This window comes from Rhincodon typus, chromosome 1, assembly GCF_021869965.1.
Source record: "Rhincodon typus isolate 14 chromosome 1, sRhiTyp1.1, whole genome shotgun sequence".
In the NCBI taxonomy this organism is placed as follows: domain Eukaryota; kingdom Metazoa; phylum Chordata; class Chondrichthyes; order Orectolobiformes; family Rhincodontidae; genus Rhincodon; species Rhincodon typus.
The window spans coordinates 125930751-126065913 of NC_063332.1; the positions used below are offsets into that span (position 1 = coordinate 125930751).

General features: G+C 40.5%; 4 protein-coding genes across 5 annotated transcripts; all 4 read left to right on the forward strand.

The window, feature by feature from the left end:
- The first annotated feature begins 1578 nt into the window (after window positions 1–1578).
- lyar (Ly1 antibody reactive homolog (mouse)) lies at window positions 1579–20555 on the forward strand. The gene is made up of 6 exons (XM_048604511.1): window positions 1579–1689; window positions 3133–3216; window positions 7623–8031; window positions 11699–11776; window positions 18750–18835; window positions 19379–20555. The coding sequence occupies exons 1-6, from the start codon at window positions 1597–1599 to the stop codon at window positions 19514–19516; spliced, it is 888 nt and encodes a 295-aa protein (XP_048460468.1). The 5' UTR covers window positions 1579–1596; the 3' UTR covers window positions 19517–20555.
- Window positions 20556–39533: 18978 nt separating this feature from the next.
- Window positions 39534–57014, forward strand: tmem128 (transmembrane protein 128). 2 transcript variants are annotated; one of them, XM_020515920.2, is made up of 5 exons: window positions 39535–39689; window positions 47308–47449; window positions 48746–48907; window positions 52227–52333; window positions 55788–55806. In XM_020515920.2, the coding sequence occupies exons 1-4, from the start codon at window positions 39590–39592 to the stop codon at window positions 52324–52326; spliced, it is 504 nt and encodes a 167-aa protein (XP_020371509.1). In that variant the 5' UTR covers window positions 39535–39589; the 3' UTR covers window positions 52327–52333; window positions 55788–55806. The 2 variants fall into 2 exon arrangements, with proteins under 2 accessions (XP_048457269.1, XP_020371509.1); XM_048601312.1 differs by lacking the exons at window positions 48746–48907; window positions 52227–52333 and having other exon boundaries at window positions 39534–39689; window positions 55788–57014.
- A 9798-nt stretch (window positions 57015–66812) lies between these two features.
- Window positions 66813–89047, forward strand: otop1 (otopetrin 1). Its single transcript, XM_020515921.2, has 6 exons — window positions 66813–67179; window positions 67741–67877; window positions 67974–68032; window positions 76875–77005; window positions 84483–85396; window positions 88877–89047. The coding sequence occupies exons 1-6, from the start codon at window positions 66813–66815 to the stop codon at window positions 89045–89047; spliced, it is 1779 nt and encodes a 592-aa protein (XP_020371510.2).
- Window positions 89048–96442: 7395 nt separating this feature from the next.
- drd5a (dopamine receptor D5a) lies at window positions 96443–98346 on the forward strand. Its single transcript, XM_020515922.2, has one exon. It carries the CDS (start codon window positions 96443–96445, stop codon window positions 97727–97729), a length of 1287 nt encoding a protein of 428 aa, XP_020371511.2. The 3' UTR covers window positions 97730–98346.
- Window positions 98347–135163: the final 36817 nt, after the last annotated feature.

A 135163-nucleotide genomic window follows, 5' to 3' on the forward strand; every position in this document is an offset into this window, starting at 1 on the left:
CCATTTCTGAAGAAGGGTCCCGACCCAAAACGTGAGCTTTCCTGCTCCTCTGATGCTGCCTGGCCTGCTGTGTTCCTCCAGCTCCACACCTTGTTATCTCAGACTCCAGCATCGGCAGTTCCTACTATCTCTCAGTAAATTAGTTAGTCTGTTTTAAACGAAGCAATGATTTCTGTGTTTACAGTATATATAGTTTTGTTTAATGTGGACTCCAGTATTATCGCAGTTGGATTCTGTTACTGTCAGGTTTAAACATATGATCGGTAAATAGGTCATTCAGTCCCATGAGGAGGGCCCTCTTGTGGCACAGTGGTTCTGTCCCTACCTCTGCTCCAGAGGTGTGTAACCCATGAAGGAAATTCAAAAAAACTCTCTGCTTAGTCATACTGCTGCTTTAGGTGCAGGGATCAAAAAAAAGGGGTTATATTTTCTTACTATTGTTTACTGCAATTTTTGGTTGTTTGTATTTGTTACAGATGATTGTAATAGTGGGCCTTACGTTGAAACAGTGTTGGAGAAACTCAGCAGGTCTTGCAGCATCTGTGGGTAGAGAAACTGTTAATGTTTCAAGTCAAATGTGACTCTTTTCAGGAACTGAACTGTGTCTGACACATGGTGTGTAAAAGTTAATAAAGGCAGTATGCGTTTTAGAGTTGTGACAATACTATGGCTTTAAGAGGTGTACTTTGTCCTTTTTTTAATGAAGAGAGGTTGAAACAGAGGTGCCAACTGGTCTGTTTCAAGCCAATTTAGTAAGTAGCTTGTTAGGCCTTGGGTTTTTTTTAATGTGTAGGATTTGCACATTCTCCCCATGTCTGTGTGGGTTTCCTTCGGGTGCTCTGGTTTCATCCCACAGTCCAAAGATGGGGAGATTAGATGGATTGGCCTTGCTAAATTCCCCAAGGTGTCTAGGAATATGCAGGCTAGGTGGATTAGTCATGGGAAATGCAGGGCTACAGAGTTTCGGTTAGGGGAGAAGGTCTGGGTGGGATGCTCTGGTGAGGATTCGATGGGCCAAATGGCCTGCTTCCACACTCTAGAAATTCTATGATTCTGTAATAGAAGCAACACGAATGGGTGAAGTCAGGTTCTCACAGAACCTGGGTTTAATTTAGCTTTCAGTACTTGCTGGGATTTTGAAGTTGGTTGTGGAAACTGTCTGTCTGTCTCTGTTACAGCTAAAAGCTGGAGTTTTCTTTGCTGCTAGAATTGTATATGAGAGAATCTGTTTTACTGAATTTGCCTTTGCCAAGCATGTATTTATGGGATATTATGATATTGGAACAGTTGCTGTTTAGTGGTTAAATGATCTATTGCTCAGTTAAGTTTTCCATTAGAGTTAAAATTAGACCAGTTCTTGTTTGTTTGTATTTTAACTGTAGACTAAGAATAAAGTGTGTTTTGTTTAAAGCCGAGTAACATAACCAATCAAATTACCTCTGGAATGCAGCACCTTACAGTTGCCTTTAAATAAGAAAAATTTGGGGTCTAGGCTATCTCCTTGATATATTTGAAGAGAGTTTGGTCTGGTCCATGAGTACAGCTGTAGATGTTAACTTTGGTCTTTTTTCCTGTATCTAGAAAGTCCATCAAGTCATGAATGAATCAAATGTTAGCCCCAAGGTGCGTGAAATTCTGGAACAAATGAATTCGTATGACAACATACCTCGAAAAAAAATCAAATTTCAGGTTTGTGTATTTTAACTTTTCTGTTTAATGATAACCGGATTTTAATATTGTGACATATTTACCAGGATGCATTTCATCAAACTCTGCAATTGTGTAGTACTTGTGTGGATTTTAACAGTTTATAAGACAGAAAAAGCTTCCTACAGGATATTTCAAAATGTTTAGTAAAGCAATCATTTTCATAAAGCATATAATTTAAACAGAGACCCCCAGGGTAAACAGAATCTCTCATGCCATCATCATTTACTGTATAAAACTACTTTTCTGTACTCACAGTTGTCACTTGAACAACAGCAAATGTAGAGCGTATGAATTTCGATTGCTTGTTTAGGTAAGTGTCCTTTGTTGTGATAGGTAACATGAAATAAGGTTAAATTGGGAATTATTAATGCAAATATGTGAGGACTGGAAGTCACTTTCTTAATCTTTTAAAATTGTAGCCATTACTTGGATATCTCCTATAGTATTACTCACAATATCAATAATATAGTGTTTTAATAGAGCAGATGCAACGTACTTGTATTATTATTAGTGTCGGGTAGCTCAGTTGGCTGGATGGCCAGTTTATGATGCAAACTGGTGCCAACAGCATTGATTCAATTCTTGCAACTGCTGAGATTACCATGAAGGACTCTCCTTCTCAACCTCTCCCCTTGCCTGAGGTGTGGTGACCCCCAGATTAAACCACCACCTGTCGTCCATCTCTCTAATGAGAAAGCAGCACTGTAGTCCAAAGGACAGTGGCAACTTTACCAGCTTTTACTTTCATTTTTAGCCTATCTTTGGTCAGGGACCTTGCAGCTTGCATTCTTTGCACTTTCAGACAAGAGTTTACAACTGCTCAGCATTTTAAGACGGCTCTGCATCTGTAGCAAACTGATATCTAGGTGCACCAATATTTTGGTTTTAGTGTGTATGTGTGTACATGTGTTTAAATACAGGCAATCTATAAATGTTTATGTAAATGCAAATTTCTGAAAGTATACATTTTAAAGCATCTTTGACTTAATGCACAGTTTAATATACTGATGTACAAACAACTTATAAGTAAAAAAAGCTTGAAGTGCTGAAAATCTACAATAAAAACAAAAATTAGTAAATATACCCAAGTCAGTCAGCAGTTGAAAAGATATGATATATTCTAATGTTCCAAATCTGTAATCTTTGAAACTCTGAAAGATGCATTCTGAAACATAAGGTTTCTCTTTACAAATGTTGATTTTGTGTGTCTGTGTGTGTTGCCAGCATATCATTTTGTTTTGGACAATTTCTAAAGGTCTGAAGTTGAGTTCAAGTTGCCCTGAGAAAGCTTGATACCGATGGTCTTAAAAGTGAAAGTTTGAAGTATTGACTTAGTAGCAATGGTCAATTTCAGAAACAGCATAAGTTACACGTGGAGAAAATACATCGAGAGATATTTATATATTTTCCATTGTGTTGCAGAACTGGATGAAAAACAGTTTGCAGATCTACAATGAGGCACTACAGGGGCAGGTTTGGGATGTCTTTGCTGCTGCTCTCTGCAAGGTAAGTCAACATGCACAACTGCTATTCCAACTCCAGTAAATCACCTGCAATTGACCTTAGGTCAAAACAGAACGTGCTACAAGCTTTGGTTTTCTCACTTATTAGAAAGTTCAAGGACTGGCAGTGAAGCAAACATAGGTATTGAAGCACAATTCTCACTGAATAAATCAAAAAAGAGATTCTGCAAGAATGTTAAGGACAAAAAAGCAACTAAGGAGAGAATATGGCTCCTTAAAGATCAACGAGCCTGTTTATATGTGGAACCACAGGAAATAGGTGCAATACTAAATGAATATTTTGAGTTAGTTTTTACTTTGGAGAAAGACAAGGAAACTAGGGAACTTTGGGAAATAATTAGTGATGTCTTGAAACAGTCCACATTGCAGAAGAGGGGGTGCTGGAGGTCTGAAATGCATAAAAGTAGGTAAGTCACTGGGACCTGTTCAACTGTATCCTAGGACATTGTGGAAAGCTAAGGAAGAAATTGCAAGGACCATAGCAGAGATATTTGTATTATCTACTGCCACGGTTGAGGCGCTGGAAGACTGGAGGGTGGCTAATGTTGTGCCTTTATTTAAGAAAAACTGCAAGGAAAAGCCAGAGAGCTATAGACCAGTGAGTCTGATGTCAGTGGTGAGTAAGTTTTTGGAAGGGATTTTGAGACAGGATTTACATGCATTTGGAGAGGTAGGGACTGATTAGGATGGTCAGCATGGTTTTGTGCACTGGAATTCGTGTCTGTCAAACTTGATTGAGTTTGTTGCGCACATGACCAAGCACATAGTTGAGAATAGAGTGGTAGATATTGTCCACGTGGACTTCAGCAAGGTCTTCGACAAGGTTCCACTTGGTAGACTGGTTAATAAAGTTAGATCACATGGGATCCAGGGACCACTAGCCAATTGGGGACAAAATTGGCTTGTCGGTTGGAGAAAGAGGATGACGGTAGAGGGTTACTTTTTGGACCGGAGGCCTGTGACCAGTGGTGTGCCACAGCAATCAGTGCTGGGTATTGACATTTATGTAAACGATTTGGATGAGAATATAAGAAACATAGGTAGTTTGCGAATGACACCAAAATTGGTGGTATAGCGGACAGTGAAGAAGGTTATCTAAGAGTCCAATGGGATTTTGATGAGCTGGGCAAAGGGGTGGCAGATGGAATTTAATTTAGATAAATATGAGGTGATGCATTTTGGTAAGACAAACCACGGCAGGATTACACAGTTAATGGTAGGGTCCTGGGTTGAATAGCAAGTCCTAGGGGTTCAGGTACATAGTTCCTTGAAAGTGACGTCACAGGTAGATAGGATGGTGAAAAAGGCATTTGGCACGCTTGTCCTCAACGGTCACAGAATTGACTATCGGAGTTGTTGCAGCTGTACAGCACATTGGTGAGGCCACTTTTGGAGTACTGCGTACAGTTCTGGTCGCCCTGCTATGGGAAGGATATTATTAAATTGGAGAAGGTGCAGAAAGGTTTACAAGGATGTTACCGGAACTGGAGGGTTTGAATTATAAGGATAGGCTGGGACTATTTTCTCTGAAGTGTAGGAGGTTGAGGGGTGACTTTATAGAGATTTATAAAATCATAAGGGGTATTGATCAGCTGAATTGCAAAGGTCTTTTCCCTGGGGTAGGGGAATTCAAAATAGAGGACATAATTTTAAAGTGAGAGGGGAAAGTTTTAAAAGGGACTTGATGGGCAACATTTTCACAGAGAGGGTAGTTCGTATGTGGAATGAATTGCCAGAGGACATGGTTGGTGCAGGTACAGTTACAACATTTAAAAGGCAATTAGACAGGTACATGATTTAGAGGTTTATGAGCCAAATACAGGTAAAAGGGGCTAGTTTAGTTTGGGAAACCTGGTCAGCATGGACGAGTTGGACCAATGGGTCTGTTTCCATGCTGTATGGCTCTATGACTCTCTGACTGTTTGGTCATTTGACCCATCAAGTGCATGATGACTCTCTAAAGTAATCCAGTCAGTCCCATTCCTCTGGTCTATCTCCATAGCTCTATAAATTTGTTTCCCTCATTTGCTTCTTTTGAAATCATTCATTGTTTTTCACAGCAATAAATACATTCTCCCTTCGAACATGCTGTGTCTCTTTCCTAAAACCTTAAATTTATGCCCCTTACTGCTTTTACCACCCGCTAATGAGCTTTGCTTTGTCTGCCTTAGATAAGCATGTCATAATCACCCATCAAACCTCCCCTAAATATTCTCTGTAAGCCCTTGATGACTCTTGTGTCCTTCCTACAGTGAGCACAGTAATTGTGTGCTAACCAAACTTTTTTAAAGGTTCAACATTACTTCTTGCTTATGTACTTTAATATCTCTATTGATGAAGCTCAGGATCTAATATGCCTTGCTAACTTATCCCTCAGTGTCCTAATGCCTTCATGTGCATGTGCAGCCACTGATCATTCTGTTCCTGAGCCCTGTTTTGAATCCTGCCATTTATTCTATATTTCTTCTCCTTTTCCATTCTACTAGAATAAATCATCTGACATTTCTCTGTACTAAATTCCATCTGCTACTTGTCACCCATTCTGTCATCTTAACTATGTTCTGGTGGAATCCATTGGTATTATCCTCTCTGTGAGCCATAGCTCTTAAATTTGGTACGATCGACAAATTTTTAAATTTTGTTCTGTATTTCAATATCCAAATAATTTTAATATATTGAAAGAACATTTTTGCCTGAGGATTGAACTTGGGGAACTCTGTTTCATCCATTTTCTTCTTTCGGTAAAACAACCATTTGCCAATTTTACCAATCCCGATCTTCCTATTCCATGAACTCCAGTTTTGTTAACCAGCATGCTTTGTTACTTATCAAATGCTTTCTCAAAATTCATGTATACAGGTTCTGAGGAAGGTTCACTGGACCCGAAACGTTAACTCTGTTTTTTCCTTCACAGATACTGCCAGACCTGCTGAGCTTTTCCAGCAACTTTGTTTTTGTTCCATATGTGCAGCATTCCCTTCATCCACATTCTCTATTACTTCATCAAAAGTTTAATTCGATTAGTGGAGCACAATCTGTCTTCTCCAAATCTGTGCTGGCTCTCCATTATTGATGCAAAACTGTCCAAGTGCTTGTTTGATTTTATTTTCCCGATTCATGCTTCTTATATGTTACCCACCAATGATGTTAAACTGACTGTGTGCTGTTGTTCCTGGGACTTTCCTTACCCCCGTGGATACTCTCAAATCCTCTAACAGTTCCCTCTAGGGAAGACTGTAACAACTCCCTTTGCAGCCTGCTGTGACAGACTATTAGCAAACTTACAGCCCAGGAAATTTACAGGTTCAATCTTTGGTCAACTCAACCGAGTTAACAGCTGTGTTACAATCTGGTATTGAAGGAGCGTAGGGTGAATATGAGTATTAAGTGGGAAGAAATTTCAAGATAGGGTCGGGGTGATACCATAAAGAGGTGTGCAAGTAAGGGCAAAAATTTTGAAATCAACATGTTTGGAAATGCAGAGAACCAGTAGAATTTGGAGACTGTTGGACCTAGTTATGAGACTTAATGCAAAAAAGATCAACAGGGAAGCCATCGGAGACATAAGCCTCAAGATAATTTAAAGCATGAGCTAGATTTTTGCAGCAGAATAGGTGAGGCAGTGGCCAACACTACCAATATTATGGCATTGGTACAAGTAGTTTGGGGACAAAGTAGTTGTGGGTAAGGAAGCTGAAATTGGGCACGTGATTCGATTTACAACTGCCAGATGTAAAGATAAGACTAAATCCTCAAGGAAGTAATTTGAGAATTTTAAAGGTAGTTAAAGGGAAGCTGGACTTAAGTGCTTTTTGTTTTGTTTATTCAAGTGTTTAACAAAACAATTTTTAAATGCATTTAGAATCCTAGGTTTTATGAATCAGACAAGGAATACAAAAGCAAGGGGTTAACTCTTAACTTTGCCAAAGCACTGTTTAGGCCATAGTTAGAATGAAAGGCAAAACAAAGTTTGAGCGTCTTTTGTAAGTTTACCAAGGTCCTTGAAAAGTGATAGATGATTCATTACCTGGTAGCAAAGATCAAATGCTTTACTCACAAGAGAGACTAGTGAAGTTGGAGTTCTTATCACTAGAACAAGAGAGCAGAAGTTTTATATTCGAGCTGCGTTAAGTGAAATCAGGAAACAAAGGATAGTGAAAATCTAGAATTGGCTGTCCAAAGAGCTATGGATGCTGGAATATTTGACATCTTCTAAAGCAATATTGACAAAACAGCATCCACTCTATACCGCGGAGCAGGTTAAGAGCACTATTTTGTAATGTGGTAGGAATATGCATGTGACATTGAGAATGTTCCAGTATGTAATATTGATAATTCTGTAATGTAATTATTCATGCTATCGAAGTAAATTAAATTTGTTTTACTAAGGATAAAAATAAAGAACAACCAATGCAAAATGACACTCCAAATGGTGTGGCCCCAGCAGAATCTGTGGAAGTAGACCAGAACCAGGCACCTGTAGTCAAAAGTGAAGACAGGGAAGGAGACAAACAGGATGCAAAAGAGAAACGGCAGAAAAAATCCAAAAAAGGAAAGAAACTCTTAAACTCAGAGGAATGTAAAAATTCTTTGAAGCATGAACTAGATTCTAAAACAAAGGAACAAAATAAAACACTGAAGGAAAAAAAGAAAAAGCTTAAAAAACTGCGCAAGAAAGATGGAGCCCATATTGTGGAGGAAAATGGCAATCAAGCAGAGGCTTGTGAGCAAGAGGGCAGTGAAAATGCACTTGGCAGCAAGAAGGGCAAGAAGCGTAAACAGAAAACATCCAGTGAAGGTATGTAGTTAGTGTTTTGGATCTTGTGAGATACTTGGAGTAATCCAGCGATTTGCTATTGTGTTTGCAGCAAAATTCTTGCATTTTATTCAGCAGTCAATGTCTTCTGATATTTACAAATATTCAGCTGAATTTCTGCAGTTTCAGGAGAAATTCCAGGGAGATATCTTTGAAAACTTCCATTTTACACGATCACTGTAATTGCTTCTTCACAGTTGAGGCAAGATAATGGGAAAAGCCCATGAAAACTCCAAGCCAATGGTTGGAGTTTTTCTGTCCCTCTGGAAGCGGAGGGAGCATGGAAATTTAGAAACTGTGTGTTGGGCCAGCTTTCCCAAAGTATTCCTGCTTGCAAGTAGGTTTTCCAGCAGAAATGGGTAAGCATTTAAGCTTTGTAAATGGCCCCAGTTTTTCACTTAAGTGAGATTTGACAAATGGCGCACAGGTCCCACTCTGTGTCAGCGTTGCAGCAACTCACCTGAGACTGTTACAAATTGGAAATCAATTGTCTGTTAAAATTAACATCTAGTAAGGTGACCAGCATTAAGGGAGAAGGCAGCAAGAATGATCTCTTGCATAGCCGGAGAGCTGGTATTGTGAAATTATCATTTTGAGGTTCATCAAGTGTTGGTGTTCCTTGTTTTGGGCAACATTGCTAGAGTCACTTACACTGATCTGTGCAACTCTGTATTGAAGGGTGCTCTCTGACATGGGGTTTACTTATGCAGCAGTTGGGTGGATCATGATGGAGGTGCAATACTGTGAGTAATGTATCCAGTTGCAATGACTGAAGGGCAGGAGTATGATATGGGTAATTTGGCCAAAGGCCAGCATTCTTGATCTATTGGAGCAGCCAGGACTCTGATGGCTATGCATTTTGCAGCAGGTCATCCCAGAAGTATGGCCAGTGACAGCCCTGCTGAATAATTATGTGTTGGCTCCTTCCAGGTCTTCTGCAGACTCCTGCGTAGAATTCTTCCTATATATGTAGGATTTCACAATCAGCCATCCATCATAGTTACAACTTTTAGGAGGTTGGTTGATTGAATGTCACTCACCAGGCCAGCATTTTTTTCTGCCATTTATTATTGTCAGCTTGGTAATTGAGGGCAGTTGAGAGCCAGCCACATTGCTGTGGATCTGGAGTCATTTATATGCCAGAACAGATAAGGATAGCAGATTCCTTTACCCAAGGGCATTGGTAAACCAGATGGTGTTTGCAACAAGCAATTGTACTAGTTTTCATTCCAGAGTTTTATTGAATTCAGATTTCGCCATCTGCCATGGTGGAATGCGAACCCATGTCCCCAGTTTGCAGTTTAGATTACTAATCTGGTGATATTAGGACATTAGCGCCCCCCCTACTGCCCAATGTGATGGCATCTGACTCCACAGCATTTGTCACAATGAATCCAAAGAACTGTAAGACTTGCCTCCGTCTAAGAGTTCTGTCTTGTGCAGTGGATGGTAGACTGCACATGGGGTCATTAAAACACCATCACAGGAGCTAGGGCCATTTGTCAATAGGAAGGGCTTCAATTCTTTGAAGAATGCAACAAGTGTGCAACCACCAAAAGTGACTCATCCGGCTCTGTCTGGTGGCTGTTACAATGGGCATGTGCTGAGGCAATTCCAAATGCTTTACCTGTTTGTATCAGCAGGTAGGCCTGGGTTATCCATTATTGCAGGACAATCCAGGCAGCGGTATGATCCATGTGAGACCAGAGGTAGGTGCTTTCATTCAATTGTTGACCCATGTGCGTTACTCCTCCACTGATGTTTTACATTCCTATTACCCATCCCATGTCAGGATTTTGGTCCCCAACATTTTATGCTATTCCAGCCGCTGGTGAGCCTCTGTATGCTTTGGGCTACCACGAAGCCTGTGACCTACTCCATGTTGTCTGTATGTTGTCTTTGTTCAATTTAAGGTTGTGAATTTAACAGAGCCATAAAGAAATTCGCCCAACTGCATTCCATTGTGATGCTAGTGTAATTTCTGTATTTTCTGCTTGCTTCTGCATTGTGCTCTCACTGTGACTGAGGCCAAAGTGAAGGCAGCTCCTCTTTTTACTGCTCTGGCAAAGGAGATGCCTGTGGGTACCGTCTTCTGTATAAGGAACCTGCCAGTGTATCAGTGTAAGGGCAGGCTTGACCTTCAGGCGGGGCACAGTGCAGAGGAGCTAAGGCAGATGTGGGAGCAGTTTCCCAGGGGTGCTTTGAGAAAGTCCCTTCATTAGCAGTAGGCTTTCCTCTACCCTCCTGAGGTACCCTTATATGTGATTACTAACCAAGAACGGGAGAGCATCTGGCTGTGCTTCTGTGCACATACCTGCCATCGCGATAGAACATTCAGTGCTGCTGAATATTGTAGATGCTAATTTTCTGTTCCTGCACCCACTAGTTGGTTGGCATGTATGAGCCTTCATGAAGTTGGCCACTGTCAGTGGTGATATTCATGCATGAAATCAGTCGAAAGATGACATGTACGGACTCCTCCATCTTTTTCCAAGCTCCTCCACAGCCTTGCGGGCATCAACAAGGTATCCACACATCTCCTTTTGCTGCTCCTATAAGCACATGGTTTGTGTGTAATCTCCAAGGGTCGGCATCTCCAGTGAGCCAAGTATGACTGGTGTTCTCCTTCACCTCTTGATGGAGACAATGCACAGCTTCCATTATAATGTGCTCCTGCTCATACATGATCTACTGCTCATCTTGTGCTAACTATTTGATACGTGACCGATCAGCCAGTGCATGGGGAGAGTATACCTGACTCCCATGATGCTGCTGGCCTCTGAGGCTAATACTGCTGCCTCTTACCCTTTCTCTGGTATTGACCCTGTCATTGAGATGTCAATTCGTGAAGCTCGCATCTTGTATGCTACGTACTGTTAGCAGCTTTTCAAATGAGAGAATAAAAATGGGTAAAAATGAGCTAGCCACTCCTCAAAGCTCTGGCAAGGTTCAACCATTAGTATTTCACCCTTTTTCCATTGCTTCCCCAAGCTATTTTGACACATTGCCAATTTCCAAGTTCACATCTTCCATCTGCGTTAAGACTGAGGGTAGGGCACACACCCTGGTATATGACCTTTCCTGGATATTGTATGCTTTCTTCTCCTGCAAAGTGAAAATCAAAGAGCTATGAATGAAGGGGCAGCTATCTGCACCTGAGAAGGCATTGCACCATGTAATGCTTTTTAACAAGCTAAGTCTTTTCAGTAACATACTTTGCCAGTGGGTTTTTCTTTGCGCTGAAGCATTGTAGTACAGAGGGATATTATCCTGTGGATTTTTATGCCACTCATCTTCTCTGTTCTCAGCAGGTCATCAAATGGTTCTGGACATTAGATCCATATCCTCCTGTGCTAATACCATTAGCCCTGCTTTGTTATGAAGGCTAGCTTCCTCCTCTGCCTTCAGAAGCAGGATAAGCCTGTATGGCCCCACCATCTCCTTTGTGATCTCTGGAGCAGAGTCATTAAATCCTGGAGATATCATCCGGACAAATATGCCATCCTCTCTTTATTTTGCTCTTTGCTGTCAACAAGGGCATTCTGCAGGCTGTCACAGCTTTGACAGCAGGAACCATTTAAACTGTCTTTTTATCCAAGAGTAGAAGCTTATGATTGACTCACTGCTACTCTGCTTGCACTCCAAACAGGTGAACCCAACTCAAAACGGGAGAAAGTGGAAATTCCAGAAGCCGAAGAAATGGAAGAAGATAATGAAGTAAAACAAGGTATTTCGACATTAGAAATCTTACAACTTCATGACTACACTGCATGATCTGCAGTTTAGGTATTTTGTTCCCTGAAAGTTTAATTGTTATTTCAGATATAAGCATTTCTAAATGTTTTCTGTGTCATGCTACATAGTTGGTATCTGTGAGCATTTTCATCTGAATTATCAGAAAAAGTTCTAACACAAAGACATGTTTCTGCTTATACTGCACAAAGCTTTGTTTCATTGGGTTAGGTTGATGATCTGTTATTCATTTTATTTCAAAGTTGTTCATTTCTTTATGCAATGTAATTTTAAAGCTCTCAGCTTGAAATCTGTTGTGTAAAAGGTTGTGAACCTTTCCTGTACCATCCACACCCAGCTCAACCTTCTCTTCTATTACTGGCACTGGAGTTGTCCTTTTGATCCACTGAACATGTGCCTACTCAGAATAAGCTCTAAAAGGTGATCATCAGAATAAATTCAAATGCATAGTCGTTGCTGCAAAAGAAACATAATTAATCTGACTTACATTACACCTCTAGCCTGGGTTATAGCCTCTTAGGACACTGCGTTACTGTTTGCCTACTGTTTATCATTGTGCCTTCATTCAGGTGGCAATAAAACAGAACAAAAATGCACCTTTTCCTGCTGAAACCCACACTTGCTAATGTCATGTGACTAACAATAGCAATGAATGTCAAAAATGCAGTGATCCTGTCCTCCAAGGGTATTGCCTTTTCAAATAAACTTGGACTTTGAGGCTGTCTGAGTCTAGTGACATGAGACAAATTGTTATTGTGTCTGTTTCCAAAGTGTGTTTTTCCTTCAGTAGATCCCCAGCCTCTTGCCAGAGGATGTAGTTTAAGAGGCATCAGTCTGCATTAAATATGGCTGACCAGGAGACTCTGCTGCTCTTTCTGCCTGCCTTAAATATTTGGAAGGATTTATAAGTTGATTCTCAACTGGCTTAGCCACACTATCTACACTGCTTCTGTGGCCAGGTAGTCCAAGAGTGAGACTTGACCAGAGACTTGTTTCTGGTCAAAGGCAGTGACACTACCCACTACACCATAAGACCTTCCCCTCTTGCTGCACCTTGTTGTCTCTCTCCCATATCCCTTCTTCAAGCTAATCTACTTTACACTTACCCAAGGAGAAGATAGAATAAGATTTGAAGAGGGTTCACCTGTGGGATATTTAACTAATGCAATTCATTATCCCTTCATCTTGGAATGTAACCCATGTATCCTTCCTCTTCCAACTTTTCCTCATGCCAGCTTTGAAATATTAGCAAAATATAGTTAAGTTTTTGTCAGATTGTATCTTCTATCAACTATTTTGATTTGTAAATCATTATCCCCACACTTGGCAAGCTTGTCCTTAATTTAGAGTTTTAATTTAAAACTGCTCTCTCTCCTTTGCAGCCTCTGTTTTTTTTCCTTTTCTTCCTCCCTCCCAAAATCATTGCTGCACACTCCTCCATCCCAAAGCTCTTGTAGCCACTCCTCCCCACTCCCATCATTTGCAGCAGCCTACCCCCACCCACCCTACTCCTGTCTTTTCCCACCACTTGCAGTTTTCTCCTTCCTCCCTCCCCCCACCTCCCCTTTCATTCCCTCCTTCTCCCAGCTCACCTCCTTGCGCCCTCCTCCTTTCCCTCAACATTCTTCTTGCCGGCACTCCTAACAGGGGCCCAGCAGATGGAAGTCCCAGATCTAACAAAAGGAAGCCCTATTAAAAGGCCTTGCATCTCAAAGATGGCAGCAACAAGAAATAAGAACATTGTCTATTAGAAATGTTTTGGCAAACGTATAAGTTACATCAAAAATTATACGTGGTAAAGTGTTATCCCTCTTAGATTTATCACATGCAACTAGTGTACACTGGTATGAGACACTTTTCTCCATTAAGCTTTGATATTTAGTGTCCTTTATAGAAAGATATTTTTAATTCACTCGAGATGTGGGGCTACTCCCTGGCCAGCATTTACTACCTATCCCCGAATTGCCCTTGAAGATGGTGATGAGCTGCCTTCTTTAACTGTTGCCACCCTCATGCTGTGGGTGGACCCACAAAGCCGTTCGGGTGGGAATTCCAGGATTTAGGAATGGTGATATATTTCCTAGTCAGGATGGTGAGCGGTTTGGAGGGGAATTTGCAGGTGGTCATGGTCCCATGTATCTGCTGCCCTTGTCCTTCTAAATGGAGGTGGTCATGGGTTTGGAAGGTTTTGTGTAAAGATCTTTGGTAAAGTTCTACAGTGCAGCAGTGTGTACTGAGTGTTGGTAGTGGAGGAAGTGGATGTTTGTGGATGTAGTGCCAATCAAGTGGGCTGCTTTGTCCTAGATGGTGTCAGACTTCTTAAGTTTTGTTGGAGCTGCACACATCCAGGCAAGTGGGGAGTGTGCCATCACACATTTGCCTTGTAGATATTGGACAGGCTTTACTGGGGGCTGGATCAGGAGATGAGTGTCTTGCTGCAGTATTCCTAGCCTGTGACCTGCTCTGATAGCCACTGTATTTACATGGTTTGTACAACTGAGTTTCTGGCCAATGGTAACCTCACCACCCCACCCACCCACCACCGCCCTCCACCCCACTTCCCCACAGGATGTTGATAGTGGAGGGGTTCAGTGATAGTACTATTGCATGCCAAGGGGCAGTGGTTAGGTTGTCTGTCTATTATTGGACATGGTCATTGCCTGGCATCTGTGTGGCATGCATGTTACTTGCCACCTGTTAGCCCAGGCCTGGATATGGTCCACATCTTGTTGTATTTGAACGTGGACCGCTTCTGTGTCTGAGGAATCGTGAATGGTGTTGAACATTGTGCAATCGTCAGCAAACATCTCCACTTCTGAATTGAGATGGAGAGAAAATCATTGAAGAAGCAGCTGAAGATGGTTGGGCCTAGTGCACTACCCTGAGGAACTCCTGCAGAGATGTCCTGGAGCTGAGATGACTGACTCCAACAACCACGACCATCTTCCTATGTTTCAGGTATGACTGCAACCACCGGAGAGTTTGTCCCTGATACCCATTGATTCCAGTTTTGCTAGGACTCCTTGATGCCACACGTGGTTGAATGCAGCCTTGATATCAATGGCTGTCACTCTCACTCTCACCTCAGAAATTCAACTGTTCTGTACATGTTTGAACCTCGGCTGTAATGAGGTCAGGAGCTGAGTGGCCCTGGCGGAACCCAAACTGGGCATCACTGAGCAGGTTATTGCTGAGCAGTTGCTGCTTGATAGCTCTGTTGATGACACCTTCCATCGCTTTACTGATGAACAAGAGTAGACTGATGGGGCGGTAATTGGCCGGGTTGAATTTGTCCTGCTTTTTAAGTAGGGAACATACCTGGGCAATTTTCCACATTGTTGGGTAGATGCCAGTATTGTAACTGTACTAGAATAGCGTGGCTAGAAGTACAGCATATTCTGGAACAGAAGTCTTCAATACTATTGCCAGAAAGCTGTCAGGGCCCGTAGCCTTTGCAGTATCCAGTGTCTCCAGCCATTTCTTGATATCATGTGGAGTAATCAAAATGGCTGAAGACTGGTATCTGTAATGTTGGGGATCACTGGTGTATGCCAAGATGGATCATCCACTCGGCACTTCTGGCTGAAGATTGCTGAGAATGCTTCAACCTTATCTTTTGCACTGATATGCTGGGCTCTTCCATCATTGAGGATAGGGATGTTTGTGGAGCCTCATCATCCAGTGAGTTGTTTAGTTGTCTTTCACCATTCATGCCTGGATACGTCAGGACTGCAGAGTTTAGATCTGATCTGTTGGTTGTGGAACCGCTTACTTCTGTCTATCACTTGCTGCTTATGCTGTTTGACATGCAAATAGTCCTGTTGGTAGCATCATCAGATTGATGCCTTATTTTTTTATGTATGCCTGGTGCTTTTCCTGGCATGCCATCCTGCACTCTTCATTGAACCAGGTTTGATCCCCTGTCTTGGTGGTGATGGTGGAGTGGGGGACATGCTGGGCCATGATGTTACAGATTGTGTTTGAGTAGGATTCTGCTGTTGTTGATGGACCACAGCCTCTCCTGTCTTGAGTTGCTAGATGTTCATTCTCTCCCATTTAGCGCAGTGATAGTGCCTCACAACAGTATGGAAGGTAATCTCAATGTGAAGGCGGGACTTCGTCTCCACAAGGACTGTGCAATGGTCACTCTTACCGATATTGTCATGGACAGATACATCTGCAACAGCAGGTTGGTGAGGATGAGGTCAAGTATGTTTTTCACTCTTATTGGTTCCCTCACCACCTGCGGCAAACCCAGCCTAGCAGCTGTGTCCATTAGGACCCGACCAGCTTGATCTGTAGTACAGCTGCCAAGTGACTACAGGTGGTGACACTAAAATCCCCCAGAGTATATTTTGCACCCTTTACCTCCAGTGCTTCCTGCAAGTGTTGATTCATCAGCTAAGGGAGGGCATTATGTGATAATCAGCAGGAGGTTTCTTTGTCCATGTTTAACTTGATGACATGGTGTCTGGAGTCAATATTGAAGCCTCCCAGAGAAACTCCCTCCTGAATATGTCACCACCTCTTCCAGTTCTGTCTTGCCGGTGGGACAGGACATATCCAGCAATAGTGATATTAGTGTCTGAGTCGTTGTTGTGAGGTATGATTCCATGAGATTGGTTATATCAGGCTGTTGCTTGAATAGTCTGTGAGACAGCTGTCCCAATTTTGGCACAAACCCCCAAGTGCTGGTAGGGAGGACTTTGCAGAGTTGACCGGGCTGTTTCTGCCATGTCTTTTTTGGTGCCTAGTTCGATGCCAGGTGATCAGTCTGGTTTCATTTCTTTGTTGAGACTTTGTAGCGACTGATACAATTGAGTGGCTTGCTAGGCCATTTCAGAGTGAAGTTGAGTCAACCACATTGCAGTGGCTCGAAAGTCACAGGTAGGCCAGACCAAATGAGGATGTCAGATTTCCAACAATCAAACAGTGACTTCATGGTCTTAGGTAGTTTTTTTTAATTGAATTCAAATTCCACCATCTGCTCTGGTGGGATTCAAACTTGGGTCCCCAGCACATTAGCTGAGTTTCTGGATTAATAGTCCAGCAATAATATGACTAGGTTATCACCTCCCCTTCTATACAAAACATAACTTGTACAGCAACAGGAGTAGGCTCGTCGGCCCTTGAGTCCATTCCAGCGTTCCGTTAGATTGTGCTTCCTGCATCTTACCTTGTGCTCTTGTTTTAATACTATTAATAGCTGAGCAGCCCTTTTTAATTTAAAGATTATTTGCCCTGTTCTGAATTCTTCCACTGGGTGAGAGAATTTCTCTTTTCAGCTTTGTCTTAATCACCTCAGTGAGATCGCCATTTGATTACTGAAGTACAAAGGCCAGATGGGAAATGTTTGTCTGTTTAATTAGAATAATAGGTGACTTGGTGGAGGTTTAATTTTATGTATAAAAACAGAGGCCATGTCCATGGGATCTCGTAATTCAGTGGTAATGTCCCTACTTCTGGACCAGAAGACCTGCGGTCAAGTCTTAACTGCTCCAGAGGTGTGTCATAACTGTCATGTCTGAACAGGCTGATTAAATACCCACAAGTCAAATCCATGCAATCTGTCTAACACTGCCACCGCTACCACCCATCACTACCACACAGACAGACGCGCGCGCGCAACCTCTCTCGCGCGCGCGCGCAATCTCTCGCAACCCCACCCCTCCCCACCCCAGTTCCTAAAATTTAACATTTTTAGGGCCAGTATTCTGGTGAATCTGCATCATACCCTTCCAAGACCAGTATTCTTTTTTCCGAATCCCCTGGATTGAATATATTACTCCAGATAGGATCTAACCAGAGCTTTGTATTCCAGTCCCCTTGAGATAAAAGCCAGCATTCTATTTCCATTTGGGTTTTCTTTGTACATGTCTACCATATGCTTTGGTAATTTGTACATTGAGACCCCAAAATTTTTCCTCTCATCTACTGTTCTTAGTTTCTCAACATCTAGAAAATTGCTGTGAGAGATTCTATTTATGTAGCACCTCCCTCAAATTCGGAGTATCCCCACATATTGTACAATCAATGCTTTTAAAGTTAGATCATCATAGAATCCCTACAATGTGGAAACAGGCCCTTCGGCCCAACAAGTCCACACCGACCCTCAGTGCATCCTACCCAGACCCATCCCCTATAACCCACCTAATCTACACATCCCTGAACACTATGGGCAATTTAGCATGGCCAAACCACCTAACCTGCACATCTTTGGACTGTTGGAGGAAACCGGAGCACCCGGAGGAAACCCACACACACGTGGGGAGAATGTGCAAACTCCACACAGACAGTCGCCTGAGGGTGGATTTGAGCCTGGGTTCCTGGAGTTGTGGGGTAGCAGTGCTAACCACTGAGCCACCATGCTGCCCCTGGTTAGTTAACTGCTCTGGAGGAAAGCATAGGAGCCAACCTGCACAGAACAAGATCCCACAAGGAATAGTGAAATAAAGGAACAGATAATTTTAGGAGAACAGGGAGAACTTCTCTGCTCTTCATTGAATAGTATATATTAGCCTGAGCAGGATGTCGGGCTTCAGTTTACATCTGGTTCAAAATATGATAACGCCTAATACTGACTTGAAATTTGGGTTTATTACTCAAATGTTTGTGTTGACTCAATGTATTGACTCACTCAAGTCGCTACCATTGACAAAAGAAATATCTTTTCCTTCTTTATGGGTTCAGCAAGGCCCACACGTGCTCAGCATTTTAAAAAAAAGTGTATATATTTTCATGTTTGCATAAAGTGTTCTTTTTAGTTGCTTGTAAATTAGAGGGCGCATATTCCAAATGACTAGCTCATCCGAAGTTTTGTTGTGGATTTGGATCCAAACAAATTCTAAAACTGGAAGATAATGCATTGCACATTCTGTTTAGATCATTTGTCTTTAGTTTGCAATCCCGAACTTCATATGTTATACATTATTATCTGTTTTTTTAAGGGAAATTCAACTGGAAAAGAACAATCAAAATTGTTCTACAGCAGTCTCCAGAGCAGGAAATTTCTATTAAAAAATTGCGGAAAAAGGTATGTGTGTATATGATAGCTGTAAAATTCAAATTACAAAAGATGAAAACAAAATATGAAATTATTAGTAACAGAAATAATCCTGCATAATAAATTGATCTTTTTCCCTGTTGAGTATTGAAACAGGTTACTAGATTTAGATAGTTATTTTGCCTATGACATAATAACATGACTTTTTTGATAGTACTGAAAAATGAGTATTGCTGGGAAAATACAAATTTTGTCAGAACATTTTACCTTGCAGTCATCTGGACAATTTGCATGAATGCTAAATCAAGGTTTAAAATTTAAACAAAGTTGAGCAGTTAACTGTCTATTGGCATTAATGAGTGCATTCTCCATGGCAATGCCTCTGCCAGTCCATTGGCAGCAATTCAGCACTCTTCTCTTGTTGAGTATAAATGTTGGTTTTCCACTGGACAGTTCACAAGAATACCGATTCCTGATGAATAAGAAAATGAAATGCTTTGACAAAAATGTGTTTTTCAGGAAAAAAAATTAATTACTCTTTGTCTCAGTTGACATGTATCCAAACTCTTGCAGGTTCTATCCCAGTACTACGCTGAGAGTGGTGATAGTAACTACAAATCTGAAGTGGAACTCCTGGCAATCTTTTACAAGAAGATAAGCTCTAACCCTAAATTTAAAGTGCTAAAGGATAAAGTAAAACTTGTAAAATAATGTACAAAATTTTAAAAAATTACTTTACGTAGCAAAAAACTGGACCACAGACAGAAAATCAATTTATTTTGTCTCTTTTTGTAGCTGGCATTCAGAATATTTTGCTTTTATATGTATTGCTGAAATTGTAACATTGAGTCAAGGATAGCTCGTGCTTCATGGTGTCTCAAAGGTGCCCTGATATTTAATAAATGAACTATTTATACATATGCCAGAAAAAGTTGACTCCCTCACAAATGTAATATTTAGAAGTTGTGATGTGATCACAAGACAGATTCAACATCAAGGAAACTGTGGAACTCATCTACTAAACTTTCGAGAACATTCACAGACTTCATCCATTCCCTTATCATGGAATCCATATGTTTCATCAACTGTTTTAATTGTTTGTGTTTTGTTTCAACTGATGTATGTGAAAGTTCATTATATTGCATGTTTCTGTGTATGGAGGACATTGACTTTTGTCCTATATGCATTGAAAAGATCAACAGCAAACCTGTCTTTTGTCTTTTAGTACATTTGGGTGTTAAATTTTGCAACCTACTAAAATAATTTGATCTTAAATTCAATCAGTGTTGTGTTGAAACAATCTTATTGTCATGAACTATCTAATCATGGAGAGAACTAAAGACATCTCCATTCTTTTGGTCATCATGTTGCCAGTTGCTTACAGTAATGCAGAAACTAACTACTTTCTACCAAAAATAGATATTAAATGTAGAACAATCATATTGCAGAAGCTAATTCAGATATGAACATGGACTTCTCGCAGTTGGAAACTACCTGCAGATCGTTTGTCATTTATCAGGCGGAGGGTGTAATACATTGCCATCACACAGCCTCTTCTGTCCCTGTACTTGTTTTCCCATTGTAAATGTATCAACAAAGAGTTTTCTCCCAATGACCTTTTAAGTTTGTGAGAAAGAAAAATAATGGCTAAAACAGTAGTTTTGTTCAATTTCTACTTTTTGATGTAACTACTGGACTTGTCAGTGACTGGATTCTGATATGTAATAGCCAAAAAAGACTTTAAAAATAATTTCTTGAACTTTGAGTTTTTTTTATGGTTTTTTGAGTATTTATAGAGTTCTGATTTGCTCAAGGTTTTAGAGTGTTAAAGTTGAGTGAATTATTGAGAAATGAATAGTTTTAACGTCCGGTGTCAAAGTTTTGTAAGCAGCCATCTTGTAGTAAAATTCTGTTCTGGATTGTTAGCATTTGAAGCTTGTATCTAGCAATTGTGACATTTCACTGGGGTAGCATGCCGGAAATAAATTTCTGGAGTTGTTACAAAGGGTTATGATCTTACACGTATGCAAAATTCCCCAGTTTACCTGATTTCAGACCCAGGTTGACCAAAAGCATGGACCAGGTTTCTGTACTTACCAAGAATTACTATTTATTACAAGTAAATAGACTCTAGCTACAGGTAGACAGTTATGAACTGTTGGCATGTATATACTAGTTAAAATTTTAACTCCATCCAAACTTCCTCTTATGCAGTTTCAGACAGGAGAAAAAAAAAGTGGTGTTATGGACAGAGGAAAAACCTGAGAAACAATTCAGTGGTCTCTGTTCACCGGATCTGCTGAGGTGGCCCTTGTATTGCAGCACTGCTTCTTCATTGTCCTCCTCCAGATGTTTTCACTGGATTTTAGGAGGCACAAGGGCGATTGATTCATGTTAAAAGATCTCTGATTTATTAATTAGAAGTCACAGTTCATAACATCACTAAATAAAGAATAAACTGTCTTTATTCAGGCTTAAGGTGTGCAGGGAACCGGCACAGGTCCTGAACTGGTGGAAATCCGAAGGTTTCTCACCGTCTTGTTCACAGCCTAAAGCTGTTCAGCTGCCCGAGAACCAATCATTTACTTGTCGGCAGGCAGAGGATTGATAACTGGTCATTGGTCCGTGGACTAATCAACTACTTATTGCCAGCCAAATCTCCATTTATATAGATCCTTAGTTCCAGTCTGTCAGGAAATCCTCCTCCTGCTTGAACAGCAGCTGTATAAACAGTGATTGCAGTGAGGGTCAGGTTAAAACATGTGTTTATCTTTCAGCAATCGTTGCTTTTTAAAACAAATCCTTTCCCTTTTCGGTGCACAATTTAAAAATACAAAAAAAAAAGCAAAGACAGCCTTTACCTGATGCAGAACCTTATTGTACCAGAAGTGACAGAAATTTGGAATAAATTAAGGAAACTATTTTTAGGTATTCTTAAGCAAAAGAAATAATTATTATTGGAAAGGTCCTGCCAGTTGCTAAATGTGTAGGCAACATGGGAATGTTGACCAGTGTTCCTGATCTGTTAATATTGGGAAGTACAGAATTGGAAGAAGGATTGGATTTGGCCCAAAGTCAGCAGTGCACCTGTCTCAGGAATTTAGAGTAAAAATCGAACCACTTTCAAATTTGTGTGTTATTTCAACATAGTGAATTGCCTGGTACTCGAGTGCTTGTAAACAGCTTATCCGATCAGAGGTGAGGAACACTGGTGGGGCGTTCCAGAAGTTATTAATAGTGGGTGAGGGTGGCACTCTGGGAGATGCCATAGATGCCAATCTTCAACCAATTAGTCTCTCTCCATGTGATGTCAAGAAACAGCTGATGCTACTGGATACTACAAAAGCTGCGGTCCCTGACAACATTCCAACAAAAATATTGAACACTTTTGAACCAGACCTGTCCAAGCTGTTCCATTACAGCCACTTCACAGATGTTTGCCTGGCTATGTGACAAATTTGCTAAAATACAGCACAGAAAATGGGACAACTCCAACTTGCCCAAGTGCAGCAGGCAGCACTTGCTTAGCAGTAACTTGATCATTAATGCTGACTTTGGGCTTCTTCACAGTCAGCTCCTGGCCTTTACACCCTTCTTCAAACATTGTCAAAAAAGCTGAATTCCAGAGGTGAAGTGAGAGTGACTGCCCTTGACGTCAAGGACACATCTGACCGAGTGTAGAATAAAGGAATCCTAGCAAAACTGGAGTCAGTAAATAGTAGGACACATCTCTCTGCTCTTTGGAATTGTACCCAGCACAAAGAACATTATGGTTGTTGGAGGTCAGTCATCTTTACAACAGTTCCTCACAGTGTGTCTAGGGTGCAACCATCTTCAGCTGCTTCATCAGTGACCATCTCTCAAGGTAAGAAGTGGGGATGTTCACTAATATTGCACAATGATCAGCACCAGTTGTGACTTCTCAGATACTGAAGCAATCCAGGTCCAACTGCAGCAAGACTTAGACAATACCTAGTCAAAATCTGGACTGACCAGGGTTGGCTTTTAGAGTACTGTGTGTGGTTCAAGTTTCCCTGCAATAGGAAGGGTATCATTAAATTGGAGAGAGTGCAGAGAAAATTTACAAGGACGTTACTGGAACTGGAGGGTTTATGTTATATGGATAGGCTGGGACGTTTTCCACTAGAGCGTAGGAGGTTGAGGGGTGACCTTACTGAGGTGTATAAAATGATGAGGGACATAGATAAGGTGAATAGCAAAAGTCTTTTCCCGAGGATAGGGGAATTCAAAACTAGAGGGCATATGAGGGAAAAACTTATTAACACGGGTAGCAATTTATTTGTGGAATGAAATGCCAGAAGAAATAGTTGATGCAGGTAAAGTTACAACATTTAAAAGACATTTGGACAGATACATGAATCAGAAAAGTTTAGAGGTATATGGCCCAAATGCAGGCAAATGCGTCTAGTTTAGGAAACTTGATCGGCATTGATGAGTTGGGCTGAAGTGTCTGTTTTTATGCTGTATGACTGATTGTATAAGTAAAGTCTCAATAGGGCTGCTCTTGGAGAGAGACAATTGGTGGTGGTTTCGCCTGAGTATTGCCTCGGGCAAAGGTCAAGGCTGAAATGGCAGGAACTTCATGGTGACCACTGCCAGTATGGGAATTGAACCTGTGCTATTGGCATCACTCTGCATCACAAACCAGCCAACCATCGGTTGAGCTAACTGACCCCCTGTAATATTCATCCACACAAATGTCAGACAATGATCATCTTTAACATGAGAGAATCTAACCATCATCTGATAAGCTTTTTTGGCAAGGCTTTTGCTGAATCTCTCTATTGTTAGCATCCAGGAGGTCACCAATGACCAGAAACTGAATATATATATATGGCTACATGAGCAAGTCAGAGGCTATGAATCCTGCAGCAAGAAATTCACGTTCTGACTCCCCAAAGCATGCTCATCATCCATAAGGCGCAAGTCAGGAGCCGAATGGAATATTCCTCACTTACCTGGATAAGTGCCGCTCTGAAAACATTCAAGAAGCTTAACACCTTCCAAGACAAAACAGCCCATTATTTTGGCAGCATATCAATAAGTATTCACTTCCTCTGCCACTGATATTCAGTCACAGCAGTGTGTATCATCTACAAGATGAAGATACAAGTAAATCATTAATATATATTGTGAGTAGCTGAGGTCTGAGTACTGATCCCTGCAGTACCGCACTGGTCACTCAGTCACTCAGAAAATGGTTTGTTTATTCCTAACGGTTGTTTCCTGTTTGTGAGCCAATTCTCTATCCATGTCTGTACACTACCCCCAATCCCATTCTCTTTAATTTTACATGCTAATCTATTTACATGGGAACTTATCAAATGGTTTCTGAAAGTAAACCACATCTACCAGTTCCCCCTTATCAACTGTACCAGTTACATCCCCTCAAAATTCCAATACATTCATCAGGCATGATTTTCCTTTTGTAAATCAGTCCAATTGTGTCACTTTTTCCAAGTGCTTTGCTATTAAATCTTTTACAGTGGACTTTAGCATTTTCCCTGTTACCAATATCAGGCTAACATGTCTGTAATTCCCTGTTTTCTCTCTACTTCCTTTCTTAAATGGTGGGGTTACATTAGCTATCTTCTAATCCATGGGAACTGTTCTCATGGATCGCGAAAGATGACCACGAATGCATCCACTATTTCTAGGGCCACTTCCTTAAGTACTCTGGGATGTAAATTACCTGGCTCTGGGGATTTGTTGACCTTTAATCCCATCAATTTTCCCAACACACTTTCTGTACTAATACTGATTTCCTTTAGTTCCAGCTCCCATTTGTTCCACAATATGTTTGGGACTCTATCTGTGTCCTCTTTTTAAAAGACAGAACCAAAAAATGTATTTAATTGGTCTGCTGTCTCTGTTCCCCATTATAACTTCTGATTTCTGTTTGTTTATGATTGTAAGGGTTCCACATTGTCTCTACTAATCTTTTTTCTTCTTGTGTATAGAAGCTTTTATAATCAGTTTGTATGTTCCCTGCAAGTTTACTTTTGTACTCTATTTTTCCACTCTAAATCAGTGCCTTTGTCCTCCTTTGGTTGGAGGGGGGGAGTTGCATATCCTCTCCTCTCCTAAAAGAATGACCTTTACTTTTGAGATGATGCACCCTAATTCTAAACTCATCCACAAAAGTAAACATTGCTTCAATGTCTTTCACCTTGTCAAGATCATTAAAGGTCTTGTACACATCAATCAAATCAACCTTCAGTCTTCAAAACTCTAATGGCAACAACCCCAGCCTGACCAATCTTTCCTCATAAGATAGCCTGCTTATCCAGGTATCAATCTGGTAATCTTCTTTCAACTGTATCCTTCCTTAAATAGGGAGCCCAAAATCACACGTAGTATTTGAGGTGGTTTAATCAATGCCCTGTATGACTGAAATACAACCTCACTTTTATATTCAGTTTCTCTCATAATAAAAGATAGCATTCCCAAACTTCTTAAAAAAAAGTATGCAGATACAGAGGCGATTATGATTCATGCACTAGAAGCCCTACATCCCTTTGCACCTCAAAATTCTATAGTGATTCTCCATCTAAATAATACTGATTTTATATTCTTCCTGCCAAAATAGATAATTTAACATTTTCCTACATTATACTCCACCTGCTAGATTTTTGCCCACTCATTTAATTTCTCTATCCTCATTATGTCATTGTTACCACATACTTTACATATCTTGGTGTCATCTGTAAATTTATCCATCATGCCTATGATTATCTCAGCTAAGTTATTGATATAGATTTTAAAAGGTTGTGAGATCAGCACAGACCCATGTGGAAACCCACTCAGCATATCCTCCCAATCTGAGAAAGGCCCGTTAATGCATATAATGACTGAATCTGACATCATCCCCATGACAGACATTAAACTGACTGGCCTACAGTTTCCTGCTTTCCCTTGAATAGAGGAGTTACATTTACGACTTTCCAGAATGCATGGAAACTTTCTGGGTTATAACCAGTTTTGGGAAGTGCTACATTAGTCACCTCTTAATATGTTGGGATAACGTCCGTCAAGATCTGGATTCACATCAACCCACAGCTCCATCATTTTGCTCAGTACCATTGCCCTAGAGATTATAATTTCACCAAGTTCCTCTCTTTCTTCAACTTCCTGATTCATGGGTTTTACTGGGATGAATTTGTATCTTCTATGACGAAGACAGAAACAAAGTATGCATTCATTATGTCTGCTTTTTTTTATTATCTCCTATCAATTCTCCATTCTCACCCTCTGGAGGAACAAGACGGGTAGCATGATGGCTCAGTGATTAGCACTGCTGTCTCACAGTGCCAGAGACCCGGGTTCGATTCCACCCTCGGGCGACTGTCTATGTGGAGTTTGCACATTCTCCCCGTGTCTGCGTGGGTTTCCTCTGGGTGCTCCGGTTTCCTCCCGCAGTCCAAAGAAGTGCTGGCTAGGTGGATTGGCCATGCTAAATTGCCCATAGTGTTCAGGGATGTGTAGATTAGGTGGGTTATAGGGGAATGGGTTTTCGATGGGATGCTCTGAGGGTCAGTGTGGACATGTTGGGCCGAAGGGCCTGTTTCACACTATAGGGATTCTATGATAAGACTGACTCTACTTTCTCTATTTCATTTTAGCTGCCTATGGAAACTATTGCTGTCTGTTTTTGCTTTACTAGCTTTATCTCAAACTGTATTTGTTCCAATTAACCTTTTTGTCATTCCCTGCCATTTTTTTTTATTCTGACAATTTATCTAACCTGCCACTCATCTCTACTCAAGTGTGTGAATTTTCACTCAAGTTTAATGCTTTCTTTAACTTTTTTAAGTTAACCATGAGTGGTGGCTCCTCCCCTTAGAAGTTTTATTTATAATGGGAATATACTTATTCTGAGTATTCTGAAATATTATTTAAATATCTGTCATGGCTTCTGTTGATGTATCCCCTAGCCAAATACTCTAGTTCACTTCAGCGAGCTCAGCATTCATGTCTATAATAATTGGACTTATTCAATTTAAAATACTAGTCCTGGACCCACTCTTCTCCTCGTGGAGCTGGATGTAAAGTTCAACCAAGTTATAATCACTACTTTCTAGGGGACTCAACTGAGATCATCTATTAATCCAATCCATTACACAATACCAAATCTAGTCTGTCCTGTTCTCTGGTTGGTTCCAGAATGTGCTGTTCTATGAAAATATCTGAAAAGCATTCTAAGCATCAAGGCTACAATTACTAATATATAAATTAAAATCAATTAATAAATAAATTTTAAAAGTCATCCTCCCTTTATCAGAAGTTTTCAATGTTTCTTCTTGTATTCTTCATCCTACATTGTGGTTATTGTTTGGGAGCCTACAGATCATTGCGACTAATGACTTCTTTTCCCTATTTTTTCACATTTCCACCCAAACCATTTCTAAATCCTGATTTCCTGAGACAGGGTCATGTCTAATTATGAATTATGTAAACAAGTATTTTTTTTAAGCACTTAATCCACCTTGCTGCCCTCATCAAACTTTTTTTTAAAATTTCAGAAATATGCTTTATTCATAAAAAATACCTATATATACTTTGTTGCAAGTGCAGTTCAATTCTGTACAGTAGCATATCAAGTAAACAAACAAACACTGGAATTTGACTCTAACTAAAAACCAAAGAACCTCTCTGACACATACAATACTATATTTATATACATTTGGGGCACAAGGAGGGTCTGATAACTGAACAGATCCCTATTTACCTTTAGCAGGAAGATCTCTCACAGTGGTCTTTCCCCAATGCACCTTGGTAGCTGCTTCAAGCTTCAGTGCATCCTTCAGCACATAGTCCTGGACTTTGGAATGTGACAGTCTGCAACACTTGGTCGAGGTCAATTCCTTGTTCTGGAAGACCAACAAGGTTCAGGCAGACCAAAGAGCATCTTTTACTGAGTTGCCAAACAAGCCAAGAAAATCTTCAAACCTGTTGGACAATTGTAAAGGCTGAGGGCCCTGCCCTCTGTGTCCCTTTGCCTAGCTCACATCCTCCTGTCCCTGACCACCGGCCAAATCAGAAGATCCTGCCCTAAGGAGTATGACTGCCTCCTAGAATAAAATGTCCAGGAATACCATTCCCCACAATCCAAAAATGTACAGGTTAGATGGATTGCCCATGCTAAATTGCCTATTGTGTCCAGGGATGGGCAGGCTAGGTGGATTAGCCACAGGAAATGCAGGGGTAGGATAAGGGTTTGGGTCTGAGTGGGATGATCTTTGGCGGGATGATGCATCTACACTGTGCGGATTCAATGAAATGTTAACTTTTCAATCCAAAACTATGCTCACTATCTCCCAGTAGATATCGCTCCAATTTGTATACATTGCGTTCCCCTTGCAATCTTAAAAATGGGAATGGATAAAAGTTAAAGCCATAGTTAAATAAATTACATGCAAAGTCATTCCCTTACAGTTTTTACTAAACAATAGACTCAGCCTTTAAAGCACAAGAAATAACTCTAGAATGCTATTTAATAATAATTGGCTTTAGCATATTTCAGTCAACGCAAATCACTGGCCTTTTGTAGCCCTTACACATCACAAGCTCTCCAATTATTATAAGACAGTGAATTGTCTGACTAGTCCTGAGGAAAACCTTAGAAGTCTGGTCATGGTTATTAAAAACAAAGATAAATTACAGTTTCATAATGACACCTGAAGATTTACTAGTTCTAAACTTCAAAACTGTTCCTGCTTTCAATACTTATCTAGTAATCCTATTCAGCAATCCCTGTGTCTAAATACTAAGTGAAGACAGGGTCAATCTTTGATACTGCTCCTGTATTGTTGAAGAGACTACATTTGATGTTTAGGCTTACGCATAAAGAATGAGCAAGTACAAGACCCAGCATGAATAAACACCTTCAGATCATGAGGGGAACAGAACGAAATTGAAAGACAGAAACTATTTTCTGTAATTTCTCAATGTGACGTGCTTGCAAAACAGAGGAATCTATTGTGTCGTGCTGAATCTTTCAACCCGAGTTATGCAAGTCAAGAAGAAAAGAGTAAGTGGGGGAGTGGTGTTCCAAAAATGTTGCACAACATGTAAGTATGGTAACTGAAGGGATCTAAGCATTTCTGTTAACTTTTAAGTTTGAAATCTTTCATTAGGAATCTTGTTTGGGCTCCAAGAACCTGAGTTTGAGCAAGAGTAATAAATATTTTGATGTTTTATGAGAATAAATCATTTTAGTAGCAGAACCATTTCTGTCAACTTATACTTTGTTTTAAATTTCCCAAAAATGAAAACTACGTAATGCAATATTTCAACAGCCTTCCATTCTTATCTAGTTTACAAGAAAGCATGTTGATACAGTTAATTAAATAGCATTACAGAACTTCCTGACAATTTGCACCATTGGAATGATGGATCCATTGTCATGGAAAGGTTACAAGAGATTTTGGCATGAGTGAACTCTTATTTAGGCTGTGCCAATATCTGTCCACCAATCACCAATACCTTTGCTGAAGCCATGCAGAATTTCCACCTTTACTCCACCCAACAACTCCTGGGTTAGGTCAACGGCAATAGAAAGTGTCTTGGATTTAAGCTAGTTTTCTCATTTGCTCACTAACACTGAAAAATGGTGTAGGCAACATCATGATTTAAATGAAAGTATGACATCCGTGAGTTGAAATTAATTGAGAAATATAAAACAAAATCCATCTTGGTGTTTTAAGGTTTTGGCTAAAATGCATCTTCATGCTTTTTATCAGTGTGTGATAAATTTATTGTATATTGTGTATGTGGTATAGTTTCCCTGCACATGCCATTGATCGAAGTGAGAATATGAGGCAATTTCATTTCAGCTCATTTTGGGGCCAGATGTAATTGATGTACTCACAGTGAATGCCAGAAATGTGATCACTGAAGTTTGTCTGAAGTTGAGGTTAAAATCAGATCAGCCATGATCTTATTGAATTGCATAGCAGTCTTGAAGGGCCAAGTGGCCTACTCTTGTTCTTTGTTCACACATAACCAGAGTCATATAATGTGGATTATTGTGGAGTCGTGCCCTGAGGAAAATTCCCTGTAAACTACTTGATGATGCCCATGTAGTATAAAGAGCATCTGTTGAGCAAAGTGCTGGGAAAGGAAAACTGAATACAAGCCATTGGGCAGAATCTTCCACCTTAGCTTTTAATTTTAGAGGAGAAGCTTGTTTTAATTTTTTAAAAGATTGTTAATGACACCTGCAGATTTAAACTGCTTGATAGAGTGGCTGTTGAAAGCAGCTAATTTATCAGCCTTTTAAAGTAATCTCACATTTCAATGTCAGACTCTCATCAGCACTAGAGTTGGCGTTTGTTATGTACTTTATTAAGTACCTATCCAAAATGATTTTCTGTCAAGAAGCTGGATAACTTTAATTAAATGTTAGCGTGGTTATTAAATAGTAATCAGATTTACGTTTCAGTTGTTGAAGCTTTCATTCATCAGGACAATCTGCAAGTATAAAACATTTATACCACATGAGGGGAGAGTCCTAAATGGTTGGAAATACGCACATTCTGTATTAACAAATTACTATACTTCTTATTGCATGACTTTGTCCTGGCTTCATCCTAGATGATTTGGAAAGAAAGAGTGAATTCACTTACTCAGCAGCTTGAAGCTTTGCAAATTAAATGAATTTTGATTTAAACTGTTTAGGCTGGAAAGTAAAACCTGAGAAAATTTCGAAGTAAAATGTTAAAGGAAGAAATAGAGTATTCACCTAGCTCCTTAATACCTATTAGTCTAGATACTTTGTTACACTATCCACTAGCAAATTTCTGCTGAGTACCATTTCTGTCTGATTCTTGTGACCCCATCAGGCCCTTATTTGCTGATTTCTTAAACACAAGGATTGAATCTTATGTTTATTTGGCTAAGTCTGAGTTGCATTGAGTCTTTTAGAGGTTTTCCTTGCTGTGAGGCCTGGCAAGTTCTTTCACCCCATCTTACCAAACCCACCTCATTAATTACCTACATCCCTACACTGTATCTCACATTCAATTTCAGGACCCCCTTACCACGTGCCCTCCCAGAACAGTTTGTCACTCAGTGGAAATCCCGGAAATCACTGGCATTCCTTGTGCCTGTACCATCTTTAAAAGCCTGATGTGCATCTGGACAAGAACGGTCAGTCCACAGCTGCCCAGCACGGTTCCTGATATTCCCCCAGACAAGACAGACAGGGGGATATTGCTATCCATCTTTGGGAACAGTATCCTGGATGTCCTGCTGAATGGGTTGGTGCCAGTACAGGACTTCCTTCTCCCCCAGGTCCAGTAGTGAAGCCAACAACACCAGACCATGCCAGCCTGGTTCAAGGTTCCCACCCAGGCTAAAGCAGTCTCAGCCGTCTACAGAAATGCCCAGCACTGTAGAAAGAAAGTCAATGTCCTTCTCCATTCTGCCAGGGCAAGTGTCATCATCTTGTCTCCAATACTTCGCACTCACTCTATCTCTGCTACAGTACCCACATCTCACCAAGGCTCATGCTCTACCACTCTCATTATTGCCTGAAACATCTTCTCTCACTTACTTCAACCATCCCAACCATCAACACCACTAATGTTGCATGCCCTTTGCGCTGCCATCTCATTTGCTTGAGACACCTCTCCACAGCAATAACCGTGCCACCCACTGTCATCTCCCCTAATACCTGCCTCTCTGTCATTGCAGGAGGAGAACAGCCCTCGATAGGAGAGAAAGAGTCTGGAGATAGGGCGGGTTGCCATCATTTATCATTCCCCTAATGAGGGGGGGGATCCTAAATCAACTACCCAGGCAGGCCATGGACTGATGTCTGATGCTGCTCTTGGCATACTGTGCTGGGAACTCCCGAGGAAAGGCTAACCCCAGTGACTTGACTGAGGCCTCTTGACAACTGTGACAAGCCTCCTGGCTTTCAGTCTATGCTAAATAGCAAGGCATGGCAGAAGTAAAATGAGCCTGGTATCTCCACTTGAGGGGGCAACGCACGCAAACCAAGGCAGAGATATTTTCAGCATCCAAGTATGTTCAGAGCGAAAGAGCACTATGAGAGCAACTGAAGAGCCTGGGGGTGCAGCCTGGTATGGTCCATGAGATGGGTGCCTGTCCTTGATCAAACAGTGTCCTTGCTGCACCATTACATTGATAGTTGCCAGTGCAGCCTGAGGGACAGCACTGAGGTGTAGAAATGTCTTGTAAGTGGATTGGAAATGTGCCCCTGATTGTTATAGAGGCTGGCAGATGTCAAATGCCAATGTCTTGGAAAGGGTGTGCATGCGCAGTGCCCATGGCATGTGCCCTGGGATGTTGGTGCTTGGTTTCCAATATAGAGGTGATTTAGAGCAAACAGTGAGCTGAATCTGCCTGGTACGCGCTCTGGTCTCTATGTCAAGTTTTCCTGACAGCAAGCTTGTTTGGTGAATTTGGTAAGATGGGAAGCCAAATGTTAATAAGATGGATCATGCCGTTAACAAGGCATTTAACAAACAATAATAATTGTCAAGTGGCAACTCACCTCTGCCTAGTGAGAATCTCAGCAGGTTGTTTCTGAAAAGCATAATGGATGGCACAAGTTACTGCCGATGTTGAGATGGGACTTGCTACACTTATCGCCCTAACCTGCCACACATCTCACTACAGCCAGTGTTGAAATAATTGACTCCTATAGAAATCTGCCCAAAATCTTTAATTGCTCCTTTCTTGAATATATTGAGCCTTGTTGCACTGCAGGGCCACAGACAGCAGAGAGCCTTGCAAGATGTCACTTGAATAATTATTCTTTATTCTTTAGGGCTGGATGATGAGGATGAGTTGGGTAACTGACAATGTGGGGTGTTGATACTGTTTTTAGCCAATGTCCTCACATTGTCCTATATTCTAATGATTTTCCCTCTATCAATTTTAATGGCATTCTGGCAGCAATCTCTCAATTGACATGACTGTGCATACAACATAATTTATCCCAATGCCTTTGAGAAATAAGGACAAGGATACAACTCCGTTTAAGAGAGGACAATAGCAGAATGTGTTAGTGAGTATCAGGAAAATGATCATATTATCACCTGTAAGCTAACTGATTGCACACCATTAAAGATGTGAAGGAAGATGGTATTTCAGAATTCAGTGCCAAGTGGCACACAAGATTTGTGAAAAGGCAATGTTTCATGCCCTTTCAGAGCCAGTTACTCCAAACAGAAATTTCAGAAAGATACCTCATCAATTTTCACCAGAAAGGCTTGGATGGAGGAAGGTAGTTGCAGGAAGAGCTGTTCACTGTTTAGATATGTGCAGAAATAAATCTCTCAAGGAGACTATCTAGCTGAAAAATGTGGAACGTTTTGATGTTGGAAAGCAAAAAACATTCATTCAAGGTAGCTTTTTGTGCGTGCCCTTACTGGCATCATGTTGCCAATGTGTCATAGACACACAGAATTAAGTTGATTCCAATATTGTCAAAAAAGTCATTTCTAAAATATAGAATTTTGAATGTAGTCAATGATAGCCAGGAAAATTACCTGTGGAATGATAACAGTCATGTCAATGGTACTATCAATTGAAGATGACGGAGACCCATATTGTGGCTTTGCAACCAGCCAACAGATAAACTGTTAGGTGGTTCAGATAACGATCAGACTGATTTCAAAGGATTTCACTGTGAACTGTCATTAATTCATAATTATATATTGTGTTGGATGAAATGTATATAATTTGTATTGTCGCAAAATAAATTTTAGAGAATTAAAATGGATTATTTAGTGTCGCTCTTTACTTTATTCAATTGCAGCAGTTGTTTTTGGCACAAATCAAGTATATTTGTTAATCCCTCGAAATCATGATACACATAAAGACATGAAGACCCCGACCTTTGGTCTAAACTGTGATCTCAAGCATTTGCCTCTTACATGAGTACGTACAATAGATTTAATTCTAATGTGATACATTGATTTCCTTGTGATCAAAACTGTGAGCAGTGCTCATGCTGCATTAGAATTATTATTTGTTGAGCCGTAGCATGATTTCCCTGCTCTTATGCAAAAGGCCAATAAAGGAAAGAAATCCCCATAGATAACAAGGTGTAGAGCTGGATGAACACAGCAGGCCAAGCAGCATCAGAGGAGTAGAAAAGCTGATGTTTCGGATCTGGACCCTTCTTCAGACACTTCTTCAGAAAGGAAGGGTCCGAAGAAGGTCCAGACCCGAAACGTCAGCTTTCCTGCTCCTCTGATGCTGCTTGGCTGGCTGTGTTCATCCAGCTCTACACCTTGTTATCTCAGATTCTACAGCATCGGCAGTTCCCACTATCTCTATCCAAGAAATCCCCATGCCTTCTTTACCTTTGTGTGATTTTGGCTCCAAATGTTCCTGCCCCACTAACTTGACATTGACTCTTTTTTCCGGAAAGACTGTGTTTAGACAGGGTGTTGCTGAGAACAGGTAACTTGTGAGGCTTGTGGGTTAGACAGCAACTCAGATGAGAGACTGCAGTTGTATGTGCAAGGGTGTGTCAGTCATGCTGACTATGTGCTGTGAGCAGCCCTGGCTTTGTGGCTGTTGTGACATTATGTTGCCAGTGGGCTGCAGCACTGGATTGCCAACACTTGTCTGGATGCACAGTGACCTTTTAAAGATGGCACAGCAGCAAAGGATGCTGAGTTTTGATGGATAACTGCTGAGTAGCGAGTTGTTCTGGGAATGGTGTGCTAAGGTGGGGATGGAATCAGACATCAAGAACAACAAAGTTTGAGTTAGTTAGTTACTGAAGTGAGTTGGGTAAAATATGGAGAGGAAACCTGCTCAGCCTCATGGCAAAAAAACCTCTCCAAAAGACTTGCAAGTTGCACTCAAGTCAAAAAAAATACAAGGCACAGCTCAAACAAACTATTAGCTCTGCAGGAGGAATCAAGAACAAGAGGGCATCATTTTAACATCAGTGTGAAATCTCCTATTATCGTTATATTCCTAAAGTATTGAATTAGAATTTGAATGAGATTATTTTTAAACTGTCTATTCTGAAGATCCAGTAAATCTTATATCAGTAACAAAAGTAAGATAGACTCGGCCAGAATTGTTTTTTACAATATTGAAAATGTAATTAATTTTGTTGGACTATACTATGGATGTAATATTATTAGAGTTGACACTATGTATTTTCTTTTCGGCAAAATTGTATAATTACTGTGTTCCAAATTAGCAGGTGTCTTAGCACATCACAAAATACATGCAGTACTACAGGAATAAAAAACACGTAAAGTGCGAGAGCAATTTAAAATATCTATCCATGGAGTGAAAATTGGATCATAATATGGAAATAAGTACCTTTTCAAACTGATGTCTGTGTAAACTTAACAAATATGGGATAGTTATTAGTCCTGACGTTGATCTTTATTATGATATAATGACATATATGTAACAAAAGTGGTTAGTATTCTCAATCACTATGTATTATGTTAAAACCTGTTGGGAAGTTGTTGCCCTCAGCAATTCAATTTTCACGCTGTCCCCTCTTCGTTTTGTTGCTCTCACACCTTGTCTTCAATCATCGTCTTCACCCATTCACCATTCTATTATCTATGCCTTCTTGTACCACAACCATCCTTGATCAGTCTGCACAGAGCATCACAGCTCCGGGAAAAATATATACGTTGTAGAATCCTGAACTGCATTTGAGAATAAGGCTTCTGTCTGATGAAGCAAGTGCCTGGGCCGCCTCCGAATAGGCCTTTGGCAGTGTGGTGCATTCATTTTTTAAAAATTACCACATCGTTGTTGTTGGATGGCCAGACTTAAAATGTTCTCATATAGTCTTGTTTATGAAAAAGAGCTGGTATGAATTTCTGAAAAGAGTTTTTCAGAAGAGCTAGAAGATGAAGCAAGATATTCCTCAAATGAACAGAGCAAGTTATGGAAAAGCTCAATTGTTCTGGCAGCATCTGTGGAGAGGGAATCAGAACTAACATTTCAAGTCCAAAATTGTTTCTTTGAAACTGAAGAAAAGCAGAAATGTGATGAGTTTCGCACTGTTTGGAAAGATGCAGGCTCAGGTAGGAAAAATGAAGGGCACAGAGAGGCTAGAGGACAGGAGTTTCAATACCAAAGATGTCACAGAACAAAAAGCAAAATTATTGTAGTAATTATTGTAGTAAAGAAATAAAGCTATTTCTCAATCTAGATATTTTAACAATACTGAAACAGCATAGAAAATAACAAACATACACATGATAAGGCAGCACAATCCAAATTCAGCTCACAGTGACTGATTTTAGCAAGACTAAAGGAATTGAAAGGGAAAAGAACTGGGTGATGAACTGTCATCATGTTACAGTGAATCAGGTTTTTATTTTTAGCAAAATGCCCATTTTAGGCACCAAACATTTTAGTTACTGAACATAAATAGCTGATGGAAACAATTGTTTAGAAAGCCTTCTTGAATTCAGAGCCAGATTAAGCACAGTGACAAAATAATTTTGCACTACCTATGTGAACATTATTTATAACAAAAAATAATGTAAAATGTGGAAAAATTTAAGAACAAGAAACATATCACACAGACAAGACGAGCAGGTAAGTATAAGACTTTTGAAATATTTTAGATATTGGTAATCAATAATAAGAAGCAGATATCTGTATAGAACGCTGATTATTTTAGTTATTATTTATGTTTGCTGTTTATGTTTGTTTCAAAACTGAGTGTTGATAACATTATTACTCCATCTGGTTTGGAAAGCTTCTGGAACCAAAGGAACTGCATTATTGATTTAACACCCACACTGATTTAATTAACCTGCGGTGCTTTAATGATTTGATCATTTCAATGTTTTAAATTAATTTAATTCACTAAAATCTTTGTGCTTATGATTCTTTCCCCACTCATGTACGAAAGACACATTTCACATTTATTATTGTGATAAGAATATTCTAATTAAAGCTACTTACATTTATATAGTCTCATGTAATAGATCTAATGAAACATATCACAAAACAGTTTATAGGGGCTTGGGAAACAATGGATACAAAATGGAGTGAAAACATAGAGATGGTAAAAGAAACTCAGAAACCCAAAGTGTGACTGAAGGGATTGAAATAAAAGTAAATAAATAAAATATTGTTAAAAGGCCAATTCAAATTCTGTGCAACTAATTTGAAATGTGAATTTCTTGAGCTATTGTTAACTTTTTGTTGTGTTTTCTTCTGAATTACTTTGTGGACCTCTGTCACTTTTGGTTTGTTGAAAATACTGATTTAACATTAGTTTATTCATGATATCTCCATCTAAGTTCTATAATTTTTGCTTCACATATCTTCATTTCAACTGCTCAGTCACATAATTGAAGTTTCCATTAGGGCTTTGGTATTAGTCATGGTTAATGATTTATCACAAAGGGTTGATGTGAACTGACGATATCACGTGCACAGCTTTGTAAATTAGCAAGGACAATAATCCAGGTTCACATTGCAGCAATTTCAATTTTGGTGTGGATTATCCATCTCACATTTCATTCAAAATGGCTCATCCTTTCCCTGAAAACAAACCTAGGCACAAGATGATAACAAATTACACACACTGATGAGATGTGCAATTTCATGGGCAGGAAAAATGGGATTATTTTCTAAACAGTGGCTCTTTGAGTTTGTCACATTGCTTCATCTTCCCAACAGACAACAATTGAGCCCATGATGAAAGATCATGAAAGATCGCTGAAAAAAAATAAAGATTACAGTAATTAGTAAATCAGACAATGATCTTTTGGAAACACACCGATAGAATAATTTGATAATTGTTGTTTGATAATTCAAAATAAATATGTTACATGAAAAATAACCATTTGATCTAACCATATTACCAAAGAAAGCATTATTTTTGTGTTGCCTTTTTTGCTAATTTCCTCAAAATGAGATTTTTAAAAAAAATCCTGCAGATTCCCTTGGTGTTGGTCATGTATTCCCCAGGATCTGAATTGCAGTAGTGGTCTGGGACATAAAGGAGTATGGGGGGCATGCAGGGAGGCAGAGAGGAGCACTAAATCACATGTGATGCCAATAATGGTCATACCTGTTGCCCACCTGCCATCATTGGCAACATTTTCTCATCAGTGGAAGATTGAAAATGGCCTTTTTGACCCTAGACGACTGAGGCCCTTACATGGCTAGTTAAACGTCCTTCCCACCACCACTGGTTTTCTTACAGTAGTGGGTGAGCAATTTGCCACACTGTGAGCCTGCCAATGGTGGCAAATTCTAGTAGCCTCTGCAGGCTTGGGGAGTTACATCCTAATTAAGTGTCCTGTGGCCCACACTTACTGAAGAATCCCTCTGTCCCAGAGTTTCAATCACAGGCTTGGTCTTTGCCGGTTGCTGAACCAGCAATGGCCATTGGTCATGCAGATGCACTGGAACCAAACAGCTAATGACTTTCGAATTGGCTAGAAGATGATCTTGAGGACAGAACTACATCTCTCAGAGGGAGAGTAGCCTACCCACAGAGGCTGGACTTTAGCTTTATTGGCAGAGTGAGCGATACAGAACTCAAAATGGGTTGTCCACTCGCTCCTGCTCCCACCATCATGGCATGGTGAACCAAACATTGGATGAACCAGTTAGTGGCTCCTAGTGACATAGTGGCTAACGAATGGTGTGAGAAGAGGCCACATGCCCAATTAGATGCCTCAGCTGGGACATCACACAGGAGAGGGGTCTTGCCATGAACAGGAGGTCAGTCATGGCTATGAATTTTGAAGACCCCTGTGCTCTCAACCATTCCTTATTTCTTATATCCAACCCAAAACATGGAATAAATAAATAAAAACATTGAAAGTGTGTCAGCTTCACGAGCAGATTCTGTTGTTACATGCAGCCATGATCCTGGTGGCAGTCTTTTTTCTTCCACTCTTGTGCTACATCCTCATAACCACCATAAGGCACACCCAAACTTTTTCCTGGGCAACGCCCTAAAGAAATGGACCAAGCAACAAAAGATTGTATGAATTTGGCTCTTAAACAAGCTCAACAGCTTGTTAATTGATTATTGATTGGCAGCCCATCCTCCACCTTGAACATTCATTCTTTCCAACAGTATTTTCCATCTACAAGTAATTCACCAAGGCTCTGCCACCAAGAACATGAACACGAACAAATCAGATACAGAGGAACACCACCAACTGCAAATTCCCAAGCAAAACCACATATCATCCTGACTTGGAACTATACATAAACTAGACAGTGGATATTACACCTGAGGTATATTGAATCTGAGCCAGGTCAGGCTATGTCTGCAGTGCATTATCTCTGAGGCAGACTGGCCTATGCCCAGTATATTGTGCACCTCTGCAGCAGGTGGTTACTTCAACCTAAATCTCCTAGCTCAGAGGTAAAGCCACTCCAACTGCACCACCAGAGCCCCTTTCATCACCATATCGAGACATTTCACGCTTTCTGCTTATAGATATTACACTCCTGAGATAGGCTGGGTTGTACGTCTCGAGTGGTTTGGCTGCTATTTATAATCAAAGATCTGCATTATGCAAACTCGTAGGACGATAGAGATTGACATAATTTTTACCAGCATTGTATTGCTGGCGGTAGTAAGATTTGAACCACACTAGGGACAGGGTTGTATGTGAACCCAGGTCTCCCTGGTTAGGGATATTACCATTGGACCACCCTATTCTATAAGGATAGTAAGAACCGACAGGAGGCTCTTGTTCCTGCTCGCTGATGTCAGCGCGTATTTGCGTGTTGACGTAGCTGGCCCCGCTGCAAATGGCGGCTGAGTCTGAGCAGCTGATTCGGTTCCGGAACCAGTTCCGAGCGGCGGCACCGACCGCGATTCCCGGGGACTCCGTGTGGCCGGGAGCACGAGGTGAGGGCCGAGTGCAAACACCAACCCTCCTTTACTCACCCCGTATGTAACCCACTGCCCATCATCCCACCAGCCATCACTTACACCTCCTCCCCGCCACTTGTTTTAAATTCACTCATAGGATGTTCAGCATTTATTGTGTGTCCCTGGCCACCCTTCAGGAGGTGGCGGTGAGCGGTCTTCTTCAACTTCTGCAGTTCACCTATTGTGGGTTGACCCACAATGCCAGTAGGGAATTCCAGAGTTCTGACCCAGCAACAGTGAAGGGACGGTAATACATTTCCAAGTCAAGATGGTGAATGTCCTGGAGGTGAACCTGCAGTTGGTGGTCATCCCATGTATCTACTGACCTTGTTCTTCTAGATGGAAGTGGTCGTGGATTTGGAAGGTGCTGTCCGAACAGTTTGGAGAGTTTTGCAGTACACCTTGTAGATGGTAAACACAGCTACTACAGAGTGGTGATGGTGGAGAGAGGATGTTTTGTTGATGTGGTTCCAATTAAGTCACTACTTTGACGTGGATGATGCCAAGCTTCTCGAGTGTTACTGGAGCTCTACTCAGAGTCAAAGTCATACAGTGTGGAAACAGACCCTTCAGTCCAACACGTCCATGCCAACCAAGTTTCCTAAACTAAACTAGTCCCACTTGGCCCATATCCCTCTAAACCTTTCTATTCATGTACCTGTCCAAATGCCTTTTAAATGCTATAACTGCACCTTCATCTGCTACTTCCTCTGACAGTTCATTTCACATATGAACCATCCTCTCTGTGAAAAAGTTGCCCCTCAGGTCCCTTTTAAATCCTTCCCCTCTCACCTTAAAAATATGCCCCCTAGATTTGAATTCCCTCACCCTCGGAAAAAAGACCTTTGCACTTCACCTTATCTACACCCCTCATGATTTTATAATCCTCCTACGCTCCAGTGAAAAAAGTCCCAGCCTATCCTTATGACTCTAAGTTCCAGTCCCGGCAACATTCTGGTGAATCTTTTCTGAACCCCTCCCATTTAATAATAACCTTCTTGTAGCAGGGTGACCAGCACTGACCACAGTTCTCCAAAAGTGGCCTCACCAACATTCTGTACAACCTCAACATGATGTCCCAACTCCTATATTCAATGGTCTGAGCAATGAAGGCAACCATATTAAATGTCTTCTTAACCACCCCAAATACTGTAATTCAACTTTCAAAGAACTATGTACCTGAACCCTAGGTCTCCCTTTTCGATAACACTACCATTAACCAAATAAGTCATGCCCTTGTTTGTTTTACCATAATGCAATACCTTGCATTTATCCAAATTAAACTCTGTCACTTCTCAGCCTGTTGGCCCAGTTGATCAAGATCCCTTCGTAATCTTAGATAATCTTCACTGTCGACTATATCACCAATTTTGGTGTTATCCACAAACTTACTAACCATGCTTCCTAAATTCTCATCCAAATCGTTTTATATAAATTACAACAAAAGTGGACCCAGCACCGATCCCTGTGGAACACTGCTAATCACAGGTGTCCAGTCTGAAAAACAACCTTATATAACCACCTTCTGTCTCCTACTGGCAAGTCAATTTTATATCCAATTTGCAAGCTTTCCCTGAATCATGTGATCTAATTTTACTGATTAGTCTACCATGCGGAACCTTGTGAAAGGCTTTACTAAAATCCCTGTAGACAATGTCTATTGCTCTGTCCTCAACAGTCTTTTTGGTTATGTCCTCAAAACAACTCAATCAAATTTGTGTGATTTCACACACACGAAGCCATGCTGACTATCCCTAAGCAGTTCTTGCCTCTCCAAATGCATGTAAATCCTATCTCTCAGAACCCCTCCCAGCAACTTAGCCACCACTGATATCAGACTCTCAGGTCTGTAGTTCCCAGGTCTGTACAGCCCTTTTAAGTTAGCCACTGTCCAGTCCTCTGGAACCTCAGCCATGGCTGTAGATGATACAAGTAGCTAGGGGCCCTGCAATTTCTTCCCTAACTTCCCACACTGTCCTGGGATACACTTGATCAGATTATCCAACTAAATGGGAGTATTCGTGCTTTGGAGGGTGAGGAGGTGAGCTACTCACTTTAATTCAAAGGCTTTATTACAGGATTCCCAGCCTCTGACCTGCAACTCCTTGGATACTGAAGCAGTCAATGTCCAAATGCAGCAAGACCTGGACAATATCTAGGCTTGGGCTGAAAAGTGACAAGTCACATTCATGCCACACAAATGCCAGGCAAAGATCATCTTCAATGTGAGACAATCTAACCATTGCCCCACTGAATGCCTTCACTGTCAACATCTTGGGGTTACCACTTATCAGAAACTAAACTGGACTAGCCATATAAATACTCCTTAACCACCCCTTCTCCAATTCTGGCATTTTCCCCACCACCTCCCCCTCCTCGTTTCCACCTCATCACCCAATATTTCTGATGCCATCCTCTATTTCCTGACCCCCTTCCTGCATGATCTGTTCCACTGCCCCTCCCCACTATTCCTGGAACCCTGAGAATTTAATGAAAGACCCCTCTTAGAGATATTCTTGATTGGTATGAGTGAAACTAAGCCAAGAAAGTTCCACAGAAATGGGAGAGAAAGGAGGGAAAATGCAGGTTTAAGGCTGTTGCAGGAAGAGCTTGAGAGGTTTAGCTAGGTGAGAAAGGGGAAAGGTAACGGATGAACATTCTCAATTTTTGCGACCATGGGCATCTTGCAGATTTTGAAGATGAGGGGTTTTGGTGGTACAGTGACGAAAACAGGAGTTGCCTTTGCTTTCCAGGGCCTTTCTGGATCAATGACTGGTTTTGGGAGCAGAGTCAGGCTTTTATTTACTTAATTGTACAGCATTTTAAATTTATTCTTATAACTCTAGAAATAATGACTGTGCTGTATTATTACAAATGAGTTTCCAAGATTTCTTTTTTATACTAAGAAGATAAGAAATAGGAGCAGGATGAGGCAATTCAACCACGGGAGCATGCTGTATCATTTGATATGAGCATATTTGATCTCATCTCAGCCTCAACTCCTCTTTCCTGCCCACTCTCCACAATCGTTCGAATCATTTCCTAATTCTGTTCGGAGATTTTCTGGTGCTGCAGTTCCAGGTCCACTCCTGGGCCATTCCAGACTAAGTCCTGGGTCGTAGACTCCTACGACATGATTTGTTGGCCACAGAAGATATGTTCTTTATATGTTGATTACCAGCATGTAAATGGGTGACTACACTTGAGATTATGCTTTGTGATCCTAGACTCTCCCACAAGTGGAAACAACCTCTCTGCATCTACCCTGCTGTGTCCCCTAAGAATATCGTACGTTTCAGTAAGATCGCCTCTCATTCTCTTGAACTCTAATGAGTACAAACCCAACCTACTCGACCTCTCTTCATAAGAAAATCTCTCCATATCTGGAAACATCCTAATGAACCTTCTTTAGATTGCCTCCAATTCCAGTATGTCTTTCCTTAGCTAAGAGGACTAGAACTGTTCACAGTATCCCAGCTGTGGTCTGACTTGTACAATTTTAGCAAGACCGCCATTTTGTACTCTTCCCTTTTGAAATAGAGGCTAATGTTCCTCTGTTCTGAGGGAGGGTCATCAGACCCGAAACGTTAACTGTTTTCTCTTCTCAGATGCTGCCAGACCTGCTGAGCTTTTACAGCAACTTCTGATATTCCTTAGGTCTTCCCAATTACCCACTGAACTTAGATGCTAGTTTTTGGTGGTTTATGCATCTGAACTGCCAAATTCTTTTGTGCTGCAGTTTTCTGCTGTGTATTCCAATCTTCTATCCTTCCTGCCAAAATGCACAACTTTACATTTTCCGACATTATTTTTCATCTCCCAAGTTTTTGTTCACTCACGTGGCCTGTCTGTATCCCTCTGAAAACTCTTTATGTCCTCCCCAAGACTGCCGTCCTCCCCAAGACTGCCATCCTCCCTATTTTCGTCATTTCCCAAACTTGGTGATAGGACATTCCCTCCTGCCACCCAAGTCATTAATTGTAAATTATTGTGGCGCCAGCACTGATCCTTGTGGCAATCCACTAATCACATACCGCGACCCTGGAATGCTCCCTTTTATCTCAACCCTCTGTCTTTGATTAATTAATCAATCCACCCTCACTCATTACCCCCACCACAAAGGTCGGCAATCTTATTTAGTAGTCTTGAGAAATTGAGGTTTTGGTTAAGATTAAGAAGGAAGCAGAAATCAAGTGATTCTCTGCAAGAGTATAAAAGCAGCAGGAGTACACTTAAGAGGGAAATCAGTAGGGCAAAAAGGGGACATGAGGTAGTTTTGGCAAATATGGTTATGGAGAATTCAAAGGGATTTTATCCTCTTGTCCTTAATGTATTTGTAACTAGTGAGAGAATGGGGCCCTTAAAGATCAGGAAGGCCACCAATGTGTGGAACCGTAGGAGGTGGGGGAGATACTAAATAAATATTTTGCATCAGGGTTTACTGTGGAGAAGGATATGGAAGATAGAGAACGTGGGGAAATGAATAGTGACAACTTGAAAAATGTCCATATTACAGAGGAGGAGGTGCTGAATGTCTTAAAACGCATAAAGGTGGATAAATCCCCGGGACCTGATCAGTTGTGCCCTAGAACTCTATGGGAAGCTAGGGAAGTAATCGCTGGGCCCCTTGCTGAGATATTTGTATCATCGATAGCTACAGGTGAGGTGCCAGAAGACTGGAGGTTGGCTAACGCGGTGCCACTATATAAGAAAGGTGGTAAGGAAAAGCCAGGGAACTATAGACTGGTGAGCCTGACATCATTGGTGGGCAAGTTGTTGGAGGGAATCCTGACTGGCAGGGCGTACATGTATTTGGAAAGGCAAGGACTGATTAGGGATAGTCAACATGGCTTTGTGTGTGGGAAATCATGTCTCATAAACTTGATTGAGTTTTTTGAAGAAGTAACGAAGAGGATTGATGAGGGCAGAGCAGTGCATGTGATCGATATGGACTTCAGTAAGGCGTTCGACAAGGTTCCTCATGGTCGACTGGTTAGCAAGGTTAGATCACATGGAATAGAGGGAGAACTAACCATTTGGATACAGAACTGCCTTGGATACAGAGTGGTGTTGGAGGGTTGCTTTTCAGACTGGAGACCTGTGACCAGCAGTGTGCCACAAGGATCGGTGCTGGGTCCACTGCTTTTCATCATTTGTACAAATGATTTGGATGTGATCATAGGAGGTATGGTTAGTAAGTTTGCAGATGATACCAAAATTGGAGGTGTAGTGGATAACAAAGAAGGTTATCTCAGAGTACAACAAGATGTTGGGCGGCATGGTGGCTCAGTGATTAGCACTGCTGCCTCACAGCACCAGGGACTCTGGTTCGATTCCACGCTTGGGCGACTGACTATGTGGAGTTTGCACGTTCTCCCTGTGTCTGCATGGGTTTTCTCTGGGTGGTCCGGTTTCCTCCTGCAGTCCAAAGATGTGCAGGTTGGGTGGATTGGCATGCTAAATTGCCCCTAGTGTTCAGGGATGTGCAGGTGAAGGTGGGTTAGCCGTGGGAAACGCAGGGATAGGGCAGGGGGGTGGGTCTGGGTGGGATACTGTTCAGAGGCTTGGACCCATTGGGCTGAATGGCCTGTTTCCACACTGTGGGGGTCCTATGATATGTTGATCAGATGGGCTAATGGGCTGAGGAGTGGCAGATGGAGTTTAATTTAGATAAATGTGATGTGTTGCGTTTTGGAAAGATAAATGAGAGCAGGACTTATACACTTAATGGTAAGGTGCTGGGGAGTGTTGCTGAACAACATTTGTAGTGCAGGTTCATAGTTCTATGAAAGTGGAGCCACAGGTAGAAAGGATGGTGAAGAAGGTGTTTGGTATGCTTGCCTTTGTTAGACAGTGCATTGAGTACAGGGGTTGGGAGGTCATATTGTGCTATACAGGACATTGGTTAGGCCACTATTGGAATACTGCATGCAATTCTGGTCTCCCTGCTATTGGAAGAATGTTGTGAAACTTGAAAAGGGTTCAGAAAAGATCTACAAGGATGTTGCCACAGTTGGAAGTTTTGAGCTACAGGGAGAGGCTGAATAGACTGGGGCTATTTTCCCTGGAGCGTCAAAAGCTGAGGGGTGACCTTATAGAGGTTTATAAAATCATGAGGGGCATGGATATGGTAAAAAGACAAGGTCTTTTCCCTGGGATGGGGGAGTCCAAAACTAGAGGGCGTAGGTTTAACGTGAGAGAGGAAGGATATAAAAGGGATCTAAGGGACAACTTTTTCATGCAGAGGTTGGTGCGTGTATGGAATGAACTGCCAGAGGAAGTGGTGGAGGCTGGTACAATTACAACATTTAAAAGGCATTTGAATGGGTAAATGAATAGGAAGGGTTTAAGAAGGATATGGGCCAAATGTTGACAAATGGGACTAGATTTATTCAGGATATCTGATTGGCATGGACAAGGTGGTCTGAAGAGTCTGTTTCTTTGGTGTATATTTCTATGACTCTTAAGTGCCCTACCTTATGGAATGCTTTTGGAAATCTAAATATGTTATATTTATTGGTTTCCCTTTATCTACATTGATTGCTATCTCTTGAAACAACTGTAATAACTTTCTCAGGCATGATTTCCCTTTCATGAAGCCAAGCTGACTTTGCATGATTATAACATAGGTTTCTAAATGCTCTGCTTTACATCCTTTGTAAAGACTCTATAACATTCTCCCAACAACAGATGTTAACTGGCCTATTGTTACCTGTATTTTGTTACCTTCCCTTTTTGAATATGGGTATTACATTGGCAGTTTTCCAATGCTCTGGGATTTGTCCAGAACCTAAGGACTCTTGGAAGATTGACTATTTTCAAAATCCTAGGATGTAACCTGCCAGGTTCAAGGGACATATTGGCCTTTATCCCCATTAATTTCCATAGTTATTTTTCTCTTGTAATAGTTCTGTGTTTATTTCGTCCTCCTCCCTACAGCTAAAAACACCCCCACCCACCCCTCCACCCTTTTAGCCCCTCCATCATTTCGTCACTTTGGAATGTATGAGTATCCTTGGCGGTACAGACTGATGCAAAGTATCTGTTCAATTCTGCTATCCTGGCTTCCCATTATTATTTCCCAGCCTTGTTCTCTAAGTGCCCAGTATTTCACTGTTGCCTCTCTCTTCCTTTTTAATATATTTAAATTACTCTTGGTGTCCATTTTTACTAGTTTATTTTCTCCCTCATTGCTTTCTTCGTCATCTTTTGTTGGCTTTTAAATCCTTCTCAGTCCTTTGATTTACCACTAATTTTTGCATGTTCTTTTTAAGTTTGACATTTTTCTGAACTTCCCTGTGAACCATAGAATCTTCCTTCAGTCACTAGGATATTCTTTGCTGTGAGTCATGAATTATTTTGTAAAATGTCTGCCATTATTCATCAAATCCAGGAAACAAGGACAGGAGAAACAACAGATAGACTAGTGCCACCAGGCAGCCAGAAGGACAACCTCCTGATACAGAGAGGCTGCATTAGACTTCATCAGATTTTGCTGAGTTTAAACTGCTGGCATATCTTTTATACAATATGCAAAGTGAATGCTGTCTGCCAGTTTCAGATTGTTTTAACAATATTGTTTCTTTATGAGCAGATTTACAAGATGAGGAAAAGAAGAAGGAAAAACCACTTCCTCGATTTAATATGCACTCTGTGTTCTGGATTTTAGCATCAATGGCAGTGACCTATTATGTTGAATTTTTTTCCACAATTAAAACTGACTACCGAATAGAAGGGTAAATACTCTGAATATATTTCTCTGACTTGTATATTTTGAGCTTTCAAAATGGGATATTGTTGTATTTTTGTCTTTTTGCCATCAACAATGTGGAGTTCTGATGATGGTGCCAGGGTGAGGGGTTACTACAATCTGACAGTATTTAGTTGAGCAAGCTCCACGTCAATCCCTTCTTCACAGCAGGTCTCCACCACATATGTGTTTATGCAGCATGATCTTAAAGCTTTTATGTGACTTGATCATTTCCACAATAAAAATGTTGAAAATTCAAATGATTTTCAAAGTTTTTGGAAAATAGTAATCTCTAATCTTTCAAAATTGGTGGATGCAAAGATTGTAGCCTAGAAAATTCTATAACAGCATATGCTGAGAATGCACAGTGACTATTGTGGAGAATAATATTCATTTGAAGCTCAGGCTCTTAAAACCAGTGGTTGACTTCATGTATAACCTTAGAATTAATAAGGAAAGAAAAATAAATTTAATGGAAAATGTAATTATCACTGTGCAATGTAATTTCTTTGGTTTTCCTCTTGGGCATTTGAGTTACTGAAGAAAAAAGGCAGCCAAATAAATCTAGAGAGGGCATGTTGTGGTTTTTGCCATCAGTAGTAGTATTGCAGCTATTTTTAAAAAAAAAAGTTCCAGTTGTGTGACATTTTAAAGAAAAAAATCACTTTATAGGAGTGACGTACTGCAGGAATAGAAGACTTTTCATGTAAGGTAGTAAGTCTAGTTGCTGCTTGTTGATGAGACTAAACATAGCATTTACACTCTTAACTAGCAGTAATTTGTGAAAAATTACTCTGGTTCTGAGTGAAGTGAAGATGAGACGAGGGAGGTGATTTTGTATAGAAATTCTAGATTTAGTATCCCACTTGTGAAATAAATATTCGTTATGTGGTGTGACTAGCCAGGGGTTTATGTGTCCTTTTTCAGGTTATGTCTCTCCAACAATACTGAAATTAAAAATTACTCCTCTGGACCATGACCCCACCACTAAACATCACACTAGTGTTTGACCTCATTCCCCCGAACACCTCCCTTCCACAACTTCTCACCTCATCTGTTCCACTTGTTCCTCCTCCCCCTTGGAAAGAGAGTAAAACCTATCATATTCCAGCTTGCTTCAGTTCTGAAGCAGAGTCATTGCACTCTAAATTTAATTCTGTTTGTCTCACGACAGACGTTGCCAGATCTGCTGAGTTTTCTGTAGCATTTTCTGTTTTTATTTAAAATGTATTTACTCACGTCTGCTTCTTGTCACTAATCCATTTTTCTTTCTCTAAATCAGTCGGTGGTTCCTTTTAGGCACCTCACTACTCATAATTAGCTTACTGATTGCTTTCTACTGCATCTTCTACCTGGAGTGGTACAGAGGGATCAGAGAATATGAGCAATATAATCCTACCCTGGTTCCTTCAGCTACAGCATCTTTCATTGCTGCAGCAGTATGGTATGTTCTTGAAGTCATTGGCGAATATCAGTTTGTTGATTTTTAACTTGTTTCTCCTTGCAATAAACTTCAGGATAACTAGACAAAGTTATTCCAATCTGTTGGCACTAAATGTAAATCTGAAACTGCTATTCAAATCTATGTTGGGAAATAATGCAATGGAATTTAGATGCTTTATTCTTGATCAGTGATATAATTGGATTAATGACTATGTTTGCTTTCAAACAGCAATAATAGCCAAAGTATGCTGCTTATTTAATATTCTCTGGCTTTAAGTGTCATTTTAGCTGGAGATGATAATTGCTTTCATGATTTGTTGAAGCTTCTCTGCCGAACTGAAACAGTTGATTTTGGCAGATACTTCAATGAGGAAGTGCTGCACTGTCGATGTCATTCAGAAGTAGTAGTAAACTGAGCCTTGTGCGGGAAGAAATAAAAGAGCCCATACCAGTATTTGATGAAGACTGTGACTTTTCCCATTGTCCTGTGCTCTACACCCACCAAGCAGTAACATGAAAAAAGATCGATTAGCTATTCATCCAATTTGCTCTTAGTGGGATCTTGTTGTGCACAACCTCCTGCCTGCATAGAAATCATGAATGAGGAGCTCTTGTGATACAGTGGTAATGTGCCTACCTCTGAGCCATGAGGCCCAGGTTCAAGTTCCATCTGCTCCAGAGGTGTGTAGTAATATCTCTGAACAGGTTGGTTAGAAAATATCTACAATCATGTGACTTACCTCTGAGCCAGGAAACTTGGGTTCAGGGTCCCCCTGCTCCAGAAGTGTGTTGATTAGAAAATTTTTTTTATAATCATGTATGCACTTAGTGATTTTTTAACTGATTTACCTATTCTGTCACTTTCAAAGATCTGTGCACAATATCTCGAATTATCTCTTCTTGCATCTTCTTGAAAATTGTATTATGTCACATATATGTTTGTATGAAGAATGAATGGATAATGTATCACCTCACATTTTCCTGAGCTGATTTTAAAGAGCATCATGATTGTGAAGGCAAGAATATGTCTACAGCAGGATCCCATAAACATGAATGGCCAATTAAACCATTTTAGCGTCACTGTTTATGGGGCTTGTGCATATGAAGCAGTCAATGGAAGAATTGTCTGTTTTCATCAAGTATTAGCACATGACCTTTTACTTCTGCTTGAAGAAGCCTCCGTTTACTATTGCATATGAATGACATAAGCAATGCAGCAATTCCTCTACTGCATTGAAGTATCTGGTTAGACCATTGTGTCTCAGTTCTGCAGTGGTACTCCAACCAAATGCAACTCTGAACCAAAATAATTTAGTGACATGAAATATTAATCAAACGTTTATAGGTAAGGTTTTTTATTACATTTGTCTTCATTCAGAAGTAGTTAATTCAGTTTACAGTCTTTCTCATTCTATTACTACACATGCAAGTTTTAATATCTGCAGTTTTTAAAAATGATACCCTGTTTCCTTTGAGCCCATTTCATTAACGTGTACCAACATTTACAGTGTCTCCGGGGAATGCCACTTATATGCCTCTGAAAAACCACATCTCAAACTTTAGTTATATTTATCTGATTGCTAAATGTAAAACAAAAAATTGTATCTTATCCTAGCAAAGAGAACCTGTCAGGCCTTTTGACTGTCAGCCAGTTTGACATCAGAAAATTCATTTAAGTCTCTGTTCACTGTGAACTCTGCCTAAATGTGGCAGAGTACCATGCGGTTCATTGGTCAGCAGATTGCATTCGTACATTGCAATAGTGAGTATGTGATCCTGATAAGAATTTAGTTCATTGTATGTGAGCAATTCTTTCCATTTTCTATTAAAAGGCATTTGCAAAGAAATCATGCTGAGCAGTATCAGCATTGTTGTTAACTAGCAATTCTCAAAATGCTTGTTCGTTCTTAACCACGGAACTCAAATATGTAGGTTCCTACATCCTTAAAAATAATTACTTTGTCAGAAGTTTGAATCTTTGACAGTTGGCCCTTAGTCAATTTTGAAATGAAAATTAATTACTTGATTCATTTATTAATAGCCTTCCTAATGACTTGTTAATTAATTTTACTGTGTTAGTCTTTATCACAAGAGGATTTGAGTGCAACAGTGGCAGAGTCTTTTGTCAATTGTTTAAGGCCCTGGTTAAACCACACCTGGCATACCGAGTACTTTTGTTCTCCTTATTTTAGGAAGAATTTTATTCATATTTTATATTTAAGAAGGATATTATTGTTCTTGAGGGAGTGCAATGAAGGTTCACTTGACTAGTTCCAAGGGTGGTAGGACTGTCCTATGAAGAGAGATGAGGGAAAACTGGGCCTGTATTCTCGAGAGTTTTGAAAAATTAGGCAATCTCATTGAAACCTACAGAAAACTTGAAGAGCGAAACAAAGTAGATGCGGCTAAGGTCTTTCCCCTAAGTGGGGAATCTAGAACCAGGGTGCACAATTTCAAGATTTGATGAAAGCCACTTAGTACTGAGTTGAAGAGAAACCTCTTCACTCAGAAGGTTGTATATGTATGGAATGCTTTACACCTGAGGGCTAGGTAAGTTCAACCATTGAATATGCTTAAAGTAGACATTGACAGATTTCGAAATACTACTGATGTAAAGGAATGGGGGATAGTATGGGGAAAAAGGCATCAAAGTGCATGATCACCCATGGTTTTACATTCCTAGGTTCGTATGAAAACTATTCAGATATTTCTATAAAGTGATTTTAAACTAATTTTATTTGCTTTTTTTTTTGATGATGGGCCTTGTAATGAACCATAGCAAGTTTCTTTGTAATTCTATTTGTGCACTTGTGATTGAGGAAATATTTGCTGGACTGGCTTTTCCATCATATTATTTGGGTCTAAGTGTGAAGCCTTGGCTAATGTCATGGCTCAATAATTAAAATTCAAATCTGTTTTCTGTGCATACAGTAATTCTATACATCAGTTACTGGGTTATATTAATAAACAGTCAAAAATATTTCTAAAGCACCATAAAGTGAGCAGACTTCATTTAAAATCCTCATCGTATAATAGTTTTTGTAGTTCATTCATTGCCAGTTTCTTTTATCACTGCTTTATACACAAATGGAAATTGACTGTTCTCAGCAGTTCAGAAATACATGTTGTTATATAAATATGTGTGAATTTGACCAAGTCGTTTCTACAACATTGCAATTAACACTACCTGTCAATATGTACCAAACTGTACGTATACTGATATTTCAAGGACTGGAGCAAGACCGGTTTATTACATTTGAAATGCTGAAGCACTGAGTGATCTTTAAAAGATTTACTGACTATAAACTTTCTTTTTACAGCTTTAATATTGCACTGTGGCCAGTGTGGTCTTTCTTTACTCCTTTCATCCTTTTCACTCAATTTATGGGTGTTGTGATGTTTGTATCACTACTAGGATGATTTGTAGGTAAGTTCTAATACTAGTTTTGACTGTTTTTGGCTAGTCTTTTTTTCTCTTATTATGGGGAGCTATTACAAAACCATACGATATAGGAGCAGAATTAAACCACTTGGTGCATTGAGTCTGTTCTGCCATTCGATATGTTTCGAAACCCCAATCTCCTGCCTTCTCCCAGTAACCCTTGATCCCCTGACCAATCCACAACCAAACTATCTCTATCTTAAATACACTCCATGACTTGACCTCAAAGCGCTCTGTGGTATGTGTTTCACAGATTCACCACCGTCTGAAGAAATTTCTCCTGGCCTCAGTTCTAAAGGGTTGTCCCTTTGCTCTGAGGCTGTACCCTCGGATCTTAGACTCTCCTACTAGTGGAAACATCATCTCTGTGTTTGTTCTATCCAGGCCTGGCAGTATTGTGTAAATTTTTTCAATGAGATCTCCCTCATCCTTCTAAACTGTATTGAGGACAGACCCAGGGTCCTCAACCGCTCCTCATATGACAAGCCCTTCAGCCTCTGGATTATACATATAAACCGCTTCTAGACTCCCTCAACGCCAGCATATCTTTCCTTAGATATGAGGTCCAAAACTACTCTCAATATTCCAAATGCAGACTGACCAAAGTGTTATACAGGTTCAGCAGTACATCTCTGTTTTTGTAATCTAGCCCTCTTGAAATGAATGCTAACGTTGCATTTGCCTTCCTAACTGCCAGTTAAACTTGCATGTTAGCCTTAAGAGAATCCTGAACCAGGTCCCCCAAGTCTCTTTGCGCTTTAAATTTCTGAAGCCCTACCCCCATGTAGAAAATAGCCGAAGCCTCACACTTTCCCACGTCGTATTCCATCTGCCATTACTTTGCCCACTCCCCCATCCTGTCCAAGTACTTTTCCAATCTCGCTGCTTCCTCAGCACTATCTGCTCTCAGTTCCTCTGTCCAGATCGTTAATGTATAACACGAATAGTTGTGGTCCCAACACAGGTCCCTTTAAAACTCCACTAGTCATTGGCTGCCTTCCTGAAAAAGACCTCTTTATTCCTACTCTGCCTTCTGTCAGTAAGTCAATCCTTTATCCATGCCAGTACCTTTCCCCTAACACCATGGAACTATTGTAGTAAGTATACTTAAGAAATCAACAAGTAGCTGCTGTTCCCAAGTTGTGTTGTTAATTGATCTCAGTTGGAGTGTTATAGTTTTCGGGGTAATTGGTCTTAGTAAGAACAGTGAATTTATTTAGGCTTCTTGCTCCATATTTCTGCAAAGTATGTTTGTGTATGTTGTGTGAAGAGAGGACTGGACCCTGTTGTGAGACCCTGGAAAATTGAATAGCTTGGGGGACAGAATTCCAAAATTGTACAATTACTGTCCAGAACCTAGCTATTTCTGATTATCTATAGTGGCACAGTGATAGTGCCGCCTTCCCCAAAGGTGTGTTGTGACATGACTGAATGTGTTGATTAAAATTAATTTAGAACTATACCCTAACAATGATCAGTGCCTGGACAGGAAGAGAGTCAGGAAAAAAGTCTGTATGGATATTTTTTTTCAAATGTTCTGAAATCTAAAAACAGATATGTCAACTTATATCAGTGGAAGAGATACCTTTTGTGAGCTAATTTACTTATTGATCTATTAGTCAATAAAGTAAGTATTTTGCTTGAATCTTTCAGAAATATTACCAAAATTCTGATCCTAATCTCTGATTTAGAATCATAGAGTGATGCAGCACGGAAACTGACCCTTTGATCCAATTCATCTGTGCCAACTAGACATTCTAATCTGACCTAGTCCCATTTGCCAGCATTTGGCCCACATCTCTCTAAACACTTCCTATTCATATACCCATCCAGATGCCTTTTAAATGTTGTAATTGTACTAGCCTCCACCACTTCTTCTGTCAGCTCGTTCCATACATGCACCATCCTCTGCTTGATAAAGTACCCTCACGTCCTTTTTAAATCTTTCCCCTTGCACCTTAAATCTATGCCCTGTAGTCTTGGACTCCCTCACCCTAGCAATAAAACCTTGGCTATTCACCTTATCCAAGCCCCTTATGATTTTATAAACTTCTATAAGGTCTCCCTGCAGTCTCTGACGCTCCAGGGATGAAAAGCCCCAATCTATTTAGCAAACCCTGCAGTCCCAGCAACATCCTCGTAAATCTTTTCTGCACCCTCTCAAGTTTAACAACGTCCTCCTTATAGCACGGTGACCAGAATTGTCTGCAGTATTCTAAAAGTGGCCTCACCAGTGATCTGTACAGCTACAACATGATGTCCCAATGAGTGCAGGTGTGTCAGACAGCTTCTTCAAGATGCTGTCTACATGTGACATCGCTTTCAAACAACTATGCACCTGCACCCCTGGGTCTCTTTGTTTGGCAACACACCCCAGGGCCCTGCCATTAACTGTGTAAGTCCTGTCCTGATTTGCCTTACCAAAGTGCAAGACCTCACGTTTATCTAAATTCCATCTGCTACTCCTTAGCCCATTGACTCATCTGATCAAGGTGCCTTCGTACTCTGAGATAATCTTCTTCACAGTCCACTTCAGCACCTATTTTGGTGTAATCAGCAAACTTACTAACTATGCCTCCTGTATTAACATGCAAATCATTTATATAAATTAACATAAGTTTACTGCCTATATGTTCTTCTAATAATGGTGTCTTTTTACTCTTTTTCAATCACTAATTTAGGTAGCTTTAAAGGAACACAAAGCACACACAGATTTAATTTGGACCTAAAAAGCTGAAACTAGATCTTTTGTGCAGTGAGCAGAGCATAAGTGCGTAATTGTTGCTATCATTTGACAATCAAACAAAGAATAAAAATCTTGAATTTCATGTTTAAACTTGCAATTATTAATCATAAAGAAGTGTATTTGTCTAAATTAAACTTTTTCCTCCCCACCTCTCGGTTCCTTACGTTTATCTCATACGTCAACTACTGTAACCTGGAGTGAAGAGCAGGCAGGCAGACAGACGAGCTACACTCATTGTCAGTGGTTTATAGAACCAGATACTGGGAGATGCACTGCAACATGTTACCTCTCTCTTTCTCTGTAACCTCTGGGTTTTCTGTCTTGACTTTCACTCGTGGAGCGTTGGATCTGGGAGTGTGAAAGAATTCATCATGAGAATCCAATATCCTTCCAGTCCATGTCACAACACTTAAGAATCCACCAGCTTTGGTTCTGATTGGAGTAATTATTTATTCATTAATTTTATCAGCTTTTCCCATGATTACTCAATAGGGTAACTTTTCAAAAGTAATCAATCAACTCCTTTAATATGCCTTCCTTTTAGATAAGAGTCAAGAAAATGCATTTGACTACAGCATGGTTGCTAAAATTGTCCAATTGTATCAATTAACTTAAGTCATTTTTCAAAATATGTAGAAATGTATTGTAAGATGTAATTGTTTTTTCAGAATTTTCATTTTTCTCTCATTTCAGAGCTCAGCTCGGTATTTCCTGTAAATAAAGAAGTTGTCTTTCAAGAACCTGCAATTGTTACATAAAATATTCAAGTAACTGGAATGGAAAGCTTTAGTTCAATGAATTTCACTATTATAATTCCTTTTTGCATCTGTCCATGATCTATGATTCAGTTTGCAGAACAAGTTTGCTTTTATACAAGATTTAAACATTACAATTGTTACTCTGTGAATAAGTGTAATTATAGAATTGAATAAATCTTTGTAATATCATGAACAAATGTAATAATGACCTTTAAATGTGACTTCAGAACTGGCTGAAATGAGAGCAAGTGTTGCCAGTGATGAGTCTCTCTGATGGCATACATAATCAAGGAAATTGCCTCTTTTTCTTATCTATATTATAAGTCCTTCACTGACATAAAACAGAATCCAGAATCCAAATGATCACCCTCCAATTTGTCCCTTATTTTTCTCGACTCCTATGATAGCATTTTTAAGCAGAAAGGTATCCTGGTTTCAGTCTTCTGCAAGAACCATCTGAATCGGCAGCTGTACTTTTCTTTTAATTCCCTCTCCTATCCTGATCTGCATTTTGTTTCGTCGATCAGATGCACCATTACTGCTCACTTTATATTTATTTAAAATAGCAGGTTAAAGTTGCCTTTGTAGAATTTCAGAACCAACTTAAAGGGTGAGACCTATTGCACATCCCCATTCTTCGTTATGGAATGGCAGAAGTTTGCAAGCTGCTTGTTTTCTCTGCCAGAAGTTGCAAGTGATGCAGAAAGATCTGCAAAACAAAATCTTCAAAGGTATGAAAATTACATAAATTTTATTGTATACATATGTGCGTGGCACGTGGTTACGATTAACGTTGGCAACAAACAAATATGCTAAGAATTTGCATGTATTTCATGCTATTTCCTCTGACCTAATTCCTTGAGAGGCTATGTAGAGTCTTAAAACTTCAGCATGCAAGTGTTCGATATGTAATTTTGTTATCACATTGCTATATAAATTGCAATTTATCAGAACTGGAATATTTGTGTACAAAATTGTGTTTTTGCTCTTATTTAAAATGTATATGTTGCTAGTTTATTTCTCATTTTTGAATTAAAACTGAAACATAAGAAACCATAATATTCACCTCAGCTAGGTACCTACGCTAACATAATGTTCATCTGATTTTTTTTTTGTATTGTCATTTCACAAAATGAATAATTAAATCTGCTTATGAATTAAATTGCTTTATGTGCTCATTGACAAAATCATGAGCCCAGAATGACTTGTTCCATGAGAGGAGGGGGACACATTTATCCACAGTGCATTCACAATGGTATCCAGAACTTGAATGCTTTGTCTAAGCAATTTTGTTTCAAATCCTGCTTAATTAAATCAGTGCTGTTTCTTATCAGAGGTGTTATTTAGTGATCCTATTGATAAGTTGACTTCCTTGGCTGGTCGTAGCTTACAACCAGGATGTTCTGTGATATAAAGTCTACAATGGACAGTTTGTTTATTAACCCCCAGGCTAAAAGCATAAAAGTTTATTTATCTGACACCGAAGAACCATAAAATAGGAAGATTTATTTATTACCCAGACAATTGAGTATCTTAGTTTAATAAATTGCTGAATAAAGTCATGCTTGGAATACTGCTAATGAAGTTTGTTAATGGGTTACTTTCAGAAGAATGATTGATTGTGGTGACATTTCCAGTTTCACAGACCTGTGGGTCCATTTTCACCTTAACTCTGATCTTTTTAGACATGAAGTTGATCTCTAATAATTATTAAGTTTTCCTCCCATATTCCATGTGTAAGAAACATAGCTGAGAGGTTTCATATATTTATGGTAGGGAAAATCTTGGAAAATCGAATGGTGGGGAAATTGAATCAGACAAAGTGTGGAAAGAGGCCGTTTAGCACATTGACTTGCTGAGGAGCAACCCACCCAACCCCAGCCCCTACCTTATCCCTGCATTCACCATGCCTCACCGACCAAGCTTGCATATCCCTTGATATCATTTTATACATTAATGATCTAGATGAAGGAACTGTGGGCATTCTGGCTAAGTTTGCAGATAATACAAAGATAGGTGGAGGTACAGGTAGCATTGAGGAGGTGGGGATGCTGCAGAAGGATTTGGACAGGTTAGGAGAGTGGGCAAAGAAGTGGCAGATGGAGTACAACATGGGAAAGTGAGAGGTCATGCACTTTGGTAAGAAGAACAAAAGCATGGACTATTTTTTAAATGGGGAGAAAATTCAGAAGTCTGAAGTGCAAAGAGACTTGGAAGTTCTAGTCCAGGATTCTCTGAAGGTAAACTTGCAGGTTGAGTTAGCAGTCAGGAAGACAAATGCAATGTTGGCATTTATTTTGAGAGGACTTGAATATAAAACAGGAATGTACTACTGAGGCTTTATAAGGCTCTGGTCAGGCCACATTTGGAGTATTGTGTGCAGTTTTGGGCCCCCTATGTCAGGAAGCATGTACTGGCCTTGGAGCAAGTTAAGAGGAGGTTCATGAGGAAGATCCCAGGAATGAAAAGCTTAACATATGAGGAACATTTGAGGACTCTGGGACTATACTTGTTGGAGTTTAAAAGGATGAGGGGGGATCTAATTGAAACTTACAGAATACTGAGTGGCCTAGACAGAGTGGATGTTGGGAAGATGCTTCCATTGGTGGGAGAGACTAGAACCCGAGGGCACAGCCTTAGAGTAAAAGGAAAACCTTTTAGAAGGAGATAAGGAGAAACTTCTTCAGCCAGAGAGTGGTGAATCTATGGAATTAACTGCCACAGAAGGCTGTGGAGGCCAGGTCATTGAGTACAATTAAGACCGAGATAGCTAGGTTCTTGATTATCAAGGGTTACGGGGAGAAAGCAGGAGAATGGGGTTGAGCAACTTATCAGCCATGATTGAATGGCGGAGCAGACTCGATGGGTCGAATGGCCTAATTTCTGCTCCTATATCTTATGGTCTTATTATGGGGCAATATAGCATGACCAGTCTACTTGTCCTGCATATCTGTGTACTGTAGAAGGAAATTGGAGCACCTAGCAGAAACCCACACAGACACGGAGAATGTGCAAACAGTCATCCAAGGCTGGAATCGAATCTGGGCCCCTGATGCTGTGAGGCAGCAGTGCTAATCACTGTACCACCCAGAAGAGAATGATTACTCTTGAGGTGCAGTGGTAGTGTCCCTATCCCTGGATTGAGAGGCCCAGGTCAAGTCTTACCTGCTCCAGAAATGTAAATAACATCTTTGAACAGATTGCTTAGAATAATAGGTGAAATGAATGGTAAAATATGTATTGAAAGAAGTAGTGAACATAAAACATTTTAAGTATCACATAAACCATATTCTGCTGCTTCATCAATGATCTTCCCTCTGTCATAAGGTTAGAAGTGGGGATGTTCATTAATGATTTGCACAATGTTCAGGGCCATTCACAACTCCTCATGTACTAAAGCAGTCCAGGTTCAAATGCAGCAAGACTTGGATAATATCCAGGCTTGGGCTAACAGGAGGCAAGTAACATTTGCAACACAAATGCCAGACAATCACCCACTAAGAGACAATCTGCCCATCGGCCCTTTGCATCCAATAGTCTTACTGTCACTGAATCTCCCACAATCAACATCCTGGAAGGTTTCCATTGATCAGCAACTGAACTGGACCAGTCTGGCTGCAAGAACAGGTCAGAGGCTAGGAATGCTGCAGCAAATGACTCAGCTCCTGACTCCCAAAGTCTGGCCACCATTTACGAGGCTCAAGTAAGGAGTGTGATGGAATACTCCCCACTTGCCTGGATGAGTGCAGCTCCAACAACACTCAAGAAGTTCAACATCATCAGGACAAAACAGCCTGCTTGATGGCACTACATCCACAAATATCTACACCTTCAACCAGTGGCCCTTAGTAGTAGTAGCAGTGTGTACTATCTACAAGATGCATTGCAGAAATTCTTCAGGACTCCTCAGATAGCACTTCCATTTAGAAGGGCAGCAGATACATTTGCAAGTTCCCCTTCAAGCCACTCAATATCTTGATTTGAAAATATATTGCTGATCCTTCAGTGTTGCTGGGTCAAAATCCTGGAATTCCCTACCTAATGATGTTGTGGGTCTACCTACAGCATAGGACTGCAGCAGTTCAAGAAAGCAGCTCACCACCACCTTCTCAAGGGCAGCTAGGAATGGCGATACGTGTTCGGCAAGCCAGTGGTGTCACATCCTGTGTTTGAATAAACTAAAACATGGTAATGTAGTACACTGTTGGATGTTTGGTATAGTCTTTTGTCACTTGTAATTCATGATAATGTATATTCAGTGGATGTGAATTGTTAAATAATGGCCAATATTTTGGTGTACTAAATAGCAGTGCTGACATTATTACCTGATGAAACTGACAACTGCTGGCTTCTGTATTTGGCAATTAAACAAATCCTAATGTTACTTTTCATGATATGCTGCTTCTCCACAGGGTGCTACTTTGCAGTCATCAGTGAAATCTGCAGAAAACAGATATCTGCTAATCTCAAATTGCAGATGGCAGATTTGATGGTGCACAGCAGCTGTAGCTACATAGGGCTTGGTGGATACCTGTGTAATCCATGGCATCCACATCTGCATTGCAAGTATGCAGTTCAAGAAAATTTAGCACCAGGTTGATGGGTTAGTCTCTGAGCTTTGGATGTTGCAATTTATCAGGGTAGGAAAGGTCCCCCGCAAACTTTGTTTCATCAGGTAGTTACACTTACTAGTCTATATACTTCAGATTTGTCCTGTTGTTAGAGATAAGAGTGCAGCTGTAAGAGAGGAAGCACTGGAAAAATCTTGTAATTGTCTGATGCATTTGAGGTTCTTGCAACATGTATGAGTGAGAGTGGGCAGAATGAGCAAACTGACCACAGCACGGTGCTTTAGGAGAATGTAGAGTCATATAGAATGAAAACAGACCTTTTGATCCAACCAGTCCAAGCCGACCATGATCCCAAACTAACCCAGTTCCACATACCTGCACTTGTTCCATATCCCTCCAAACATTTCTTATTAGTGCTTATCCAAATGTCTTTTAAATGCTGTAACTGTACCCGCATTCACCACTTACTCTGGAAGTTCATTCCACATATGAACAACTCTGTAAAAAAAAAAAAAAATGAAAGCCCCTTATGTCTTTTTTAAACCTTTCTCCTCTCATGTTAAAAATATGCCCCCTTGTCTTGAAATCCCCCAGGTGGAGAACCTGCAAAGGAATGGTGTAGTCATGGATAGCATAGGGGGATAAACATTATTCTCTGCAGCTGAGAACATGAATCCTGAAAACTATATTGCCTGCCTGGTGCCACGCTATAGATATCTCAGGGCTAGAAAATAACTCGGTGTAGGAGGGAGAAGTTGTTGTGGATGCCATGGATGGCATCAACATGGATGCCAATTACATAGGACAAAGAAAAGTTCTGCCGAGGGAATATGCATATCTAGGGACCAAATTAAAAAAAGAACCACAAAAATACCAACCTCTGGATCATTATTTGAGCAATGAGCAAACTGGCATAGGGTCAATAACAATGAATGATGGCACAAAGGTTAGTGTGGGAGAAATGGGTTTTGATACATGGGACACTGGCATCAGTACTGAGGAAAGAGGGAGAAAATTGTTGGGACACCCTTTATTTGAAGTTTATTGGGATGAGTATATTGATGAATCATGTAACTAAGACAGTAGAGAGCTATTTAAACTAAATGATTCCGAGTTCAAATGAGAAGTGATTTGGAAAGTTTAGTAGAACAAGGCAAACATGCAAGTAATGATATATGTAATGATAACCAGAGAGTGGCAGTAGGATCAGAGTGCACAAATGTAAGAGAGCATCAGCAAATGTTGCCAAAATAGGGAAAAATGACTTTTGAAAAAACTTAAAGCTCTTTCCCTCAATGCTACAAGTATTAAGGTATCGATAACATAGCCAGATGTAAATGGCGCCATGTATGTACAGCAAAGGTACACACTTTTCACTGTATTTTTACATTGATTGAATACACGTGACAATAAATGATTCAATCAATCAATTAATTTGATATGTCAGCCATTACAGAGAGACAGTTGCGAAGTAACCATGGCAGGAGTTTGAATATTAATGGTATTTGACACTCCAAAACATTATGACTTACTGGCGTAGAACACTGGAAATAAAAACTGAAAGAACTGCGGATGCTATAAATCAGAAACAAACATAAATTGTTGAAAAAGCTCAGTAGATCTGGCAGCATCTGTGAAGAGAAATCAGAGTTAAGTTTTGGGTCCAGTGACCCTTTCTCAGAACATTCTGCAGACCTGCTGAGCTTTTCCTGCAATTTCTGTGTTTGTTACTGGAAATAAAACCCTGTTATTCCTGGAGTTTTTACAGAAATTAAATATTTTTAAGAAATGAAAATTTCTCCAGTTTATCTGTCTTTTAGACCCAGACTGGCAAAGCCTAGATCAGGTTTCTGTACTTAACAAGAAAACTATTCAACTAAATAGACCATTGCAACAGGTTAACAGTTACGAGTCATCAGTACATAACTTGACTAATTGAAATTCTAATGCCTTTATTAATTATCCCTTACATATGGACAGACACAGGGAAAAAGAATCATGGGTTAGGGGTGGAGGGAAAATCTAGGAAGACAGTTCACTGGTTCCTGTTCACAGGGTTGCTCAGATGATTCCGTGATGGTCAGAATGCTGCTTCTCAGTGGTCTTCTGGAAGCTTCCACTGGTTTGCAAGAGGCACAGGGTGGCTGGTTCAGGTATAAAAGATCTCTGACTTATTAAAAGTCACAACTTATGGCAACTGTTGTTGAAAAGATAAATTAGTTGTCTTCTGGCTTAACATAATTTACTGCAGAGAACAGGGGGAGAGTTTCCATATTGGTGGTGATCTGAAGGCTTCTCCCTATCTCGTTCACAGCCCAAAATGTTCTGCCACCTGAGAATCAATCACCTAACTGTTGGCTGGCAGAAGATCTTTGTCATTGGTAACTGGCCACTCATTCACAAATCAAACCACTGTTTGATGCCAGCTGAACCTCTGTATACAACCCTTCAGTTTCACTTAATCAGGAACCAGTGCCATAACCTACAGCTGTACAAATAGTGTCACAATGAGTATCAGATTACTTGATATCAAATCATGCAGTAACCCTTGGTTTTAAACTGGTTATTTTCTCATTTTGGTCCACAATTTAAAAAACACACAAAAAAAAACACAAAAAGGACAGAAATAAGGAAAAGATGATGGTGTAGCTCTGACAATAAAGGATAGGATCTGTATACAGTAATGAAAAATGATTAGCTGTTTCCCACTGACAGACTTTAAGCTAACTGGTTCATACTTTCCTTCTTTCCATTTCCTTTTCTCGAATAGATGTATTGCATTTTCAGTTGTCCAATCCACTGGGATTTTACCAGAACCTAGGAAATTTTGGAAGATTGTACAACCAATGTTTCCAATATTTTTGCAAGTACACTTTTATGACGTTAGGATGCAGGGCATCAGATCCAGAGATCTTGTCAACATTTAGACTTGATAGTTTTCCTCATACTTTTTCTCTAGTACTAGTGATGATTTAAAATTCCGTTATTCCCTTTATCACTCAATTTTCTGATATGTTCAAGATGTTTTAAATGTCTTTTACCTCGAAGGCAGGTGCAAAATACTTGTTCATAGTCCCTGTCATTTCATGTTTCCTATTATTAATTTTTCAGCCACAAATTGTAAGGGACCAATTGTTAATTTAACTATGCTCCTTTATATTTACCTGTAAAAGCCATTTGTAACTGTTTTCATACTTTTTGCTAGTTTACTTTTATTCTATTTTCTCTACTATTTGTTTTAGGTATTATTTTCTAGTATCTGAAATGTTCCCAATCTTCAAGCCTACCTTCTAACCATTGCAGCATTTTATGTCTTTTCCTTCAATTTGATGTAATTCTTAAATCCCTCATTTAGCCATCCACCTCAGAACATAACTTTGTTAAAACCTAACACATATCTCTTGACGTGTCTACCACTGTTTCTCTACCATCTTACCTCATCATGCTCACTGTTGCCTAGAAGATCCTTTGCTTTCCCTACATTTCCGAGTCTAAAACAGCTTGGACCGTGGTTAATTCTAGAATATGTTGGTCTAAGGAACAGTCCTGAATAGACTCTATTAACTCATCCTCATGGGAACATTTCAGATACTAGAAAATAATACCTAAAACAAATAGTAGAGAAAATAGAATAAAAGTAAACTAGCTAAAAGTATGAAAACAGTTACAGGTAAATATAAAGGAGCATAGTTAAATTAACAACGTTTGCCAGTTTCATTTATCCAATCTACATGGGGATTATGACCACCCGTGATACACGTCCCCAATAATTCTTTGTTCTACCCTGTATGCTGCAGTGAAGTTTAACGTATGTTAGCTTACAAAGCACTTCCACTTGTGACTAGTAACTTTGCTATTTTTTATTTCCACTCAAATTCATTCTAGAGATAATGTCTTTAATGTTCGGTGTATTTCCTGGGACGTTCAGAATTATTAATGTTCCGAACACAGAGACCAAGGTGAACTGTACGTAAAACTCCCATGTTGGACTTCCAGAGGTCCGACTTCTGATCAAAAGTCGGATATCATATCCACTTCCTTTGCCATGTAACTCTCTCTTGGAACTGAAAAGAAAAATGTAAAAAAAAAATTAAGACGAACATGTTGCAACAAACAGGAGATCGGGAGTTTGAGTGAGCCCTCGAGTGTTTATGTTCTTTCTTGCTTTCTTCGTTAAAGTGTTGCTCTCTTTTTCGTATTTTTAACCAACCTGTTTAGAAATGTTATGACACACCTCCGGAGTAGATGAGATTTGAGTTTGGGCCTTCTGGCTCAGAGGTAGGGACACTGCAGCAGCACCACAAGAACCTCGTTGGTCTCTTTTTATGATTTCTTCCCCAAGTCTGTTTATTTATCTCGCGATCCGTTTTCGGTGTTTTCAAGTGATCTTTATAAATTCTGACACGTTAGTTTCCTCTATGGGCATCTGCCATTCTCTCTGACGATCTGTAGCCCCCTTGTGGGGAGATCAGGTAACGATTCAGCTGACTCAGACATTGGCACCACTCTCTTCACCAGCCACTAACATTGCTGTAACCTCACTGTGACCAGCACTAACTTGCACCATTGACCGTTACAGCGGGATCGAGCATTTTTTCCAGCCGTGCAGTTTACCTGGGGCCAAATGCTGGTAAATGGGACTAAAGTTGTTTGGGATATCTGTGTCGGCATGGACCAGTTGGACTGAAGGGTCTGTTTCCTTGCTGTACAGCTCTATGTCTCTAACTGGAGTTACCCGTGTTTTATGAGTGACCTGGTTTTGAGATGTTAGTTACAGCTCTTTTCTGTCTTTTTGACACAGGGTTCTGACGTGCAGTGATTTTTAAAAAATGTAATCAAAACTGCCGCCAGGTCCCCGGAAGCTGAGCAGTGGGTAATTCAGAATTTAGCAAGGTGGGAAAGTGGTGCCTAATGCAGCTTGACTGTCGAACTACTTCGCCCTTTAGTAAACTGAGCGAATTAACCTCAGCCCAATGCCTCACCATTAGACAGAGTCAGCTGGTTATCCAGCTTATAGATAACACAGAGTGGAGCTGAAGGAACACAGCAGGCCAGGCAGCATCAGAGGAGCAGGAAAGTTGACGTTTCTGGTCGGTTTCTGAAGAAGGGTGTCGACCGGAAACATCAACTTTCCTGCTCCTCTGATGCTGCCTGGCCTACTGTGTTCCTCCAGCTCCACACTGTGTTACCGCTGACTCACAGCATCTGCAGTTCTTGCTATCTCTGATTATCCAGCTTGACAGACTTCCTTCTTCTGTCTCCCACCAGCTTCTGGAAGCTCTCTCTCCAGATAAAAAAGCAAAGTAGCGAAGCAGGAATTGCTTAAGGCTCTGATTTATCTTGTCAAATCGGTCTATTTTGAATGCACACATTTTCTGTGCTGTAGATCTCTATGATAAAGTTTTAACACGTCCTGATACCAATAGAAGTGTCATTTCCACAAAGTGAATACCAACACTAAGCCCTGCATCACATACAGTTATAAAATCGCATATTATGAGCACAGCCCCTGTGGTAAGTAATAGAGTAGCTTTGATAAAACCATCATTGAAACCTTAAGAATATTGCCAGTATATTCAATAAAGCCTGGATTTTGCCACTTCGCAAGTTTGTGAATGCACACTATGGGGGAAATGGGAAGATGGGCGGTTTCCAGAGAGCAGGATCTCTGACACGACATGGAAAGAAGACATTATTCCATGTACATTTTGCAGACTCATAATGACGCCTTCGCCTCGCTATTAGAAGGCACCTTGGTATAAAAATTCATGCGCACGCACAGAATAATACAACCTTGCTCCTCGATACCATCAAGAATATCGGCTTCCACACGCAGTGAGATTTTAGGTAAAGTTTCTGCTTTAACACTGAAGCAGCGCAGTGTAAGCGCAGCGTGTGAGTGTAGTCTGATAGACTGAGAATCCAGGTCTCAGTGAGGAATACCCGGCGCAAATTGAAATGATGGAAACAGCAAAGCAGCATATTAGTTTATATGCAATGTCTAACAAAGAAGTGTTACGTAGGATTAAATGTAACGACATGAAAGTTACTACAGTCCAAGAAACTTCAGTATCCAAATAGATTTGTTCTAATTAATCTGTTCAGAGATGTTGTTAGACCCCTCTAGAGTAATTGTGACTGGGAACCCGGGCCTCCTGGGTCAGAGATAGAGTCAATACCTCTGTTCCACAAGAGCCCTTTCAATATTCCAAATAAACGGGCCCATCTGTACCTGTGTGAGTGGGCACTGTTGAACCGCTACTTATGTTTAGTGAAGATGCCATTAATTCGTTTTTAACAGGAAGGTATTTACAAATGTGGGGGTTATAAATAACAGTATTATTGGAAGGTTGTGTTCTTTCAGGAGCAGGCTTGCTCGGCGCCTGGAAATGGCTGAAAGATGCGGATTTGAGGTTATGGGTGATTGTCAGCGGTGCCCTGTAAGCGGGCCGGCTCCGGCAGTGGGAGATCAGAGTTTCACAGAGTTTAGCAGCTGCTTCTCAGCTAGCCATCCCCTCAAGCAAGCCGTCACCCTGAGCGCCCAGTACGGCATTAATGTGTTTGTGCTGGGCATGGTGCTGATGCTGGCGGGGACATTTCAGAGAGCCGGAGTGACCCAGGAGCACATCCTCGCCTACCTCAGCACCCTCATGGCGATGCAACTGGTCTGGATGCTCTGGTACTTCTTCAGGAGACACGGAAAGAGAGTGTTGGTGACCGAAAAAGACGAGCACGCCGGACCAAGGTGGCTGACAGGTACAAAATGCCAGGCTAAGATACATTTTTAAACAACATGGGTAGCGATTTCTGGTACTGGATGTATTCTTAAAACGTAATACTTTTATTAAAGTCGCTACAATCCGAATTTGACAGGAATCTTAGAAATTAGGTTTGTAATTCCCATCAATAATGACTGGTTTAGTATGAGCTGTGTGGCACTAGTTTAAAATGATACTGTTGGAATCGAGTCCTTTACTTCTCTTATCTGGAGCAATGTGCCAGAGTGCAGTTTATGCCTAATCCAACTCGATATTCTCACGAGTGGAGTAAGAGTTTAATTTTAACATATCCTGCATCAATAAACCTCTTGTGCATTGGTTGGAGGGTTAGGGGGATTTGGCGCAGTCCATGTCAACACAGTGTTTCTGATAGTACTGATGTATAAATAATTACACGTTAGTTCTGAATTTAAAGAACGGGGCAAGTAGAAAGATAAAGAATATCCTGAAAATATGATCACATGGGAGGAATGTGATTCAGATTTTGGATCAATTTGTCTTTCCTTCGAGTTTAAAATGTGATACCTTTCATCATTAGGGGGTTTAACCTTGTTTGCCATCTTGAGTTTAGTTCTGGATATGTTTAAATTTGGCTACTACATTGGATATTCGAGTTGTCTCACAGCCACCAAAGGTATCTACCCTGCCATCCATGCAGTGCACACACTCTCCCAGGTCAGTTTATTTACCTGAACTTTGTTTTTTTTATTACTATCAGAGTAGTGCCAATATATTCGATGTGATTTTGAACAACACATTATTTATTTTTAGGTGTATTTCCTTTGGTTTCATGCAAAGGATGTCATTCAAACTTTTCAAATGATAGAAAGGTAAATATGATCAAATCTAAATTTGTTTTGCATTTCTTCCATTATACTTGTATACTAAATTACTATGTATGGAATTCAGATTATTTGTGATTGAGAATCATAAAATCATACAGGACAGAATGAAACTTTTTGGCTCATTGTGCCTGTGTATACTCTATGATAGAACTATTCTATTAATTGCACAGTCCTGCTCTTGCCCTATAGTCATACATTGCTTTATTTTCAAGCATTTATCCAATTTGCTCTTGAATGTTGCTGTTGATTCAGGCACTGCATTCCAAATCACCACAAATTGCCACATAAAATGCTTACATTGCCTTTGGTTTTTGCCAGTCATTTTTTTTTATTCATCATGGAATGCGGGCATAAATTCCAATGCTAGTTTTCAGTGCCCATTTGTTAGTGTCTTTAAGAAGTTGATTTTAGGTCACTTCCATGAGCCACTGATTAGAAGTTTGAGGAAAAAAAAGTGGCTTGTAAGGCCATGCCATACGGCATTTAAGAATTAACCAGAATGTCGTGGACTGGGAGTCATTCATGTCCAGAACAGGTTAGCATGGTAGATTTCCTCCCCTAGATGGCAAAATAAACCAGATTGACTTTTACAGCAATCTGACGGTTTCATGGTCGCTATTATTAAAACTAACTTCCTATTCCAGATCCATGTCATATTTTTATTTATTATATTAAAATCCTGTTTTTGAAAATGTCTAAGAATCAAAGGAAAAACAATCTCAGTTTCTCCAGTCTCTCCTAATAATCTCTTCTGCACTGTCTCTAAGGCCTTGAAATATTCTGAAGTATTCTAGGTGAAACCGGACAAATGTTTCATTTATGTTTATAGCATGGCTTTCTTGTTTTTATGCCTTATTTCTCTATTAATATAACTAAAGAGCTCATAAACTTTTAAACACTCCTTTCAACTTATCTCACAGCTTCATTAATCTGTATACATATTCCAGCAGACCTCTCTGTTACTGCACATTGTTTAAAGTTGTAAGGTAAAGTGGCCATAGTCCCACAGGACCACAGGGCTGCTCTCTCATTAGAGGGGCACAACTGGTGATGAGTTTGATCTGAAAGTTAAACTAACTTGTTATTCCAGATCCATGTCATAAAACAAATGAAAGCCTCAAGTGAGGGGCAAGGTTGAGAATTTGGGACCTTCATGGTGACTTCCATTCAGTTGATATTACCTTTGCTTAATCTTCCCTGTATTAAATCTAATCACCATGTGTTTGCCCATTTCACCAATCTGTATTTGTCCTCTGGAAATCTAGTACTATTCTCTTCTGTGTATATGCTACATTTGTGAGATTGTGTCAATTGCAAACATTGAACTGTGCCTTACATACCCAAGTTCAGGTCATTAATATAAATAACAATGACCGGAGTCCCAATACTCACCCCTAGGAACACTAGTATATAATTCAGTCCAGTCTGAAAAACACCCAACCATTCACCCCACACCACGCTTTCTGACATTTAGGCAGTTTTTATTCACACTGCTATATTTCTTGAATCTCATGCTTTAAATTAAGCCAACTAGTTTCTAATTTGGAACATTTTCAGCAACCTTTGAAAGGGCAAAAGGACAACATTCAGCACACCACCAATAGCAACACTTGCTGTTACTTCACAAAATAACACAGTCAAGTTAGTGAATCACAATTTGTCTTTAAATTTTAAGTCAATGCTGGCTTTGACTGAATAGCCTATAATATTCCATGTGCCAATGAATTTTGTACTGGACTGGATTTGCAACCACCAAAAGTTAGGTTGAATGGCTTATACAAGGTTTATCCCTCTTCTAATTTTAATAGCAGTGTAACACTTACAATCCCTTAGTCAGCCCATATTCCAGGAGGTTTGAATGGTAAAGACAAATCTACAGCAATTTGCATGCTTATTTATCCGAGTAATCAGGGGATGCATCTCATTCAGACTGGGGAGAACCTTACCATTTTGAGAAATGTTCACCTTTCGAGCACACTTTCTCTACTTTTTAATCATATCTTTTACCACAAATCTCTTAATTTATTGATATATTGGGAGCATCCCTTTTTCTCGTGGAGACAGATGTCAAGTATTAATTTATTTCCTCAGTTGTGACCTCTGTTGTATGGCGAATCTTGACTACTGTTTGCCAGGTTACATGAGCTAGCTGGACTCCTGGTCAGAATAAAATGGATTTGCCAATAATCCTTCAGTAACGTTGGTATTTTCAGGGCCTGCTTTGTCTAGTGTCGTAGAGAAAAATCACTCACTAGTCTAATGAGCTCTTAACAAAGACAGGATGTAGTTTATTGGATGATAACAATCAAGTATAAGTCACATTGGTATTAGTTATTCAAGTTATACAGTTATTAAGTCTATGAGGAGACCTAGATGGCCATTTATCTCCTGGATGTATTTCATGGAGAACATTGTTCTTGATGAACCAGGCAGTTGATGCATTCCATCTGGAAGTCCCTTAATCTTCTGAATTCTCTTTGCAGAGGTCCTCTTTCCTGCTAAATCAGGCATTTGTCTTATAAGGTCAGCTGCGGGACCATTAGTCTCATAAATGCCTTTCTCTCTGTTGATACAGCTATTGTCTTCCTTGAAGTATCCTAAATCATTATATCAGGCAACTTCCTTAGACAGTGTCCTGAATCTCTGGACATTGATCATATCACTTCGGTAGTGGGCTTTCATGGAATCATATGAGACCGATATTCACTCCGTGTGAACAAAAATTAATTCTCAACCAGGCAGCCGGAGTGTACTGAAGTTTATAGACTCTGTACTAAAACTGATTGTTTTGGTTATACACTTGCATTTGACCCAGGTAGTTGCTTTACTGTTGGAGCCAACGTTTATTTCCTTAGTCATACTAATTAAGGATTCTTGCTTACTGAGCATGATCTTGTCACTGATCATAATGATTCTTCCTGGAAAATTATGAATTGGAATGTTTGACTGGATTTGTATCTTCTCATTCCTAACATTAAATATGAATCTGCATGCTGATTTGTTGGCTAGGATATGTTGCTGTCTGAACAACTTCAGGTAGAAATGCATCAATGTACTCAAATGGACCACGCAGCTCATTATTCTTTGAATCATTTGCATCTTCTTGCAAACTTTGGTGATTCTTATCACCTCCTCAACTCTCCTCAGTGCTGATAGGGGTGGGAAACATTTCTGCCAATCCTGTGTAGTCACAGATTTTCATCCTGTTGACAATATGAAATGATTTTCTTATTCCAATATAGTTAATATCAATGGATTCTAACTTTTTGGGTTGTGCAATAACTTTAGATGACCCCGTGAAATCTACCTACTGTCCTTTGACCGATTAGTCAACACTAAAATTTTGTGGATCTGTAGTTCTATAACTGGCTGTACCTTGAGCAGTTGTCATGTTCCCAGTGTCACTTTGAACAGTCACGGTGTGACTGGCTGCCTTTTAACCAGTTTACTGTCAATAATAATGAGTCTAGCATCTTGTGCCATTTGATTAAGGTTGAGTCATTCATGCTCAATATTGAGAACTATTGACTGTAAATTATATATACATTCCCTATCCCTTGTGTTGCAAGCTACCTGTAGCACACATTTCATCTTGAGATCCAAACCTGCTAAACCATGTAGTTCATAGTTGTAGGCTGTAACCTTTATTTCTTTACCTGTGGTCTAGGATGTGATAATATAATGACAATTCCTCTGGTATTGAGCCTAAAATGAATGAGATATCTATTGACATATATCCTTTCTTGACAAATCAATTAGCTTGGATAACCAATTTAATTTAAAGAACACATTTGACTTCTCTTCCATTGTAGGTCACTGTACCTTACCAGCATCTTTATGTGAGTAGTTATTTGACCTTTTGCTGCTTTGTAACTGTGACCTACTTCTGCACATCTTTCAAAGTCGCAAATTGTTAATAGCTTGGCATTGCTTGTGCCTATGAAATTTCCAGGTTCCTTAGCACTGACTCATTGGATTGAATTCTACTAGAAATTAGATTGATTCTGCAATGTATTATGAACAATTATTCAAAGCTTTTTTTGTTTTACTTCTGTACCTTCAGTCATCCAGGGAGTTCTAGCTTTGTATTGTGCTTTTTTTACCGTCTTGGAATTATGTTAAGTTTGTACCCAGACCATCTCTTCATTAACAATCTTCCATTCTTCAGTTACCGTTCCATCTATCAAGCTTTGATCTTAGTGCACCTGGTGTAGATTCATTTTCAGCTCACTGAAATTAGCCCCGCTCCAGTTTAAAAAAAAACTTTTCAGGCACGTGGCTCACTGGCTAGGCCAGCATTTATTGCCCATCTCTAATTGCTCTGTAGAAGGTCGGGATGAGCTGCCATCTTGAAATGTTGCATCCAAATGATAAATTATGTGCTTTTATGCTTGAATTTACCTTTTCCATTACTATCCTAATCCTGCTGTTATTACTTTCAGTGTTCCTAAACAAGACTCCACTTACCCCATTTCAGTCCCTAAACCTAGACCTGCATTCTTCCTTTCTCTTCTTAGTTCTGAAAATGTCATATGGGACTCAAAACATTAACTCTGTTCTCTCTCCACAAATGTTGCCAGACCTGCTGAGTTTCACCAGCATTTCTGTTTTTATTTCAGATTCCCAACATCCACAGTATTTTCCTTTTATTTATTGCTTCTTTCCTAATTGGGCTGATCAAGAAAGTAATTTTGTACACACTTCAGGAACTTTCTTCTCTTTTATCTTAACACTGTTACTATCCTAGTCTATGTTAAGTCTCCATTCCCACTACACTGTCGTTCTTGCATTTTTTATAATTCGTTACACATTTACGCCTCTTTTCCTCCCCACTGTTTGATAGCCTATACTGTACATCCAGCAAATAGACCTTGTCTTTGGCCTCTAAACTATAGTATCACCTTGCAATATTACAATAGTTACTTTGGATCAATACTGCCACCTTACTCCTTCTTTTTGATTTTCTTTTCTGAATACCTTGTAGCCAGGAATTTGAAGTTCCCTGACCTCCACTGCTTTAAGCCAGATCTCTGTTAACCCCACTATTTCATAACCCAATGGGTGACTTGTGCCTACAGCATACTGACCTTATTTATTTATAAATAGATGCAGAGTTCATGTAGACACACTATAAATCCATCTTAGATGGTTTCCTGTCTAGAAGCATCCATCTTTTGTTATAGTTGTTTCTCTTACTCTTTCTTGTTATTTGAGTATCACAGGACAATATGAGAATATTACATGTCATTTGGATTTGATTTGGTTGTGTATCAGTGTAAATTGATATGCCATATTGAATTAATTATAATATGTTGTGACTGATGTAACTGAACTGATTTCACTCTTTCAGTGACATGTTATTGCCATTTTTATTTTGAGTCTAAACAGTTCAATTGCTGCTAAATAAATAACAAGTTATGTTCATGTTTTTTCAGTACTCCACTGCTTGTTACACTAGTGAAGAGTTTTGACTTATCCTTGATCTGGTGTGCTTCCTTCCTAGCAAGTTGGAGAGAATAGGCTTCATATGTAGATTGCAGATCAAGATAGTTTCTGGGAGGCAAGGCAATTTTGAGCAAATGTATCTGTTTTCAACTCACATTTGTCCAGCTTAGAATCATTGATTTGGAGCCTCTTTGACATGTAAGGCAGAGGGAAGAATTTCTGGGTCATTTATCCAGAATATAGTCATGCCCCAGAGGAAATTATAGGTTCAGGAAAGGCAGGATATGACTGATAATAAGTCAGGTAGTGGGGATTCGGGAGAGATTGGGAAAGACGTTCTGCAAACACTGTTTCTGTCTAACAGGTATAGTGAGCTCTCTATATGTGAGAACAAGGAGAAAGACTGCACGAAGCAGAGTCAAAGTGCAAACCATGGCTCTGAAGCTGGTATGGGGCAGTGAGTTGGGTGGGATTAGAAAACAGCAGTAGAGAAACAGCATGCTATGATGAGAAAGGATCATGTAATAGAACCATTAAGGGATAGACAGGAGATTGGCATAGTAACAAACAGAAATCTTATTTAATTATTTCACTTTGGTATTTACCAGGGAAATAGAACAGGTAGATATGACATTGAATAATGAGATAAGCAATGAGATAAATGCATTTACAATAAATATTGAATAAATTAAGCAAACTCATACACAATCAAATCAATTTTCCAGCAGGATTGAATTCATGTATTTAAAGCAAAATAATAAATGTTTGATAAATCATGAGTAAAATGTGTGGTGTGAGAGGACTAGTGGAGAGTCCACATAATTCCTGTATTTAGAAAAGGGCGCAGAACATGTCCAGGGAATTTCTGGAGGAAAGGAGAAGTCAATATTTCGGGTATTACCCTTCTTCAGGACTGGATGTCGGTGTAGGGGGACCTGCAGATAAAGTGGTGGGGGGGTGGAGGTGTGGAAGGGAGGTAGTGAAATGGTGGTTATAAGTGGTCACTGGTGGTAGGTATGACCTGGTTGGTCAATGGGAGGGATGAATCCGGTTGCTGGCTGGAAGGGAGGGTCAATCGGTAGAATGGAAGAGAGGAGGTGGTGCTGGAAGGGGAGCCAGGGGATGGTTGGGAAGGTCATTTGAAATTGGAGAACTCAATGTTGAGTCCTCCAGGCTATAGGGTGCCCAGGTGGAAGATACTGTGTTATTCCCCAAAATTGCATTCAGATTCACTGCGACACTAGAGGAGGCCGAGGATGGACATGTCGGAGGGGGAATGGGATGGGGAATTGAAATGGGCAGTGACCAGGAAGTTAAGCCGGCCATTACGGGCTAGGCGAAGATGTTCGGCGAAATGGTCACCTTGTCTACATTTGGTCTCACCGATGTAGAGAAGACCACATCCCTCCCATTGACCAACAAGGTCATAACTACTACCAGTGCCCACCTATCACTGCCATCCCACTAACACCTCTCTCCCCACCTCCTTATCTGCAGCTCCCCCAACCCCCTCATCCAGTCCTGAAGAAGGGTCATACCCGAAATGTTGACTTCTTCTTTCCTCCAGATGCTGCCTGACTTGCTATGTTCTTCCAGACTTCAGTTTGTCTACCTTGCATTCCAACATCTACAGTATTTTTTGTCTCTTATGTCCAGGGAATTGTATATCAGTAAGCTTAGTATCAGTGGTAATAAAAGTAATGGAATCCTAACTAATGATGAGAACAGAAGGACACATTGAAATGATAAATATGATAATGAATAGTCATCATGGATTTCTAAAGTGAAAATCTTGATTGACCAACCTTAATCAGTTTTTTAAGAAAATAAGACAGGGTGGACATGATAATGCAGTTATGGTAATTTATATGGAGTTTCAAAAAGTATTCAATAAGTAATGAATTAACAAAACCAGATTATGTGGAGTTAGGGGATAAGTAGCAGAATGAATTCCTACACACCTTCACACAGAAAGCAAATAGTCAAGTAAAGGGTCATTATTCACAGTGGCAGAAATTGGTGAATGGTCTTCCACCAAGATCACTGCTGCAATCATTGTTGATCATGATTTACATTGATGTTTTGGATGCTACAATTAAAATTAAAATTTCTATACTTGTGGATCACACCAACCTAAGGGACTTTGTCAAAATTTTCGAGGACTGTAACAAATTACAGGAGGACATTAGTAAATGTGCAGAAGGGGCAAAGAATTGGGTAATTTAAGTTCAAGACATATAAATGCGAGACTAAAAATTTTGGAAGGAAGAATAGACATATCAACAACTATTTGAAAGATACAAGTCTATGTAGGTTCGAGGGACAAATGTCCCTTGGAGTAAAAATACACCAGTCACTAAAGGTTATTCAACAACTTATCAACGTCATTAGAAAAAAAAAGCACTAGGCTTTATTTCTAGAGAAGTAGAATTGAAAATAGGAAGTTGTGCTAAATACGTATGAAACCTTGATTATATCACAGCATTGCATACAGTTCTGTTCGCTATAGTATTGATGTATTTGGAGATCTGTAGAGGGTGCAGAGAAGATGTACATGGATGACAACAGAAATGTGTGGACAAACACATTAGGAAAGATTGACAGGCTGGGTCTCTTTGCTTTTCAAAAAGTGTGCCCCAGAATCCTTTAAAATAATGAAAGGTTTTGATAGTATCAATACAGAGGGAATGTTTTCTCTTGTAGGAGAGAGCACAATTGGAGGCTGTCAATGTAAGATCAACCTCAAAAAAGTTTGGGGATATCAGAAGCAACCTCTTTACCAAAAGGAATAAAAATGAGGAGCTCTGTCTCACATGGAGTGGTTGAAGTGACTAGTATAGATGTATTTAAGGAGAAGCAAGACCAATATATGAGGGAGAAGGGGAATCAGAATCTTACATGGTAGTATGTTCTATGGTGAAATTCATCTCCTGATTTATAAGAACCTCATTGCTGTATCTTCTGAAAACCGCTATTAACACACTAAACAGAGACTTTGGTATAGTGGGATGGAATCATGAATAATAACTTGCACATTCTCTTTTGTTAACTACTCCATCTGTTTTATTTTAATACTGTTTCTTACTTGTAACAATAAACTGCACTAAATATCATCATAAAAGTAAAGACCATTGTAAAAGTAAAGTCTACCATATAGATAAAGATTTATAAATATAAAACTATGCTTGAAGGGAGATAATGTTCTCTTGAAACTATTTTGATGAACCTAATGTATTAACGTGAGTAAGTTTCTTTATGTTAATTCTATTTTTTTCCAAGTGTTGTGCTGTGTAGGAAATTGTTTTCTTTGGTAAATTTCATGTGTTTTGACTTCTGCCTTTACTTACTCCACTTTTGTGTGCATTACAATACTTTTTTTTAGATTTGGAATTATTCATTCTGTTTTTACGAACCTGCTGTTATGGGTGAATAGTATAATTGCAGAGTCAAAACATCAGTTACATGACCACAAAAAGAGACTGGCAGGACTTGGCTTTGCCAACTTAACCATGGGTAAGAAGTTTTAATAAGTACAAAATCATGAACAGGAGAAGTAGACAACTAGAATGAGGGTTATTGAAAATTTTTCAATTTAATGGTCATACAATCTGGGGTGTAGTGTATGATCTAAACTCATCATTTCAATAAGTATGCACTGCAGCCCCCTTTAAAAATCGGAGGATGATTAATTCACTTAGATGCCCAAATTTTACATATCCTAAAATGTTGATGGTATTATCTTTGTTTTGTAACCAGCAAGACATTGTGTAGCATTCTAAATTAATTGCAAATTATATCAGTTCGGCTTGAACATAAAAATCAGTGGAGGATCCGTATAGGCAGATTACCACCAATCAGTGGAATTCAAATCCAATACTAGCATTTGACAGGATCTAGAATGATTTGAAAATTAATGAAATAGAAGCTGATCCCTTTAGTCATGTAATGAAACTGTTTGCTCATTGTTGTAAGAAAAAGTCAACTTGAGAGTATCAAAATTGAAATAACATGCTGGGGCTGTGTGCTGCTCTATTCATAAATTACAAATACACAGGCATCAGTCATAACGCACTCAATGCTAAGTGCTGATAGAGCTAAAGTTTTGTAAACACTCTGGGCTGGATTCACCATAAAATGAACATCAGATGTATTCTCTAAAGCATTTGCGTTCCATGTTGTCAGATTACCCCTCAGGTGGTGAAGGTGAGAAAGCTAATACAAAGATTACAATGTGTACCTGAAGAGGCATCTCTCACCATACAATGCAACAAACATTGATAGTGGATACAATTGGTTAAATAATAACTCTAGGCTGCTTTATCAAAGATGTCCAAAATATCTGTATTGTAGCTTGTTTAATTTGTGCTGACAAAATGTTAACTAACATGCCATGAAAGCCGATAATGGCTGTTATATATTGCTTAACATAAGTGAATAATATCTCAAAGCTTTCACTGCCAATAAGTTAGTTATTTTGAAGTGAAGTCAAATGTAGCAGCATTGGCCAATAAAGTCTTATAATTATTGAACACTTAATGCGTTATCAATAGGGTCTGACCCCATTTTCTCTCCGAAAAGATATACTTTAATGTCTGTAACATTACCTGTCTCTGCCCAACCTTAACCCATCTACCACCATTCTCTCCTGTGCATGCTCCTGCCACTTCAAGACCTGGCTGACCTCCCATCCTCCAATGTCCATAATTTTGAACTAATTGAACACTCTGCTGCCATTTCCCGACCAACATCAAATTCCACTCTCCCATCACTCCTGCCTTTCAAATAATACATGATGCTGTATAATGTAACAGACTTGTAAGCAAAATTATAGCTCATAGAATAAAAAGGAAAATAGAAACATAAGTATGAAATTGATTGAGTGACAGGAAACGTAATGTAATAATTAGTAGATGTTTTACAGTGAAAGATTTTAGTGGAGTCTTCCAGCAGTCAATATTGGGACCTTTGCTTTTCTCAATATATCTTAATAATATAGATCTTGATATACATTGCACAGTTTCAAAATTTGTAGATCAGATCACCAAAAGACATAGACATGTTGGTGGAATGGGTGGACAGGTGAAAGAAGAATTTCAATGTGGAGAAACGTGAAGTGATTCATTTTGGTAGGAAGAACATGGAAAGACAATACAAAGTAAAGGGCTCAATTCTAAAGGGGCTTCTGGACCTGAGGGATTTTGATGTATTGGACATAAACCATTGAAGGAGGCATGACAGGCTCAGAGCACTTTTAATAAACTGTACAGTATCTAGGATTAATGATTAGGGACATAGGCACAGGAGCAAGGATTTAATGCTGAACTTCAACTAGTTTGGCCTCAGCTGCTGTATTATGTCCCATTCTGGGTACCACATGACACCAAGTTTGTGGAGCCATTCAATTGTCACAGGAAAGTTTTACAAGAATGCCTCCAGGAATGAGGAACTTCAGTTATGAAGATAGATTGGACATTAGACCTGTTTTTGTGGAGTAAAGAAGACTGAGAGGACGCTTGATAGAGGTATTCAAGATCATGATGGAACTAGACAGTGTAGATAGGGAGAAACCATTCCCACATGTGGAAGTCTCAAGAACAAGAGAACACAGATTTAAAATAATAGACAAAAGAAGCAAAAGGGACAGGGGAGAAAAAAAATACTTTTCCATGCGTTGAATGATGAAGGTCTGGAATGCAATTTCTGAGAGTGTAGTGGATACAGGTTTAATTTTAAAAAATGGGGGATTAGTCTATAATCTGAAAAAGGAGAACATGCAAGCTTATAGGAAGGCAGAAGAATGACACCAAAGGAATTATTGATTTGGAGAACAGGTGCAGACACAATGGGCTGAATGGCCTCCTTATGCATTATAACAGTTCTGTGACCATTAACCTACAATGGCTTCTGACATTCCCCAACAACTCAAACTTAAAAATTCCCATCCTCGTGTTCATATCTTTCATGACTTAATTCCTTTCTTATCTTCCTGTTGTTCTCTAACCAGCCAAACTATCCATTACTCTGACTCCAACCTCTTATGTATTCCTGCTCCATTTTTTCTTCATTTTATACCCCGCTGCTCCCTTTGTTTTAGATCTTGTTCAGAGACGTTGTCGCACACTTCTGAAGCAGGTGGGATTTGAACCTGGGCCTCCTGGCTCACAAGTAGGGATAGTACCACTCGCTGCTCCCTTTGTTTTCCTTTTATATCTGGAAATGCCATCACATACAACCAAACAGCTCACTTCACCGCCAAATAATCTGTGGTAGTTTTCATCTATTAACCACTACCATTAAATCACTCATGTTTCTAATTGTTAAATTTACATGCAGAGCCTCTTAAAGGCAATGCAATAACACCAAAGGTGAGGGAGAGGTAGAGAGAGAGAGAGAGAGGGAGAGGGCTAAACCAAAATGGAGTTGGATGGAAGGTAAGACGCTGTACTCCCTGTGGTGCACACCATTCTGTAAAGTTTTCACATACATAGAGCAACTCTTACACAGACTGACCATTTTTTCCCAATACCAAATCATCCATGGTTTTCTTTTAATTTTTAACCACCACCAGTAAAACACCTGTTTTTTTCTAATTAGTTAATTTCTGTATTAGTGGCGGACTATCAAAAGTTTGGGAGAGGTAGGGAGAGAATGAGACTGCTCAATCAAAATGGAGTTGGAAGGGGATATAAAGCACTCCCCCGACTGAGGTACCCACCTTTCTCTAAAAGCATCGAGTATCAGTGGCTGCTCCCTTTGTCCCCCACTAAGTAGATTGCCTTCAGCAACCTAAGTCTTCACTGGAATTTTCTTCCTAAATTAGTCTACATGTTCTCATCCACTTGCCTCCTTTGAGGTGCCTTTAAAATTCTCTATTTTGAAGAAGAAAAATTGGACACGTCTTTCAATATCAGCATCTTTGGATATTCATTTTTAAACATGTTTCTCTATTTCAGGACTTTTAAAGGGCTCTGCCTAATATTTCATCTGAATTGTGACTCTCTGACGATGCAGTAGTTCTTCAGTTTTACATTGAAATGTCACCTAGACTAAACCTACAACCTTCTGACTCCAAAATTTAACTGCAGGTCCTCGATCTTTTTTGAACAAATGAAAAAGTACAGCACAGGAACAGGCCCTTTGGCCCTCCAAGCTTGTGCTGACCATCATGATCTATTTAATTTAAAAACAAACCTGCCATTTTTCGATCCGTATCCCTCTATTCCCTCCCTATTCATGTACCAATCCAGGTGCCTCTTAAATGTCTTCAGTGTGCCCACTTCCATCATCTCTTCTGTTAGAACATTCCAGGCTGCTACCACTCTCTGTGTGAAAAACTTCCCTTGCACATCTCCCTTAAACTTTCCCCCTCTGACTTTGAACCTGTGCCCCCTTGTAATTGAAACTTCAACCCTGGGAAAATGCCTCCAACTATCCACCCTATCTATGCCTGTCATAATTTTGTAGAACTCTATCAGGTCTCCTCTCAGCTGCCATCTTTCCAGTGAAAACAATCCTAGTCTTTTTAACCTTTCCTCATAGTCAATGCCCTGGAGAACAGGCAACATCCTGGTGAACCTTCTCTATACTCTCTCCAAAACTTCCACATCCTTCTCGTAGTGTGGTGACCAAAACTGCACATAATACTCCAAATGCAGCCTAACAAGGGTTTTATATAGCTGCAACATGTTTTGCCAACTCTTGTACTCCACGCCCTGGGCAATGAAGGCAAACATGTCATATGCCTTCTTAATCACCTTGGCTACCTGTGTTGCCACTTTCAGGGAACCGTGGACCTGCACGCCCAGATCTATCTGAATGTTAGTGTTCCTAAGGGTTCTGCCATTTACAATATAATTCACACCTAAATTTGATCCTCCAAAATGCATCACTTTGCATTTGTCTGGATTAAACTCCATCTGCCATTTCTGTGCCCAAGTCACGAATTTATCAATATCCTGTTATATACTTTCACAATCATTGGCGCTATCAGCAACTCCACCAATCTTTGTGTCATCAGCAAGCTTGCTAATCAGACCACTCACATTTTCCTCCAGATCATTTATATATACTACAAACAACGAAGGACCTAAGACTAACCCCTGTGGAACACCACTAGTGTCTCTATTCTGAAAAACATCCTTCCACCACTACCCTCTGTCTTCTATGACCAAGCTAGTTTTCTATCCATCTAGTTAGGTCACCCCTAATACCTTGTGATTTTAGTTTTTGTACCAACATGCCATGTGGGGCTTTATCAAATGCCTTACTAAAGTCCATTTAAACTACATCCACTGTCCTTCCCTCATCAATTATCCTCATTATCTCTTCAAAAAATTCAATCCGGTTGGTGAGACATGACATTCCCTGGACAAAACCATGCTACCTGTCACTAACTAGTCCATTTTCCTCCAAATGTGCATATATCTTGTCCCTCAGTATCTTCTCCAAGATCTTCCCCAGCACAGATGTGAAACTCACCGGCCTATAATTTCCTGTATTATCCCTACATCCTTTCTTAAACAAGGGAACAACATTTGCTAAAGTCCAGTCCTCTGGAACTTCACCTGTGGTCAACGAGGATGTGAAGATATCTGCCAATGCCCCAGCTATTTCCTCCCTTGCCTCTCTGAACAATCTGGGGTAGATCCCATCTGGGCCTGGGGAGTTGTCTATCTTAATGCTATTTAGGATTCCCAAAACTTCCTTTCCTTAAGGAATTATATTATCTAATGATCCCCCAAATGATACATAAGATAAAAATTAATTGAATCACAAATTATTTTAGTTATAACTGACCATTTTGATGACTCGTATGTTAGTATCATGGTCAATTGTTACACTAGAATTTTCGGGTTGACCACTAGTGGTATAATGTGAAGGGTTTATCTGCTGCTGCTCAAATAGAAGGAAAGTAAAGTAGACTTTCACTAAAGAAAACTACCATAATGTATTGTGCTAATCCTCTATCTGTAATTATAATTATTCTAGTGTAATAAATATGGGGTTATCTGAATCTTGGTTCCAATGGTTACAAGCCCAGATGATGAACTGTGTGTATAAATTGGCAATGAATATAGCTGGGAAAATAATAGCTCATTAATGATGGGTGCTCACCATTAACAATGCAGAAAATATCCATCGTTTTGCAATCAGAAATGTACTGTGAGATCAAATCCTCCCAGATTTCACTGGATGATTTGCAGTGCTCCGGTACTAGCCCTGACAAAACCAAAAATGTTACCTTCTAAGTTAATTTCAGACCATGAAATTATTGAATTTACATTGATATGAAATAATGTTGCTGTAGCCATTTAGGGTTCATCACACATTTTTGTATTGATATTGTTAAAAGCCTATATTATAATCCAGTTTGCAGGGTCAGAAAGGGAACACTGAAGCTATTTGGTTGTACTTCAGGCAGTAGTGATTAGTGACTGGAATTTTTATTTCAATCTTTTTATTGTTTTAGCAATATTTTGTTTATGCCTGTCTTGCCATCCACATTCTCATGAGTGTCAGGAGGCAGTACATTTCCCATAGGATATAAAGCTGTCTCAATATAACTGGATAGATTTTGTTCAGAAAATAACTCAAATGGAATACAATATATGAATAATTTAAGACATGATGTGCTAGGTGTAGCATAATTTGGAAGTAATAAAATGAAATTGGACATATATTCTCATCGCTGCCCATCACTGGAAATTCCCTCTTTCATTTCTGAATCTGTTTTAAATGAAATTGTCCATGACTATATTATCTTGTATCATGCAAGCAGCAAGATATTAGAAGGCAAACTGGCTGCAGTTTTTTGGGGGATGAGATATTTCTGTATTCCTGTCAAAGAGGTGTGATGGCATGGTGTTTGAGTGGTTCAGTGTTCCACTGGGGCCTCTGATATTGTACATAAAGCAGCAAATACATTGTACAGCCCTCCACTGTCACTTAGTCATGAACAGTTCCAATTCTAAATCCAATCAACATTATCCACATGATATGTCATTGTAACAAGTTGTATCTAAATAGATTCCTTGATGAGGCATACTTTAAGGATTAAAGTTATTTAAGTTGAATTCCATAATACTTTAATATGAATTTTTTCATAAAGTTATTTTGGAATGCAATGGGTGGTGTTACTTTTCAATAACCTCTTACAGCGATGTAGCATACAATTTTCAGCTCAATTTGGAGGAAGGCCCAGATTAGATAGTCACAGAGTCATAGAGTCAGAGATATACAGCATAGAAACCGATCCTTTGGTCCAACTTTCAATGCCGATCAGCTATCCTATATAAATCTAGTCCCATTTGCCCGAAATCCCTCGAAATCCTTCCTATTTGTATACCTATCCAGATGCCTTTTAAACGTTGTAATTTTACCAGCCTCCACCACTTCCTCTGGCAGCTCATTCCATACACGCACCACCCTTGGCAAGAAAACGTTGCCCCTTAAGTCCCTTTTATACCTTTCCCCTCTCACTTTAAACATATGCCCTCCAGTTTTGGAGTCCCCCACCCCAAGGAAAAGACCTTGCCTATTTACCCTATCCATGTCCTTCATGATTTTATAAACTTCTAAAAGGTCACGCCTTAGCCTCTGATGCTCCAGGGAAAATAGCTCCAGCCTATACAGCCTCTCCTTTTAGCTCAAACCCTCCAACCCTGGCAACATTCTCATAAATCCTTTCTGAACCTTTTCGAGTTTCACAATATCCCTCCTATAGAAGAGAGACCAGAACTGCACGCAATACTCCAAAAGTGGACGAACCAATGTCCTGTACAGTCGCAACATGACATTCCCAACTCCTATGCTCAATGCACTGACCAATAAAGGCTAGCATTCCAAACGCCTTCTTCACTATCCTATCTGCCTTTAAGTTTCAAGTCAGGTGCATACTAACAACAAACTAGGTACCTGCAACGGGTATGAAAACTAACCAAGATCTTGTTGGATGATAATGTGCACAATGTTTTATTCCCGTTCATTGCAGAAAAGACTGGACCAAACTGCAACTGTACTATATATGCATGCGCTGCTTTCTACAAAGGCTCCTATTACATGTACCCTTTCAGCATTGAGTATCACGTTTTGGCGTCTGCTATGCTCTATATCATGTGGAAGAACGTCGGTCGAAAGCTGGAACACATCAGCCCTCAAAAACCTGTGTTTAAGACACGCTCCAGCATATTGCCAGGACCAGTTCTGGGAGCTGCTGTCTTCGCAACCACAATAGGAATTCTTGTTGTGTACAGCCTACAGGCGGGCCATTCAAAAGATCGCCGGCTATCTGCTGTGAATATGTTTTACTTGTACAGTATGACAGTGCTTGGCTTAATGTCTGCAGCATCTACAACTGGCTTGGTCATTTATAGGATAGACAAAAGGTCAATGGATTATTCCAAAAATCCCACGCGCAAGCTGGATGGCCAGCTTCTAGCCAGCACAGCGTGTGCCTCCTGGCTGCTCTCTTGGTGCTCTGTGTTGGCGGCGGTTTCTGCAGAAAGCCGCCCGCGTTCCACATGGCTCAGTTTATCGCTTTCTACTTTGGTTATCATTGAGAAATCCGTCCAGAACATGTTCGTCGTTGAGTCTCTCCATCGCAAACGGGATGCCAGTGAAGAGGAAGCAGGAAGGATCAAGGGGACCAGTGACCGTCCTGCGATATCTCCCCCACACTGTGGCGTTGTCAACAAAACGCTAGTGGAGGTGGAGCGAGAGCTGTGTTGCGCGGCTGCTCCTCAGTCTCCAGAGGACAGAAGCAGCTCGGTGTGCAGTGAGCAGTTAACTTCACCCCGTGCTGCCGGCTCCTTTCCACCAGCCAGCTTCAGGCAAATGGGAAATCTGCGCAAAACCAGAGTGATACTGAAGAACATCGTCGCGTTTCTGTTCTTATGCAATATTTCGGTAAGCCAGATTAAGAACCAGATTTTTTATGTTACTTAGACGTCTTTCAGAATTCATTCACAAAATAGTGTATTTATTTATTTTTTAAATACAGCATTCCCCGGTAAATATTGCCAAAAAGAATTTAAAAATAAATCAGAGATTGATGATATTTTGATCAAGCTTTTCAGACATGGGACTTCAACACTATCACTACTCCACCTGACCACTTTGAATATATTTTTAAAAAGTTCACAGAAAATAAGTGGAAGTTAGTTATCCAGTGGACTATTAGACCAATTGAATTGGAATAAATATGACATGTTTAAAACAAAATCTTTAAGGGGGAAGGACGAACTACCAAATGAGGGAAGTGGAAAAGCATCATTTGAAATGAATGTACCAAAGGAGGCTAAAGATAATGTTAGAAAGTGATTCTAGTAACGTAATACCGATAAAAATGTATATAGAGAGAAAGAACAACTGCGATAGAGGTACTGAAGTTCAGAAACTGAATAGTTAAAATACTGGATGATGGATGGATCATGACATTCTACTGCGAAAAGAGTTGAAAACATTTGTTCTAATTTTGGACGCCTCGGAAATTCCCGGCTAAAGGGGTCTTCGCTTTCCTGCAATGTCTGTTACACCTTGTAGGCGGCGCTATGACCGCGTATTCACATATAAAACTTTGTAACATTTCGTCCCCATCACAGAAACAGACTATGGAGCCAATGTTTACTCTGAAGGTATCTCGTTGATAATAAGATAGGCATATCTATTTAGAAACAAAGGCCCTTTAAAACTTTGTTATGCCTTTATACATCATTTAAAAAATAAATCATAATATTATGTAAACTCGCTGGTATCGGAACGTCTTCAATGCGAGAAAAGAAATGTTAGAGTTTCTGTACTTCTATGTTCTGTCATAGAACTGTACAGCACAGGAACGTGTCCTTCAGCCCACGATGTTGTGCCGAACATGATGCCAAATTAAACTAATTCCTTCTGCCTGCCCTTGGTCCATATCCCTCCATTCCTTGCATATTCATGTCGTCATCTAAAAGTCTCCTAAACGCCCTATTGTATCTGCCTCCACTTACACTCCTGGCAGCGCGTTCCATATTCTCTAAAAAGCTTGCCCTTCACGTTGCCTGTTTCCCTCCAACAAATGGAGCACATTTCAGGCCAATCATAATACAGAAATGCCTTTGAATACTATGAGCAGTGTGTTATAAACAAAGTAGAAATTTAAGAGTATCTGGCTTCAAAAGATTAATAAAACTGTAATTCTGATGCTGGATGCATTTACAATATTAAACACGTGGATTACGTAACTACTCACAAAGCAAATTTTCCTGTTGCCACGATATTTGATTAGACATTCATATCAACGTTTACAATTGTACGTCATTATGTCACCATCTCCCAGCCAATTTTGCTGTTCCAAAGTCACAATTAAGTAATAGGCTCTGACCTCCAGGTGACCTTGTCATCGAAAATCTTTTTTTCAAGTTTGTCCCTGTCTTGTGACTTAAAAATCTTCATAACCATTCGTTGACAACAGCAAGTATCAGGGCCGTTTAATGGTTCGCTTCCAATAAGCCACTTTGAATTACAAAATAGCGATCATTTAAGACGGATAAATGGCAAGTAAAAATGTGAACTAAAGGCAATTAAATTTTTGAGTAGTAAAAGTAATGAAATCTCAAGCACCCTGAATAAACTCGTTCATTATGTCAGTAAAGGGAGTATTTGATTTGGTGGAATAGTATTTACCTGGTTCCATTTTCCCCGTCATCGCAACCAGAAAACTGTCTTCACTGGGTTTCTTTTTGCACTCCCAATCAGTTAGCTCTTGTGTCTCACAACGATCAAGGCTTGGCTTTTTCCTGTTCCCCCGCCCCGCCCCCAGGCATGCATTCTCTCAGTAACATCATTCTAAAACGCAAAGTACATTAATAAAAACATAAGCAATAAGAGCAGAAATAGCTATTTGGCCGCTCAAACATACCTCAACACTCTATAAGATCATGGCTGATCTGACCCAGGCCTCAAACCCTGCACTCCTCACTTTGAAAAACCTGTCTACCTCTTCTTTACTTTCAGTGATCTAGCCTCCACAACACTCCGGATTAGAAAATTCCAGACATTCACTACCCTCTGAGAGAAGACATTTATTCATATCCCAGTTTTAAATAAGTGACCCCCTGTTTTGTAACTATGTCCCCTAGTTCAAGATTCCTCTGCTAATGGAAATATCTTAACATCTCACCCTTAGGTTGAGCCCCTCAGAATCTTGTATGCCCTAAATTGGCCTCTACCTCACCATCCCATCTCTCAGCCAGTCTGTCTCAAAATTGGGCTATTTGTCTGATGCTAGGAACCAGATAAACAGAAATTTTCTCCAATTAAACATTAGGAATATTGCAGTCCTTTCTTTTTGTCCCTAGCCCACTCCTTAGCCACTGACTCCATCCTTCTCCCTGGCAACTATCAAGGCTGTCACCAAGATGGCATATTTCTACTTCTGTAACATTGCCCAGCTCCACCTGATTCAGCTCGACTTCTCCTGAAATCCATATTCTTGCCTTTCTTAACTCTGGGCTTGATTATTCTCACATATGCATGGCCAGCCTTTCTCATTCTCTGCTCCATAAACTTATCTCCAAAATTCTGCTGCTTGTTTTCAAACTGACGCCAAATCCCTTCCATTCATCATCCAGGTGCTTACAGATCTACTTCGACTCCCAGTTAAACAACATTTTGATTTTAAAATTCTCTTTCTTGTTTTCAAATCCCTCCATGGTCTCAAACCACCCCAATTGTATAATCTCTACAATTTCCTCCAGTCTCACAAGTTTCCAAATATATCTGCAATTCTTTCATCCTAATCTCTTTAGCATTGCTGACTTTAGTTGTGCTGCCAGCCATGTTTTCAGCTGCCTAGTTATTAACATTGTTCCATAAACCTCTTTGCCTCTGCACCATACTTTCCTCCTTTAACATACTATTTATAAATTATTTTTCTGACCAGAATTTTAATCATCTATCCTAATATCTCCTATGCAATGCAGTGTCATATCTTTGCTTCATAATTCACCTGTGAGCTGCCCAGAAAAGTTTTATTATCCTAAAGGTCCTATATAAATACAATTTGTTCTTGTTAATATGTTATGAATGCAAACCATATATTTGCTAATATTTACCAATTTGTGGATAATTCTTTTTATGAGGAGGTTATTGGAATCGAACACAAAGGATTAAAGCTGGTTAATGGTAAACAGCAATTCAGCTGCATAACAAAGATGTAAGATATAATCCTGGCAGTATAAAGCTTGATGGAGATTTTTTTTAAAAATTGTACCAGTAACAATGTTGATCATTTTTATGTGATGCATATTGGCATTGCACCAAAGACTCTTACTTGTTTGTATTTATTACCTTTTAACGACATTTATTAATTAACCTGCCTCCAAATTTTTTCTTTCCTTTTTAAAGTTTTGGATACTTCCAGCTTTTGGAGCTTGGCCCCAATTTGACAATGGATTGGAAGAAAATGTTTATGGCTTTGAAGCATGGATTTTAATTGTAAATCTTGCAATGCCTTTTGCTATTTTTTACCGCATGCATGCATCTTCAGCACTTTTTGAAGTGTTCTGTGCAATTTAACTAATGTTTTAACTAACTTTGATAAAAGGCACATATTTGTAAGATGAACCAAATTATTTGATTTGATTTTCATGTACAATAAACTACAATAATGTATTTAAAGGAATGTATTCATAATATATATGTAATATAGATATATATCTATATTAAATTACCTTTATAAAGTCATATTTTCACTATACTGAACACAATGTCCGTGACATTGTTCCATATATTGTAAGTAAAATAAAGCTTTCTTGAAAATTTGTATAGCCCTCAATACAGTAGTATTCCATGATGTCACACAATGCTATTTCAGTTAAATACTGTCAGCACGCATTAATCTCATATGAATTGTTTTATTTGTATCTGAGCCTTAACCAGTTAATATTTTTATTGTGATTATGCCACAGCACAAACCTGGGTGGAAGGGTGTGCTGTGAGGAGGATACAAAGATCCTACAGTGATATTTAGACAAGTTTAAGGAGTAGACAAATGCATGGCAGACGAAATATAACGTGGATGAATTTGAAGTTATCCTCTTTGGTACAAAAAAACAAGAAGACTATATTCTGAATGGCAATAAGTTGGGAAAGGGGTGGCCTTGTATACCAGTCATTGAAAGTAAGTATGCAAGAGCAGCAGGAAGTGAAGGTAAAGAGTGTGTCAACCTTTACAATGAGAGCATTCAAACACGGATCAGAGATGTCTTGCTGCAATTGTGAGAGCACACCTAGAGTATTGTATGCTGGCCTCATTATCTGAGGAAGGATGCGCTGGCAATGCAGGGAGGTCAACAAAAATTGAGCACACTGATTTCTGGGGTGGCAGAACTGATCATGAAGAGATTGATTAGGACTATATATACTGGAATTTAGAAGAATCAAAGGGGAGTCTCATAAAGAAAATTTGTAAAATGTTAACAGGGCTGGATACAGTAAACACAAGAAGGGTGTTCCGGATGACTGGAGAGTCCAGAGCCAGAAGTAACAGGCTAAGCATCCAGGATAGGCCATTCAGGACTGAGGTGAGGAGAAATTTATACATACAGTGATGAGTCTGTGGAATTCTCTGCCACAAAATTGTTGAGGCCAAAATTTTGAATGTCTTCAAAAAGAAGCTAGATATGGTGCTTGAGGCTAAAGGGACGAAAGGGTATGGGGGGAAAAAGCGGGAACACAGTACTGATTTGGATGATCAGCCATGGTCATAGTGAGTGAAGGAGCAGGCTCGAACGGCCTACTCATGCTCCTATTTTTATGTTGCTATCCAGGTGTTTATAAAGTTCATAGAAATCCCCATGCCATACAGAATATGGAAACTGACAAAGTAGCACGTCACAAGTGATATGTGTTATTAAATGCAGTGTCACACGCAAACGGTTCAACTTTTAAAGCTGTTTCGTAGTTTTTGTTAACATTTATACCTTTGGAATACATTGCATTATTTGCCACAAATGTTTTCTATATTTCATGCATATTGTGTGCTTTCAATAAAAAAAAACATCTGTTGACAATGAAACTGCAAATGCGAATTTCTTGCCTCTGTGCAGTTCTAGCTGTTTTTCCGCATATCGTACTCAGCGTCTGCAATCTCTTTAGCTGACAGCAAATCACCCGGCAATCCTGTAGTAAAAAGAGCGGCGAGAGATGCTTTTTCCGGAAATATAAACAGCCAAAACAGAGACGCTGATTTTGCGGTATTTGTGTTTAAGTTTCTATGGGTTTTGGAAATGGTTAAAACTGCTTTTGAGACGAGATTTTAAAAAAGGTTAATCTCAGTAAACGTTCCTTTCCACTGACGTTACTATTTTTGCTGTTCGTTACCTTTACTTTGTAATGCATTCCTTCAATGTCAACTGGATCTTTTTTTCAAGTTACAGGAACCAAAGACGGTTTCTACTGAAGGCAATCTGAATGGAATGTAATTCATCACCTAACCCTAATGATCCAAACAGGCGAAGAGGAGCAGAAAGCGTTTGTGATAAAAATGGGAGCAGTGTTTTTTTATTCTACATAATTGCTTCTCCCCTCATAGTGAACGTACAAACAGCAGTAAAATTCGCCAATGCCACTTAATTCTGCAGGTTATAGAGAGTACATATTACAGGCTCGACGCGAGCGGATGAATTGCTGCTATTTACGCCCGATGGGTCACTGATAACAGCTTAAATCATAACATTTATGAACAGGTTATGAGAAAAATGAACTATCTTGTTACGGGTAAACCCTATTTTGAAACTTGTAACTGGTTTGGCAATCTCATTTTTTTGAACTCCAGCGCTCGTACAGTCAGCCACGGTTTGGTGGGTAGCAGCTGGCATTTCGAAGGCTCCCCGACTGATTTCTATTCTAGGGTCTTAACAGCAACAATCCAGTTTAATACTCCAGCGCATTACCGAGAAAGTGCTGCACAGTCACAGCCGTCATCGCTCTGATGAGACGTTCGTCTTAACTGCCACCTCATCTCTGAGGTGGGTGTAAAAGCTCCCAGGTCACTCGAAGAAAAGCAGTCGAGTTAACCCTAACATTCTGTCAATCTTATTTATCCGTCAATCAACATCACGAAACTAGTTGGTCAAGTCACATTGCTGTTTGTCGGAGCTTACTGTACACAAATTGTCAACCACGTTTCCTACAGAACCAACACAGCTTTTTTTTAAGAAAAGAAAATACTAAATTGGCTGTGAGTCACCTTGGATTCTTGTGAAATAAACTATATAAGTGTAATTAATTCTATCCTCCAAACTCAAACTCCTAATTTGGGTTATACGTTTTTGATGTTGCATTTGGTCATCTCTAACAGTTTCCAAGCTGCTAACGGTGCAGCATTGTAAAGATGATCCTGGATATTGTAATGACCGGAAGCAAAGTGAATGAACCATGGGACCGCTGATACACAGTGAGATGTGAGTGTGCTATTGCACAGCTGGCTGACTGCTCAGTGAGGGTTTTGCAACGATGTGGGTGGTCACACAAAACAATCTGATGGTGTTGGTGCCTGTGGGGTGTCACCTTGTATTATCTCCATTGACTCCATCTGTAGAGGATGGCGTTGTTGATGATGGCAACGTAGGGCGAACACATATTCTCATAATGAGAAACACAGCAGTGGAAGATATCAGATGATGCTAGACATATTGGTGCTGCTCACACTCGCTAGATAATGACTGTCACAGTGGATGTGTCTTCTCAAGGCTGCAATCACTGTCCCACATCCTTCCAACCCCAAATAGATCTGCAGCATCAACAAATCACTGAAACCATGACCTATGACATCATTTTCTCCTCCTCTGATATCTTCAGTGACCTGGGTGAAGCTGTCTCGACTAACGCAAGGATCTCAATCTGCAATTTTCCAGTCGCAAGAGCATTCCAGATTTGTGCAATCCTCTAGTTCTGGTTTCTTTACCAGGAAGGTGCTGTATCTGACAGTGCTACACCTGTGCTGGGAATTGTTGATGGTCAGTGGTAAGAGCGCCTTACTGTGTCTAACCCATACAGTATCGTATTCTGATGGTATAATGAAGAGAAAGCCTCACTCTCTATCTAACTTGGATCCTCAGGAGCAGCTAATGAAACAATTTACAGGTGTCTGTCAAATACTTCCCATACAGGTACAGCATAGGTTAGATACATGAAAGAATTATTTTTTGATTTTTCTCAGCCAGGGTTTTACTCAGCTTTGAGACTGATATCTCTATTTCATTAAAAGCTGTGATCTACATCATCAGTCACTTCATCCATTGTCAGTTCCTGATAGATAATGATGCTTAGCTTTAATAATCTAACATTTTCGAGTTTTCCCATAACATTCAAAATTTTGAAAATCTCTGCTCGCCCTTTCCTCCAGCTAATATACATCAATTATTGGGGCGTTTCTTTATTACTGTAATCTTCCTTTTTCGCCCTCATTCTATTCAGTCTTTACCCCATCCTTTCCACATCATTATTATTCTACTTGTGAGTGGGTTTAGCACGATGCAATTATTTCGTTCCGTTTTGATATAAATTCGGCTATACTTGCACTTTAAATGTTCCCTTTACTTTCAAATGTCTTTATTTTTCTAACCGCATTTCTTCCTATGGTTCCCTTAGGCTGGTCTAAATCTAAAATTTCTTAAGCTGTTAAAATAAATTCCAACTACGTTGGACATGGAAACTTATAGCCAATTTGATCCAACCGCACCCCCCCTCCCATCCACCGCTCGAGTTACCACTCAAAAAATGTTGACCTGCTTTCCCGATGGAATGCACTAGGTGGCGATCGCCTGCTTCCACATCGTTTTTATTCAGTCCATCATAGCAGAGCAGACAAGCAGCAGCCGCACAGTCACATATGTCACTGGCTAAATGTTTGTTAGCGGATCCCTTCACAGCGGAGTCGGATGCTAAAATAAAATTCACTGGGACCATGTGGTCAGCTGCATCGAACAGCTCGATGCCTATACCCAACACTCACTTTAATGTCAGTGTTTGGTACCAGGAGGGAGGGCTACCTTGATATTGGAAACAAATAACCATTAATGAGTGTCAGAAATGAGTACTCATTTCTGAAAAAGGGTCTAAGACCGAATCGTCAGCTTTCCTGCTCCTCTGATGCTGCTTGGCCTGCTGTGTTCATCCAGCTCTACACCTTGTTATCTCAGATTCTCCAGCATCTGCAGTTCCTACCATCTCTGAAACCATTAATGAATGCTCTGCCGAAATCATTGAGGTTTGTCAGTTTTTATCTCTTGTCTTCCATTCTGAAGTGTCAGGTGAGAGGCTGGTCCCAAGTTTACCTCGGCTGGAATAGGAATTACATCCACATTATCGGCATTATTCCGAATCACACGCGAGCCATCTGAGCTAATTGGCCCATCCAGAGAGAAAACCTGTTAAAATTTCTTGTTGATCGTAAGAACAATAAGTTGAGCGCATTGTATGCCAATGAAGCCTGCTGAAGAATAGGACAAAAATGGTAGAAATAATCAATGGGTGCAGCAGCATCTGTGGAGAGAGAATCAAAATGAACATTTTGGGCGAACAGTCATTCATCACAATTAGAAAATTCTTCAGATGCATCTGGTTTTAATCACGTCCAAGGCAGGGGAAAAGACGAGTAGAAAAAACGAATGGCAATGCCTGTGATAGAGTGGAAGGCAAGAGAGGTCAGATAGTGAAAGCTGTAAAGAGATGGCAAAAATGTATGAAAGGCCATTTGGCCCATCATGACTGTGACCAAAAATCAGCTATCCTCCTCAATCCCACTTTACTGCTTTCAGACCATACCTTGCAGGTTACTACACTGCAAGTGTCTATCCAAGTATTTTTAAACACCATGAGGATTTCTGACTCTACCAACTTTCAGACAGGGATTTCCAGACCCTCACAATCCACTGGATGAGAACAATTCTCCTCAGCTTCCTTCAAATTCTACTAGTTTCTCCAAATCTATATTCTCTAATCAGTGATCTCCCCTGCGGCAGGGAAGTGGACCTTCCCATTCACCTTGTCCAGGTCTTTTACAATTTTACGCACCACGATTAAGTCTCCCATCCACACCCTCTACTCCCAAAAAAAGCCTACATTATCCTGATCCTAATAGGAAATGATATAATGGTAATGGGATAATGATAAGTAAACAAATATGGATCCAGCAACAGTGTCAATGGCATTAACTGAACAATGGCATATCAGCCACTATTAGTAAAGAGAGAGATGCGTCCCGTTGGCAGGAGATTCAGGTGAGCGGGACGCCCTGTGTATAATGTGCCAGATGTGCATTATGAAGCTGCAATGAACCAAACCAGTAACTTCGAAAGACACAAAAACAGAGAAAGCTGGCGAAACTCAACAGGTCTGGTAGCATCTATGCAGCAAGAAGCAGAGCTAATATTTCGAGTCCTGTCATCCTTGGTCAGAATTGTTCTGCCAGACCTGCTGAGTTTCTCCAGCAGTTTCCGTTTTGCACTCGCAGTTCTGCGTTTCATATTACATTAGCGGCCCGAGATCTTCGGGGCTGTTGAAGAGCGGAAGAACCCTCTCCTTCCCCAAGTGCTTCAGCTCTCATTAAACTCTGCATAAATTCTTCAGTTGGAGACTTCGGCCAAAAAAAACGTCTTGCCGATTTGAAGCGGAACTCCGACTCGTTGCAGTGCACTTAATAAATTCCGTTGCAATTACTCATGGCTCCCTGTTCCTTTAGATTTCCAAACTAAATAGTAATAGGAAGGGGGATGGGTGAGGAATTACATGGCACCACACAAACGCATATACACTACTCAGGGCGTGTGAAGTCCAGATTTCGTTACTGGGGTATCTGCGTGTCAGCCTTGCAACTCCGTGTGACGCTGTGTGTGGTGGGTGAGTGCAGAGCACTGCAGAAATCCTCACTTCGGAGCAGTAACCTGCGGTGCGCAGTCGGAAGCGACCCCGGCTCTCGGTGTGCTCTCTTCACTCTGACAGAGGAGACGTGCCTGACTCCCTGACCCTGCCCGAGTGCGTCCTGAAGTCGCTGCTGAAGAATCGGGAGTACGGACCGCAGTGAAAGACAGAGCTTCTGAGGACTGAGGGATGCGATGACAGATTCAGGCTGCGAAAAGCAAAAGGACCCTCTAACACTTCTCCAGTCTACCAACGGTGGAGAAAAACGTAGTTTTCCCTTGGAAGAAAATGAACAGTTTGAGTTGAGTGGCATGAATTTTGCAGGCGCCGAATAGGATTGAACTCTGAGCGTATTCTTAGTAAATCTTTCCAAAGAGGAGCCAAATCCCGCCGTATCTATCCTTCCTGCAAACACAGATTGGAAGAGCAGCGGCACGGCGTGCCTTTCCTGCGGTGTGATTCAGTCCTGCCCCGGAGATGTCAGTTCCTGTCACGGCAAATCGGACCCAGCGCCCAGTCGGCGGGCAGTCGCCACTCGGAGCAGTCGCCCTGGCCACGCCGTGCCCGGGCTGCTGAGCAAATCGGGTGTACGAGGCGGGGCGGGGAGTACTGGGGCTGCCGGCGTCGGTTCCATGTGGGCAGCAAGTCAGGAGGCGGCCGGAGCTGGGCGGCCCGCACCCGGACCGTGGCAATGCCAGGAGAAGCAGGGCGGGAAGAGGCAGAGCCCGGGCGGGAAAAGCCGAGGCTTTAGATCCGGGGTCAAGGTCAGGTCAGGCGACGAGCTTTCCAGTGGAGGCGGGAAAAGGGAGGAATTGGGGGGAAAAAGAAGGAAGGGGAAATAGGGAAGGAGTGGGGAGAAGGGCGGGAGTGGGGAGAAGGGCGGGAGTGGGGAAAAGGGAGGGAGTGGGGGCACCAGGGAGGGAGGAAGCAAGAAAAGGGAGGGAGTGGAGAAAAGGTGCGAAAAGGGTAGAAGGCAGGAAAAGGAGCAAGTGGAAGAACAGGAAACCGGGTAAAGGAAGGGGGGGGTGTGGTGAACCGAGGGCAAGCATGAGAAACGGGAGCCTGTGGAAGGAACCGGGAGGAGACAAGGTGCTGGCCGGCCGTGTTTTGACCGGCGCCTTGCTGTCCGCCCTCATCCTCTTCACGCTCCTGGGTAACGCGCTGGTGTGCGTGGCCGTGCTGCGCTACCATAACCTCCGCGCCAAAGTCACCAACTTGTTCATCGTGTCACTGGCGCTCTCCGACCTGCTGCTCGCCGTGCTGGTCATGCCATGGAAAGCGGCGGCCGAGGTGGCGTCCGGCTGGCCGTTCGGCCCCTTCTGCAAAGTCTGGCTGGCGTTCGACATCATGTGCTCGACCGCGTCCATCCTCAACCTGTGCGTCATCAGCGTGGACCGCTACTGGGCGATCGCCAGCCCGTTCCGGTACGAGCGCCGCATGAGCCGCCGCCTGGCACTGCTGGTGGTCGGACTGACCTGGGCGCTCGCCGTGCTCGTCTCCTTCGTGCCCGTGCAGCTTGACTGGCACACGGCCCCGGCCGCCCGCAGCAGCAGCGCCCCGAGACCACCCCCCCGCGGGCAGCGTCCGCCCGCTAACTGTGACTCCAGCCTGAACCGGGCGTACGCCATCTCGTCGTCGCTCATCAGCTTCTACATCCCGGTGGCCATCATGCTGGTCACCTACGGCCGCATCTACCGCATCGCCCGCGTCCAGATCCGCCGCATCGCGGCCCTCGAGAGGGCGGCTCAGCACGCCCGCAGCTGCCGCCAGGAGCAGCACCGCTCGCTGCGCAGCTCCTTCTACAAGGAGACCAAGGTGCTCAAGACGCTGTCGGTCATCATGGGCGTCTTCGTCTGCTGCTGGCTGCCTTTCTTCGTCCTCAACTGCCTGGTGCCGTTCTGCGACCGCCGCTCGCCCTCCCCGCCGTGCGTCAGCGAGACCACCTTCGACGTCTTCGTCTGGTTCGGCTGGGCCAACTCGGCCCTCAACCCGGTGGTGTATGCCTTCAACGCCGAGTTCCGCCAGGCCTTCTCGGGCCTGCTGGGCTGCACGCGCGTGTGCTGCGCGCCAACCGCCGGCCGCGTGCACAGCGCCAACATCAGCAACGAGCTGGTCTCCTACCACCAGGAGACGGCGCTGCAGCGGGAGGTCGCCTGCGCCGACATGATCCCCAACGCGGTGCAGCGGGCGCCCGCGGCCTTCGACAGCATGTCGCAGATCTCCGCCGCCGCGGACGAGGACGACGAGGAGGAGGAGCTGGCCAGCGACTCTGCGGCCGAGCTGGGCCTGACCTTCTGCAAAATCACACCCTTCACCCCGAACGGCGTGCACTGACCGCCGCAAAATCCACTGGGATCTATCTATCGATCAGTTTGGATTGGGAGTCACAGCAGATTAAGTCCACTCGGATGTGGGGCCCTTTCCCCACTAAAGGACAGGGCAAAGTCCATCGATTGAAGTGACAAGCGGGACTGCCGTCCGTAGGCAGAACATTGACAAACCATCATTAAACCTCCCAAAATAAATGTAAACGAGACAGATGTTTCCGTACTGGGAGAAAGTAGAGTGTAAATAGCTTTTCACAACCTGTCCCGTTCAGTTGACAAGATCTTTTGCAATTGCGGGGAATTTTTGTGTCAGTTGGCGCCTGGGTAATTGATATCCGGGAAACTGTCTTGCTTTACTCGACCCCCTCATCATGATGGATCCAAGACTTCCAAAGACTGTCCTCTGGGACAAGTAGCCCAGACTCAGTTTCCTTCTTCCTCAAGATAAAGAAACCCGATGAACTCCTTTGATGGTCAGATTTCCAGGTCATGTACATTTGGGAATGGTGGCGTGATCAGATCTGTTGAATATTTTAATGACTGCAAGATAGCAATCAGATGTAACAATATTTTTTCATGATTTGACAGCAGTTCGTTAATTTATTTTAATTTATGTAAATAAAGTTTTCCTACACCAAATCGGATGTAATTTGAATGATGATGAAACGCGCCTCTTGTATTTTTTTCCGGTTCCTCCTCAAGTAGTAGTAACCTTCCAGTACCTTGCCCAAGTGCCTATTGTGCATGAGCGAGGCCAGAGGGTGAACGTTCATACTTTAATCAATGGGCATGAGGAAGGTTAGCTCACTCGCACTCATCCCATGTTCTCACAAACATTTTCCAGCAAGAAACATTGCAAAGAAAATGGGGGAGGGAGCAGAAGATCAAGGGCGTTGAGTCCAATTGTACCGTCTATTTTGCCAGTCTAACGCAGTGCAGATCTGGGATTTAATCCCACTCTGTCAAGCACATACTATCCAAGGGCAATAAGTCACGGCTACTTGCTGCCTGTGTGAACTGGTCCATCCAAGCATCCATACACTTGAGGGTGATAAGAAAAAAAAATGTAATTATATACACCTAGTTTGCACCGTAGCCACATTCCAAGAGAAAATATTAAACGTTATGTGTTCCCAGCTCAATTTTGCGCTCGTTAAAATTAATGAGCAGAAGTCTGTTGAGAATGTGCCAAATACTCCTTATTTGGAAGGAGTTGGGTACTTTGCAAATCTTCTTTATCTGAGCTTTTGGAGCACTGTTTTACATGATTGTTGGGAATAACATTGATGGGTACCTGTTCATTCTTAAAATTCAGTATTATGAATAACATTATACTTCCCCAATAGGGCAGTTTTACAAGAAAAAGAAGTTGTCATAGAATGATGCATTACTGAAAGATGCCATTCAGTCCACTGTGCCAATGCTAGCTCATTGGTAGAGCTATCAAAATAGTGCCATTCTTTCCCCATAATAGTAAGATTTTCTTGTGTTAGTAAAACAACTACAGCACAGGGTTAGATTCTTCACTCTATATTGAAAATCTCTTGTAAAAGTTCTGGTTGCTTCTCAATCGAGAAGAAAATGAAAGCACATATTTAATGATATAATGAATATATAAAATAACAAAGAACATGAACTTCTTTTAGCAACTCAGTTCCATCTTCAAATAATTTTTAGTACAATTCTGTTCAGAGATATACAAAGTTCTCTTTTAAATCTTCTCCCAAGATAGAGGAAGAAGTCAAGGTTTTGTTCCTAACAACAAAAGCATCACAAAATGATGCACAATATTTATTTTAAATTATAGATACCCTTATGAAAAAAGTTATGTGTGGTAATTCCTCAGTTTATATTAAAACTAGCTGTCATTTTAATGTCTTTAAAACAACATTTGAAGTGCATCAAAGCCAAAATACTATTTTTCTTTAACATTTTGTTCTGACATCCCCAAAGTTTACATAAGTATTAAATTCCTTCACAAATGTCTTATTATCATACCTGTATCTTATGAGCAGCTATTATAGTGCCAAACATTTTCCTCATCAATAAATCCTTAACTCTATAATTATCCCAACTCCAAAAATATCAAAAGTGCTATTGCTTTACTGGGTTGGATGAGGATGTTCTTTCATCGCCTCTTTCATGTTGAATAGGATATAAGCAAAAGTTTGTCCTGTAATAGACAATTGCTGTCTTATTCCTAGCTTTTAAGCTCCCTCTGTTCACTCCATTTTTTGTCTCTTATGTTCCTACCAGTGCATTCTGAAACATTACCCTCTCATTTCCAAGTTGCAGATACACCATTCTACATTCCCTTGTTGCTCCCGACATCTCCATTATATTAAAAACAAAGCTCAATGTCCCGTCCAACTGTAACAATCTGTTTTGCCAGGACTTCAAAACTTTGGAATTCCATTCTTTGTTCAGTCTTCCATTCCACTTATACTCAAGTTTGGTGTCACCAGATCTCTGATCCTAATTGCTCCTTAGCTTCACTTATACCCTCTTCAAACTTGAGGCTGTGTCATGTTATGAACCATACGCCTTTTCTTTGGAACTTGAATAAAGTAATTCTTAAGTGTTTTATTAATATTTGCTGATCACATGAGGACATTTCTGTTGCAGGTGATCTCTTTATCTCTTAAATAAGCCTGTAATAAATGAATACGTAACAAGATTGTCATGTAACCATAAAGCAAAGAGAACACTTTGGAAGAAATACCATCTAGCTTATACAGAACCTTTTCAAATGCAGAGTTTACCACATTTGGTGTAGCAAATTCAGTTGACACTTAGCGGAAGTTACAAAGTTTACAAATCCTGACATTACTAGAAGTGATTTCCTTTCTCAAGTTGGGAAATATAGCTGTTAAACATAGAAATTGCACAGAACACAATGCAAATATGCTTAACCAATTTGTATGAAATGACTGTCATTTTAAGAGAAGCATTGTTTTCTTCTTAAACTAACATCTTGCAAAGTAATTTTGTACAAATGTGCTAAGTGTTTACATTCTAATACCACATTGTAATTTATATTAATATGTAACAGCCTATGTATAATAAATATCAAGTTGAACATAATAAGATTGAAATTGTAAAAAATAGTGATGTATCTGGTTGTATAATTCAAGAGTACTGTATGTGTGCATTGATATAAAGTCAACAATTACATTTTCTTGGTGTACAAGGAATAATAAAAGACCTTTGACACCGTGGATTTTGAATATTATTATTTCTTTGCTTGGACATGCTTCTGAGTCCAGTTCCTTTGTTATAATTTATGTAAAAACAGTTTTAAACAGCGTCAAATCCATTTTACAGCAATACAAGCAGTAATGTATAAGAAATCATAATGCAACAAAAATTTCACATTAGTAATTTTCCAGTTCATAGTCAGTGGAATTTGATTTGTTGATCATTTCTAATTCTATCATTTGCCATCATGAATGTAGACCAAAGATCTCAACTCTGAAATTGGCTCCTTAAATCGTTGTGCACCTCTAAATTTCTTTCTTCCTTTAAGACAAACTTTAAAACCTATTTCTTTGAATAGACATTTGTTCATTCGGTTTAATAATTCCAGACATGGCTTACAGTCAACTTTTTTTGATAATTCTCTTTAAAATCCCTAGGGACATTTTTATTATTTTAAAGGTGCTTTGTGAATGCAGTTGTTGTAATTGACCATTAAAAAATCATCAGGATATATGAACATAGGAACAGGAAAAAGACTATTTTTGCAAAATCGTGGTTGATTAGTACCTAAAACACATTTAAGCATCTTTGTTCCACATGTTTTGATAAACCTACTTTCCAAAATCCTATTGATCTTAGGCTTCACAAATTTTAGTTGATCCATCATTCACACTTTTTTGCAGGGGAAATTCGGAGTCCATTCTTGTATGTTGAAACTGTTTCCTGGTGAACTCCTAAATGACCCAGATTCAATTTTACAATCATATCCTTTTGGTCTGTAAAGCCCTGAAACAGAGGAAAGAGGTGTTTTATAGTTGCCCAATAAATTCTTTCTATCATTTTAAACACCTCCATTAAGCATAAGGAAATATAATATTACTTCATATAAACTTTTTTTATAATTTAATCTGTTTTATCTTGGAAAGACTATGGTGAATCTGCACTGGACCCTCTTCTAAGCCCATTATAAATTCCTAGAGTTTATTGTCTAAAACTGAACGCAAGAATCTGACTAAGTAATCTGAACAAGGCTACATGGAATTACATAGAATTTTACAGCACAGGAACAGATCAATCACCCCAAAGATACTCTGGTGTCTATCTTTCATATGCGCTTCCCATCCATCCAATGAATATGTTCAGCTATTCTTATCTGCCTGAGGGGAAAAATAGACAATATAGGCTTTCTGTGATCACAAATTACATACTAAGATTTAGAAGATGTACTAACTGCTAGAAGATATGAACATGTAATGATATTATTGGATAATATAGTCATGTGTACCTACTTGGATTATAAACTATGTGGACGTGGTTGGGTAGAGATATGCATGAGTAAATGTATAACCCTTCGAATGGAAGCTTGTTATCTTAAAAATAGTATAAGACCTTTGTTCTTGCAATAATGATTCTAGCAGTCTGCCATTTTAGGATATGTACATCTCCCATGTATGCATCTAGTCTAAGGAAATAATGGGTTAAACTTGCTGTTTTATTCCTTATATACTTATTGAACTTCTTGTTAAATGAACTATGCGATTTGTCTAAACTACTCCTCGTGATAGCATGTTCTGTTTTGTCACCATCCTAGAAAATAGAGATATCTCCTGAATGATTTATGATTTGTTTGTTTTATTTGTATTATACTTGTGGCCCTTAATTTTGGAACATAGAAACATAGAAATAGGAGCAGGAGTAGGCCATTCAGCCCTTCAAACCTGCTCGACCATTCACTATGTTCATAGCTGATCATCCAACTCAGTACTCTGTTCCTGTTTCTGTGCCAGCTTGAGTGTTCGCTGAGGAGTAGCATCCAAATAAGTGTTTTTATCCATCCTTTCCCCACGCCTTCCAGAATGTTTGGTGGCCTTTGGCCAAAGGGGTCATCAGCTGGGCTCAAATCATCCTACTATCCCAGCAATCAGTCTGATTGAGTTTGATTTTCATCAGGGAATGCTATGACTTGTGGATCGTAAGTCTAACTTATGCTGATAGGAACCAACAGTCACAGAGCTTCCTAATGAAAATCTTAGGTCCTTCTAAGAAACGTTTGCAGAGGCAAACTTTTTGGGATGTTTTCAGTGTGTGCATTTCAAGTGCTGGGATACAAATTGTTTGTCAATTCAGTACTGTTTGGTATGAGATGGCAGTAAGGCTTCAGTTGAATTACCTCATAATAAAGCCTTATCTCATCCCTCTGGTACTCAGTTTCTGCTATGGGTCACCATGGTCATGATCAGAGCTTTGTTCCTCCTATTTGGTATTATTGGACTCATCATCTGTGGAAACAAAGTGAACTTCTATGCCCTCAGTCACAAGATCTTTACTTCTTTGCAGTGTCAGTCTGCAATGCTCAGCACACAACAATGATCATGGAAACAGAATCAGGTGCCAGCAGAGCAGTGGGACTGTATCTTCAGCAAATCTATGATTCTCTTTATTGCGAGATGGCTAGCATTGTACCTCTCCACTGCCTGATACTTCAAATCCCTAATGGGTATCATAAACCAACTCTTCAGCAGGTATCCCTCGTCACTTGTCCACCAACCACCAGCTAGGCAGAGGGATACAAAAATCTATGGCATCTGGGCATGCTTGAGGATGTCGGCATTGTGATTTCTCCCAGTGTATTGAAAAATAAAGAAATGTGGAGATTGTTTAAGGAATGCATACTGCATGTGCTCGATATGTTTGTCCCTAGCAGGCAGGGAAGATGCAGTTGAATGAGGGAGCTTGGTTCTCGAGAGAGGTCGAACGACTAGTTAAGAGGAAGAAGGATGCTTATATAATGTTTAGGAAACAAGGAACAGAAAAGGCTCTAGAGGGATACAAGTTAGCCAGGAAAGAGCTGAAGAAAGGGCTTAGGAGAGCTACAAGGGGGCATGAGAAAACCTTGGCCGATAGGATCAAGGAAAGCTCGAAGGCTTTTTACGTGTAGTTGAAGAAGAAGAGAATGACCAGAGTAAGGGTAGGGCCGATCAAGGATTGTAAAGGGAATTTGTGCAAGGAGCCTAAAGAGATAGGAGAGGTTCTTAATGAATACTTTTGTTCAGTATTCACAACTGAGAGGGACCTAGTTTTAGGGGAGGACAGTGTGAAACAGGTTGGTAGGCTAGAGGAGGTGGATGTTAGTAAGGAAGATGTACTAGGAATTTTGAAGAACTTGAAGATAGATAAATCCCCTGGGCCTGATGGGGTTTATCCAAAGATTCAATGGGAAGCGAGGGAAGAGATCACAAAGCCTTTGTCGATGATCTTTTCATCCTCACTGTCCATGGGTATAGTGCCAGAAGATTGGAGAGTGGCAAACGTCATTCCCTTGTTCAAAAAAGGGAATAGGGATAACCCCGGAAATTACAGGCCAGTTTGTCTTACTTCAGTGGTGGGCAAATTATTGGAAAGGGCTCTGAGAGATAGGATTTATGATCACTTGGATAGGCACAGTTTGATTCGTGATACTCAGCATGGATTTGTGAGGGGTAGATCATGCCTCACAAACCTTATTGAATTCTTTGAAGAGGTGACCAAACACGTGGATGAAGGTAGAGCAGTGGATGTGGTATACATGGATTTAAGTAAGGTGTTTGATAAGGTTCCCCATGGTAAGGTCATGCAGAAGGTAAGGAGGCATGGGATAGGGGGAAATGTGGCAGATTGGATTCAAAGTTGGCTGACCCTTAGAAGACAAAGGGTGATAGTGGATGGAAAATATTCAACATGGTGCTCAGTTACGAGTGGTGTACCACAAGGATCTGTTCTGGGTCCTCTTCTATTTGTGATTTTTGTAAATGATTTGGATGTAAGAGTGGAAGGGTGGATTAGTAAGTTTGCAGACGATACGAAGTTGGGTCGAGTTGTGGATAGTGCAGAGGGGTGTTCTAGGTTACAAAGAGACATTGATAGCATGCAGAGCTGGGCTGAGAAGTGGCAGATGGAGTTTAACCCTGAAAAGTGTGAGGTGATTCATTTTGGAAGGACAAACTTGAAAGCAGAATACAGGGTTAACGGAAAGATTCTTGGCAGTGTGGAGGAGCAGAGGGATCTTGGGGCTCATATCCACAGTTCCCTGAAAACTGCCACCCAGGTGGATAGAGTTGTTAAGAAGGCGTGTTAAGTTGTTAAGATGGTGTGTTAGCTTTCATTAATAGAGGGATTGAGTTCAAGAGCCGTGCAATTATGCTCCAGCTATACAAAAGCCTCGTTTGGCCACATCTGGAGTATTGTGTCCAGTTTTGGTCGCCTCATTACAGGAAAGATGTGGAAGCATTGGAAAAGGTGCAGAGGAGATTTAACAGGATGTTGCCTGGAATGGAGGGAAGGTCTTGCAAGGAAAGGTTGAGAGAGCTAGGGCTTTTCTCTCTAGAATGACGAAGGATGAGAGGTGACTTGATAGAGGTGTACAAAATGATCAGAGGTATAGATAGAGTGGACAGCCAGAGACTTTTTCCTCGGGTGGAGGTAGCTAATACGAGGGGGCATTGTTTTAAAGTGAGTGGAGGTAGATATAGGGGAGATGTCAGAGGTAGGTTCTTTATTCAGAGAGTGGTATGGGCGTGGAATGCATTGCCAGAGAGGGTAGTGGAGTCAGCCTCATTAGAGGCATTTAAGTGGCTATTAGATAGGCATATGAATGATAGTATAAGATGGGGTGGAGGTTAGATAGCCATTAGATTTAGGGTAAAAGTTTGGCACAACATCGTGGGCCAAAGGGCCTGTACTGTGCTGTACTGTTCTATGTTCTATGTTCTAAATACTTTCAGGGCTCACTCACAGGGCTCACAGGCTATCTCTGTATGTTCAGACAGTAAAAACATTCCCTATTAATAAGAGCACCTGGATGGCACATAGATGCCTTAATGACCATGTATTCAATCAATGGCCCTTACATCTTTGGAAAGCCTGCTGTAGCCCAGAACCTTTCATACCTCTTGCCAGCTTTTGTCATTAGTGATGATAGAAATGAAGTTTTCCACTCTCCTGAGCAATCTGCCCATTACCACTTTAATATAATGCAGGTCTAACAACTGCAAAAGGCTGCACAAATCACCTGTAGACGACTGAGAAGATCTGAAGGCATAGAAGTTGAAGGCGATGATTACCTTTAACATCACCAGCAGTGGTTGACCCCATATAGTATGGAGTTGATCTCTCAAGCAAATAGGTCACATACTGATATCACTGCTTCTGTGTTACACAGAATCCATTGCAATATTGTCATTCACTTAGTTGCAGGTAGTTTCAGTGCTTGCCTGTAAATCCCTCCCTTGGGCTAATGTTGACAAAATAGTCCTTAAAAATAACAATGAAGAACTTGAATATAGAGCTGTTTGGATATTCTGGAATAAACCATACGATTTCTCAGCATTGTGTTCAGTAAGATTTATTGAAAAGTCAAAAGTTGGAGAGTCCTGTTGTTCATCTACTCTTTACAAAAAAATTGATTAACTTGTGGAAAATGTGCAAAACCAAAGCTTTAAGGAGATATACAAATGATAGGTTTTACTACCTTAATTGCTAAACAAACTGGTGGAAGAGACTTTGTGCTGAAGCTTATCTAGCAACAGCCTCTGGACTGCATTTACTGTTTCATGACTACCTAGGTGGATGAGTTGAAAGAAAACATCCGCAAGAAGCTGGCAGCAAAAATAATCTTTCTCCTGAAAAAAAGGAAACCTAATAGCAGGAAAATCTGTGCAGATGTCTCTGTAAAGTATCTTCTGGTAACCTGACAAAGCTCCAGAAATCAGTATCCTTAACTTCCTCTCAAACTCTGAAAGCGCTTTAATTACTTCCATTCAAAGATCCAAGTCTAACTGACTTCTTATCTGATTTGAAGATCTCATTTATTTGATAGCTATCAGCATGTTAATCTCAATGACAAGAAATTGACTGGATCAAGAAAAGTCTTCCCTTTTTCTATCCTTTGAGTTTGAACCCTTGACCCCATTAAGGTGTTTTCTCACTTTACTTTTATTAAAAAAAGCAATTTATCTCAGCAGAATTATATTGTTTTGTCTGTCATGTGATTTGTGCATGTTTGGGTTTATGGTAAAGAGATAACAAGGTGTAGAGCTGGATGAACACTGCAGGCCAAGCAGCCTTGTTATCTCAGATTCTCCAGCATCTGCAGTTCCTACTACCTCTGGGTTTATGGTAATATAGTTTGATTTTGAAAAGTAGCTTTGTTGTTAAGGTTTGCCACTTATTTTGAGAATAAGTTTGTTTATAATAAATGAGTTACTTTCAGTTTATTGAAGAAACCTGGTGAAAATGTCTTGTTCTGGGTAACATTATTAAGGACAAACAAATGGATCATTTTACTAATTAATTTGCACTTTTGGGAGACAGCTTGTGGAGTAGTGGGGCTTGATTATAGCTTGCTTCTCCCTCAGAGCCATAACAGTAGTGTCTTCTCCAGATGTGTAGCTGTCTAGATTTCCTATGCTGACCTTCTAGGCCTTCAGCATCACCAGAATGCCCATGTTCCTGACAGGTTGATTTCTGCTGCTTTGGGCCAATAGCCTTCTTCCTCAATAGAGCAGCCTGCAGCAGAGTTGACAGCTCCTGTGGTCTCTGTTGCTGCAGAAACCGGTGTAATTGTTCCTCTTTGGATCAACTTCACGAACAGTTGGGGGGATGGGGCTAACACCATGATGTATTTAAAAAAGGGAAAAACAAAGCAGGAAGAAAAAGTAAAAATCACCTCTGTTATTGACTGAAGAGGATCATAATATGATACAATCCAGCACTCCCTTTTGTCCATGACAAATTACTTTTAGTGCAATTCAATTGTCTGTGATCCTTCGCGCTGATTTTAAAACAGTGTGCCAGAATAGACTCCCCCACTCTCAAAGTTGGCCTTTTCTTCAGGGTGAATTAAATACCGTTAGGAGATTCCATGAATTGTACAAACCTGCAGGCTTTTGCAATGGCATCAAAAACAGCAGGACTTTATGCAATCTGTACTGTTAATTGTTCACCTGAATTCTAGATAGAAAACTCTGTGTTTATGAATTACACAGAATGTAATTAAATCACCAGTTTTGCTTCTCTAACAGTCCATATTTTTGGTCTTATGAGATGGGAAAAAGAGTGAGTTTGTGATGTGTATTTCATGACCTTTGGAAGTCCCACGGCACTTCATGGTCAATGAAGTGTGGTCACTGTTGTTGTGCAGGTTATAACGGTTGACAGTGTGCTTGACATCTTAGATAAGCTGAAACTCTTCCAAAGGTTGCAATTCAATTCACTTCAAAGGAGAAATTAGTATCTCAATATATTAATAGAAAACATAAATTAATTGCCTTCCAAAATCACATTATCAACAAAAAATTTCTATAAGAATTTTCATTATTTCTAATGACAATGGATAGTTAATCTATTCTTGGCTGCTATAACTATGAAGTACATGACATCATTATAACCTGCCACTTGCAGTTCAGAAAGGCTGATATTTTGTAGCCAGTAGCAATTCTACAGGGTGTTGGATGTTGCTGAAACAGCAGAGCATGAGCAATCAAATAAGCGGTTAACATAAAGGTATGTGACATATATTATTTATTTCTACTTGGCCATGTGAAAATCAATTTCAGGCACCATTTGTGTACTTAACTTCCATTGCAATGTTCTTTAACAAAGTAATTCTATCATAATTTACTTGAAATTGGAAGAACAGTAAAGGAAGAACTGATCCAGTCATGATGTGTGGCAGCATTGTAAATTCATTCATGAAAGATTTCCTTGGTCTTTGCAGTAAATTTATAAGTGCTTTCAGAAGGAACATGTTGGGACTGCTGTTCAAAGGAAATTATCTTGCTTATACTTATGATGCTATTACACATAGCGACCAGAGCAATTCTCAAGTGAAGAGTATAATCATAAAAGGACAGTTTTTATAATTTGCATTTTAAATAAGTTTGCCACCTCACAATGTGTATGGCATCAGCTGCCCAGTGGCAAGTCTGCAAGTGTATTTTATGGAGAACAGGGTGTTAGGTCTTGCCCTGTGACTTTTTAAACACTGCTGCCCTTTTACTTTGGGCACACAGCCTCTAAACATAACCTGAATGTTCATGTAGAGAAAATAACAGGAAGTATTTTTATAGAACAAAAGGGCAGTTTCGATGCTGTATCATTCTGAGTCTACACAAAGACAAGAAGGAAAAATAAAGTAACTGGTAAGTAAAAGGAAATCCTAGAAACATTCAGCAGGTATGGCAGCATCTGTGAAAAGTGAAATAGATTTAATGTTGCAGTCAAATTCCATTCGTCAAAAACAAGTTGATCAATGATGGATTGTAAGAAATTCCGTATCAAGTGAAAGGGAGAGGACTGGAAAGAACAAAGGGAATAAATGTAAGGGTAGATTTAAGATGTGATTAAATGAAGAAAAGAATGCTGTTACATGTAAAACAAGAATGAATGGGTCTGGAGAACGTGTAAGAGAGACGTTAACAAATGCTGCTGTCTGAAAAAAATAGAGCAGTGAATCATATTTCCCAATCTACAGTAATGTGGATGACTCTTGATATTGACCTAGCAAGCCATTTACTTATATTCAACAAGGTTGCTGACCACTACTTTCACAAGGGAAATGAATACTATCTTTGCCAGTGATGTCCACATCCCGCGAATAAAACCAATCTGAAGTTGGTGAATTAGATGTTAAGCCTGGAAGGTTTTAAGTGAATGATGAGATGTTATTCCTTGAGTTCATGTTAGGATTCATTTGAACAGAATGAGAGACGAAGGTGAGAGGAGTCAGATGGAAAGGGGACAAACAATTAAAGCAGAAAGCAATGAAAAGCTTAGAGATATGTCTGAATGAAGGGGTTGTAAAAGGTGATTACCCAAACTGCATTTGGTCTCCCCAGTGTAGAGCAGACTGCATTGTGAGCAGCAAATACAGCGTTCAAAATTCAGAAGTACAATAAAGTTGCTCTTCTGTGTGGATTATTTGGGACCTTGAGCAAATGGAGCAGTTAGAAAAGAGATGAGGAAAAACTTCTTCTCCTGGAGGTTTGTGAATCCTGGGAATTCTTTACCATAGAGTGCTGGAAAGGTTGAGTCGTTGATCATGTTCAAGGGCTGAGATAGTTAGATTTTTAATCTATTAAGGGAATCAAGGGATTTGGGAAAAGGCAGCAAAGTGGAGTTGAGAATGATAAAATCAGTCATGATCTGGTGAATGGAGAAGCACACTTGATGGGCTGAATGGCATATTTCTGCTTTTTTTTCCTCTGGTTTTATGGTCTGATGGGAAGAGAGGAAATGAAAGGCATCTTCTATGCTTTCATATCTAGGTATTAAGCAGGATGTTGTATGGATTCCACAGATTAGTGGAATGAGTGTTGGGGTGGCAATAGTCCCTTTGAAAGCTGGGAGGAGAATTGTTTCACAGTGGCATTGCAATGGAGGTGATGAAAATGCCTAGACGATGACAAATTTCATATGGACGCTCGTGGTATAGAAGGTGAAGATGAGACAAATTCTATCTTGGTGCTGGGACAGATGAGAAATGATGAGCGTAGAAGGGAAATTAATGCAAAGGAAATAATGGAGGGCCTTACTCATAACAACCTAGAACTGGGCACCACTTTGAAAGAAGGAATTGTAGCCTGTACCAAAACAGTCACCCAGAAAAATTGGGTGAGGACAATGATTGATAAGGTGTACATTTCTGGTCACACTGCTATGGGAAGGATATTATTAAATTGGAGAAGATGCAGAAAAGATTCACAAGGATATTACCAGTACTGGAAGGTTTGAAGAATGGGAATTAACTGGATAGGATAGGACTTTCTTCTCTGGAGTGTAGGGGGTTGAGGGATGACCTTATCGAAGTTTATAAAATCATGAGGGGCATGGATAACGTGAACAGCAAAGGCCTTTTTTTCCAAGGTAGGAGAGTTCAAAACTTGAGTGCTTATTTTAAGGTGAGAGGAGAAAGATTTAAAAGGGACTCTCAGGGCAACATTTCCACACAAATGGTCGTTCGTGTCTGGAATGAGCTGCCAGAGGAAGTGGTAGTTGCAGGTAAAGTTACAACATCTAAAAGACATTTGGACAGGTACATGAATAGGAAAGGTTTGGAGGGATATGGTCCAAATGCAGGCAAATGGGACTATTTTAGTTTGGGAAACTTGGTTGGCAAAGACGAGTTGGATTGAAAGGCCTGTTTCTGTGCTGCGTGACTCTGTATCTCTACGAGTATCTTGCCTCCTGACTCCCAAAATATTTCCACTATCTACAAGGCACAACTTAGGAGTGTGATGAATCCACTTGCTGGATGGGTGCAGCTCCAACAACACTCAAGAAGTTTGACACCATCCAGGACAATGCAGCCGACTTGATTGGCACCACATCCACAAGCATCCACTCCCTTCACCTCTGATGCTCAGTAGCAGCAGCATGTGCTATCTACAGGATGCCCTACAGAAATTCACCAAAGATCCTTGGACAGCACCTTCCAAACCCATGACCACTTCTATCAAGAGGGACAAGGACAGCAGATACATAGAAGCACCACCATCTGCAAGTTCCCCTCCAAGCCATTCACCATTCTGACTTGGAACTATATCACTGTTCCTTCATTGCTGCTGGGTCAAAATCCTGGAATTCCCTCCCTAAGGGCATTGTGGGTCAACCTAAGAATGTAAACTGCAGTGGTTCAAGAAGGGGAGTTCACCACCACTTACTCAAGGGCAGTTGGGGACGAGCAATTAATGCTGGCCAGCCAGCGATACCCATGTCCCACAAGTGAATTAAAAATACAGCTTTTGGATAATTTTACCATCATGGTAACCTTAACTAGTGCAGGAATTGAACCCATGCTGTTGGTGACATTATGTATTTCAAACCAACTAATTAAGCTAAATGACCCCCTGATGTGACATCCACACCCTACGAACAAAAGAAAACAATGATTCCGTTATGGAATTATGCAACAATTTTGAAACCAATCTTAATCCATGGACGTTATAGGTTGTAACATAATGCTCTTCTACTCTCACCCAAATCCCTTGTGATACAAGTCAGATTATTGATTTATATATGTAATCTTCTATTCTCTACAGTCACAGTTCTACATTAATTAATTTAATCTCTCACTTAAGCAGTCAACATTCTCAGTTACTTTCTACTTTATTTTACAAGTTATTCCACTCATATGCCAGAACATATATAATTTAGTATATTTGCATAAAGATAATTTATGCTTTTTAATTAAAGTTGGCTCACATTTTGTATGCAACAGAACATTCAGCCAATCCTTAAAATACATGAAGAATAACCATTAAAATTATGAAACCAAATTATTTTCAAGTAATATATCTCATTAGTACAGTTATTTTAAATTTCTATGTGGTGTTTCAACATTTGTTAACATTCCTGCTTTAAATCAGGTAAGCAACATGTTAAACTAGTATATGGATGAATTCTATTTGAATTTGATAATTCATCTGTTATTAATACCAAATAGTACAATTTTTAGTTTATTGTGCAACACAAAATGTTTGTCACTTATTCTGTCAGCTCCTTTCAACATTGTGTCACTGATAGCGCTGCAAGGTTGATAGGTTTTCACATCAAAATTTTTCATGAAAAATTCAGTGTGAATATAAAATTTTGGTTAGTGTTATTAATACATTGAAAGTTAGAATCTCAATTTATTAATAATTTGACTGCAAAAGATTAGTTTTATTGGCCTCTCAAATAAGCACGGTGTTTACGTGGGCCTGGAGTTCCACTCAGTGCTGAGTTCAAACAAACACCATTTTCATTGTAACAAGAACCTAAACCTGCAGTGTAGGATTGGCAAACTTTTAGAGAAGTCAAAAATGCCCTTGAAAGGCAGAAAAAGTTGATAGGACTGTCAAGCTATGAAGTTATTTAAATCCACAACTCTTTAAAAAGTTAACATGTTTTCTATTACAGTGAGAGTTGAAAAAATATGCCCTAACAAGTACAAGAGTTATTTTTTGACACTACCTGAATCATTATACCATTTTTAACACTAAGTTGCTTTCCACAACCTATAATGATCTCAGTACAGATCGGACCAGACTGCCCCTCAGGGCGCCTTACTTGTTGTCTTAGCCTTTACTCAATTTGCACCTACTTAGATGTTACAGCATCTGTGCTTAACTTTTTGGACCCTGTTGCTTCATTCAGAGCTTGAAGTCTTACTGTACTTTGCGTTGTCTTGCTATTTAGCAGATAGCTTGTCAGCAGTGATCAGTCAAAAGGGCATGTGCTTCAAACAAATGGCCATGTCTCAGAGTCTAAGGGAGTAGTCTTTGATTAAGTCAAAGCCTACTGCCATCTGTCAGTCAAGGGAAGCTTCCAATCTCAGTCCAGGGGCTTGGATACAGTCAGTCAGCTGCTTGATAATTGGCATGGCTAAGCTATGGAACCAGAGCTTGGAGTGATCTTCTATCTTCATCTTGTCATAAATGCACAAATGAAATGGAAAATAGCTGCAAACACATCTGGAGTGGGCAAACTAAGTGGTTATTTTCTGTCTGAGCGCATTGGCTGTACCTGTGAGTGATGTGAGGTCTGTCAAGGGGAAATTGCATTAATCAGACACTTGCATAGTACAGGATGAAGGTATCTGTCATCAGTGAACTCTGCATGTGAAATCAATAGTGTCTACCCATGCAGGATATGATTCCTGGTCGCCTGCAATGTTCGCCATGTCATTGGTCATTGTAGATTGAAGATTGTCATCTCTGTGAGAATGAATCACAGGTGACCAATAAAGTTTGTACTTACGCCACTACTCACAAAGACAATACACAATCTCATAGACTACACAATGGCGAGGAGCTGATTTCCTCTCACCTTGAACTGTAAATGTTCACCAACATGATGCCACATGCAATGCTGCCTTTCTCAGGTATTGTGCTGATGGTGGAGGGGACAAGATTTCAATAATCCTAACACATTTACAGTTCCCTGCTCCGCATGACTTGTGCTGCATACATCGCAATAAGGGCCCTTATGTCAAAGATCCATGAAGAGACATTCCACAAGCTTCCTTTTCAGTGTCCCACTGTATGGAGGCATACGCCAAACTTTTACCTGGGTGTGTTATCATAGAATCCTTACAGTGAGGAAGCAGGTCATTTAGCCTATTGAGTCCACACAGACCCTCCGAAGATCATCCCATCCAGACCCACCTCCCTACTCTATAACTCTGCATTTCCTATGGATAATAAAACTAGCCGGCGCAGCCTTGGACTCTATGGGTAATATAGCATGGCCGATCCACCTAACCTGCTTATCTTTGGACTGTAGAAGGAAACCAGAGCACTGATAGGAAACACACACAGACATGAGGAGAATGTGCAAACTCCACACAGCCTGAAGGTGGAATCAAACCTGGGTGCCTGATGCTGTGAGGCAGCAGTGCTAATCACAGAGCCACCGTCAGCTCATATTCCCTGTTTCTGATATTTCCCACAAAGTTTCGTTGGATCCATCACCATAGCTGTGTTCATTGTCTCTGTGGCCACAGTGCCATGAGGGTCCCGAGAAATGTAAGTGGAGCAAATGTGCTAGCCAGCTGAGGCCAGCAGCAACCTCCAATGGATACCAAACAGACTGCACACAAAGAAGTTGCAGCTGACATTCCCTCAGAATGCAGCAAAAGTACAGGAATCCTAGAGTCTATTGTTCTCAATGTCATTTCATCTGGACGACGAGGTGCAGGCAGTGGACATCCTGGGACACCATCACAGAACCATACAAACCGCTGGATCTGTGACCTGAAGGAATGGATGACCAAACATCCCAGTGGCTGTCAAGGTGACTGTCACACTAATTTTTTTATGTAACCAGTTGCTTCGAAGGATCCACTGGGGACCTGTGTGAGATCTCCCAACCTTCGACATACTAATGTATTCAAACCAATATCGATTCAATTCGAATCAGATCACATCACTTCATTTCATTCTACCAGTGCTGCAGCCCAGGGAGTAGGCTTTGCCAATGTCGCTGAGCTCCCCCAGGTACAGTATGAGATAGATTGTACACACATCATATTGACAGCACCGTATCTTATTACAGTTGACTTCACTGACAGAAATAATAGTGTCAATAGTTCCATGCTATCAACATACAAGTCATCCTTGATCAGTGTCACCACAGTTTGGAACTCTACATCAGATACCCTGGGAGCTGCCATGATAACTATATCCTTGAGAACTTTGTGTTCCTGCTGTGTTTCAAGGCCCCACTACTGGGAGACAAGGTCTAACTTCTGCAACCGTGGTGATGACTCCATTGTGCAACTTCCTGACTGAGGCCTAGCATTGATGCAAAGCAGCTTTTCTCCCACCAGGGCCATGGTGAGGCAGATGATAGACCATCTGAAGATGAGGTTCTGAACCTTGGATTGGTCTGGGGGTTGGGGGTCCTTGTCGTACAGTCCCAACAGGGCCATGTAATCCTTTCATTCTGGGCTATGCATGACAGGAGCAGGCAAAGGCGATGTGATGGACACTGAAAATGTGGGACAGCAGCAGCAGTGTTTCCAAGGAGAAAATTAGCAGGAAGAGCATCCCCTTCAGCATTGCATTGCAGGGTCAAGCAGAACAAACCAGACAGCAATTAATTCACACCTAGTTCCATGATATGTGAGTTGGATGCAGTGATTATCCGTTGGATGCCCAAAAGGTAAGTGATCCCTTTTTGTTCCCAAAATCAAATGCAGTCTTTTCTGTATTTGTTTTTCCCTCACTTTTGCTGTTCAATAAAAGTCAACATTTTTACTTTTCGAGGGCTTTCCCAAATGTGATGCTCCTCAAATTTGACAATGAGAAGATATTATATTATGCTGGGCATAAAGGAAGAAAGCACACTCCTTTAGACAGACTCCTAAGATGGGATGGTGCTCAGGATTGTCAGTCTGTGAAGCGTGATTCTTGTAGCTGCAATGATAGTTGATCAGATGATAATATAAAATAGCAATACATTTATGAATGTGAACTTGCATTTGCAATGATGGTCACCTGTGCCACCTGTATGCCCTCAGAAGGTTTTTTGTTAACTTCTCAGTATGTGCACTGTTATGGGAAGCTCTCGGCTGGCCGCAGCCAAGTGTCAAATTAACATTTAACTGATCTTAGGTAAAGTTAAGTCACATTTGATTTATAGGGGATAAAGTACTTGAGGGTTATATATATTTTGAATAGGCTATCATGAATGGGAGAAAAGTTTGATGTAACAAATGTCAGAATAGATATTTAGAACTATTTCAATTGAGCCATATTCTCCATATGGCTCCTGAGGTTTTCCATGGTGGATTTTGTGCAAACTGGTTGGATGGTATAAGGGAAAGAGTGGCGGGTACATTGGTCTGGATTGGCATTACATTGGCATTGGGTCTATAAGGAGCTACTCAACCCTGGGGTTTCTGGCATTAAAATGGAAAATAAGACAGGCTTTTCCGAGTTGGCTTGAATTGCCGGGGGGCTGCTTTGTGGAGGTATTGGAGTGTGAAAAATTGGACTAGAGGAACTAATGTGAAATGGAGGCCTGAGGCTTTTAAACAGTCTGTCTTGTCAATGGCAGCTCCTGTGGCCACCTCTGATACAAGTGCAGGATCAGGGCCTAACTCCATCCTACACCAACATACCCTCAAAATGAATATCCCACCACACAAGAGAGTTTCTCCCAAGAGAAACATGCCAAACTAGGAAATTTTCTAACTGTCTGCCTGACCTGGGTTCCAAAATCTGGATCTAACTCTCAGCTTGTCACAATTGGTACCACTCAGCTGTGATTCAGAAAAAAATACCTTCAAACCCCATTTTAGAAGGATCTAAATGAGATTGACACTGCAGTACCATGCTAGAGTGCTCAGCTGATTCTTTAAAAGTATTTTTGATTGGCAAATACCATGAAAAACGAATTTCCTGATCATTCATTTAATCATATAAATGATTGCTGGGTGTACATGATATGTGCATGGAAACATTTGCTTCCCATCCCCAACTGCTTTGAAAATGTTAATGTCAAAATACCAGACTGGAGTCACCTGTAGACTGGCTAAGGAAAGAGGTTTAATTCTAGAAGAAATGTTACAGTAATGCAGCTTTGGGGGGCATTTTTATGGTACTTTTGAAAGAATTCCCAGATTTATTGAATCCCATTTCATAGTTAACTACAATGGGAATTAAGCACATAACTCTGCGTTGTTAGTCGGAAATGTAATAACATTCAGTACAAAATAGATAATATTACATGGAAGTTCAATGTAGCATATTAAAGATTTGAATTTATGATTTAGAGACGAGATAATGAAGGAAAGTCTGATGAATGAACTTAAAATGAAAGGCTACTATTACTAAGGAGAATATTAAAATGTCAGTTCACAACGGAAAGCTAAACTTTTTGTCTCAAATATTAAACCTGGAGTATGGATCAGTGCTGAAGGAGGTTACAGACACAGAGGCAAAAATCATTGAGGGATGTAAACATAATTTTAATTCTGGCATATCAATGGATCCAATGTAGATTGGCAAGTAAAGAGGTAATTGGTGAACATGACTGAGTCTAAATGAACCTACAGACAGCTGAGTTACATTCAAGAATGAGTATTTGGAGGACAATCTAGAGACATTGGGAGTAGTCAGGTCTGGAGGTAACAAAAGCAACAGTGCAGTTTTCAGCAGCAGGTGGGTTGAGGCATGAGTAGATATTATGAAGGTGGAAGTAGGCAAGTGATGACGAGGAGGTGGATCAGAAACTCAGTTCCTGGCCAAACAGGACAGCAGTGTTAAAAATCAGTTTGATGGTGGACAAATAGTCCTGTCAATACTTAATAGGCATTAGGAGGCTATTCTGACATCAACAATGGAAGTGTTAGAATAAGTAATGCCATTTTTCTTTCTTTCTGCCTTGATAGTTCTTCATTTCATTTTCCAGTTCAAATAACAACTTGTGAGCAAAGGACTTCAGCACTTGTTGAGCTAACATTGTCGATGCTCCCCATGCCATTTTTTAGCAATGCTTTGCAAAGATGGACTATCTGGCTAAAAAAAAAACTTTTGAAAATTTCAAATTCTATTTTTGAATAATTTAGAACAACAGAGATAAATTTATTACTTTTGAGCCTGTAATTTTATTCATTCTAGATTTATCTTTCCATGCTCAAAATAAACGACTGTTGAGCAGAAAAGCATGCTTCCTGAAAAGAGGGGATGAAAGAGTTATGACTTCTAATATTGACAAATGGAGCAACTGTGTGCCTAAAGCATATTTGTCCTTTACTGGGTCACCTTCTAACCAAGTGTCCAGCTCGTATTCTGAGAATAATATGATGAATGAGTATTGTCAAATGGCATCTTGATGTGGAGCTAAAGGAAAACCAGTGACATCTTTGGAATGAATAGCTTCTGCTGGATAAGCTGGTCTATTAGAGTAAGTCAAAACTTTTATGTCGGATTCTGAGACTAATAGTCTACATGCAACAGTGATCGCAATGATAAATCAAATTTTGTGCACTACAACTAAAGCAGGAATGCCTAATGTCAATTCAATTCTAGATATACAGTGGTTTTGAAACCCATAAAGCTGGAAATGTAGGGAGGAGGTTTTCCCTCCATGGACGGCATGGACATTAGCAAGAAAGTTGGCAAAACACGACAAGAATAAAAAGATCAGAACACCCACATCAAGAAAATGATCTGTGACTTTCCCCTCATACTTTAAAGTTATTTTTAATCATCCTGCTCAGAAACGTTATGATATAGCCCTAGGGTAGGTGGGGCTTGAACCTGAACCTTCTGGCACAGGGTAGGGATACCACCACCAAGCAATAAGATCCTTACCCTCTCAGTCTTTAAATGGCAGCTTCCACATCTCATTATTCAGCAGCGACAGCCTTATTTTCACAAATTTGCATCTCATTTTTAGCCTAGTCCATCTTATTTCTACATCACTTACAATCCTTTCCTCTGAGCAACTGAAGGACACAAATTGCTGATGTGAAAACTAAAATGGTGACTACAGCTCTCTGAATGATTGTCCCAACTATCAATCAATTGTGTCTGCAGCACTATGTCCCTGCCTGCTTGATGGTCATCATCTTCCTTGGCACTTTGTCCACGAGTCAGCATTGGCAAACCACACAGTCTTGCCACATAACCACGCCTGCTTTTGCACAAACTTGAACGCACGTCAGCTATTTAACACTTGACTCTAGAGCTGAGGGGCACCTCATGGCATGTAGTGTCAAGTTTCTTTGCATGACATATCTCATGCATGTGTACAGGATTCATCTTTGGACTCTTACCTTGCCTTCATAGTGCATGTTGGAGGCTGCTAGCCTCTGTGGTTTGCATTGCTTTTTAGTGCAGAGCAAGAGGGAGGCAGCTTTTCACAGCGGGAAGCACTGAACAGTCAAGGAGTGGAGATGTTGCTATACATCAATGTCACGCCTACAGAATGAGCCAACAGTTCACTCGACAAATGCACCGTGTGTGCATCAATCAAACAGCCAATGCATGAATGTCAAAGTGGAGTAAATCTCAGTGGTATCAAGGGGACTATGGTCAGACCAGGATACCATCTCACTCATCCTTGTGTCTTTGAATCTGAAGACAATTTAGAAAGAGACAGTAATTGTACTGGTGTCAGCAAGTGCAGTGACCTGCAGTGATTGGCTCAAAGCCTTCAGAGGGAGAAGCAGCAGGTGAAGACTCAACAAGGAGTTGGAAGTGATGAATGAAACTTCAACTGCCTGAAAGATGGAGGTGCTGATAAACGATGTCCCAGGTCACCATCACCAAACGGTGGTGTCATTAGCTGCAGCAGGGTCTGTGTGAAGAAGGATCAGGTACTAATCCCATCCCAGTGGCTGGCAATGTCACAGGTCTTCTGAATTTTTCATGCCATCACCTTGTTCAAGGGGCAATTGGGCACCTGGACGTCATTTCCCAGTCTTCAATCCACAAATGGGACTGAGATGTAGCTGATGTCATTTTTTCCAGGTCACATCTCTTCATATCCTTCCCCTATGATGACAAGAGTCCAGCAGTTTGGTTGGTATGTCACTGGCATTGCCAATGTACAGAGCAATGTGCACTCACAGTGATCTGAGGGCCCTCGATCACTGACCTGCAAAGTTCATCAACAGAAAAGACTGCCATTCCAGCAGTGTTCCAATTATTTATGACCAGCAATACCAAATCCTAGAGGTCTGAACCAGCTATCCCAGGAGTTGACATCTCTCTTACAATGCAGAGAACTCACAAGTTCCTGTTTCCTTTCAAGATCCTCAGGCCATACAGGGTTGGTTGATGGGAAACAGCAGTAAACCCTCCAAACATGGCTCATAGAACTTTTATGAAAAACCCAGACTGATGCAGAAGGAAGATAAACTACAGCTCATAGTTCCAACGTGGCCGTAGTGGAACATATTAGACTCCATTACATGAGTTTTCAATGCCTGGACTGCAGTTTGGGGGCTTTGTAGTACATCCCAGAAAGGATGCTCACATATTACTGCATTCTGTGCCCTTCACAACTGGAGCCAACAAAGGGAGATCCTGGATAGACAGGAAAGGTGAGAATGACAGTGAACTTCTGAAGATGAAGTTGAGGATTGGAGTATTGATGAGGAGGCCAATTGAGGACAGCATGACTGAGCAGTGCATTAATGAGTGAAAGAAGCCAAGGGCAAACTCATTGAAAATCACTTCTAGGGTGAATGAGCTAGGTTTGGACTGCCCTTAATTGTTTGAGATGCAGTTCTTAATCTGGGAAACTGTCCCTGTTTAGTGGAAGAGACATGTGACTATCCTTAATACAATCCATTTTTCAATAAGTGTCTGTAATCCGTTAAGTGTACACTTGGTATCTTTGGGTGATCTCACTTTCAAGTGTCCATACATTTCATGTCTGACTGACTGTTGGAGAGAAAGTCATGGGAGAGTGAACTAAAATCTTATGAGACTCAGGTTAGGTTGTTCGTGTAGGTCATGATATTAGGTCTGAGTCCTGTGCAAGGACTTCCAGCAGGTTGAGTGGGGTCCTGAGGAATCTCCCTTTGACCTTTCCATCATCAGTTACCCTGAAATCTACAAGGTCACCTGAGCATCCTGTCGGACAGTGGTGAATCTGTAAGCTTTATGCCACTTATCTTAGCCGACTGGTGTGCTATGAGGGAGAGTTGCCCATTGTACAACACCCAGCCTTGAATTCTGATACGCTTTGTGGAAAGGTTGATATATAGCATGAACCTTTCCCTTCATGGGGAATCATTAGTGATTCTGTACTCTCACTCACAAGCTTGGTGTAAGTATGGAATGATGTGTGCAGATCAGATGCTCACACAACCCCTGCACACTGCTTTCAGCCTCAGCGATCTTCACATTAAGATTTAGATTTTTAGGTTTTAGATGTTAGATTTCATTGTCACATGTACTTAAGTACAGAGGCACAGGAGTATAGTGAAAAGTGTATAATGTCCCCACACATGGTGCCATCTTAGGTACCAATGTACAAAGTAGTAAAAGAAACAAAGTTAAAAATGTTAAGCATTACCTTCATAGAATAAGTAGAAAAATAAAGAGATAAGGTAATAGTTAACATTAAAGTTCCTCCTAATATAAAGTAGAAAAATAAAAGAATGAAGTTAAAAGTTAAACAGCCTTTGATGAGTCCTTTGCTTACCTTGCTCTCCGGGACACCTCAGCTGCCTGTCCACAACACTGCTGCTGCAGATACTGGGGAACCTCCCTCACTGTTCACCCTTTCCAAGTTGAGCAGCAATGCCATCACTGCAGCTGAAGCTGCTGCCTCCCTGATCTCCACCTGCTGTCTCCAGAGACAGGATCCACTCACTCGCTGAGATATTGCCATTGCTGGACCGACAGAGCTGAGCGCAGTGGCCTGACTACAGTCATCAACCATGGTTCAAGGATCCGTGATGTCTGAATCTACCTGTAGCTAAGGAGTCAGCTGCATGCTTGACTATTACGATTTGATTCATCCTTGGGATGTCTGAAGAAGCATCTTTCACCATTTTGACTTATCTGCATCCGACAGTGAAAATTACAGTCAAGCAGATATTTTGAGGGCGCAAACAAGGATATGTTTAGAAAGTCATTGCAAATTGTCAATGCAAAGTCATTGACAATTATGTGTCACCATGTCAGCATGTGCTCTGTATGTTTTTTTTCTCTCCTTCCCACTACATCGAAGTGTAGTCATAGAGTCATAGAGCTATACAACACTAAAACAGACTCTTCGATCCAACCTGTCCATGCCAACAATGTTCCCAAACTAAACTAGTCCCACTTGCCTGCGCTTGGCCCATATCCCTCTAAACATTCCTTATTCATATACTTATCTACATGTCTTTTAAATGTTGTAACTGTATCTGCATTCATCACTTCCTCTGGACGTTCATTCTACACATGAGCCACACTCTGTGTGAAAAAAATGCCCCTCATGTCTTTTTTAAATCTTTCTCCACTCAGCTTAAAAATATGACCCCTAGGGAAAAGACACCTGCCATTCACCTTACCTATATGCCTTATTATTTTATAAACCTTTAAAAGGTCACCTCTTAACCTCCTACAATCCAATGAAAAAAGTCCCAGCCTATCCAGCCTCTTCTTATAACTTAAACCCTCCATTCCCAGCTACTTCCTGGTAAATCTCTTCTAAATCCTCTGCAGCCTAATAATATCCTTCCTATAACAGGGAGAACAGAACTGGACAGAGTACCCCAGAAGAGGCCTTACCAACATCTTGTACAACCTCAATGTAACATCCCAACTCCAACATTCAAAGGTTGAGCAATGAAGGCATTGCCTTCTTAACCACCCTATCTATATGTAATGCATACTTCAAAGAATTATGGATCTGAACCCATAGGACTCTTCGTTCTACAGCACTATCTAAGGCTCTACTTTTAACTGTATAGTTCTTGAGGAGTTGCCCCTGTTGGACTTTGACGGGTATACTGTGGGCCATTTGTATCCAAAGGGCCCAGGCCACTGATGCCAGCTCACCCAACTCATTGTGGATTTCTGCAAGCTTTGGAATCACTGGCAGAGAGGATGTAGAGGGTGCAGGCCCCTCTGGGATGTCCTGGGAAGAAGCTTCTGAGGGGTTTTATGTGTTATTCCAGCAGTCCTCCAAGTGCCAGAGACCTGGGACATTTCTTCATAAAGCTGCAGCAGAGATATGCCAGTGTCATGCTTGCCAGATTCTGCCCCTAAATCAGCTGAGATGAGCAGAGGGTACAGAGGAAAGCTGAGGTGTAAGCCTTGCTCATCTACCCCTCCCTGGCTTCCTGCTTAGGAGTAGAGATGGGGCATGAGGGTTTCTGAAGTCGGTGCCTCTTTTGCTTAAGTTTGATGGCTGCTACTAGTGACTGCATTAAAGAAGAGACCAAATTAGTTGAGTAAGAGGAATAGATAGCATGGTGGCTCAGTGGTTAGCACTGCTGCCTCACAGCGCCAGGGACCCGGGTTTGTTTCCAGCCTCGGGTGACTATCTGTGTGGATGTTACACATTCTCCATGTGTCTGCATGGGCTTCTACCAGGTGCTCCCACAGTCCAAAGATATGCAGGTTGGGTGTATTGGCCATGCTAAATTACCCCATAGTGTGCACACTAGTTGGAATAACCATGGTAAATGCACGATTATGGCTGGGTCTTGGTCTGGGTGGGATACTCTTTGGAACGTTGGTGCAGGCTCAATGGGCTAAATGGCCACTTTCCACACTGTTGGGAATCCATGATTCTAAATGCATGTACAGATTAGGAATGTGTTATCACTAGTGAGGGCACAGCGCAGTACAGCGCAATGAAGCTGACTGTGTCAATATGTCATTGAGGTGCTCCAACTCTACGTAAATGGTCCTGCTTGGATAAGTTGAACATTTTCTCCTTGAAAGACATGAGGAGCCTTCTATCTGCCAGTCCTTACTGATCCTGGCCTGTCTGTGGGCCAATATTTCCTGCAATGAGACAAAAGAATGGATTGAGCATGATGGAGGGTTGGACAAAAGTTGGATGATGGAAGTGGATCGAAGAACGATTAATGGTGATGCACCAGCAGAGGGAGAGGTGAGGCGTTCCCCATAAGTGAATAGGAAATGCAGAGGGCAGGAGCAATTAGTAGCTCGGGGAAATGAATTTAGGTGGGAGCTGTGCAGTGGTCATCGTGGTACCCATCACAATATGAGGAGCTGACTTGCCTTTTTGGGCCATGTCCTGAGTGATAATAGTCAGATACAACAGTGTGAGGGGCCGTTCCTGGCATGTAGCGTCCGAATGGGTGTGCAGTTATATATGAGTGATGGAAAGACCAGCAATGGTGAGAATATCTGTCTCTCTTGACACGATTCCTTGAGATGTGTCAAAAGCAAACACAATTACAGAGGTGAAGGCTGAAGGATTACTTAAGTAATGTAACTCTGAGCCATGGCAGACAGGGCTCAGTGGAACACTATAAATCAAAAGGAGAACATTCAGTTCATGGTGGCAGATTGCCATCTGATCCACAAGCAGACAAACAGATAAAGCTGCCTATTTTCTGTGCTTCAGCAACAAAAATAATGCACTATGTTGGCAGCTTTAATATAGAAAAATAGCCACACGCACTCCACAGTGATACAAGAGAGATAGATGCCAAGTTGAAGGAGAGATTTAGAAGAATCAGGTTTAATGAATGGTCTTCCAGCAACAGAGGAAAGGTAACAAAAGAGAGGAAAGGCTGAAGAGGGAATGCTAGAGAGTGCAAGAAGTGGTGGGACAATGGGAGGGAATGTACAATGCAGAGGTTTGAGGGTGGTTTTTGTTAGGGAAGAGTAAAATCATTTAAACACAAAGGCAAATTTTAAATGTGAAGCATTAAGACACTGGGGGATAGTCTAATCCAATGAGGAAAAGAACGTCGGACAGTGTGGGATAAAAATAGGAAGCAGAGTTTTGGATGAGCTGTAATTTAAGTATGTTGGAGGATGGGAGCAATGAAAGTAGCAAAGGCTTGATTAATGGAATCAATAACATAACCTGTGGGCTAAGAGGGGTTGAGGCTGGTGACATAATAACATTGCAGTCTTTGGATGGAGAAAATATGGGGTGAGACACCAAGGGGAGAATTTGCTGATCTTTGTCTGTGCTGAAGGGACAGGGCCATTAGTGGGTCAGGAACCTGGATGGTGATGTGTTGGACTTTGCGAAGGATCTTTAATGAATCACGACATGAGCAGGCCATAGGATGGGCAAGATGATGCACAGGGGCGGAGTCCTTGCAGTTTCTAAAGTCAGGATCCTTGATTAAAACAGAGCCTAATTCCCTATTTGAATATTTAAATGAGGACCCAATGGTTGCCAGGCATTGATGAAAGGCAGAAGAGGGCAGGATGACATCAGTATTCCAATTCGGCATTACTTTTCCTAGTTTTTCACTTCCCAGATGCACTAAATCTGCTACCAAGTACTTTCCTGAAAAAGGAATCTGACTTTTGTGGTACATTGCTCGTGTACATCCTGTGGAGATACATGGGAGAAGGGCTGGAAAATGGTTTGCTGCCCAGCTATGCTCATTTATGGCCTATAAGCAGCGAGATTGAAAAGGAGTTCCATTAAATTAAAATTCCTCAATTCCTAGCTGCAGACACCTCAATGACCTAATTCCATCCTCTAGCTGTTCAATATTTTCATAGAATCCTTACAGTGTGGAAACAGGCCCTTCGGTCCAATAAGTCCACACTGACTCTCAGAGGATCTCACCCAGACCCATTCCCGTATAACCTATCTATTCTACACATCCCTGAACACTACAGGCAATTTAGCATGGCCAAACCACCTAAACTGCACATCTTTGGACTGTGGGAGGAAACCAGAGCACCCGAAGGAAACCCACGCAGACACAGAGAGAATGTGCAAGCTCCACACAGACAGATGTCCGAGGGTAGAATCGAACCCCAGGTCCCTAGCACTGTGAGGCAGCAGTGTTAACCACTGAGCCATGCCACCCCAAAAGTGAACCAACACTTCGCCTCTAGGTGGTTGATCCTTGAGTTTTTCAGATGACCTCCTCACCTCAAACCCTCCAGTCCTCAAACTCCAGTAGTTTGTGCTGTCCCTTGGTAACAGGGCCTTCAGTAGGTTCAGCTCTACATTCTGGAATTCCTCTCTCACGCCTCCATCTCTGCAATTCTCTCTCCATCTTTAAAATCCACCATACCAACTATCTCTTTCCCCACCTTCTGATATGTCCTAGTGCTCACACTGTGGCTTTCCAGCTGTTCTCTTATCTTTCTTCCTTAATATCATCCTTCTGTAAAACCATGTGGCACATTTCTACATTAAATACACTGAGCAAGTAGAGGATGATGTTGATCTGCTGAAGAATGGATGTGAATGATAAAAATGAACAAAGAAGAAAAAGCCTTCCCAGAAATTATTTTCCAAAAGAGCATTGCTGATTATATAGTGAACAACAAAGTGCACTGATTTTGAACTCACTGATTGTTTGTTCAAGTGAATGCAGGGAGAGCATCATAGATTTTAGAATCCCTACAGTGTTGAAACAGGCCATTCAGCCCAACTAGTCGACACTGTCCCTCCAAAGAGCATCCCACCCCGACTCACTTCCCTACCCCTGCATTTCCCCCTGTCTAACCCACCTAACCTTAACAATTTAGCACAGCGAATCCACCTAGCCTGCACATCGTTGGACTGTGGGAGTAAACCAGAGCATCCGGAGGAAACCCACGCAGACCCAAGGACAATGCGCAAACTCCACACAGACAGTCACCCGAGGGTGGAATCAAGCCCAGGTCCCTAGCGCTGTGAGGCAGCAGTGCTAACCACTGAGCCACTGTGCCACTTCTTGTTCAACTGTTTCAACTTCTTTTTTATTCGCTCATGGGATGTGGGTGGTCAGCATTTATTGCCCACCCCTAGCTGCCCTTGAGAAGGTGGTGGTGAGCTGCCTGCTTGAACCACTGCAGTCCATGTGCTGTAGGCAGACCCACAATGCCCTTAGGGAATTTCAGGATTTTGACCCAGCAACAGTGAAGGAAAGGCGGTGATGTGTTTCCAAGTCAGGATTGTGATTGGTGTGGAGGGGAACCTACAGGTGGTGGTGTGTTCATGTATCTGCTACCTTTATCCTTCTAGATGAAAATAGTAATGGGTTTGGAAAATTCTGACTAAGGATCTTTGCAAATTTCTGTGGTGCATCTTTGAGATAGTATACTGCTGTTGAGCATCGGTGGTGGAGGGAGTGGCAGTTTACAGATGTGATGCCAATCAAGCAGGCTGTTTTGTCCTGGATGGTGCCAAGCCTCTTAAGTGTCATTGGAGCTGTACTCTACCTTGACATTACCCTGAGAAACTCCTGCAGAGTTGTCCCCGAGCTGAGATGACTGATTTCTGACAGCCATAACCATTTTCCTGTGTGCCAGGTTTGACTCTATCAGAGTTTGCCCTTTGAATCCTATTGATTCCATTTTTGCTAGGACTCCTTGAGTGCCATGTTCAGTCAAATACAGCCTTGATGTCAAAAGCTGTCCCTCTCAACTCATCACTGGATCTCATGTTTTTACCATGTTTGAACCAAAGCTGTAATGAGGTCAGGAGCTAAGTCACCCTGGTGGAGCACAAACTGGACATCAGTGAGTAGGTTGTTGCTAAGAAGTGCTATTTGATAGCATTGTTGATGACATCTTCCGTCATTTTGCTGATGTTCGAGAGTAAATGTTGGGCAGTAATTGGCCGGGTTGGATTTGTCCTGCCTTTTGTGTACAGAAAATACCTGGGCAATTGTCCACATTATTAGATAGATGCTAATGTTGTAGCTGTACTGGAACAGCTTGGAATTAGCTTGGAACTGAAACTAGCTAGAATAACTGAAGTTATAGTAAAAACAGTATCTTTATACCAGTTCATCACATAAGCATTTTTAATGATCTAAATGCCAATCTAGAGTCATATAAAAATAAGAAACAGATGTACATTCCTAGTCATAGGTTAATATTTTATTCACTCAGTCAGGGATCACTTATTCTTGATTTGACTTTGATTTGATTTATTGTTCTCACATGTGCCAAGATAAAGTGAAAAGTATTTTGTGTGCTTTACAGGCAGATCATACCACACAAAAGTGCATCAGGACAGAGCGCAGAATACAGGTTCAGAGAGAGAGAGATCAACATCTGTTCAAAAGTGTGATAACAGCGGGGATGTATCTGGTCTTCAATCTGTTTGTATGTGTATTCAAACTTTATATCTTCTGCCCAATAGAAGAGAGTGGAAGAGAGTACAACTGGAGTGAAAGGGGTCTATGATCATGTTGGTTGCTTTCCTGAAACAGTGGGAAGTATAGATGGAGTCAATGGGTGGAAGGCTTTTGTGTGATGGACGGGGCTGTGCTCACAACTCTCTGTAGTTTCTTGCGGTCTTAAGAAGAGCAATTGCCACACCTTGCTGTGATACATCCAGATAGAATACTTTCTATGGTGTATCTATAAAAATTGGTAAGAATCATTGTGGGCAGGTTGAATTTTCTTAGTCTTCTGAGGAAGTTGAGGTATTGATGTGCTTCTTTGACCATTGTGGATGGACCAGGACAGATTGTTATTGATCATCACTCCCAGGAACTTGACACTCTTGAACATCTCCACCTAAGCACCACTGATGCAGACAGGGCATGCCCTCCACTCCACTCCATTCCCTGAAGTTAATGACCAGCAGCTTCATTTTGCTGATGTCAATGGAGAGATTGGTGTCTTCACATTATGCCACTAAGAACTCAATCTCTTTCCTGTACTCTCATCATTGTTTGAAATCAGACCTACAAGGGCGGTGTCATCAGCAAACTTGTAAATGGAGTTGGGGCAGAATTTTGTCACATATCCATGAGTGTGTAAGAAGTATAGTAGGGGGCTGAGTATGCAGCCTCGTGGGGCATCGGTGTTGAGAATTATTGCGGAGGAGGTCTTCTCACCTATTCCAACAATTGCAGTCTATGGGTCAGGAAGTCAAGGATCCAGTTACAAAGGGGGAGCTGAGACCTAGGTCTTGCAGTTTGCAGATGAGTTTATTTAAAATTATGATGTTGAAGGTGGAGCTGTAGTCAATAAGTAGGAGACTGTTGTCCAGATGTTCCAGGGATGCATGTAGGGCTAGGGAGACAGTAACTGCTGTGGACCTGTTACACCAGTAGGCAAATTGCATGCTTCATGATTTTTCTTTGGCATTGGGATGATGGTGGACTTCTATATGCAGGTGGGGACTTTAGACCGAAGGAAGGAGAACTTAGAGATGTCAGTGAATATTCCCCATAGCTGGTCTGTATGGGATCTGAGCGCACGGCCAGGAGCTCCATCCAGGCCAGTCACTTTCCGTGGGTTGTCTCTCAAGAAGGCTGATCTAACATTGGTGGTGGTGGCCATGGGTACGGGTGCATCTGAGGCTGTTGGACAGGTGACATTGTTTCATTGACCTTCTGTTCAAAGCCGGTGTAGAATGCACTGAGCTCATTGGGTAGGGTTTTATTATTGTCTGTGATTCTATTCGACTTTGCTTTGTAGCCCATTATGTAGTGTAAGCCTTGCCTGGCACTGTTTGCCCATTTTCTTACAGGTATCTGTCTATTCCTAAATCATTTCTACTCCAACACCTTTCTGGAATGTTCGCTCAATAGTGTTGTGAATTTGGGGAGTGTACTTGTGAATTAGAAGGCAGCATGTTAGAATTTGTTTGTAAAAATGATAAGGGGAAGAGTGTGTGGTCCCTTTAAGAGATGATGTGCTTTTCTAAGCTTGGAGAATAAAAGAAAAATATCTGAAAGCAACTGCTGATACACAAAGAGTACTGAAACTAAAACATATGTATCAATTGGTTGTGTGGTAGGCAACCTCAGCTTGTTTTGATGTTGAGGCAACCAGCTTGAATATCAACCAATTAATTTAAACCAGGCCCTAGATACCAAAACCCAATTAAATTTAAATCTGATGTGTTGACAGCATAGGACCAATCCAATTATAAGAAAATTGACAGGTCATCAAGGATATATAAGAAGAGGATTTTTGAAAATCAGTGTGAGAGTGAACTGCCATCGAAAGAGTAAAACTCTGACTCTTACAGAAATCTTTAAGCCTTCTGATTAAGCACCATCTAAAAGGTACCACGGCACTCTTAGTTAATATTCCTGATGCAAGGATTTGCGAAGAAGGAATTCCTGACTGAAGAATAGTGGAAAAGGCATGGAACTTTGCAGAAAATGCATCTTGACTGTAGTTTTGACAGTTTAAGTTTTAATTTATTTTTCTTATTACATTGGTTTATAAAAGTAGGGCTTGTATTTTCTGGAACAGCATGCCATTAGAATTCTGTTCTGTTCAGGAATAGTTAGTAGCAAAGGGGGAATTGTTTGGTTTGTTGGTAGGTCTGTTGATTTGTTCACTGTTAGGGTTAGATAAATAAATTGTTACTTGTTGATTATAAAGTGAGTATCAGGGATTTCTTTCATTTAACCTCTCCTTTATAACAGATTGGGAGGTGAAAGGCAGGTTATACCATTTTTCTCATTTCCATTAGCAGATTATGAGGCCAAGTGATCTTCTCTGGGTATTTCAGTTTTTATTATCAGAGGGGTTTAACCATCCCTTGCATAATAGATTGTGGTTTTGTGTCCGGGATCTGGCGGGTTCTTGTACAGGATCTGAACGGATCTGAATGGACTTGGACCGACTTGAACAGATTCAGGGTTTGAAGGTCCCAGCAGATTTAAACAGACTTGGGGATTAGCGCCCTAGATCTTTAAATAAAACTTGGGTGAGAAGTGGAAAATCTGTTTAATTTTGATTATTTGTGGTTGATTAGATCAAAAGTGAGGTAATGGCTGTTTCAGTCACTAATTGTTTTCTGGCGGTGGAAGAAGTGACTTTGTGGGTTTTATGAAAGGTGATTAAGGAAAAGCTGCTGGAATTGGCAGACAAGGTGGAGTTGCGGTTGTCTTCGTCTGTGAGGAAAGAAGAGGTAACTACAGCAATAGTTCGACATTTAAATTTGCTGGAAAGGCCATCGGTATCTTTGGAAATGGCTAGAATTCAATTGTGGTTGAAGCAGCTTGAACAGGAAAGGGAGCTGTTTGAATTATGGTTAAAGGCAGAGGAAAGACAAAAAGGAAAAGAGAGAGGAGGTAGGGAACAGGTTATTTTGAGTGCCTACGAATCGGTACCAGAAGCATATAGACAGCAGTTCAGAAATTTAAAGAAGGTGCTAGTTCAGACTTATGTCGAGTTTGAAAGAATTAAACGTAGCAATTTCAAAAGATGGGTGAGAGCATTAAAGATAGAAAAAAAATGAAAATCTTAGAGAGATTATTCTGCTGGAGGAGTTTAAAAACGCACTTCCAGGGATGATAAGAACTCATGCTGAGGAACAGAAAGTTACCAAAGTAAGAAAAGCTGTAGACATGGTGGATGAATAGGCATTAGTGCATAAATTGGAATCGAGTTTCTGATGGAAATTTCATTCCGTGAGGGATAGAAACTGGGGAAAAGGAAAATCCTTCAATGATAAACAAAATGTAGATCACACTGAGAACTGTTTACTCCATGTGAAAAAAGAAACCCAAGAGGGTGGAAAAGAGGTGAAAGACCTCAGGTGTTTCCACTGTAATAGAGGGTGACACACAAAGTAACAGTGCTGGTGGATTAAGAGAGGCACTGGGAAAAAGGATGTGGTAAAAGAGGCTAAACCATGGGATTATTTGAAGTAGTGACGTAAATCCCAAGAGAAGTTGAGAAGCTGCAGGAGAGTGCACAGCCTAGACACAGGCTGGATAGTAAGATGGTGCCCAATCTCTTCAAAGACTTCACCTGTGTGGGTAAGGTTTACTCAGGTAGAATGGGGGAGAAGGTAAAGAAGTTACAATATTGAGAGACACGAGAACTGGTCAATCTCTAATAGTAAGAGATTAAAGTATTTGCACTCCTGAAATGTTACCCAAGAGAGTGATAATCTGTGGAATAAATGGACAGAGATTTAGCATTCCCCTATGTAAGGTAAGGCTAGAAAGTCCAATCAAGACTAGGGAAGTGACAGTGGGAGTGATTGAACGAGTGTCTATTCCAGGAATACAGTTTCTTCTTGAAAATGACCTAGCAGGGTCAAAGGTGGAAGTGATGCCCCTTGTAGTGGAGAAGCTGAAGAAAAGCCAGGGAATTGAGGCATTAAAAGAAAAATACCCTGGAATTTTTCCAGACTGTGTGGTGACAAGATTCCATAGTCATAGTTAAAGCTAGAGGGGAAAATCAAAGAGAAAGACAAAGGAAATGAGGCCCAGTTAGCTAATACCTTGTTTGATGAAATGGTAGCAGAGAAACCTAAACAGGTAGAGGATGAGGCAGAGGTGTGTAGTCATGAAAGACTAGTTGAGTTACAAAAGAAAGTTGAGACAATAGAAGATTTATATCGTAAAGCTTACTCGGAAAAAGGAATCAGAATGTATTCCAGAATATTATTACCTTAAGGATAAAATCTTAAAGCGGAAATGGAGACCCTGGCAGGTTAGTGCAGAAGAGAAATGAGCAGAAGTTCACCAGATTGTGTTGCCAGTACAATATATACAGGAAATATTGCGGATGGCATGCGAAGCATTTGTATTGGCCTGGATTACATAAAAACGTGGTTGAATTTTGCCATACCTGTCATACATGTCAGATGGTAGGAAAGCCAAAGGCAGTTATAAAACCAGCTGCTTTCATGCCAATTCCCACATTTGAAGAACCTTGCGTGCTGGCTTTTATTGATTGTGTAGGTCTCCTCTCTGAAACCAAAATCGGGAACCAGTATTTGCTAACTGAAATGGATGTGCCTACCAGATTTCCGGAGGTAAGCCCATTACAGAATGTGAAGGCAAAAAACATTGTGGAGTCATTGCTTGCTTTCTTTATCCATTGTGGACTAACCAGGGAGATTCAATCAGACCAAGGGTCCAATTTTACTGCCAAATTATTTAATGAGGCCATGGATAGTTTAGGCACCTAGCACTTTAAATCAAGTGCATACCTTCCTGAATCCCAGGAAACATTGGAAAGATGGCACCAGACCCTAAAGACAATGCTGAGGGCTTATTGCCAGGATTACCCAAACGATTGGGATAAAGGTATAGCATTTATATTATTTGATTTTGGGATGCTCCAAATGAATCCACTCAGTTTACTCCATTTGAATTATATTCAGACATGAAGTAAGAGGACCTTTAAACTTAATTAAGGAAAAGTTGATAGGTCTGAACTCTGAGATCTCATGGTTGGATTATGTATCTGAGGTGAGAGAAAGATTAAACAGAGTAGGTGAATTAGATAGACAACATTTGAAGGTGGCACAGCACATAAGGAAGCAAGAAGCAGATAAGAAATCTAAAATTCAGATGTTTGAACGTGGAGATAAAGTATTGGTGCTGTTACCAGTGGTAGAAGATCCCGTCAAAGCAAAATTTAGTTGTCCCCATTAGATTGAGAACAAATTAAGTCAGATGAATTGTCTAGTAAAGATGCCAGATAGGAAAAAATGTTATCAGATGTGTCATGTGAATATGCTGAAAGCACACAATGACAGGGAAAGAGAACCAGAGAAATAGGTACTGGTTACTGCCACTCAGAGTGAGGAATCAAATCCAGATGATTTGGATTTGTATGTGCATCATAATAAATTGAATAATGAGGATGTCCTTAAAGAATGGGATAGGGTAATAAGCTTTCTGTCTCAGGAACCAAGAACTGAATTGGAAGATCTGTTGCAGAACTATGAGAACATATGTAGAAAAAGAATGGGGAGGACTAATACTATAGTATGTAAGGTGGATATAGGGAATGCTGTTCCAATAAAACAGCATCCCTACAGGTTTAATCCTCTCAAAGCAGCACAGGTACAGAAAGAAGTGGAAGAGATGCTCCAAGAAGGCATCATCAAGCCAAGTAAAAGTGAGTGGAGTTCGCCAACCATGTTGGTTCCCAAACCTGATGGTACTCAATGATTCTGTGTGGATTATGGGAAAGTCAACACCATGACTAAATCAGACTCATTACCAATTCAAAGGCTGGAAGACTGTTTGGAAAAAGTTGGACAAGTCACTTACATCACAAAGTTGGACTTACTTCGTAGTACTGCCAAATACCTTTGTCTGAGAGAGAGCATTTGTAACACCAAATGGGCTGTATCAATTTAAAATAATGCTCTTTGGAATGAAAAACACACAGCAACCTTTCAAAGACTTATGAACAGAGTTGTGGTAGGATTGACTAATTGTGCTGTCAATATAGATGACTTGGTGATCTTTAACCATTTGTGGAAAGGTCACATGGTGCATTTGGCAGAGCTCTTTGAAAGACAATGGAAAGCAAAACTGGTCATAAATTTATCAAAAACTGAATTCACGAAGACAGAAGTGACATTCTTAGGACACAACATCGGACATGGAAGGATGATACCAAGGAATGTGAAGATGGAGGCCATCGAGGAATTTCTAAGACCATCCCTGAAGAAGGTAGTTCTATGCTTTTTGGGACTAAACGGATTCTACAGGAAATTTGTATCAAACTTTAGTAGCATGGTGGCACCACTGACAGATTTATTAAAGAAGAACAAAATTTCAGTGGACAGAACAATGTCAAGAGGCATTTGAGAAATTTAAAGCAGCATTAACCACCACACCAGTTTTAGCCACACCAAATTTCTTGAAACCCTTTAAAGTTACCATCAACGTAAAGATGTAGGGGTTGGGCCTGTGTTGTTACAGGAGGTGAATGTGGCATTGAGACGCCAATCGGTTATTTTTTAAAGAAATTCAATATCCATCAGAGAAAATATTCAACCATTGAAAATGAATTATTGAGATTGGTATTGGCTTTACAACAATTTTAATGTTTATGTTGCCTTAACGTTTATATCGGAGACAGTTGTGTATACCGATCACAACCTTTCAACATTTTTGGAAAGATTTATGGACAAGAACACCAGTCTATTTCACTAGAGTTTTATGTTACAAGCATTTAATGGGGAATAGTATAAGAGATGATGTGCATTTCTAAGCTGGGAGAGTTAAAAAAAAAAGTCTGCAAGCAGTGGCAGATGCACAGACAGTTCTGAAATTAAAACATGTGTATCAATTGGCTGTGTGGTAGGCAACCTCAGCTTGTTTTGACGTTGAGGCAACCAGCTTGAATATCAACCAATTAATTTAAACCAGGCC

Bases quoted from the DNA above. Each gene is read 5' to 3' on its own strand.
- tmem128 (XM_020515920.2), top strand. From the start codon at position 39,590: ATGGCGGCTGAGTCTGAGCAGCTGATTCGGTTCCGGAACCAGTTCCGA. The intron at 39,690-47,307 runs GTGAGGGCCGAG...CTTTATGAGCAG, and splicing joins CGTGTGGCCGGGAGCACGAG to ATTTACAAGATGAGGAAAAG. The intron at 47,450-48,745 runs GTAAATACTCTG...TCTCTAAATCAG, and splicing joins ACTGACTACCGAATAGAAGG to TCGGTGGTTCCTTTTAGGCA.
- drd5a (XM_020515922.2), top strand. From the start codon at position 96,443: ATGAGAAACGGGAGCCTGTGGAAGGAACCGGGAGGAGACAAGGTGCTG.
- lyar (XM_048604511.1), top strand. From the start codon at position 1,597: ATGAATGAATCAAATGTTAGCCCCAAGGTGCGTGAAATTCTGGAACAA. The intron at 3,217-7,622 runs GTAAGTCAACAT...TGTTTTACTAAG, and splicing joins TTGCTGCTGCTCTCTGCAAG to GATAAAAATAAAGAACAACC. The intron at 18,836-19,378 runs GTATGTGTGTAT...AAACTCTTGCAG, and splicing joins TTAAAAAATTGCGGAAAAAG to GTTCTATCCCAGTACTACGC.
- otop1 (XM_020515921.2), top strand. From the start codon at position 66,813: ATGGCTGAAAGATGCGGATTTGAGGTTATGGGTGATTGTCAGCGGTGC. The intron at 67,180-67,740 runs GTACAAAATGCC...TTTCATCATTAG, and splicing joins CGGACCAAGGTGGCTGACAG to GGGGTTTAACCTTGTTTGCC. The intron at 77,006-84,482 runs GTAAGAAGTTTT...CGTTCATTGCAG, and splicing joins CTTTGCCAACTTAACCATGG to AAAAGACTGGACCAAACTGC.